At 42.9% G+C, this 130313-nt stretch overlaps 4 protein-coding genes and 2 long non-coding RNA genes across 9 annotated transcripts; 1 reads left to right on the top strand and 5 right to left on the bottom strand.

Annotated features, from left to right (window-relative positions):
- Window positions 1-4803: 4803 nt before the first annotated feature.
- LOC103280111 (zinc finger protein 585A) lies at window positions 4804-28593 on the bottom strand. Its single transcript, XM_062969270.1, has 10 exons — window positions 26690-28593; window positions 26013-26269; window positions 24661-24747; window positions 23291-24300; window positions 16375-16552; window positions 13906-14357; window positions 13616-13736; window positions 12431-12519; window positions 12124-12244; window positions 4804-11032 (listed from the first exon to the last, which is right to left on the bottom strand). Exons 2-10 carry the CDS (start codon window positions 26047-26049, stop codon window positions 9489-9491), a joined length of 3639 nt encoding a protein of 1212 aa, XP_062825340.1. The 5' UTR covers window positions 26050-26269; window positions 26690-28593; the 3' UTR covers window positions 4804-9488.
- Window positions 28594-33763: 5170 nt separating this feature from the next.
- On the bottom strand, window positions 33764-45299 carry LOC100561846 (zinc finger protein with KRAB and SCAN domains 7). 2 transcript variants are annotated; one of them, XM_062973290.1, is made up of 5 exons: window positions 45184-45299; window positions 41894-42481; window positions 41397-41476; window positions 39670-39790; window positions 33764-35004 (listed from the first exon to the last, which is right to left on the bottom strand). In XM_062973290.1, the coding sequence occupies exons 2-5, from the start codon at window positions 42456-42458 to the stop codon at window positions 34049-34051; spliced, it is 1722 nt and encodes a 573-aa protein (XP_062829360.1). In that variant the 5' UTR covers window positions 42459-42481; window positions 45184-45299; the 3' UTR covers window positions 33764-34048. The 2 variants fall into 2 exon arrangements, with proteins under 2 accessions (XP_062829360.1, XP_062829359.1); XM_062973289.1 differs by having other exon boundaries at window positions 45141-45298.
- An 8949-nt stretch (window positions 45300-54248) lies between these two features.
- On the bottom strand, window positions 54249-69280 carry LOC103280113 (zinc finger protein 436). The gene is made up of 7 exons (XR_507179.3): window positions 67582-69280; window positions 64950-65087; window positions 62082-62601; window positions 60246-60366; window positions 58701-58774; window positions 58354-58474; window positions 54249-57456 (listed from the first exon to the last, which is right to left on the bottom strand). It is a non-coding gene; the product is annotated as a zinc finger protein 436 (long non-coding RNA).
- A 150-nt stretch (window positions 69281-69430) lies between these two features.
- Window positions 69431-86597, bottom strand: LOC103280115 (zinc finger protein 684). The gene is made up of 7 exons (XR_507181.3): window positions 86501-86597; window positions 81597-81722; window positions 78998-79511; window positions 75447-75567; window positions 72418-72497; window positions 72071-72191; window positions 69431-70568 (listed from the first exon to the last, which is right to left on the bottom strand). It is a non-coding gene; the product is annotated as a zinc finger protein 684 (long non-coding RNA).
- Window positions 86598-92037: 5440 nt separating this feature from the next.
- LOC103280134 (zinc finger protein 157) lies at window positions 92038-106411 on the bottom strand. 2 transcript variants are annotated; one of them, XM_062973255.1, is made up of 6 exons: window positions 106315-106411; window positions 103189-103700; window positions 99790-99844; window positions 99448-99533; window positions 97909-98029; window positions 92038-94949 (listed from the first exon to the last, which is right to left on the bottom strand). In XM_062973255.1, exons 1-6 carry the CDS (start codon window positions 106409-106411, stop codon window positions 93460-93462), a joined length of 2361 nt encoding a protein of 786 aa, XP_062829325.1. In that variant the 3' UTR covers window positions 92038-93459. The 2 variants fall into 2 exon arrangements, with proteins under 2 accessions (XP_062829325.1, XP_062829324.1); XM_062973254.1 differs by having other exon boundaries at window positions 99790-99895.
- LOC100561656 (zinc finger protein 737) lies at window positions 106398-119603 on the top strand. Of its 2 annotated transcripts, none has more exons than XM_062973247.1 (5): window positions 106398-106532; window positions 110535-111090; window positions 111233-111373; window positions 113445-113565; window positions 115833-119603. In XM_062973247.1, the coding sequence occupies exons 2-5, from the start codon at window positions 110656-110658 to the stop codon at window positions 117557-117559; spliced, it is 2424 nt and encodes an 807-aa protein (XP_062829317.1). In that variant the 5' UTR covers window positions 106398-106532; window positions 110535-110655; the 3' UTR covers window positions 117560-119603. The 2 variants fall into 2 exon arrangements, with proteins under 2 accessions (XP_062829317.1, XP_062829318.1); XM_062973248.1 differs by having other exon boundaries at window positions 111236-111373.
- The last annotated feature ends 10710 nt before the right edge of the window (window positions 119604-130313 follow it).

A 130313-nucleotide genomic window follows, 5' to 3' on the forward strand; every position in this document is an offset into this window, starting at 1 on the left:
TGTTTCTAAGTGTTCGCAGACCACTTCCTTAATGATCTTTTCCAGAATTTTGACTTCCCTTGTAAACAGGACTTGTAGATGGTAGCCATTTCCTAATTTCCTAAGAGACAGAATCCAACTTCCAAACACTTACTGAAATTCTCTCACTTCTTCCAAAATATTTTTTGAATTAGTTAATGGACCATATCAATGTTCTCCCTGTGGCAATTTTTCTCATTATTCTTCTTTCCTGGGTTGACAGTCATAATGGCTTTGATGGTCTGCTGTGGCTTTATTTATCTTCTATAGTCTGATATTGTTGAGTGGAGACTCTGTATCAGACATCCTTTCAGGCCTGAAAGTAATAAACCTCCATTCCTGTTGCCTTCAAACCAGGCTTGCATTTTGATCTGGTCTTCAAGGTAGTGGAGCACCCTGGGCACCGAACTCACAGCCCACTCCTTTGGCGAGGAGCTGAATCTTGATCTCAGTGTTATACTACATTTCCCAAAGTAATTCTGTATATAACTACAGCTAACCCTTTTAGCTAACCCTTTCCCCTTATTCCATACACACACAAAAATCCCTCTCTATAATTTGGTCTGGTGTGTGTGTATGTTTCATTCTGAAGGTTATCCTTGGTATATATTCGGCCCCTTGCATTTTGGCAGATGGTTACCTGTGGATGCTCAAATTCCATTATATTCAATGGTATAGTGAAATAGTATCCCTTATATAAAAAGGCAAAGTTTGAGATAGATATAGATATAGCTGTAGACATCTGAATTCATGGATGACAACTCGGTGGATACGGAGGGCTTATTGGTATTCATTTATGTCCTTACATTTTAGCTTTAACTGATGTGTACGGATATAGATCTTATGTTCCTGCACGGTGAATGCAGATTTAGTTCCTTGGTTCAAATAATTTTAAGACGCCCACTGTAATTCCCAGGATGCAACTATGCTATAGAACAGTGATGGCCAACCTATGACACGCGTGTCAGCACTGACACGCCTACCCATTTTTGCTGACACGCTGCCGCCTGCAGATTGATTGGATGACTAATGTCTTTTGTGGCCAAATTTGGTGTGATTTGATCCAGTGGTTTTGTTGTTTACTCCATGGGAATTATGCACATCACACACACACACACACACAATCATTCTATTATTACTCTATTATTATTGTAGTATATTATTATATTACTACTATTATATTATTATATTATTATTCATGATTCATGACTACATTGAAACTCGAATAGAGAGAAATCAGCGTGGAAATCGCAAGAGACACCATAGATTGTTGTACATGGAAATAATGGTAGTAAATAGTTTTTGATTTATTAAATACAATTATATATTACAATCATATATTTTTGTTATTTAAACTATATATATTGTGAAATTATGGGTGTTTTTTTCTCTCGAAGTGACACACCACCCAAGTCATGCTAGGTTTTTTGGTGAATTTTGACACACCAAGTGCAAAAGGTTGCCCATCATTCCTATAGAACTATTGCAATTTTGACATCACTTTAATTGCCAAGGCACAATGCTATGGAATTTGCAAGTGTAGGATAAGTCAAAACATGATAGGTCCAACTGACCTTGGATTTCTGTAAACCTCCTTTTATCAAGTTCAGGGAAATACTGGGTAGTAGCCCATGTCTAAACATCCCAAAAAGGAGGAAAGCAGCCAGCAAAGGTGGGAGTTCATTGAGGACAATTTGTAAAAAGTCACAAACATGGAAGAATAAAAAGGAGAAATGCCTGAAATAGTAAATGTGGTTGCAGAGTGAACTCTAAGAGGAAGTGATGCTTTGGGGGGGGGGGGGGGGAGTATGTAGAAAGAATGGAAAGAAGCTTGTACCACCAAGAAAGAGTACAGACGTCTCACCCAAGCTTCCAGGAACAGAATAAGGAGAGCTAAAACTCAGATTGAGCAGAGAGTACAAACACAAGGAACAAAAAAGTTTTTTTTCAAGGCAAGAGAATGACCAAGGAAACAATGGGGCCTCTGTCCAGAAAAAAAATGATAAAATGCTGACAGATTAATAAAAAAGCAGAACTACTTAACTATTTTGCTTCAGTTTTCTCTCTCCCATGGAGGGATTGAGATCCCCTTTCCTATGCCTGCAAGTGGGTTTAAAATCTGGTTCTTTTGGAAGGATTGCAGATTAAGAGGAGAGGAGTGGGGTGAGGAGCTTGATGGGACCAGAAAGGAGTTTATAACCTGTCTGGTCCTGTTGGAAAGACAGGAGACTGGGAGTAAAGAGAAATCACACAAGGAGATCTGGCTGAGAGAGTGGGCTGTTGGCCGGAGTCCCTACCAGGCATGTTTGGAGCAGGGCTGGTAAATATGGAGGACTAACTGTAATGTGTTAATGTATTGTCAAAAGCTTTCATGGCCGGAATCAAAGGGTTGTTGTGAGTTTTCCAGGCTGTATGGCCATGTTCCAGAAGTATTCTCTCCTGATGTTTCGCCCACATTTATGGCAGGCATCCTCAGAGGTTGTGAGGTATACAACCTCTGAGGATGCCTGCCATAGATGTTGGCAAAACGTCAGGAGAGAATACTTCTGGAATATGGCCATACAGCCCGGAAAACACACAACAACCCTGTAATGTGTTATGCTGAGCCATACAAGATCCTACTCTATGTCCACTGCTGACATACACTATGTATCATCTGCATTACTTTCCACATCCATCTTCACATGGTACTACGGTTAATAATAATACACTTTATTTATATTCCACTTTATCTCCCTTCAGGGACTCAGAGCCATGGGGAGGCGATGTTCAACTCCAGCCATGGGAAGGTGCTCTTGTTCCATTTTTCCATGCCGAAGAGCATGTTGTTCATAGACATCTCCGATTGTATTTGCCGGCATGTCTACATGTGGTGCTCTTTTACCTTCCCGCCAAGATGGTACCTATTCACATTGCATGCTTTCAAATTGCTAGTTGGCAGAAGCTAGGGCTAACAGTGGGAGCTCACCCCAACTCACGGCTTCGAACTGCCCTCCTCCTGGTCAGCAGATTTCCTCCAGCTAGCGGTTTAACCTGCTGTGCTACCGCAGCTCTGAGAAAACCTGTCATGCCCCCAGAGACTTCATTACTTTGTTTAATTAAGCCTCCCTTAGTTAGAAGGCCCCCGGTGGTGCAGCGTGTTAAAGCGCTGAGCTGCTGAACTTGCAGACTGAAAGGTTGCAGGTTTGAATCCAGGGACTGCAGTGAGCACCTGCTGTTAACCACAGCTTCTGCCAACTTAGCAGTTTGAAAACATGCAAATGTGAGTAGATCAATAGGTACCGTTCCAGCAGCAAGGTAACGGCATCCATGCAGTCATGCCAGCCACATGACCTTGCCCAGCAAGGTAGGTTTGTGGGGATTGCAACGTCAAATAATAACAATAGCAGAGTTCATTTGTTCCATATACATCTGGTGATGCAGGAGCTTATTTTTCTTTGTATGTGCAGAAAAAGTTAGCAGTTTTTTCTACAAAAACATATTTTCTTTGTTCCTGTGAGGATGGCTACGCTTTGTAGGAATTTTTTTGACCCCTTACCCAGAATCTTTCCCCTGAAATTGTTTCCCCCTAAAATTGTTGACAGAACATTTCTGTTTGATATTTGCTTAACCGAGCCAACTAGGACAAAACCACAGGCCTAGGTTATACAGACCCCGTTGAAACAGCTTATGCAAACAGCTATGACATTTGGCTTACTAGATAATACTTACATGATGTGGATTGTGGACGTTTCACCTGATTGAATTATTAATGTAAGTTGGAGGCAACTATGGATGTTTACCTGATTGGATGTTTAATGATTTATGAGTTGAAGGTAACTGCACATCTCTAAGGATTGCATTTATCAGTAACATTCGATTGCTAGATAGCCTTCTGCGCATGCTTGTACAATGCTATAACTAGAAGTCCATCCCAGCAGGGTGTTTGTGTGGCAGTTCCTTTCTCAGCATAAGCTGACACTGTCACCACTACTGTGCAAATAGTAAAGTGCTGAAATCCAAATCTGCTGTCCGTCACTTCCTTAGGCTGCACTCAAACAAACCTGACAGGCAGATTTCCACAAAAGGAATAGAATCATAGAATCCTAGAGTTGGAAGAGACCTCACAGGCCATCCAGTCCAACCCCATTTTGCCAAGAAGCAAGAAAATCACATTCAAAGCACCCCCGACAGATGGCCAACCAGCCTCTGCTTAAAAGCCCTCAAAGAAGGAGCCTCCACCACACTCCTGGGCAGAGAGTTCCACTGCTGAACAGCTCTCACAGTGAGGAAGTTCTACCACATGTTCAGGTGGAATCTCCTTTCTTTCCTGTAGTTTGAAGCAATTGTTCCATCGTGTCCTAGTCTCCAGGGCAGCAGAAAACAAGCTTGCTCCCTCCTCCCTATGACTTTTCCTCACCTCTTGATCCATGGCCCTCCTCACGTTTCCTCTCAGCCTTCTCTTCTGCAGGCTAAACATGCCCAGCTCTTTCAGCCGCTCCTCATAATGCTTCTTCTCCAGACCCATGATCATTTTAGTCACCCTCCTCTGGACACATTCTTTTGCACAGAAATCAAATTGTGAAACAAAAAGCATGTGTTTGTGTGAGCAAAACCATTTCCTCTACAACATTTCGGTATATCGTGCTACAGGGAGAAAAGAGTCCATGATTTCTTCTTTTTCTTCCTGACGGGGTCTGGGAATACTGGTTTTCAAACTGGGACTGAACAAGCAATAGGCTTTCCATCTCCACACTTTGTCTTCTGAATTATAACAAATCGGCACACTGGCGGGAGGTCACCTAGTATTATTGATTTGTTATTATTTTATTCATGTATATCCCGCCTTTTCCCCACAACTGGGACTCTAGGCGGTGTACAAAGTTAAAACAAATACAGAAGACACATACAGATTAAAAACGGAAAAAAGACTGGCAAGTTTCTTGGCTCAGCAAGGACTTCATCCTCACTCTGTTCCATTTCAGTCCTTCATTTTCTAAATGCTACAGGACAGTGTTAGCACCAACAAGGCCATGGCAAGGCGGCACTAATATTCCTTCTGGAGATAGAGTGTTCCCTTTCTGAGATCCTTGCTCTTTAGCAAAAATCAATGTGAATACCCCTGCTAATCAGGTGGGACCTACGGAGTGTCTTTTTCCAAGCCTTGATCTGTCCCGACTTCCCTTTTTTGCCCCTACTTCAAAAGGTAAAATCCCAGAAGCTCCAGCAGTGAAAGTTTACCCTTCAAACAAACACAGGACCCGTTTTGAAACAAGAAATGCCAGTTTTCCAAAACTAGAAGCCAATTTCTAGTCATTTCTATTTTTCGTTTATTTGTTCTTGGGCTTTGTTGGTGGCCTATGAGATCCCCGGAAAGTTCCCAAGGCAGAAAATTTGTCATATACCTCCTGATGATGTTCACCCCCGTGATAAAAAGTGACATCCTTACAGGTAAAACCGCTGGGCTGCTGAACATGCTGACAGAAAGGTCAGCGCTTCAAAGCTGGGGAGCGGGGGTGAGCTCCCGCTGTTAGCCCCAGCTTCTGTCAACCTAGCAGTTCAAGGATCAATAGGTATCGCTCCGGCAGGCAGGTAACAGCGCTCCATACAGTCATGCCAAAGGCCACATGGCCTTGGAGGTGTCTACGGACAATGCTGGCTCTTCAGCACGAAGCAACCCAGTGATTCCAGCCAGGAAAGCCTTCAATAGATCCTGGGGTTATTCTGAAGGTCCTGGAATATGACATCATGCATCTAACTCAGGCATAGGTCAACTTTGGCCCTTCCTCCAGGTGTTTTGTCTCTTAAAGACCCACGGAACACTTTCTCTGCACTTCTGGAGGTTAAGATACAGCTGTCAGAGAAGCAGCATAAAAAGAAAAAAAACATTTTCGTAGCTCCACATCTACAGTGCAATCCTAGATACCATTACCTGGAAGAAAGTCCTGTTGAACTATACATCAAAGACATACCACAGCTGCAATTGTAGGCATGGGTCAATCTGACATATGGGAATGTGTATCTCTTGCACAGGCACAATTCGTATGCCCAGGGGTGGGGGAAATGTGGACTGTATGTTTAGTGCAGTCCCACACGATTATTTTGCTTGACCACTGTGGTCAACTTGATTTTTGCCCCACAGGCATGGGGCATTTTCAGCGTATTTTGTGGGCCCTTCCAAAGCAATTTTAAGCTAAAGAGAGGCTTTAAAAACCTCAGCAAGAGTGACTTCCAATAAACATTTGTTTTAAAAGCTTCCCTATATCTCAAATGGACCTGGGATGTGTCCACAAACATGGCAAGATCCCCCAAATTCCCTAGAGATCATTTGCAGCCAATTTCCTATGGTAGAGATCTGTAAATTGTTGTGTGTGTGTGGCCTTCAAAAGTCTACCAAGGATGTAATGTGTCCACTTATCCCCCCAAAGCGGCCTGCTCTAATATTTCCCATTTAAAACCTCCTTAAAATCAGCTGTGAAGCTCCCATTTTGTGGATCTGATTATTCAAATATATTCTCTCTCTAGGATTTTCTAGGTTCTCCACTGCACTTGAAATTCAAGAGAGCATACTTCTCTAGGAGTTTGTAGATCCTCCAGTGTGATTCTATGACCAATGTCTGGTGGAATTTAACCACAGAGTTGTTCTGGAGTGCTTAGAGAATACTTGGGATGTGTTCTCTCATGCTGAAAAAATAGTGTTTTGTTAATTAGGTAAAGTAGTAGTAAACAGGAAAAGTAGTTGTCAAAGGAATAGCTGGCTACTCTAAATTAAAATCTCCAGAGGCAGATGAACTACATCCAAGGAACTAACAGAAGTCATTTCAGAACCACTGGCAACAATCTTTGAGAAGTCCAAGCAGACTGGAGGAAGGCAAATGTTGTCCCTATCTTCGAGAAAAATGGAGCAATTACTGTCCAGCCAAGCTGACATCAAAACCAGGGATTCTGGTGAAGATCAAGGAGGTGGTCTCCAACCACGTAGAAAAGAATGCTGTGATTACTAAAAGTCAACATGAATTTCTCAAAAATACTTCATGCCATACTAATCTTATCTCTTTTTAAATAGAGTTACAAGCTTGGTAGATGCAGGGAATGCTGTGGATATAGCATATCTTGATTTCAGCAAGGCCTTTGACAAGGTACCACATGACCTTCTTGCAAGCAAACTAGTCAAATGTGGGCTAGGCAATGCTACTGTTAGGTGGATCTGGGTATGTTTAGCCTGCAGAAGAGAAGGTTGAGAGGAGACATGATCCCTAAGTTTAAATATCTCCTTCCTTGGACACTTTTAAACAGAGGCTGGGTGACCATGTGTCTGGGGTGCTTTAATTGTATTTTTCCTGCATGACAGGGGGTTGAACTAGATGGCCCATGTGATCTCTTCCAACTCTATTTTTCTATTATTCTAATTCACATTTTCTTACTTTCGTGGGGGCCCTGTTCTCCCAGCTCCAGTAAATGTTGAAGGCTGACTATATATATCAGTCATGGGCAAACTTCGGCCCTCCGGGTGTTTTGGACTCCCAACTCCTACAATTCCTAACCTACTGGCTGTTAGGAATTGTGGGAATTGGAGTCCAAACACCAGGAAGGCTAAAGTTTGCCCATGACTGATATATATGCTTACTGGCTTGTCTGGGTGAGAGGGAAGCAACTCAAAAGAGAAAGAAGTGTCTACTTTAGGCTGTGAGAGGAAAGGAATGGAGAATACATTCCACTTGGGACCAGCATCCTTATTTTTCTTGTCCTTGCAACCAAGGTCCAGTCCTTTTTCTTCTAAATTACTTCCCAGCAGCTTCAAGCTATTTCCCTTATGAATGCTCTTCTCATTTGGATCAAATCTATGAAACACAGGCAGGGAATGTTGTAACTCCCTATTCGCTATCATTTTTAAAATGTAAAAAAATTCCTACTCCAAGGGTGCTAAAATTGGGAGGTTTGACATATGGAACACAGGAGGAAGTGAAATAATTCTGAATCTCAAGAAACTCCTGCATTAAAAAAATCATATTTACAGTTCAAAAGTAATTTTTTGACAATCACCATGTCTTACAGAAATCCTAGTAACTTCTAGCAGAACCCCCAGAGTTCCAGGGAACCCTGGAAGAGAACCTTCTCCAGATGTTCCTGAACTACAACTCCTATGATCTGCTCACTACTGGCAATATTGGTTAGGGGTGATGGGAAGGGCAGTCCAGGAACAACTAGAGGTTAAACCTTAGGAAGTCTCCAACTCTCGAGTAGGTATGTATAGGATTGCACTGTAGCAAGACAACAAAGTTCCATTCGTTTTCATCATCCCAGCTTCCACAGTTTTACGACATCAAAGGGACTAACAAGATAATAAAGAATTAAAAAGAAGACACGACACTGTACAACCACAAGAATATAGCATAGAGCAGCAGTCAGGATAGGCAGAAAACTGTGCCAATGAGAACATTGACACCAATAAAAAGACCATTGAAAAGACGCCCACCACTTCTGAAAACATGAGAAGAGACGAAGTTGGGTTAACTTGCTTCCGTTGGGCTTGCCATTATTTTTGGCACCACCATCTCCAGCTACCCCTCCAAATATGAAGGGGATCTGAAGAGTTTGGCACACTTATGGTGTTAGAAGTCATTCATTATACAATACTGACTGTTCATGGTATTAAAGGCCTAGATCTACGCTTTCAGCTAAAATCAAATAGGCGGCCAAAGCGACGACATAATTCAAATTACAACCTCTAATCTGGCTGGAGCAGTCAATAGCACAGCCAACGGCAGCGTCCAAAATGTCCTCAGAGGGGGTCCTACGTAGAGTATATACTGCAATAATCTAGTCTGCATGGGACTTGGGCATGAGCTACAAAGGCCAAGTTTGTTGTGCAATGAAAGGACGTTGACGCCAGAAACAGTTCAAGATACTTCTAGATGTTACCATTGCTATGTATTTCACCAGGGACAGGGCTGGATCTAGCAAGTCTCCAAGTTGCACACTTGACACCTAAAGGAAGTGCAACTCTGCCCAAAGCAAGCTGAACTATGTTTACGTCATTGAAATGGTGGACCCTTACGACCTTCATCTTAAATAGCTTCTTGATCCCCATTGGCTCCAAAGCTACATTCTGCACAAAACTCCTTCAACGTTCAATGCACAAACATAGTGTCTCCTCTGTGGAATCTTTGTCACTCATTGAGGCTCTGACAGACATTCTTTGCGAACACCTACAACCACTTCAAGGCCTCCCCCTCATGTGAGTTTTTCTTTATTAATGCCAAGGGAGATTTGAACTTGAAATGAATCTCTTGTGGCATTGCTGTGGTTTCCCCCTAGGTCAAGATCTTTCCTGGTTCTCGTGCAGCAATAATACATATGTGTGTGTTTTTCAATTTGTCTCACTTATCTAATGAGGTCTTTGTCCAGAGCCAAGCTCTTTTTTACAACTCTTACTATGGTTTCTCCTCTGTGTACATTCTTTGATGAGAAGGTCCTTTCCTTTGACACGCCTAGGCTTTCAATGGCTTCTCTCCTGTGTGGTTTCTCTGGTGCAAATGAAGGGAATTGGCCCAACAGAAGCTCTTCCCGCACTCCAAGCACTGGAACGGCTTCTCTCCCGTGTGGATCCTCTGGTGGCAAGTGAGGTAGCGGCTGGTGCTGAAGCTCTTCCCGCACTCCGTGCACTTGAAGCCCTTTTCGGCTATGTGGATCCGTTGATGGCAAGCGAGGTAGCGGCTGGTGCTGAAATTCTTGCCGCACTCCAAGCATTTGTAGGGTTTCTCACCCGTGTGGATCCTCTGGTGAGAATTAAGGCTGGTGCTCCTGCTGAAGGTCTTTCCACACTGCAAGCACTTGTATGGTTTCTCTCCAGTGTGGATGATTTGATGCAGAGCTAAGGAATTCGCCCAGCAGAAGCTCTTCCCGCACTCGGTGCAGGTGAACGGTTTCTCTCCCGTGTGGATCCTCTGATGGGAAAGGATGTACTTGCTGGTAGTGAAGCCCTTCCCACACTCCAGGCATTTGTAGGGCTTCTCTCCCAGGTGCATCAGCTGGTGTGAGGCAAGGCTGGTGCGCCGGCTGAAGCTCTTCCCGCACTCCAAGCACTTGAAGGGGTCCTCCTTGGCGTGGATCCTCTTGTGACAGGTGAGGCATTGCTTGGAATTGAAGCACTTCCCGCACTCCAAGCACTTGAACCGTTCCTCCCTGGTGTGGAGGCGCTGGTGGTAGTTGAGGCTGGTGTTATGCATAAACATCTTCCCGCACTGCAAGCATTTGTAGGGTTTCTCCCCGGTGTGGATTCTCTGATGGCAGGTGAGATACTGCCTGGTGCTGAAGCTCTTTCCGCACTCCAGGCACTTGTAGGGCTTCTCGCCCATGTGGTGCTGGAGGTGGTAACTGAGGCTCGTCCGATGGCTGAACCGCCTCCCGCACTGCAAGCACTTGTAGGGTTTCAGCCCCGCGTGATGGCGTTGGTGGTATGTGAGGCTGGTGCTGTGGATGAAGGTCTTCCCACACTCCAGGCACATGTACGGCTTCTCTCCCGTGTGAATCCTCCGGTGGCAGTTGAGGCTGCCCCGCCGGCTAAAGCTTTTCCCGCACTCCAAGCATTTGTAGGGCTTCTTCCCCGTATGATTCATCTGGTGCAAAGTGAGAGAATTGGGCCAACAGAAGCTCTCGCCACACTCCAGGCATTTGTAGGGCTTCTCCCCTGTATGGATTCTTTGATGGGAGCTGAGATACTTGCTAGAGCTGAAGCTCTTCCCGCACTCTGAGCATTTGTAGGGCCTCTCTCCAGTATGCCTCTCCCAGTGAGCCATGAGGCTGGATTTACACGTGAAGGTTTCCCCGCACAGAAGGCACTGCCTCCAATCCGTCCACTGGTCCATTTTGTCTTGGGACGGGATTTCCCACATGTCTCCAATGAAAGGGACGGGGGGCTCGTCTGCCCACTGCTCTTTCACTTCTGGCTTTCCTGTCCACCCTTCGACCCAGAACTTTTCCCACAACATCCTGCCTGGTTCGGCCTCATTCTCAATCACTTGCCATTCACCTCCTAGGAAAGAAAACAGACAACAGAATTGGCAAGGGCCCACGGAGAAAAGGGAAACCCCAAATCTGACATAGCAAATAAACAGTGGTCCAGATGAGGCCCTGTAAGCTCTTCTGGAGCCCACCATACAATACTTTGTTTGAAGATGAACCCCAGGGAAAAATGAGGCTATTTTAAGGATAGTTTCAAAAGTAAATACAGATATATAGGTGGGGTTAATAAAGAGGATATGACCATTCAAAGTTCTCTGAATCGTCTATATTGCCACTCCAATTCTTACAAATAGCTATCCCTGATCATTCTTGCTGTAAATGAAAGATTTTTTTGGGGGGGGGGGGGATAAAGGCTCTTCCTGTAGATTAAACCAGCTCAATTGATTGGGTTTACTGGGAATTAGTGTTATGTCTTCCATTTGGCCAGGGGTTCATTTGTGGAGGCCTCAAGCCAATGAATGTCAACGTAAGGCATACAATTGTTGTGTTCATACTAAAAGCTTATAGAAGATTTTGGCTAGGACAATCAAAGGGAAATTGGGGAAAGGAGGAAGCAATAAACGCCTGTTGATGCTTAGGTTTAGATGTCACTGGGATATTGGACCTTTCTAAGGGTGTGATTGATGAATTTATGAACAGTTAAGCATGCAAGGCCTTTTAGAAGGATGGATTTGTAGAGATCTTCAGTTGTGACAAAGACTGTCATGAGTAAGTGGATCCTGCTGTTTATTAACAAAAAAGTCCTATTTGAAAGTTAATAAGACTTTTTTTTGAAGCAAATGCTTACGATGGCTAGAAAACCTGACAGTGGGATTCCAAGACTTGCAGTCCCTCAAAAGGAAAACTTTGAAGCCCTGTGGTTGAATAGCAAAACAGAATGACCCTGTGTGTTCTGCTCGGATGTCCTTGGGAGGAAGAATACAGAGCTCTCCCAAGATGTGAGGTGAAGGGCAAGAGGGTCACCAGCAACATTCAAACCCGATGATTATCTAAGCCAGGCATGGGCAAACTTCGTCCCTCCCTCCAGGCATTTTGGACTTCAACTCCCACAACTCCTAACAGTTTGCCCATGCCTGAGTGAGGCACAAGAAGCTGCCTTACCAAGAGAGGCCACCAGCTCCAAGTTCTCCTCCATGATCTCTGCATGCAGAGCCCTTTGCCTCGGACTCAGCAGGGCCCACTCTCCATCAGTGAAATCCACAGCCACCTCCTCAAAGGTCACCTGGAAAGCAGAAAACACCTTCTTACTCCTGGAAGAAATCAGGAGTGGAGGATTCAGGATTTTGGAAGCATCTCTTTTGAAAAAACGACACAAGCAAAAGAGATTATTGAGGCCTAGGGAGGGACTGTGGACAACACTGGAATCCAGACAATCTCCTACCTAGCTGACCAGTGATCCTGCCCCTACCTGATCAAGCTGCCCAGAAGTGGTTTCCTTTCCATCGCAATAGAGAAGAGGCGCGCGGGTAGATGCTGCTGCCATTCTCGATCTACCTCCTGCAAGGAAGAAGGGAAACATACAGTCAGCCCTTCACATTCCCTGGTATTCGGAGCACAGGACATCCCACAAAACTGGGTAAAATGAAAATAAGACACCACATTTTTTAAACCAGAGAAAAGACCTCTTCAGGAATGTCTAGGTCCCACAGAAGAATTCTACAGTCAACTGAGTCTCCTTCTCCAGAAGTTTTTAAACAAAGGCTAGATGGCCACCTGTTGGGGGGCGCTTTGATTCTGTTTTCTTCCACAGCAGAATGGGGTTGGACTAAATGATCCTTGTGGTCTTTTCCAAATCTATGATTCTAAGAACCTTTGCCTAAAGCTAACCACAGAATTCCATTGGAAGACCTTAAAATGCCTAGAAAAGTGTTGTGTCCAGGAAATCTCTAGGTGATTCAGCACAACTCAAGTCGTATATAATAACCCATTTATACAGTCAGCCCTCCTAATCCATTGATTCTGCACTCACAGATTCAACCATTCACAGCTATATATATTCCAAAAAGCAAACCTTGATTTTGCCATTTTATATAAGGGACATCATTTTACTACACCACTGCATATAATGGAATTTGAGCATCCATGGATTTTGTCATCTACAAAGAGTCCTGGAACCAAACTTTAGTAGATGGCACATTATTTTGTGGGTGGGGAGAGGAGCAACGGAAGTGTCACATTAAAAAAAACCCCATACATTAAAAACTATTTCACTTTATTTGTGCAATGGTGAAGTCACATTCCACTATACTAATTTATCAAAAAAACCCTGCATATCCTTTAGGCCCGGATTCAGCAGCTGTGTGAGGTCCAGACCCCAATTTTCACCCAAGGGCTGCACATATGACTAGGAATCTGAAAGAGCAGAGTTTGAATTCCTGCTTAGTCACAGAAACTCACTGGACCACACTGTGCAAGCCACATTCTCTCAAAGTCAGATGATGTGACTCGAGGATATCAGGAAACCTTTCCTGAATACATCTTTTCAAATAAACTCTTGCTGTAACATGAGTCAACTTGAAGGCAAATAACAAGAGCTGTTACGGGGTGATATAAGGGGAGGACACCAATGTGAATGTGTCCTATGAATCCTTACTCGGTGAGACAAGTCCTTCATCACTTTCTTCTTTGATCTGCAAAGGCTGCAGCCTCTGCCTGGAGTCTGGTAGAGACGTCTGGGTCTTAGAGAATTCAGCACCCCTTTCTGCAAGGCAGGCCTACATGATAAAGAGCAAGCAGAATCAGAGCAGGGAAGGGACTAAGAAAATAAATTTACCCAACAATGCCTGTTCATCACTGACTCTGCCCAGAGCAAAAATAGACAAATGGAGAAAATAGTTTTAGAGCACAGCATTTTTTGAAATAGCCAAGAGAAGCTGCTCTCACCTGCTGCCTTTTCTCCTTCCTCTCCTCTTCCTCACTCAGGAGGAATCCTTCAGCCAAAGCCACCGCCTGGGAGCTGGTCTGTGCCCCACATTCTCTCACCCAATTCTCCATCTCTGGAGGAAGGACGGCTAGGAACTGTTCCAGGATCACCAAGTCCAGCATCTCAGCCTTGGAGTGTCGCTCTGGCTTCAGCCACCGATGGCAGAGAGCATGGAGTTGGCTGCAAACCTCCCGGGGCCCATCGGCCACCTGATAGCGGAACTGCCTGAAATGTAAGCCATGAACTCCGGTGCTGGCGGCGTCCTCCTCCTGGGTTCTCTGCGCTGCTTTCCCCCAGAACCTCCTAGCATGTGCAGCATGGAGCTTTTTCCTGGTACTTAATCCGGCTGATTCACGCCTGTCCATCTTGGATCTCTTAACCTGAAGGGAGTTCTCTTTTTTCCGGGCAGGTCCTGTCAAAGCACACAAAGGGATGAATTGAGTAATTGAAGGTATCGTATATACTTGTACATAAGTCAACCCGAACATAAGCCAAGGCATCTAATTTTACCACAAAAAAACCCTGGAAAAACGTATTGACTTGAATATAAGACGAGGGTGGGAAATGCAGCAGCTACTGGTAAATTTCAAAAATAAAAATAGATACTATTAAAATTACATTAATTGAGGCATTGGTAGGTTAAATGTTTTTGAATATTTACATAAAACTGTAATTTAAGATAAGACTATCCAACTCTGATTACCATATATACCAGTGGTCCTCAAACTTTTAAAGCTGAGGGCCGGTCCACAATCCTTCAGACTGCTGAGGGGCTGAATTATCATTTGAAAAAAAAATGAACAAATTCCTTTGCACAGTGCACATGCCTTATTTGTAGTGCAAAACAACAACAACAACAACAACAACAACAACAACAAAAGAACAATACAATAATTAAAAATAAAAACAATTTTAACCATCATAAACCTATCAGGATTTCAATGGGAAATGTGGGTCTGCTTCTGGCCAATGAGATAGTCAAGTTATTAGGATTGTTGTTGTTGTGTGCCTTCAAGTCATTTCAGACTTTGGGTGAGCCTAAGTCTAAAACTGAGGGCGGGAGCCAGGTAAATGACCTTGGAGGGTGGTGAGGTATATTGACAAGAGTTCTTCTCCCATCCTGGACCTTCCACAGATATATTAACCTTCCTTGCTTTCTCCATATACCTCACAACCTCTGAGGATGCCTGCCATAGATGTAGGCGTAACGTCAGGAGAGAATACTTCTGGAACATGGCCATACAGCCCGGAAAACACATGTCAATCCTGTGATTCGGGCCATGAATGCCTTCGACAACACTAGGGATAAAAGTGATTAGCAAGAAAATGCAGGAAGTGAGACTACGGTGGTACGCTTAAGTGGATGAAGGGGAAAAGGAAGGGGCCTGAGGCTGTTAGGAATGGTGGGAGTTTATTTATTTACAACATTTTTACTTCGCCTTTCTCACTTGAGGGGACTCAAGGCGAGTTGATGTCTAAAACATCTGGAGGACCCAACTTGGTCCATGGCTTCTCTAAACCTTCACCCAAGTCATTGCTCAAGGTGTTGAATGGCCCTGAAAGGCCCAGGCTAGGCTCAAAGGATGGTCCCTTCTCTCCATGATTTATTTATTTTGTGTCAAAAGCATTGCATAACAAATACATTTTAAAATGATAAAAAAAGGAAATCACAAGCAACTAAATAGTTTTAGACCAAAAGCGGGCAATAGCAACCGCATTGTCCATATCTTTAAACAACTCCTCCTCTGTACATGAAGCAGGACATTGTGGGCAAGCATACATATGCTTCATCTCCATGATGAAAAAGAGACTCTTAAGGAGGTCTACATTCAAGGAGGGAGGCCCATGGATCATAGAAGAAACCTCACAGGCCATCCAGTCCAACCCCCTGCTAAGAAGCAGGAAAATCGCATTCCAAGCATCCCCGAAAGATGGCCATCCAACCTCTGCTTAAAAGCGTCTAAAGAAGGAGCCTCCACCACACTCCACGGCAGAGAGTTCCACTGCTCTCATGGTGAGAAAGTTCTTCCTAATGTTCAGGTGGAATCTCCCTTCCTGTGGTTTGAAGCCATTTTTCCATGTCCTAGTCTCCAGGGCAGCAGAAAACAATCTTGCTCCCTCCTCCCTATGACCTCCCCTCACATATTTATACATAGCTATCATGTCTCCTCTCCGCCTTCTCTTTTGCATGCCCAGCTCTTTAAGCCGCTCCTCATAGGGCTTGTTCTTCAGACCCTTGATCATTTTAGTCGCCCTCCTCTGGACACTTTCCAGTGGATCTAGACACTAGACTCCTATTTATGCAGGACAAAATCCCCTTGGCTTTTCTTGCCGCCGCATCACAATATAAAGGCCTTCTGAACCCTGCCCATTGTCCCCCTCCAGTCTGGCCTGGCTTCCTTTAAGGGCCCTTCAAGGCCTTCCCTCACCCACCTTTCCTCTCAGTCCTTTGGAAGAGGGCCCAAAGGCACAATATGGGGGGACAACGGCCGCCCCAATCTCCCGGCTAAGGACACAGAGGCCTCCTGCTTCCACAGAGGCTTCACAAAGGATAGGAAGAATATAGGCCTCGTCCTCCTCCGCCTCCTTCCTGCTCGCCTTCTCTTTCTCTCCTCAGGAAGGTAGCCCCCCTATGACAGGAAGGTTTTTCCCCCCACTTCCGCTTCCGCCAACTCTGCTCTAGGAAAGCACCGACTCGCTGGTTCGTTCGTTTCTCCCCGCTTGGACGTTCTGGACTTCCACTCCCGGCATGCTTTGCCGTTGGACACAGCGGCGGAGGCTTCTGGGAGTGGAAGTCCGGGAGGTCATCCCTGCTTTTTCTGGGTCCCGCTTTTAGGGCCCCTCAGAAGGAAAAACGGATTTCCTGTATTGTATTTTATTCTTATAGTCTGATATATACAGTAGAGTCTCACTTATCTAACATTCGTTGTCGAAGGCTTTCATGGCCGGGATCACAGGGTTGTTGTATGTCTTTCGGGCTGTGTGGCCATGTTCCAGAAGCATTCTCTCCTGACGTTTCGCCCACATCTGTGGCAGGCATCCTCAGAGGTTGTGAGGTATGGATAGTTTACCTAGTTTACCCATACTTACCTAGTTTATCCATGCCTCACAACCTCTGAGGATGCCTGCCATAGATGTGGGCGAAACGTCAGGAGAGAATGCTTCTGGAACATGGCCATACAGCCCGAAAGACATAGAACAACCCTATCTAACATTCGCTTATCCAATGTTCTGGATTCTGCCTTTTAGTAATCAATGCTTTTGTAGTCAATGTTTTCAATTTTTGGGTCTAAATTCGTAAATACAGTAATTACTACATAACATTACTGTGTATTGAACTACTTTTTCTGTCAAATTTGTTGTATAACATGATGTTTTGGTGCTTAATTTGTAAAATCATAACCTAATTCGATGATTAATAGGCTTTTCCTTAATCCCTCCTTACATTTTTTTAACATTTCCAATGTCCCAATTCATTCTTCTCTTTGGGAATCCGATGCAGCAATCCTGTTCTTGTTTCTCTCAGATTATAGCCCTTTCTGGGCTCAATCAGAACAATTTCTGAGTAAAGGCATAAAAAATTATACCGATCATCAACAAAAAAGTCCAGTAAATGTTAATTCCTTAAAATGCTTTTTATTCATTGCCATCCCATTTCCGCATCTCAACCGTTCCTTTGAAAAAAGAGGTGATGTTTTTTTCTGAAAGCACTAAGGATTTCATTACACCGTCTTGTATGGACTAAAGGGGATTTATTCCTAGAGTTACAAAGGACACCAAGATCAAATCTTTTGCCATGGAAGAATGGTCCTAACCAGGAGAACCAATGGTGAGGAATGCTGGGAGTTACAGTCCAACAGCATTTATAGAAACACAGCAATCCTTCTCCTAGTTCAGAAGACACATTCATCTAGATCAGTGCTCTCCAAACATTGGTTCTCCAAACATTTGCTTCCCAGAATCCTTGATTGTTGGTCAAGCTGGCTGGGGCTTCTGGGATTTGATGTCCAAAGTAGCTTGGCACCCAGTTTGGGAAATGCTGGTCTAAATGATATAGGGCGGCATCTGGTGTGTTGTTTCTTTTTGGGTGTGACAGAAATTTATTGCTTAGGTCAGGCATGGGCAAACTTCAGCCCTCTAGGTGTTTTGGACTTCAACTCCCACGTTTCCGAACAGCCTATCATGGTATTGCCTATGGTATAGTATACCATTTCCTCTAAAATAAGACATCCCCAGAAAATAAGACCTAGTAGAGGTTTTGCTGAATTGCTAAATATAAGGCCTCCCCCAAAAGTAAGACCTAGCAAAGTTTTTGTTTGGAAGCATGCCCGCCAAATAGAACACCAGAGCATGCAAGATCGGTAAATGTACATAACATAAAGTGTTGTACATGGAAATAATGGTAGTAACAAGGAATTCTTGATAGGATTCACAGTTTGTCTGGTTATGCTGGTTTGTGATGACAACTACTGTACAGTATATAATAAATGTTCAATTTTTTGTTCAACAATAAATGTGAATTCTTCTTCATGGAAAAATAAGACATCCCCTGAAAATAAGACCTAGAGCATCTTTGGGAGCAAAAATTAATATAAGACACTGTCTTATTTTCGGGGAAACACGGTATGTACTTTTGTGGGAGTTTGTTGCCTGTCTGACAGTTTGATGCTAGCTTTGAACTGTATTGAATGGTCAGTGTAGATGGGAGTAAAGACTCAGGTGAAACCACTGCTGAATGAAAGGGAAAAGGGGATACAATCAACAAGATGCATCTCAAATGGGCTCCTATGGGAAGGAAAAACAGAATGTGTGCACATCTGTGAATGAGAGCTGTGGTGGCACAATTGGTGACCTGAAGGTTTGAATCTGCGAGACGGGGTGAGCTCCCGTCTGTCAGCTCTAGTTTGTGGGGACATGAGCGAAGCCTCCTAGCAGGATGGTAACACATCAGAGTCCACTGGGCAACATCTCTGTAGACTGCCAATTCTCTCACACCAGAAGCAACTTGCAATATGTTCTTCAGTCGCTTCTGACACAATTAAAAAAATCTGTGAATGCAATCCTATTTCTTCCCCCCTGTGAGTGGAGACCACTCGTTGTCTGAATTGTTTTTCCTTTTCCGCTTAGAAACAGCACCAGGGACCTCTATTAGGAATCAAGAGCCACCAGGGAGGAAGGATCGCGGACGAACTGTAGAAACCCTTGATGTAGGATATTGGCCGTTGTCTTCAAATCAGGGTAGTCGGCCAGGCTTTGGCACAGGGGCCGGGCTGTGGTGCAGGCTGTTGAGCAGCTGCAATAAATCACTCTGACCTTGAGGTCATGAGTTCGAGGCCAGCCGTGGCGGGGTGAGCACCCGTCAATTAAAAATAAAAAATAGCCCCTGCTCGTTGCTGAACTAGCAATCCGAATGATAGTTGCATCTATCAAGTAGGAAATGAGGTACCACTTATAAAAAAAAGTGGGGAGGCAAGTTTAACTAATTTACGACCTGGAATGAGGAAGTGCCGTCATAGTGGATGATGAAGCAGCTGCTCCCCCCTGTGGCCAGAATCGAACATCCCCTCAGGAGAAGGTTAAATTGCCTCTGCGTCTGTCTCTGTTTGATGTGTTTATGGGCATTGAATGTTTGCCCTATGTGTGTATAATGTGATCCGCCCTGAGTCCCCCTCGGGGTGAGAAGGGCGGAATATAAATACTGTAAATAAATAAATAGTCCATAGGTCATCCTCAGGACCATTTTTTATCATCCAATTATCACATTCCTGGGCTCTCAAATGTCTCAAAACTCTAGAGGATGTGCATGACTGTTATTATGATTATCATCATCATCATCATCCCAATCCTATTTGTGAAGGTGGGCATTTCCACTCTTGTGGAAGGGTCCATGGTCTCTCTGGAATCATAAAGCATTTTTTCACCTCCCCACCATTTTATTCTGAAATGCCCCCAAACAACCCTTAGCAGGAGATAGGTTCATTTGCATTACATTATATCAAAGCCACAAATGTGGAGACCAACTGCAAGTATGTGTGTCTATATATATACTGACACATACATATACACGTGTGTGCAGATCCCAGCCTTCCAGTTGCCAACCCTGGTTTAGAGGGCTGAACTGGGACTTGAATTTAACTGAATCCTTGCTATGAAACTTTCAGGTCAATCCTGCGCCTGTCATCTTCTTCTGGGCCTGCCCTTCTTGATTAAATCTGGGTGAGAAGAGAACAACACACATTGATTAAAACCTTCCCAAACCTTAATTAAGTGGGAAGAATGAGGCACAATTCCTCATATTTCATGGTAAACCAGACTTCAAATGTAGTACTTGTTTATTGTGCTTTGTTGAGACCCCAACTAGGATACACTTGCATCTGGTTCTCATCACAATTCAGGAAGGATATGGACAAGCGGAAACATGACCAGAGAAGAGCAACCAAAGTGCCAATGGTCTGGAAATCTATGGGAAATGGGCATATCTAGCTTGGCAGGGGGTTGGACTGGATGGCCCTTGTGGTCTCTTCCAACTTTGATTCCAAGACTGAGAAGTGACATGACAGCCACCCGAAATACTTGATCTAAATGTGTTTTCTCCTGCTCCAGAGAGTGGGACAGGAGCCAATAGATTCAAATGGCAAGAGATTCCTCCTAAATATTAGGTAGAACTTATTTATGGTAAGAACTGTTTTGACAGTGGCATGAACTTCTTTGGAGGGTGGTAAGACGATCCTACTTTGGAGGTCTTCAAAATGAGGATGGGCACCTTTCAGGAATGTTTGTGTATTTCTGCATAGCAGAATGGGATTGTAACCCTTCCAATTCTAAATATCACTCTCACAGTTTCTAGCTCAGTGGTTCCCAACCTGGGGTCCCCAGGTGTTTTTGGCCTACAACTCCCAGAAATCCCAGCCATTTTACCAGCTGTAGGAATTCTGGGAGTTAAAGGCCACTGCTCTAGCTTCTCTGGGGCTCATCCAAATACTTTGACACTCTGTGTTGTTGAAGGCTTTCATGGCCGGGATCACAGGTTTGTTCTATGTTTTCCGGGCTGTATGGCCATGTTCTAGAAGTATACTTCTAGAACATGGCTATACAGCCCGGAAAACATACAACAACCCTTTGACACTCTACTTTGTACAGCAGGCATAGGCAAACTTGGGCCCTCCAGGTGTTTTGGACTTCAACTCCCACAATTCCCGAGTATCCACCGGCCACCCATGCCTGTTGTAGAGGAAACTCCCATGTTGACAAAGTCTCCGACATTCATCTCCAGTTGCCACTGGTTCACAGAGCCAGACTTCACCCAACTCCTTGGATTCAACATTTTCCCACACGTCAAACAAGTACATAGGGTTCCAGCTATTTTCATTGTTTTAAAAATACTAGGTTCGTAATGTTAAAAAAGATTACAAAAGTGGGGAAATAGATGAAATCACACAAGTCACTCAACTAGCATGAAAAACAAAAATGGAAAACTGTTAGTTCACAAAAAAGGCAAAAGGTGGGTGAGTACAGATTACAGTCAGCCTTCCACATCTGAAAATGTGACTTCTGCAGATTTCATTAAAATGTTCTCTGTAGGGATTTTTAGGTCCTCCAGCATGACTCTATATACTAGAGAACATAGAGATTGCTAGAGAGAACTCCCTCCAGACGTGGCAACTCCTTATCCTTCCAAGTGTAGAAGAACTACAACTCCCAGGAACCCGAAGGAGCACAGCCAAAGCATGCTGGGAATTGCCAGCCCCATCTTGAGGGCTACACCATGCCTACCCATGATCTATAGACAGTGGACATTCATATTTTGAATACCTCAAGCACCAAGTCTTGTTGCAAAAAGGTCTTACAAGACCACGACACATCTCTCAGGCATCATAACTGCGCAAAGGTCATACAAATATTTCAGTTTGGTAGAATAAAACAAGATGCAGGATACTTTCCATACGAAAGAGACTGAACAGGGCATGGCCATATCATATGAACTAATGAAAAAATGTCCATTGCATGTGTGTCATTAATACAAACTGATCTACTTAAAATATGCTGCAATGTTCAGTGAGTGGATAATTATTTTCTCCATGAAATTAATTGTTATTTTAGACTGCAGACAGTACATATAGAAGTAGGAGCAGTCACTCGTTGTTTGTGTTTTCCCTTTATGACATATACTGCAGGATCTCCTTGTTTCCTGGAATTAAGGGCACGGGACCTTCATGAAAGTAGAAAATCCACAAATTAAAATAAACTTTTTTTTCATGGTATCATATACAGTAGAGTCTCGCTTATCCAACCTTCGCTCATCCAACGTTCTGTATTATCCAACGCAGTCTGCCCTTTAGTAGTCAGTGTTTTTGGAGTCGATGTTTTCAATACATTGCAATGTTTTGGTGCTAAATTCGTAAATACAGTAATTACTACATAACGTTACCATGTATTGAACTGCTTTTTCTGTGGATTTGTTATAAAACATGATGTTTTGGTGCTTAATTTGTAAAATCATAACATAATTTGACATTCAATAGGCTTTCCCTTAATCCCTCCTTATTATCCAACATTTTCGCTTATCCAACGTTCTGCTGGCCCGTTTATATTGGATTAGCGAGACTCTACTGTAATTGGAAAGGACCACAAGGGCCATCCAGTCCAACTCTATTACGCCATGCAGGAACACACAACCAGAGCACTCCTTACAGATGGCCAGCCTCTGTTAAAAAAAACCTCCACAGAAGATGACTTCAAAAGAATAGCATGTCCCACTATTGTACAGCTCTAACCACCAGGAAATTCTTCCTAATGTTCAGGTGGGATCTCTTTTCCTGAAGCTTGAATCCATTGCTCCATGTCCTGGTCTCTGGAGCAGCAGAAAAGAAACTTGCCCTCTCTTCAATATGACATCCTTTCCATAATGTTTGAACATGGCTATCATGTCCCTGCTCAATCTTTCTATGCATCTCTAAATCCACCAGTCTGACTTTATGGTCAACTCTGGCTGGAACATGGCCACATGAATCAAATCCACAAATATCCAAATCAACAAAAGTTAAATTCATAAGTACGGAAGACTTGACCAAATAGATGCTTGTCTTCCAAATCTGAAGCGCTTTCCACACGTGAGACTTCTAGAATCACAGAATTGGAAGAGACCACATGGGCCATCTTGATCAGTCCACTTCTGCCATGCAGGAAAAGCACAATCAAAGCACCCCTGACAGATGTCCATCCAGCCTCTGTTTAAAAGCTTCCAAGGAAGGAGCTTCCACCACACTCTACTGTTGAACAGCTCTTCTTACAGTCAGGAAGTTCTTCCCAATGTTCAGGTGGAATCTCCTTTTCTGTCGTTTAAACCCCAGAGTGTTTCTTCTGGTGTAAAATCAGAAGGGTCTTCTCCGCATAGCACTTTCCGCACACAAAGCAGGTATAGGATTTCTCCCCCGAGTGGATCATCTGGTGTCTGTTAAGGTTGGACCTCTGGTTAAAGCTCTTCCCGCACTCCAGGCACTTGAAGGGTTTTGCTCCGGTGTGGATCAGGATGTGCGCGTTGAGGGTCGACTTCTGGCTGAAGGTCTTCCCGCACTCCAGGCAGATGTAGGGCTTGTTCCCCGTGTGGTTGATCTGGTGGGCATTGAGGCTCTTCTCCTCCATGAAGCTCTTGCCGCACTCCTGGCACTTGTAGGGATTCTCCCAGGCGTGGATGGTTTGGTGCCGCTTGAGGTTGGACTGGTTGTTGAAGCTCTTGCCACACTCCTTGCATTTGTAGGGCTTCTCCCCCGTGTGCTTGACTTGGTGTAAAATGAGGCCGGAGCTGTAGCTAAAGCCCTTTCCGCACTCCTTGCATTTGTATGGTTTCTCTCCAGTGTGGGTTGTTTGGTGCGAACTGAAAATGGTCTTCCGGGTGAAGCTCTTCCCACACTTGTCACACTTGAAGGGTTTGTTCCCGGTGTGGTTCATCCGGTGGTCCACGAGGTCCCTCTTCTCAGAGAAGCCCTTCCCACACTCCTCGCATTTGAAGGGCTTCACCCCCGAGTGAATCATTTCGTGGCGCTTCAGGTGTGAGGGCTGGCTGAAGCTCTTCCCGCACGTCTGGCACTTGTACGGCTTCTCTCCGGTGTGGTTCATCAGGTGCGCCGTGAGGTTCCTCTTCTCGGTGAAGGCTCTCCCACACTCCTGGCATTTGAAGGGCTTCTCTCCCGTGTGGACAATATGGTGCCTCTTGAGGTGCGACCGCTGGTTGAAACTCTTCCCACACTCCTCGCACTTGTAGGGTTTCTCTTCCGGGTAAGCAATTTGGTGGGTAATGATGGTGAATCCATCGCCCAAGGCCTCTCCGCTTTCCAAGCCATCATCAGGTTTCTCCCCTGTGAAAAGAATTGACTCTCAACGTGAATGGCAGAAGAAAAAGCAAGTACCATATATACTTGAAGATAAGCCAAGTTTTTCGGCCCTTTTTTGAGCTGAAAAAGCATCCCACGGCTTACAATGGGGTCAAGACCGGGCATCGGAGCCTGGAGACCACTGCTTGCAATATATGGTATATTTCTCTCTCCTCTTCCCCTCCCTTTTCAGTGCATTTTCTTTTCCAGTCAAAAGGGAGAGAAGGAGGGAAAGGAGATACATTTCATGTCCTCCTTGTTTGTATGCTCTCTTTTAAACCCACCCAATTTTAAGTTGGATAATGCAAGGTCTGTGTGCCAGGGCTAGTCAAGCTCTTCACCTACCTGTATCCAGAGGGATGGGACTCAGCTCTGCTCCTGTGGGCGAAGTCGACTCTGCTTCTTGCTCAAGATGGCAGTCAGTATCTGTACCTGGAAGGAAAGATAAATTACCCGTTTTCTCTGTGTTCCGAGCCTGTCTCTGTCAGAACATGAAGCATGCAATCATAAAGTGGAAATCATCAGAAGAAAAGTGTTCTTACCAGACATCAAGGGAACCACTGACCATATAGGGAATCTGACGAAGAAACATACCCTACCAACGATCTACAGACCCACCAAGAAAATCCAACAAATGCTATGTTCAGTGAAGGACAAGAGGGATCCTCTCACCTCTGCAGGAGTCTACCATATACCATGCAGCTGTGGACAAGTCTACAGAGGGACCACCAAATGCAGCAGCATTGCCCAGGCACAAGTCAAGGAACATCAAAGGCACTGCAGACTAATTCAACCAGAGGAGTCAGTCAAAGCAGAGCACTTGATGAACCAACCTGGACATAGCATATTGTTTGCATTGCAATGTAATGCTGAAACAGTCTAACAACTACTACATCAGACTACACAGAAAAGCCATTGTAATATACAAGAAGCAGGTGAACAATTTCAACAGAAAAGGGGAAACCATGAAAATGAACACAATCTGGCTACCATTATTTAAAAACTCTAAAATCAGGACAGTAAATAAAGAACAACACTAAAAAAAAAACAGGGGAATTCCAGACAGGAAAAAATCAGGGGCGGCTAACACTTCCCAACAAAGGATTCCCCCAGACAGGAAGCAGCCAATGCTAATCAAGGTGGCCAATTGCAACATTCACACTTGCCTCAAGCAGACAAGAGCTTTCCCCCACCCTGGACATTCCACAAATATATATACCCCACTTGCCTAGTTTCCAACAGACCTCACAGCCTCCGAGGATACCTGCCACAGATGTGGGTGAAATGTCAGGAGAGAATGCTTCTAGCACATGGCCAGACAGACTGAAAAACTCACAGCAACCCAATCATAAAGTTGGGCGAGACCACAAGGGCCATCCAGCCCAACCCCACTTTCCATGCAGGAAGACACAAACAAAGCACAGAATGTTCGATGCATGGGACACTCTCTTGTCACTTATTCAAATAAAAATAAATTCAGCCAGTTTAAAAGAGAAACTGAATTAAAAGAAAACCAAACTGAAATCCAACCAAATTGAAACAAAAACATGAGTAGGCTTCCTCGTTTTGACGATTTCTGGTTTTGGACAGCGCTCTGGTCCCTAAGCTGTTGGATAAGTGGGAGACATCTGTCAAAGTAAAGGAAACATCTTCTCCCACTTTCAAATTGATCTTTATGATGTACATGGAAGACTTACCGAGAGGGACCACCATTACATCCTCATCTTCTTCCATGATTCCCTTGTGAAGAGTGCTCTGGTCCAGATCCAGCAAGGTTGACTTCTCTTCAGAAAAGCACCCAAACGTTCCTCCAAGGTGACTTCAAAAATGGGCGGCTTGTAAATCAAGAACACTCATGCCATGCCAAGCAGAATCCGCTCCATTTGACGTATTTGGAATTCAGGAATGGCATTCTAAGTCGTTTTAATAGGGGTGCTGGATGAGGGAAAGGGGGCTAGATAGGGATAGAAAAAGCAGCTGTTAGAGGTTCTGTTGACTCCAATATTACTTTATCACCACCAAGTATGATCCTAAGCACTAAAAGAAGAAACAAGGCAAATTAGGAGACAAAGCTCCAGATGTGAATTGTTTTTTACAAAACCAACACATTCAGCCGGTAGTTGGCTTTCCTCACTACACATTAACAAACACTACAAACATTAGTCTCTAAAAACATATAGATCACAATATTCTATAGAGCACAGTCCACCTGCACACAAGAAGTTTTGGATTTGCATAATACACCTCACTCTCAAAAGGTCCTTTATCAAACTCAAAATTACAAACATTTATCCTTTCAAGACTTTGTTTGCTTTTCTTAAACTCAAGCTGCAAATTCTCTTTCTTTTTACACATTTTGGATTTCCATACATACTTCTGTGTGTGCTCCTTCAAGTCGCCTGTCAACATAAGGGTTTTGTTTTTGTTTTGGTTTTTTCCTTGTGTCAGGAACGACTTGAGAAACTGCAAGTTGCTTCTGGTGTGAGAGAATTAGTCATCTGCAAGGATGTTTCCCAGGGAACTCCCGGATGTTTGATATTTTACATAAGGTGACCCCATGAGCTTCACAGAGCTTTCTAAGACAAGGGAATATTCAGAGTTGAGTTTGGCCAGTTCCTACCTCCAAAACAGAGCCTTCAGCATCTCATATCAGTGGCCAACCTCTGTCCAAGTTCTAACCTGGGCTGAACTGTCTTAACTTTCAATATCAAATGGGATTTGGTGCTTTTAGGGTTTCAGCCTGAAACAGGGGGCAACAAGCTTGCCTCTCTTTAAGGCTGAGAGAGTGTAACTTGCTTACCCAGTGGGGAACTGAATCTTGGTCTCCCAGAGCTGAGTCCAATGCTCAGATCCCTAAATGACATTGACTCTTCTCTTTGTGTACCTGTGTTTTCAGGTTGCCTGTGGATTGACAGTGGTCCCGTTAATTTTATAGATTTTCTAAGGTGAGGAATATATATATATGTATAACTTTTAAAAGAATACTAAGTGCAGTGGGGTGTTTGGAATGAAACATTCCACTCCTGCAATGCTCATGCATTAGTCTCTGGTGAGCTATATGTTCTCCCCATTTCTCTCTATTTTAATCCAGGCTTTCCCTCTCTCCAGTGTCACCAGCTGTACATTCTGGTTTTAATGTTAAAATGTGTATGTCACAATGTATATTTATATGTTGTATATGAGGCCCCTAGAATCACAAGAAATAAAAAATAACAGTTAATGACTCATTCTCAAATTCCACCCCACCCAACATCAAATTGTCCTACGTTGGGAACCAGGGCTTTAGCGTATGAGAGGGCCTTCAAGTCACCTGTTTGACTTATGCTGACCCCATGAATTTCACAGGGGTTTTAAGGCATGGACTACTACTCAGAGATGTATTCCTCCATGGCAAAATATTCATTGGTGGTCTCCCATCCAGTATTAACCAAGACTGGTCCTGCTTAGTTCTAAAGATCAGGTGGGATCTGGGGCCTTGAGATAGGAATATTCAACCTGTATTTGAGTCACAAAAGTCCTAGTGTTTCAATAGAATCACCCGCTCAACCCATCATAGGAGGAAGAAGCCAGATTTTTATCTGCTAAAAATGAACATTATAATTTGTTGTCGATGGCTTTCATGGCCAGGATCACAAGGTTGTTGCGTGTTTTCAAGGCTGTATGGCCATTTTCCAGAAGTATTCTCTCCTGACTTTTTGCCCACATCTATGGCAGGCATCCTCAGAGGTTGGGAGGTATGGAGAAACTAAGCAAGGAAGGTTTATACATCTGTGGAAGTTCCTGGGTGGTGATTATCATCATCATCACTATGTTTTATTTCTCCTAACAGCTTGAGGTGGGGTACAACATTATCATTATTATTATTATTATTATCATCATTATCATTATTATTATTATATTTCATTTGCTAATACCTTTTTATTCAAGCAGGTTCTTAAAGAAGATTTTTGAGATCATGTTGGGGGATGCTGTGGTTTTCTATAATGTTCTTGTGAATTTAAACGTGATTGTTTTTTAATAGTAATGATGTTTAGTACTACTACTAATAATAATAATTTTATTCCTTTACCTGCCACTCCTCATGGTTCAAGGCAGGTTACAACACTGCTAAAACACATACTAATCAAAACACATATACATTCAAAAACACTCCATAGAATACACACATTACAACAGATTTCCATATTGCTTAAATATTTGTATATTATTTTAAACTGTACTGTAATGCTTTTAATGTTATCTGCTTTGAATCTCCTTATGGAGAGAAAAAGCAAGGCATAAATAAACAAAATAATAATAATAATAATAATAATAATTTGTTATCCATCTCTCTCTCTCTCCATAGCTTGAGCCAGGGCACAGCATTGTTGTTGTTGTTATTATGTTTCGTATTGTAATGCTTTTAATGTTATTGATTAGTATTGAATAGCATTGCAGCTTCAAAGCCTGGCTGCTTCCTGCCTGGGGGAATCAAACCTCCCAACAAAGGATTCCCCCAGGCAGGAAGCAATCGGGCTTTGAAGCTGCAAGGCCATCCAATGCTAATCAAGCTGGCCAATGTTAACATTCATACCTGCCTCAAACAGACAAGAATTCTTTCTCCCACCCTGGACATCATTCCACAGGTATACAAACCCCACCTGCCTAGTTTCCAACCGACGTCTCAACCTCTGAGGATGCTGCCATAGATGTGGGCGAAAGGTCCGGAGAGAATGCTTCTGGAACACAGCCAAACAACCCGGAAAACTCACATCAACCTGTTTTTTTTTTTCTTATGATGTTGTTTAATTTGTTACCCACCTCTCCTCACAGCTTAAGGCAGGGTACAGCATTATAAAAACAGTACAAATTACAATTGAAAGCCTACAGCATGTCAACATTAAAGCGGAATTGAAGCCAATGAGGGAGAGGAAGGCCCTATGGAGGCCCCATAGAGACAGGCCTCTTTGGCAGGCCCTGCCTGGGATCCACTGAGGAAGAGGCCCCTCCCTCTCTCTGACCCCATCCCTTCCCTCCCTCGGCAGCTTAGTAGATCCCACAACAATGGGCCCAGGCTCACCAGATCCCCTCCGAAGGCAAAGGCCTCTCCCCTTCCCCCGAAGGCCTCTCGCCGGAAGCGGAAGTGCCGTGGCCTGGGAAAGGCACCTTTCTCCCCCTCTGCGCACTCTCTAGGAAGAGGCGCCTCTATCACCTTAACTCCTTCGGAGACCAAGCACTTTAATATTGAATGCACTCAGACTAGATACATCAGTTATTGGCCAACTTGGGCCCTCCAGGGTTTTTGGACTACAACTCCCACAATTCCTAACAGCCTACGGGCTGTTAGGAATTGTGGGAGTTGTAGTCCAAAAACCCTGGAGGGCCCAAGTTGGCCCATGCCTGGGATACATGATCAAGAGAAAAGAGCAGTAAATACTGGAATTTTTAAAAAAAATTTTAAATACTGGAATTTTTTTTAAATACTGGAATTTTTTTTAACATTTCTAGGTTTTGAAGTTCATGTTTGCAATGTATGGTCATTACACAGGTGTGTAAATATTTATTAGTGCAGGGGGGAAAAACAAAGCAAACAATTTTCTCTCTGTGTCTTTGGGTTTTTTTGCTTTTCTATTTTGCTTGTGTTGGATCTTTATATTGTATTTTACAGATTGTGTCTTTCTGTCTTGTAAATATTCTCTGCTCCCCATATATATACACACACACACACACACACACACTAGCTGTGCCCGGCCACGCATTGCTGTGGCGAAGTATGGTGGTATGGGAAATAGTCAAGAAAATCCAGTTCAAAGCAGATAAAATAAGATTATAAATGGATTATATAGCTGTGTGGAAGGGCCTTGAGTCTACATTGCCATATAATCCAGTTAAAATCAGATAATATGTATTTTATAGGCAGTGTGGAAGAGGCCTAAGTGAGCCTAACTCTGCCTGTCCCTTGGGCTGAGTGGGTTGCTAGGAGACCAAGTGGGAGGAGCTTAGCCTTCTAACTGGCAGCAACTGGATAAAAACAATTCTTCCTCTCCCTCTAATTAGGACTTTATTTTTCTTTTCTTTTTGTTGTATGAACGTAGAGGCATGGATGAGGGGTTGTGCTGCCAAGTTTAGTGTTTCTGGGATGTGTCGTTTTGTTGTTTTGTCCTAGGCCAAAATTTCATTACCCTTTTATATATATAGATAGATATAGATAGATAATATAACACTCTATATATATATATACAGTAGAGTCTCACTTATCCAAGCTAAATGGGCTGGCAGAAGCGTGGATAAGCGAATATGTTGGATAATAAGGAGGGATTAAGGAAAAGCCTATTAAACATCAAATTAGGTTATGATTTTACAAATTAAGCACCAAAACATCATGTTATACAACAAATTTGGCAGAAAAAGTCGTTCAATACGCAGTAATGTTATGTTGTAATTACTGTATTTACGAATTTAGCACCAAAATATCACGATATATTGAAAACATTGACTACAAAAATAGCTTGGATAAGCGGAGTTTGGATAAGTGAGACTCTACTGTGTATGTGTATATGTATGTATGTATGTGTATGTGTGTGTGTGTGTGTATATATATATATCTATCAACATAATGGAGCCCTGGTGGTGCATTGGGTTAAACTGCTGAACTGCTGAACGAAAGGTCGGTGGTTTGAATCCGGGGAGCGGAGTAAGTTCCCGCTGTCAGCTCCAACTTCTGCCAACCTAGCAGTTCGAAAACATGAGAATTAAATCCTGAAGTTAGGATTTGCATCAGGTGTAGGTAAAGGTTTCCCCTGACATTAGGTCCAGTCATGTCCAACTCTGGGGGTTGGTGCTCATCTCCATTTCCAAGCCATTGTCCATAGAAACCTCCAAGGTCATGTGGCCACTGGCATGACTGCATGGAGTGCCATTACCTTCCCGCCGGAGCGGTACCTATTGATCTACTCATATTTGCATGTTTTCGAACTGCTAGGTTGGCAGGAGCTGGAGCTAACAGCGGGCGCTCACTCTGCTCCCTGGATTCGAACCTGGCAACCTTTCAGTCAGCAGTTCAGCAGCTCAGTGGTTTAATCCGCTGCGCCATTGGGGGCTTATACATCAGGTGTATGTGACAGTAAATGCATGAATGGAGCATGGCATCATACAAGTGTATATAGGAACACCAACAGAAGAAATAGGTGTTGCCTGATGGTGAATTGGAGGATTAGGGAGAGAGCTCGACAAAAAATAAAGCTTTCCTGTGGAAAGAAGCTCCTGCATCTGCTGTTTATTGCAAGCATTGCTCATACTAGACCAATGATGGGCCACCTTTTTCACTTGGTGTGTCAAAATTCATCAAAAAACCTAGCATGACTTGGATGGCGTGTCACTTTGAGAAAAAACCCATAATTTCGCAATATGTATAGTTTAAATAACAAAAATGTATAATTGCAATATATAACTGTATTTAATAAATCAAAAACTATTTAATTCCATTATTTCCATGTACAACAATCTATGGTACCTCTTGCAGTTTCTACACTGATTTCTCTCTATTCCAGTTTCAATGTAGTCATGAATAATGAATAATATAATAATAATATAATGGTAATAATATTATAATATACTACAATAATAATAGAATAATAATAGAATGATATAATATATATATATATGTAATGTGCATAATTCCCATGGAGTAAACAATAAAGCCACTGGACCAAATCACACCAAATTTGTCCATAAAAGACATAGTCATCCAATCAATCTGCATGTGGCAGCAAAAATGGCTTGGCGTGTCAGTGCTGACACGCGTGTCATAGGTTGACCATCACTGCTATAGACAGTACTTTAATACTGCTTGGAGGTTTGAGCTGAGAAACTCTGCTCCAGGTTGAAAAAATACCTGTCAGTTAATATAATTATTATTATTATTATTATTATTATTATTAATTATTATTATTTTATTTTTATACCCTGCCCCATCTCCCCAAGGGGACTTGGGGCGGCTTACATGGGGCCAGTTATGAGTCTACACTGCCAATTAGTCCAATGCAGTTAATCTGCATTCTGAAACCGCATTATATGGCAGTGTAGATGGAGAACCTTGCTCTCTTAGGTTGAAAAGGTTGCATTTGCAGTTTTCTCACTCTCTTGCATGAAGCAAAGTACCTAGGAACAGACCTTTATATGCCAAATGTATGGGTGAAGTCATCAAAATGCAAAACATAGGAATTAGGCTCTAATCACTAGCATAAAGGACTTCCTCCTTTCTACACAGCTAAAAAGGTAAGTAAAGATAAAGGTTTCCCCCTGACGTTAAGTCCAGTCGTATCCAACTCTGGGGGTTGGTGCTCATATCTATTTCTAAGCCGAAGAGCCGGCATTGTCCATAGACACCTCCAAGGTCATGTAACTACTGGCATGACTGCATGGAGCGCTGTTACCTTCCCGCCGGAGCGGTACCTATTGATCTACTCACATTGGCATGTTTTCGAGCTGCTGGGTTGGCAGAAGCTGGGGACAACAGCTTAACAGCGGTCGCCATTACCTTCCTCGCCATAACCTTCCCTACCTCCTCCTCCTCCTGCCTTGCTAGGACAACAACAACAACAAACCCAGACTTACCTCTGCTGGGATATTCCGACCCAAAGGGGCAAAGCTCGGGATTAGGAGGCTGGGCACACCTGAGCTTAAGTGGCTGAGGGGGAAAAGGAAGGGGCCTGAGGCTGTTAGGAATGGTGGGAGTTGAAGTCCAAAACATCTGGAGGGCCCAAGTTGCCCATGCCTGGTGTATACAGATACATATGCATATACACTTTCAGCAGACTGAAAGCCAAAACCAAGCACACACCAACATCTGTTATAGAACTCCAATATGCCGATGATAACGTAATCGGTTCCCATTCAGAAGTTGGCCCATGCCTGGTTTGGAATGATCACAATCCTATTGTATTCTAGTCACATTTCCATTCTACGAGGGCTATCCAGAAAGTAGGTTACGTTTTGGATTTTAAAAAGGACAAAGTATAGGATAAATCATTTACCATATGCAGCTGAAAGACACATTCCAAGACTACAATCTCATTTATTCCCCATAGAAATTTAGCCACGCTTCATATAGATAAATGAGTTTGAAAAGTACTGCCCCAGTAAATTTGCCGCCTCTCTCCTCTGTTTCCAACAATGGGGTCGTGGCTGGCAGTGCAGCGTTTTGGCTACGCTGCAGGAAGGGAGAAGGGGGAAGGGCTGAGGACACAAGCAGGGAATTTACTGGAGCAGTACTTTTCAAACTCATTTATCTATATGAAGCGTGGCTAAATTTCAATGGGGATTACATGAGATTGTAGTTTTGGGATGTGTCTTTCAGCTGCATATGGTAAATGATTTCTCCTATACTTTGTCCTTTTTAAAATCCAAAACGTAACTTACTTTCTGGATAGCCCTCGTATAACCTTTTTCTCACACTTCTTATACTGTATGTTTTTTTCCTCATTTTTTATTATTTTCAGGTTAACACGATAACAATTCCTCCCGACTATTTAATGTACAGACTAAAAGGGTGGGATTATGGGGGAGAAACTACTTTGACAAATGCAAAAAAAGTACAAAATGATATCACAAGGACAAGAAATGCTGAAGTTTACAGAAAGGAGTATAACTAGAACAGGTGATGCAGAGTGAAGGACTAACCTGCCAGATACATATTTATCCTTAAAGCATGCCAGAAAGAGTATCTAGATATTTCCTGGACTGACTCTAAGACTTAGACGGGAGGGAACGTACAAATTACAAAATTCTGTCTCTGCTTATTCTCCCTCCAGGTGTGGATATTCTGGTGCCGGTTGAGGGCTGATCTCTGGCTGAAGCTCTTCCCGCATTCAGGGCAGGTGTAAGGTTTCTGTTCCGTGTGGCTCTCCTGGTGGCTTTTGAGGACCGACTTGTAGCTGTAGCTCTTCCCGCACTCCAGGCATTTGTAGGGCTTCTCTCCTCTGTGGTTCATCTCGTGCGCCACGAGGCTCTTCTTTTCGGCAAAGCACTTCCCGCACTCCAGGCACTTATAGGGCTTCTCTCCCAGGTGGGATTTCCGGTGTCTATTGAGGTGTCCCTTATGGTGGAAGCTCTTCCCGCACTCCATGCACGTGTACGAGTTCCCTCTCGCGTGGACCTCCCGGTGCCGATACAGAGCCAACGGGTACCGGTAGCTCTTCCCGCACTCCAGGCATTTATGGGGTTTCTCTCCCCTGGGATTCATCTCATTCCCGATCAGACTGGATTTTTCCACAAAGCCTTCCCCGCACTCCCACGGATATTCCTCTATGTGGGATATTTGGTCATAGGGGATTTCCTCTATGTGGGATATCTCGTGGCTACCGAAATCTACTCCGTGATGGAAGCTGTTTCCAAGCCCCACGTTCTCGTGCCTAATGAGGTGTATATTGCATTCAAAGTTATCTCCCAGTTGGTGGCATTTAGGTTCCCCTGTCTCTGTGTGGTCTGTATTATCGCTGTTCAGAGAAGATTCCTGGTGAGAGACATCTTCCTTCTCGACCTCCCTGCTCTCATCCGCGATTTCTTGGACTGTGATTTCCCAGGTGTCAGCAAGCCATTGGTTCCTTCTATTTATTTCTGCTTCCGTGATCATGGTCTCCTCTTCCTCCTCTTTACATCTCACTGTTTTACATGGTGCTGTCTCGTTTTCACTCCGCTGTCCATGCCCACCTTGAAAGAGAAGGAAGCAGAAACCAGGATGAGAAAAGAAGTGCACGGAATGAATCAATTATGTTCCCAGAGGTTTCAATTAGTTAATCATACGAGGGTTGAATGAAAAGTAATGCCTCCACCTTCGTTACTCTTCAACAAATGGCAGTACTGGTCTGCGGCAGGTCCTGGCTTGTTCAGTAGACTCTCTGCAGTTCCATTTGGTGGGAAGCCTTAGCATTGAATGGTTGTGTTGTTAAAGTGTGAAGTAGGGAACCCTGCGCAGACGGGGAATCCTTAGCATTGAACGGTTGTGTTGTTAAAGTGCGAAGTATGGAACCCTGTGCAGACGGTCAGTCAATGCGACTTAAGCAATGTGCAGTCATTGAATTCTTGACAGCAGAAGGTGTCACCCCAAACGAGATTCATCAGAAAATGCAAGCTGTTTATGGTGATTGTGTTGATGTGGGTCCTGTGCGTCATTGGGCAGGTAAGTTTAAAGATGTTGAGGTGGGAACATCTGACTTGCGTGACAAACAAAGAGTTGGACGTCCTGTGACAGCAACCACCGAGTTTCACAAGCAAAAGTTTGACAGATTGATTCAGGACGATCGTCGTATCACTCAAAGAGAAATTTCAAGTATAATTGGCATTTCACAAGAACATGTGGGTCACATTATTGCTTTGCTTGGCTAGCTTGGCTAAATCTGTGCATGATGGGTACCCAGGATGCTGACGCCTGAAATGAAAGCGCACAGACTTGAAATTTGCCAGGAACTCCTCTCGCGTTACGAGAATGAAGGTGATGCCTTTCTCCTTTGGAGTGACACCTTCTGCTGTAAGAATTCAGTGGATGCACGTTGCTTAAGTCGCATTGACTGACCGTCTGTGCAGGGTTCCATACTTTGCACTTTAACAACACAACCGTTCAATGCTAAGGCTTCCCACCAAATGGAACTGTAGAGGAGAGTCTACTGAACAAGCCAGTACCTGCCGCAGACCAGGATTGCCATCTGTTGAAGAGTTACGAAGGTGGAGGCATTACTTTTCATTCAACCCTCATATCTCTTCAGCTCTCATTCTCAACACTGGGATGCCACAGGGCTGTGTGTTGAGTCCTTTGCTTTACACATTGTACACATATGATTGCACCCCTATCCCTCATAGCTGTCCTGCCCCCACACTAGCTATTTATTTGGAAGGTATCTGTGATGCAGGGAACAGATTGAATGCTACACATTTGAAGTAAAAACAACAATTTCTTAAATAACAGATCTCAAACGTCCTCTCCTCCAGAGTTTTACTGCAAGTCTTTGTGAAGGGAGTTAAAGTCCTTGAAGCACAACCACAGTTCTGACTGGATGTTACTTCAATATGTTATATCTCTGACGTGGCTTTATTTATTTCTTTACTTTTATGTAACTTTGATGTAACTTGTGTGGCTTGATTTGTGTGTCTTTGACATGACGTGCGTAGCTTTGACTTGATTTGTGTGGCTTCGACGTGACGTTTTATTTTGTGGCTCTTCCTAACTCATCACCTTCTAATACTACACTGCCTGACTCCTCAAGGAGCTAGAAAGGTCTTGGCCAAGGCTCCACCCAGAGTGGAGTCTTAAAAGGACAGGGTGAGGTTTTAAATACAAGGAAGAAGAGGCTATCTATGTCATAGTTTGCAAAAGGCACTGTGCAGTGTGTGTTAACTAGAAAATGAAGTTGCATGAAGCTGATTGGCTAAGCCTTCAAAGACCTGGGGATTGACTTGATATTGTTTCTGTTCTGCTGCTGCAGAACCAGTTTGGACAAGTTTTTCAGTGCTGACTGAGTACTGCTGGAAAAGGGAGCTGTGTACTCAGCGAGGGGCCTTGCTATTTTGAGGCCTGTTTGCTTCTGAGAAAAGAGGGTGAAGAACCAGGACTGTATTCTTCACTTAAGTAGATTTGTGGACTGAGAAAGGACTTTTAATGACTGTGGACTTCTGTAAGTGATCGGAGGGACCATTGTAAATACTACTTTTTTATTTCTTGGAATTAATAAAGTTCTGTATTTTTGTTCTGCAAGCCTGAGTGGCATGTTATTGTTCTGCGGGTGACTCTGGATCGCGGGCACATGTAAGAGCTTCCATTTATCATCATCAGTCCATAATAATCTAGACTAACCACACAAATCTATATATATAAAAGAGTGATGGCATCACGGCGACCCACAAAACAACAAAACTACAGGCCCCCCAACCTCGAAATTTGACGACACAACCCATCATCCACGGCTCCAGGTTGATACAACAAAAAGAAAAGAAAAATAAAGTCCTAATTAGAGAGAGATGAATAATGGCTTTTATCCAATTGCTACCAGTTAGAAGGCTAAGCTCCTCCAACTTGGTCTCCTAGCAACCCAATTAAAAAAATAATAAAAAACACTAAAAAAATAATAAAAACACTAAAAAAATTAATACAATAAAATACTATAATAACAGAAAATAACTAAAAATAATACAAGAAAATAATAAAATATAATAAATAAAAAGATAACTTACAATAAAATTATTTAAAAAAAATACAAATAACATCAAATAAAATTTACACAACAATTTTTAACCAATACCACCACCACTTTGCCACAGCAACGCGTGGCCGGGCACAGCTAGTTATACATAAAATGCTAATCTCCTCCAACTAACTGAGAGCTTAACAGGAGTAAACAGTAAGAAGTCTTCTGGAGGCATGATAATAGCAATATTATTACCAAATTCTCAGATGATACAACTGTGATGGAGCTTCTTATTTCTGAAGAGGATGAGTTTGCCTACCAGGATAAGGTGGATCAATAAGACCAAGGAGCTCATAGTGGACTACAGAAAGAACAAACCAGAAATCCATCCCGGGGTCATAAATTGAGACCAAGTGGAGGGGGTGGCTAGTTTCAAGTTGCTGGGTGTCACTCTTAAGGAGGCTCTGACCTGGGGAATTATACGGTTGGTGAAGAGAGCCCGGCAGAGACTATACTGCCTGAGACATCTAAGGAACCACAAACTGAATGAAAAACTGCTGGTGACTTTCTCCCGCTGTGCTATAGAGTGTCCTAACCTACTGCATCTGTACACAGTGTGGTAACTACACAGAGGCAGATAGGAAGGCGCTCCAAAGGGTCATCACTTCTGCACAGAGAATCATTGGTTGCCCTCTTTCTCCCCTCTTGGGAAGAACTTTATCAGTCCTGTTGCCTTAAGAAAGCTCAGAACAATTTTGGGGATCCATCTCCCCAGCATTTTTTTTTTGAATTATTGCCATCTGGCAGATGGTACAGGGTGACAAAGGCAAGGACAAACAGTCTGGGAGACAGTTGTTATTCTAGAGCTGTATCTATATTGAACTCTATAGTTTCACATTGATATGACATTGGGGGCTTTGAGTGTGGCAGTGGTTCGAGTATGTTGTTTTGTGGTGTGTGCTGGGAAAGGCATTTAATTTTATTGTGTAATAGTACAATGACAATAAAGCTACTCTATTTTAATTAGCACAAACACAGTAAGTGAGAGAAAGAAGAAGGTGAAGTGAGAACCTTGTCACACCAAAGGATTGGGGAACAGATGGTCTTCTGGAAGTTACTGGATGACAACTCCCATCATAGCAAAGCCAACACTGGGGAATGATGTGATATACAATTCAAAAATATCCAAGAGTTGAACACACTTTGCAGTAAATTCTACTTTGGTTAGTACAGTAGAGTCTCACTTATCCAACATAAACGGGCTGGCAGAACATTGGATAAGCGAAAATGTTGGGTAATAAGGAAGGATTAAGGAAAAGCCTATTAAACATCAAATTACATTATGATGTTACAAATTCAGCACCAAAACATCATGTTTTACAACAAATCGACAGAAAAAGCAGTTCAATACACTGTAATGTTATGTAGTAATTACTGTTTTACAAATTTAGCACCAAAACATCACAATATATTGAAAAAATTGTCTACAAAAACACTGACTACTAAAAGGCAAACTGCGTTGGATAATACAGACCGTTGGATAAGTAAAGGTTGAATAAGTGAGACTCTACTGTACTAACAAAGAATGCAGTGTTGGATCAGTGGACACTGGAAATCTTCTTGTGTGTTTGTGTGTGTATGTATACACACACACACACACACACACATCCTTCTTGTGCTTTCAAAATCGCCCTTTCAGTGGTCAAAAAGGCATTAAGAATAATGTCCTAGCTGAATCTAGAAGGGCCAGCAAGCATTCAATCCCACAGTTCGTTGTCTCCCTTGGTTCTGTAGGTCTTTTTTTAAAATGGATTTTAAGTGTTTCTACAACTTTCTGAAGTCAGATATTATAAATAAAAATGCCTGGTTTGAATAGTATTAATAATGTATTGTTTAGAAATAGAATTAGGATAAGAGGAGGAGTTACTGGGATGGCTGACCGCCAAATCCATTACCATAGTTCCTTTTCTACTCAAATCCGTTACCATAGTTCCTTTTCTACACCCCCTTTTGAGGAAGCCTTGAGTGAGTGTCTCTGTGAAGACCAGCTTTTCAGAAGGAGCGCCCAGAAGGGAATAGTTTCTTCCTATCCAGGTCAGAAACCAGGAGTGCTGGACTCAAGACCCTGAACTACGCAGCAAGACAGCTGGCAATTCCTAACTGATGTTTATGGACCAAGAGGCAAAGGGATCCTTACCAAGAGAAGCCACCATCTTATAATTCTCCTCCATGACCTCCCAGTGCAGGGCCCGTTGATCCGCATCCAGGAGAGCCCACTCCTCGTCACTGAAATGCACAGACACATCCTCAAAGGTCACCTGAAAGGAGAGAGTTTGCACACACAGATCAATAATGCCTCTTCCATTGCTAAGCACAATCCTATATATATATATATATACACACACACACACACACACACACACACACACACACACACACACCTTCTAATGCAATAAAAGGCCTTTCGAATCTTTAAAATAATGTGTGGCATGGAAAGCACAATGTAGGGCTTAATGGACACCTATTATTTTTATTATTATTATATTGTATGACACAGCAAACAAGATAGATATGCTGGATTTCGTATCACAAAATCACAAGTCGAACACTTCCCAAGTGTCTAGGACTGTGTGATGTATTTTCGGATGATGCGTGCAGATTGTTGTTGTTGTTGTTGTTAAAGGCTTAAAGAGCTGGGCATGTTTAGCCTGCAGAAGAGAAGGCTGAGAGGAGACATGATAGCCATGTACAAATATGTGAGGGGAAGTCATAGGGAGGAGGGAGCAAGCTTATTTTCTGCTGCCCTGCAGACTAGGACACGGAACAATGGCTTCAAACTACAGGAAAGGAGATTCCACCTGAACATCAGGAAGAACTTCCTCACTGTGAGGGCTGTTCGGCAGTGGAACTCTCTCCCCCGGGCCGTGGTGGAGGCTCCTTCTTTGGAGGCTTTTAAGCAGAGGCTGGATGGCCATCTGTCGGGGGTGCTTTGAATGCGATTTCCTGCTTCTTAGCGGGGGGTTGGACTAGATGGCCCTTGAGGTCTCTTCCAACTCTACTATTCTATGATTCTATGATTCTATGATTATTATTATTATTTTATTATGACAGAGCAAACAAGATAGATATGCTGGATTTCATATTATTATTATTATTATTATTATTATTATTATTATTATTATTATTATTAACCGCTTCTGTTGTTATTACTATTATTTATACTTGGTCTTTTCCCAGTTTGGGACTTAACAACAATTGTGAAAAATTCTAATTAAACATGAAAAAAATACAGAAGTTAAAGAAGTTAAAAAATGACAGCAAGTTTAAACCAGTATCATATTGTGGAAGGAATGTCCTGATTGAACCATCAGTCCTTCAAGACCATGTTTGCAGATAAGAGCAGGATAATCTCTCCACTTTGGGAAGTAAGCAAAGGAGAAGCCACCTAGAAGGTTCTTCCACTGCCATTTATGTATTGTTTATTTATTGTTTAATGCAGTGTGGTCCAACCTTTAGTTACTTGAGGGCCAATCAAACTTTGGTATAGGAATGTGAGGGCCAGAGACATTCCAGAAAGAAAACAAATTACATAATTAATATTGACTTACATAAAATATTTTTCCAATAAGAAGGGCAAGACCCAACAAAAATGAATTGGCCACACTGGCTTTAATGTATATACAGCCTTCCCAGAGTTTAACTGAAATAGCTAAACAAGATGCCAAGGTACAGTTGATCCACTCAAGGTTTGAAAACAAGGTCCGATCCAAAGTGGGGAGCACCGTATGGGCCCAAGTGGAAGATGACAGCCTTCAAGAACAGACTTGTTATAAAGAAACTTGGGTTGGAGCAGAAAACAAGTTTTTAGGTCATGCAGACAATGCCGTAATTGTCTCCAGTTCATCTCTGCTTCCATCCTTTTACCTGATCCCGTTGTCCGGATGCAGTTTCTCCCGCAGCACAAGGAGATGAGCGATCACGTCGTTCCAGCATAGATCCACCTTCTGTGAAAAGCCAAATAAACAAGCTTAATTTCTTTATTTAAGTATACATTCTGAAAATTATTGCTAAAACATTCTTAGAACTAAACAGCTATTGTAGATACAGGGATGTAGGGATGGAGCAGAAGACCATACATTGTCGAAGGCTTTCATGGCCGGGATCACAGGGTTGTTGTGTGTTTTCCGGGCTGTATGGTCATGTTCCAGAAGTATCCTCTCCTGACATTTCGCCCACGTCTATGGCAGGCATCCTCAGAAGTTATGAGATATCTCACAACCTCTGAGGATGCCTGCCATAGATGTAGGTGAAACGTCAGGAGAGGATACTTCTGGAACATGGCCATACAGCCCGGAAAACGCACAACAATCCAGAACACCATACGTTTGACAGTCCCTCAAGAAACAGAGATGGCTTCTTACCTGGTGGAGTGAACCTTCTGTTGCCTTTCAACTTGATCCGCTTGGAAGAGAACATCTGACTCTTGTCTGATTGGACGTCCTGAAGCTGAAGAAGATCACTGCCTGGCAGCTCTTTCTGCTTCTCCTCTTGTTCCCGACTCAGGAGGAATCCTTCAGCCAAAGCCACGGCCTGGGAACTGGTCTCTGCCCCACATTCCCTCACCCAGCGCTCCATCTCCGCAGGAAGGACGGCCAGGAACTGCTCCAGGAGCACCAGGTCCAGCATCTCCGCCTTGGAGTGTCGCTCTGGCTTCAGCCACAGGCGGCAGAGAGAGTGGAGGCGGCTGCAGACCTCACGGGGCCCTAAGGTTTCCTTGTAGTTGAACTGCCTGAAGAGTTGGTACTGAGCTTTGGAATTGGAAATCTTTGCCTCCAAGGCCCCTGATGGTGCTCTCCTCCAGAACTGCATGTTCCTCCTGCCCAAAATTGCACTGGGGTCTGGTCCTCCTTCAGGGCTGGTCTGGTTTGGCTCCTCCATCTTCACTCTGGGCTCCATCTGGGCCGAAGAACCTCTTCCCTTCTCCATCCAGTTATGTCATGAAGCAAAGGCTGTACAATACAATGGAGAGATCAAATCTGGGTGAATTAACAGGATTCCCAGAGAGAAAAGTAGTTGAGTAGTTGTAGTAGTAGTAGTAGTAATAATAATAATAATAATAATAATAATAATAATAATAATAATAATAATAATAATAATAATTCTGTCTACATCCTTTGGTTTCTAGAGAGAAAGGTAGTGGAGTATACTATAACAATAACAACATCATCAATAATAATGCAGTCTGTCTACATCCCTTAAATTGCTGGATTTTAGTTTCTGAAGGGAAAAAATGGTGTAATAATAATGAAAATAATATAATAATGATGTATTCTGTTTACACTCCTTATATCATTTGGGTCTTGGTTTCCAGAGGAAAAAGTCGTGTAACAACAACAACAACAACAACAACAACAACATATTCTGCCTACATCCCTTATCACTTGGGTCTTGGTTTCCAGAGATAAAAGTAGGGCAATAATAGTAATAAAAATAATATTTATGTTTTCTCTCTACATCCTTTATACCACTTGGGTCTTGGTTTCTTGAGATAAAAGTAGGGTAATCACAATAATATTTGTTTGTTGTCTACATCCTTTATACTGCTTGGGTCTTGATTTCAAGAGAGAAAAGTAGTGGAGTAGTAGTGGTAGTAATAGTAATAACAACAACAACAACAACAACAACGTCTACATCTGTTACATCACTTGGGTCTTGGTTTCCAGACAAAAAAGTGGTGTAATAATAATAATAATAATAATAATAATAATAATGTAATCTATCTACATCATTATATCAGTTGGGTTATGTTTCTGGAGATAAAATGTAGGGTAATAATATTAATAATAATGATAAAAATAATATTTATGTATTTTCTCTACATCCCTTATACTGCTTGGTTCTTGGTTTCTGGAGAAAAAAGTGGTGAGATAGTAGTAGTGATGATGATGATGATGATAATAAGGCCACCTGACTGGGATCTGCATGCATCATCCGAAAATACATCACACAGTCCTAAACACCTGGGAAGTGTTTGACTTGTGATTTTGTGATATGAAATCCAGCATATAGATCTCGTTTGCTGTGTCATACTATGTCTTTGTGACAATAATAATAATAATAACACCAACAACAGTATTCTGCCTACATCTCTTATGCCGACTAGGTCTTGGTTTCTGGAGATAAAAGTAGGGTAATAACAATAATATTTATGTTTGCTGTCTACATCCTTTATACTGCTTGGGTCTTGGTTTACAGAGAGAAAAGTGGTGGAGAAGTAGTAACAACAACAATGACAACAATATTCTGCCTACATCCCTTATAACAATTAGGTCTTGGTTTCTGGAGAAATAATAATAATAATAATAATAATAATAATAAGTGAAGAACCTGCTTTGATTGAAGTCAAAAATCAGAAACTCCTCAAAGCACAGCAGACAAAAAACCAGTACAAGAAAACCGCACTACAAACTAGAGCTGACAGCTGGCACAACAAAACACTGCATGGAAAGTTCCTTGACAAAATTGAAGGAAAAGCTGATAAGGAGAAGACCTGGCTCTGGCTCACAAATGGGACCCTGAAGAAGGAGACAGAAGGCCTGATCCTTGCAGCCCAGGAGCAAGCCATCAGAACAAATGCAATTCAGGCCAAGATCGAAAAATCAGCTGATGACCCAAAATGCAGACTGTGCAAGGAAACCGACGAAACCATTGATCATATCCTCAGCTGCTGTAAGAAAATCACACAGACAGACTACAAACAGAGGCACAACTATGTGGCCCAAATGATTCATTGGAACTTATGCCTCAAGTACCACCTCCCAGCAGCAAAGAACTGGTGGGGTCACAAACCTGCAAAAGTATTGGAAAACGAGCACACAAAGATACCGTGAGACTTCCGAATCCAGACTGACAAAGTTCTGGAACACAACACACCAGACATCACAGTTGTGGAAAAGAAAAAAGTTTGGATCATTGATGTCACCATCCCAGGTGACAGTCGCATTGACGAAAAACAACAGGAAAAACTCAGGACCTCAAGATTGAACTTCAAAGACTCTGGCAGAAACCAGTGCAGGTGGTCCTGGTGGTGATCGGCACATTGGGTGCCGTGCCAAAAGATCTCTGCTGGCATTTGGAAACAATAGACATTGACAAAATTACGATCTGTCAACTGCAAAAGGCCACCCGACTGGGATCTGCAGGCATCATCCGAAAATACATCTCACAGTCCTAGACACTTGGGAAGTGTTCGACTTGTGATTTTGTGATACGAAATCCAGCATATCTATCTTGTTCGCTGTGTCATACTATGTCGTTGTGTCAATAATAATAATGTATTATGTCTACAACAACAATAATAATATATTCTCTCTACATCCAATATAATACTTGAGTCTTGGTTTAAGGGTTTCATAGGAGAGGGTGGTTGAGTTTGCCACCTATATCCCAGGTATGGGCAAACTTGGGCCCTCCAGGTGTTTTGGACTCCAACTCCCACCATTCCTAACAGCCTGCCGGCTGTTAGGAATGGTGGGAGTTGGAGTCCAAAACACCTGGAGGGCCCAAGTTTGCCCAGGGCCAGTGTAAGCCTTGAAAGCCCAGTGGGTGGGCCTTTGCTTCCTCTCCCTCCACTCCAGATCCCCAAAAGATATAAAAGTGGGGACTCACCCAACACCCTGGGATGGAAGAGACAGGGATCCTTAGTTTTTACCTTTTTGTTCCCAGGCTGCAGACGTTTGGCTGGGCCCCACTTTTTTCTCCAGGAGAGCTTCCAAAAGACGGTGGGAGGGGCCTATTGAAGCCACGCCCCCTTTCCCCTCCTTTCTCCCCCCTCCCTCCCTTTGGAATTTTAACCCTTTGTGTTCTTCTTGCTCTCTTAGGGAGAGAATCAAGCCAGCATCCCCATAGCAATGCCAAACTGCTATGCTTTTTGTTTTGGATTTCCCACTCCTGTTTCTCCTCAATCTAGTTATAACTGGGCATCACATAAACACCCGGGAGGACTATTTTAGGAATCACTGCTCTGCTTTCTATGAAGCCCTGTGGTCATTATTATTGTTTTCTCTGACTTCTTTCCTTGCTTTGCTTCAAGGTAAAGGAAGAGAAGGGAGGAAGTTAGGGTTCTTAAAATATATATATCTATATATATAAAAGAGTGATGGCATCACGGCAACCCACAAAACTACAGGCCCCCCAACCTCGAAATTTGACAACACAACCCATCATCCACGCCTCTAGGTTGATACAACAAAAAGAAAAGAAAAATAAAGTCCTAATTAGAGAGAGAGGAATAATTGCTTTTATCCAATTGCTGCCAGTTAGAAGGCTAAGCTCCTCCAACTTGGTCGCCTAGCAACCCAATTAAAAATAATAAAAAACACTAAAAATTAATACAATAAAATACTATAATAACAGAAAATAACTAAAAAAAATACAAGAAAATAATAAAATATAATAAATAAAAATATAACTTACAATAAAATTAATAAAAAAATGCAAATAACGTCAAATAAAAATTACACAACAATTTTTAACCAATACCACCACCACTTTGCCACAGCAACGCGTGGCCGGGCACAGCTAGTATATATATATATTATTGAAATGTAATATAGCTGCATAAGAAAAAGGAAAAAATCTATATACAGTAGAGTCTCACTTATCCAACATAAACAGGCCGGCAGAACGTTGGATAAGCGAATATCATCATCATCATCATCATCATCATTTAATTACTTATTAATCGCCCTCTGTCCAAGATGCTCTAGGCGATTTACAAGCTAAATTGTAAAGGATAAAAATACATACAGTAGAGTCTCACTTATCCAACATAAACGGGCCAGCAGAACGTTGTATAAGCAAATATCATCATCATCATCATCATCATCATCATCATCATCATCATCATTTAATTACTTCTTAATCGTCCTCCATCCAAGATGCTATATATTTAAATTTAATATAGAAGCAAAAGAAAAAGAAAAAAAATCTATATACAGTAGAGCCTCATTTATCCAACATAAACAGGCCGGCAGAACGTTGGATAAGTGAATATCATCATCATCATCATCATCATCATCATCTAATTACTTATTAATCGCCCTCCGTCCAAGATGCTCTGGGCGATTTACAAGCTAAATTGTAAAGGATAAAAATACATACAGTGGAGTCTCACTTATCCAACATAAACGGGCCAGCAGAACGTTGGATAAGCGAATATCATCATCATCATCATCATTTAATTACTTATTAATCGCCCTCCATCCAAGATGCTCTAGGTGATTTACAAGTTAAATTGTAAAGATTAAAAATACATACAGTAGAGTCTCACTTATCCAACATAAACAGGCCGGCAGAATGTTGAATAAGCAAATATCATCATCATCATCACTTAATTAATTATTAATTGCCCTCCATCCAAGATGCTCTAGGCGATTTACAAGCCAAATTGTAAAGGATAAAAATAAATACAGTAGAGTCTCACTTATCCAACATAAATGGGCCGACAGAACGTTGGATAAGCGAATATCATCATCATCATCATCATCATTTAATTACTTATTAATCGCCCTCCATCCAAGATGCTCTAGGCGATTTACAAGCTAAATTGTAAAGAATAAAAATACATACAGTAGAGTCTCACTTATCCAACATAAACAGGCCAGCAGAATGTTAGATAAGCGAATATCATCATCATCATCATCATCACTTAATTACTTATTAATCGCCCTCCATCCAAGATGCTCTAGGCGATTTACAAGCTAAATTGTAAAGAATAAAAATACATACAGTAGAGTCTCACTTATCCAACACTCACTCATCCAACATTCTGGATTATCCAAAGCATTTTTGTAGTCAATGTTTTCAATACATCGTGATATTTTGGTGCTAAATTTGTAAATACAGTAATTACTACATAGCATTACTGTGTATTTAACTACTTTTTCTGTCAAGTTTGTTGCATAACATGATGTTTTGGTGCTTAATTTTTAAAATCATAACCTAATTTGATGTTTAATAGGCTTTTCCTTAATGCCTCCTTATTATCCAACATAGTTGCTTATCCAACATTCTGCCGGCCCGTTTACGTTGGATAAGTGAGACTCTACTGTAGTTTCCTTCTTAGGAAGACCCTGGTTTGGTCAACCTACCCATATCCATAATCTCTAAAACTTTGTTTCTCCAGTCCTCTTTTTCCGGTATCTCTTTTTGTCTCCAGATCCTGGCATAAATGATTTTAGCTGCCGTGGCCAAAAAGTTAAACAAAATCTCTTTATTTTTATCATTTTCTATGTCTAGCATTTTCAGTAGAAAAAAATCAGACTCCCTTTGAATTTTTATTTTTAATATCGTTCATATAGCTTCATTTATCTCTTTCCAATGGCTAAGGGTTAAAACCAAAGAGATGGATTCCTTACAGGAAGAGAGAGTGGGAAAAAAAGAGTGGATTGCAATTGCATTTTGGGAGTTGCAGTATGGCGAGGAACCAACCTTTTTTGTAGGGAAGCCTTTGCAAAACTACAACTGACTCCTAAGTATTTTGGCCTTCACCTCCCAAAAGACTCATCTGCCTTGAGCTGAGACTTTCAAATTCCTCAAGGCAGATTGGAAACACTTTGCCTGTTGTGTTGTTGAAGAAGACTTTCATGACCGGGATTACTGGGTGGCTGCGCAGCATTCTCTCCTGACGTTTCGCCCACCCCACCCACATCTATGGCAGCCATCCTCAGAGGCTGTGAGGTCTGTTAGGAAACTAGGCAAGTGGGGTTTATATGTCTGTGGAAATCAGAGCCTAATAAAGGATTCCCCCAGGCAGTAAGCAGCCAGGCCTTTCAATGCTAACCAAGGTGGCCAGGGTGGGAGAAAGAACTCTTGCCTGTTGGAGGCAAGTGTGAATGTTGCAGCTGATCACCTTGATTGGCATTGAATAGCCTTGCAGCTTCAAAGCCTGGCTGCTTCCTGGCTAGGGAAATCCTTTATTGGGAGGTGTTCACTGGCCCTGATTGTTTGCTGTCTGGAATTCCCGTTTTCTGGGTGTGGTTCTTTATTTACTGTCCCTGATTTTAGAGTTTTTCAGATTTTGTTCATGTTCATGGTTTCCTCCTTTCTGTTGAAATTGTCCACCTGCTTGTGGATTTCAATGGCTTCTCTCTGTAGCCTGGTGGTTGTGAGAGTGGACCAGCATTTCTGTGTTCTCAAACAATATGCAATGTCTAGGTTGGTTCATCAAGTGCTGTGCTTTAAAAACTTTAAAGTCAGGACAGTAAATAAAGAACAACACTCAGAAAACAGGATAGAAAACAATCAGGGCCAGCTAACACCTCCCAACAGGATGCCCCACAAGAGTAAGCAGCCAGTCCTTGAAGCTGCAAGCCATTAAATGTTAATCAAGGTGGCCAATGGCTACATTCATACCTTCCTCCAACAGTTTTGTCTCCCACCCTGGGCCTTCCACAGATATATAAACCCCACTTGCTTAGTTTCCAACAGACCTCTCAACCTCTGAGGATGCCTGCCACAGATGTGGGTGAAACATCAGGAGAGAATGCTTTTGGAACATGGCCATACAGCAACCCACTTGGCTTATTTATCTCTGTGATGTGAAGCACTTTTTGCTGGTGGCATGTATTTTGTTTATTTTGTTTTTACTCATTTTATGCTTTTAATGTGTTCTTAAAACACATTAAAACACCCCTGGTCGTGGCGCAGTGTGCTAAAGCGCTGAGCTGCTGAACTTGCAGACCGAAAGGTCCCAGGTTCAAATCCCGGGAGCGGAATGAGCGCCCGCTGATGCTCCAGCTTCTGCCAACCTAGCAGTTCGAAAACATGCCAATGTGAGTAGATCAATAGGTACCGCTCCGGCAGGAAGGTAACGGCGCTCCATGCAGTCATGCCAGTGGCCACATGACCTTGGAGGTGTCTACGGACAACGCCGGCTCTTCTGCTTAGAAATGGAGATGAGCACCAACCCCCAGAGTCGGACATGACTGGACTTAACGTCAGCGGAAACCTTTACCTTTACTTATTTTCAAGCAGGGAAAAAAACATCAGGTCAGCCTCACGTCGATACCAGACAAGATTCTGGAAAAAATCATTAAGGAAGTAGTCTGCAAACACTTAGAAAGGGATCTGGTCATCGCGAATAGTCAACATGAATTTATCAAAAACAAGCCATTTTTTAAATCTAACAATTCTTGCCATTTTAATGCTTTTAGTATCATTTTAAAATACTATTTTCAACCGCATAGACATGTATTCAAATCCTTTTTAAGTATAAGCCTTTGTGTCTCAATTGTGAGAAAATTCAGTGTGTCGGTGAAAGGAGGGATCGGTGAAATAACTCTTGGAGGTGTTCATCAGAGAGGAGACACGTCCTTTTTGATGCCCGAGGCAAATGCCTTGCTCTTCCTTTGGCACTTGGTAAATAATGCCACCCACTATCCAATCCATAGCAAAGTGTGTTATGGTGCAGAGGGTCCATTTTGGGTTCATCTGCATGGTGTACGGGTTCAGCAATGATTGAACTGCCATAGGTCATTGCTATGGAATAAAAGGAGTTATAGCTTGGCAAGGTCTTGAGCTTTTGCTGTCTAAAAAAAGTGACAAACAACTACTCCTAGGATTCCATAGCACTGAGCTGCTGGATTTCAAGTGGTGTCAAACTGAATTAATTCTACACTGTAGATCAGGCATGGGCAAACTTATGCCCTTCAGATTTTTTAGATCTACCGGTTGTCAGGAATTGTGGGAGTTGAAGTCCAAAACACCAATATCAGCCAAAGTTTGCCCATGCCTGTTTTATAAAGTAGATCTTAATGATGTAATTTCAAAAAAAATTAAAATAAAAACTGTCTCCTGCATTTTCCTAGTTCATTCCATGGGAAGTGCTTAGAACTGAGCATCTATTCCGAAACTAGGTGAAATTAAATGCAATATTTAATTGTAGCACTGTATTTCTTACTCCTGGTAAGTGGCGAAGTGTGTTAAAGCGCTGAGCCGCTGAACTTGCAGACCGAAAGGTCCCAGGTTCAAATCCCGGGAGCGGAATGAGCCTCCACTGTTAGCCCCAGCTCCTGCCAACCTAGCAGTTCGAAAACATGCCAATGTGAGTAGATCAATAGGTACCGCTCCGGCGGGAAGGTAATGGTGCTCCATGCAGTCATGCCGGCCACATGACCTTGGAGGTGTCTACGGACAATGCCGGCTCTTGGGCTTAGAAATGGAGATGAGCACCAACCCCCAGAGTCAGTCACGAATGGACTTAACGACAGGGGAAAACCTTTACCTTTACCTTTTAATTCTTACTCAGGAAAGCTCCCTGTGGTAGTGCTATTCCTGTTTTAATTCGGAGGTTTCTTTACAGATTTTATATCATTTGCCAATTGTTTTGAACCCAGTAATGCTAAATGCTATTGTTCGTAAATTAATTATCAGGGAAACAAAAAAGGTGAAGAGATTGGTCTTGGCGTGCCAATATGAAAAAAACCCCAATAAATATAACTTCAACAAAGCATAACAAAATATACCTACAGTAGAGTCTCACTTATGCAACATAAACGGGCCGGCAGAACGTTGGATAAGCGAATATGTTGGATAATAAGAAGGAATTAAGGAAAAGCCTATTAACATCAAATTAGATTATGATTTTACAAATTAAGCACCAAAACATCATATTTTACAACAAATTTGACAGAAAAAGTAATTCAATACACATTGTAATGTTATGTAGTAATTACTGTATTTATGAATTTGACACCAAAACATCCCAATGTATTGAAAACACTGACTACAAAAACATTTGATTACTAAAAGGCAGACTGCTGGATAATCCAGAATGTTGGATAAGTGAATGTTGGATAAGTGAGACTCTACTGTACCTATGAACCAGGAGTGATAAGTTCTAATATTTCAAATGGGGGAAAGAACCATATCTAATTCCCAGCTGATATAAAAGGAAGGGACTGGGAGAACCGTAAAGTCATATTAAGAGCATCCTTGCCAGCCCACTGTTGTTATATACAATACTAGCTGTGCCCGGCCACGCGTTGCTGTGGCGAAGTATGGTGGTATGGGAAATAAACTATTGAGGAATTGGTGGTAGTTAAGGTACAGGGTAAAGGTTTTACCTTACATTAAGTCCATTATAAATGGGTTCTATAGCTGTGGAAGGGCCTTGAGTCTACACTGCCATATAATCCAGTTAAAATCAGATGATTTGTATTTTATAGGCAGTGTGGAAGAGGCCTAAGTCTGCCTGTCCCCTGGGCTGAGTGGGTTGCTAGGAGACCAAGTGGGCGGAGCTTAGCCTTCTAACTGGCAGCAATTGGATAAAAACAATTCTTCCTCTCCCTCTAATTAGGACTTTATTTTTCTTTTCTTTTTGTTGTATGAACGTAGAGGCATGGATGAGGGGTTGTGCTGCCAAGTTTAATGTTTCTGGGATGTGTAGTTTTGTTGTTTTGTCCTAGGCCGAAATTTCATTACCCTTTTATATATATAGACTAGCTATGCCCGGCCACGCGTTGCTGTGGCTTAGTCTGGTGGTGTTGGTCAGTCTACATTAGGTTGTATTTATGGTGTGACCTCCACCCTTCTTTATACTCACATTAGTAGTAGTATTTGAAGTCTGTTACCTTCTTCATTTTTTTTGTTGATTGATAATTGCTTAAGATCCCTGTTGTCTTTGGTTTGTTGTTAACCATGATGTCTGATTCTGCTGAGTGCGGTTTACATCTTATTGTGGTACAATAGTCTTTTTTTTTTGCCTGTGTAGGTGTTTATTATTGTTGTTGTTGTAGTGGTCATGAAGGCTGGATAAGTTAGATGCTACTGTATTGTTTTTTGGAGGCCCAGTGTAGCACTGACTGGCCTCTCAGCCTCAGTGCATGGCTGCTTCTTGCCTGTGATGGTGTAGATTCTTATTGCTGTTGTTGTCATTGTTATTATTGTAATTGTTTTTTTGGAGGCCAAGTGTGAATGTAGGGATTGGGGAGGTGGATGAGCACTGAATGGCCTTGTAGACTCAGTGCATGGCTGATTCTTGCCTGTGTAGGTGTTTATTATTAGTGGGTGAGTGGATGGATAGATGAGTGGATGGATAGATAGAGTGGGTGCTCTCATTGTTTCCTTTATTCCTATGCTGTTCCCTTTCTCTGCTCCGATCCTGAGCTCACTGATAAGAACACACTGGTCAGAAAAGAGGGTAAATATAACCGGATCAATAGTCTTTCTCTCCCTTTTGCTCTTGGCCTTCCGGGCAGAGAGGGAGGGCTCTTGTCCTCGGCATCCTTCACTTCCCTTCCCTCCCTCCCTTCCTTCCTTCTATCCGTCCCAGCCTTTCCTGCCTGCGGAGCCATGGAACTGGGTCAATGGGTTGGATGGCGGGGAAAGGGAGAAGGAAGAGGTCTCTAATTGAAATACATGGACTACATGCCATGGGGTGCTGGAATTTGTAGTTTGCATGCCGTCCAACCCCTTTCTTTCTTTTTGTCATAGAGGAAGAACTCACCCAAACCTCTCAGACAGATGGCCATCCGTTTTAGTTGTGTTGTTATAGTCACAATGCGTTGTTGTGAGTTTTTTGGGTCCAGATTGTGGTTTTGTGGTGTGGTTGTGTTGTTACAACCGGGAGGGAAGGCTTTTGCGTTGTGTTGCCAAGTTTCGTATTTCTGTGGCATTTAGTTGTGTTGTTATAGTCACGATGCGTTGTTGTGAGTTTTCTGGGTCCGGATTGTGGTTTTGTGGTGTGGTTGTGTTGTTACAACTGGGAGGCAAGGGTTTTGCATTGTTTTGCCAAGTTTTGTGTTTCTGGGGCGTTTAGTTGTATTGTTATAGTCATGATGCGTTGTTGTGAGTTTTGTGGGTCCGGATTGTGGTTTTGCGTTGTGGTTGTGTTCTTACAACTGGGAGGCAAGGCTTTTGCGTTGTGTTGTCAAATTTTGTATTTCTGGGGCGTTTAGTTGTGTTATAGTCACTACGCGTTGTTGTGAGTTTTGTGGGTCCGGATTGTGGTTTTGTGGTGTAGTTGTGTTGTTACAACCGGGAGAAAAGGCTTTTGTGTTGTGTTGTCAAGTTTTGTATTTCTGGGACGTTTAGTTGTGTTGTTATAGTCACGATGCATTGTTGTGAGTTTTGTGGGTCCGGATTGTGGTTTTGTGGTGTGGTTGTGTTGTTACAACCGGGAGGCAAGGCTTTTGCATTGTGTTGTCAAGTTTTATATTTCTGGGGTGTTTAGTTGTGTGCCAAGTTTCGTATTTCTGGGGTGTTTAGTTGTGTTGTTATAGTCACGATGCGTTGTTGTGAGTTTTATGGGTCCGGATTGTGGTTTTGTGGTGTGGTTGTGTTGTTACAACCTGGAGGGAAGGCTTTTGCATTGTGTTGCCAAGTTTCGTATTTCTGGGGTGTTTAGTTGTGTTGTTATCGCATGATGCGTTGTTGTGAGTTTTGTGGGTCCTGTGTGGTTTTGTGGTGTGGTTGTGTTGTTACAACTGGGAGGCAAGGCTTTTGCATTGTGTTGCCAAGTTTTGTATTTCTGGGGCTTTTAGTTGTGTTGTTATCGCATGATGCGTTGTTGTGAGTTTTGTGGGTCCGGATTGTGGTTTTGTGGTGTGGTTGTGTTGTTGTAACCTGGAGGCAAGCCTTTTGCATTGTGTTGCCAAATTTCGTATTTCTGGGATGTTTAGTTTTGTTGTTATAGTCACTGCGCAAACAACTTTATCATTTTATATATATAGACAAGACCATCGGCATCAAAAAGCAATGTTTCAAGCTAAACACTTATAATTCATTTTGCGATTTTATCAGCAACTTGTCTGCACTTTTAACACTGGATTGTAGTGGTTAAAGGCGGCAATAAACAAGACATACAGCATTTAAACTTTTTGTCAGTTTGATAGAAGAGTTCAACACAGCAGGTTGCACCCAAATGATCACAAAGTGTGAGGAGTGTTAAGCAGGGCAGAAGCTGAACCTTTTCTTGTCCTGAGAATACTTGGCTGGATGTAATCACCCCAATGAGAGTCAGCAGTGGATCCTGGGGAGTGAGGTCTTCTGGAGTTGGAAAGTTAATCAGTTTGAAAACTGCTTCAGATTGATTCGCTCTGGTTGCCATTACTATTTTTGTATTGTGATAGATGATTGGGTCTGGGGAAAGCCATTTGGATAGCAAACTCCTGCTAACTGTAGTACTTTGTTATCAGAAAAACAATTAAGAGAGGTAGAAATTGCTCTCTTCTAATGTATTAAGAGAATTTAACTAAGACCTCCCTGGGTGAATTCGCACACTAGGTTTTTGTCTTTTAGAGTACAGTAGAGTTCTGGTTATCTGACTTCCGGTCATCCAACGTACCGTATTATCCAATGTGCCAGGCCAGGCCGCGTGGTCCAGGGTGCTTGCTGAAGGGACGAGACACAGCTGGCGCAGACTTTCCCTCCTGGCAAGCACCCAGTGCTGGAGAGATGCCCGGTGTGCATTGCTAGGCAGCAACATGAAGCGGGCTTCTCCAAAGTGCCAGGTGCTTGCCTGGAGGGAAAAATCTCGTCCCTCTGGCAAGCACCCGGCACTTTGGAGAAGCCCGGTGCATGTTTCTAAGCAGCAACTGGTCTTCTCTAAATTGGGTGCTTGGCGGAGGGAAGAGTCTCTTCCTTTCACCAAGTGCCTGGCACTTTGGAGAAGCTCGGTGCGTGTTCTCTAAACCGGGTGCTTGCCGGACGGACGAGACTCTTCCCTTTGTCAAGCACCCAATTTGCAGGGAGGGATAATAGAGCCTCCCTATTATCCGACAGTTCCAGTTATGCAACATTCGGCCCACCCGTTTATGTTGGATAACTGGAACTCTACTGTATCAGATAATAAATGGAGCCCACGATGGGTTAAATCCTTGTGTTGGCAGGATTGCTAACCTGAAGGTTGGGTTGCTGACCTGAAGGTTGCCAGTTTGAATCCGGGGAGAAAGTGGATGAGCTCCCTCTGTCAGCTCCAGTTCCCCATGCGGGGACATGAGAGAAGCCTCCTACAAGGATGCTAAAATATAAAACATCCGAGTGTCCTCTGGGCAATGTCCTTGCAGACAGCCAATTCTCTCACACCAGAAGCGACCTGCAGTTTCTCAAGTTGCTCCTGACATGAAAAAAGGTAATTTAATTAAGACACATCTGGCTAAAATTTCACACTGCTGCCTTTTATCTTCAATGTCTACCTCAGAAAGATGAACATCTGGGACCACTCCAGCTCTCCCATTAATTAAAACACTTTCTATATCCTTCTACCTACCAATTCTATGAAGAATTCAAACAACATTGATTCTTCATGTATTCCAACAAACATTACACTGGCGGTATGTTTGTAGCCTTTCTCTACATGTGAAATGGCACTTTGTCCTCCCATGCCTCTGTCCAAACTCTAAGGACCTAAATGGAAAAAACGGATTCTCCTCTCCATAAATTATTTGGAGACAAGCTTTTCCCCCATCTAAAACATTTTCCCATTCTGAAAACATTTATGCCATGTCTCGCCTATTAAAATTAATGTGTCCCATCATTGTTGGCTCCTCCCTGAAAACTTTTACATAGTCCTGGAATTCAAATCGATTTTTCTCTACATGCAGAGATCGATGAAAAGAAGGGAGGTGTGGCTTCTGACTAAAATTTCCACCAGAAAAGAAATTTTTCTGACTGAAGCTGCTTACACATTCTTGGCATTTAAATGGTGCCTCCCCTGTACGAGTTAATTGATGGAGAGCCACGTGTCCCTTCTGCATGACACTCTTTCCGCACTCCTGGCATTTGAACGGCTTCTCCCCAGTGTGATCCAACTGATGAGCGGAAAGGTAGCTTTTCCGACTGAAGGTCTTTCCACACTCAAGGCATTTGAATGGTTTCTCCCCAGTGTGCGTTAACTGGTGACGAGTGAAGTTTGACTTCCAACTGAAGCTCTTTCCACACTCCAGGCACTGAAATGGTTTCTCTTCTGTGTGAGTTGCTTGGTGATCTGCAAGGCTCTTCTTCCAACTGAAACTCTTCCCGCATTCCTGGCATTTAAAGGGTTTCTCTGCTGCGTGAGAGCTTTGGTGCTCGATAAGACTCTTCTGGCAAACAAAACTCTTCCCACACTCCAGGCATTTAAATGGTTGCTCCATCACATGAGAGGCTTGATGTTTGGCAAGGCTCTTCTTCCAAACGAATTTTTTGCCGCACTCCAGGCACTGAAACGGGTGATCCGCTCCATGAGTTGTTCGATGGTCTGCCAGGCTTTGCTTCAGCCGGAAACTTTTCCCACACTCCGGGCATTTAAACGGCTTCTCTGCTGTGTGAGTCAATTGATGACGAGTGTAATTAGACTTCCAGCCAAAGCCTTTCCCACACTGCAAACATATGAAGGGCTTCTCCATGGTGTGGGTCGTTCGATGCGAAACGAGGTGGGCATTGCGGCTGAAGATTTTCCCACAATCCAAGCACTTAAATGACTTCTCCCCGGTGTGGGTTGTTTGATGGCTGAGGAGGTGTTCTCTCCGGCTGAATTTCCTCCCACAATCCCGGCATGCGAATGGCTTCTCCTCTGTGTGCGTGGCCTGGTGAAGCACGAGGCTCATCTTCCACATGAAGCTCTTCCCACACTCCAGACACTTAAACTGTTTCCCCATCGGTAGCGGTTTCGGATGAGAAGTCAAGTGAGCTCTTGGAGTGAATTTTTTTCCAGACTCCAAGACATTGTACAGTTTTTCATACCCCTTGTAATCAAAGTTTTTCTCTCTTGACTGAGATCTGCCTGTATGAGTTCTGCTATGAAGGCTTCCTTTCACACTGAGGTCCTCCAAATATTCAAGGTAAGGATCATTATTCTTTCCATCCCCATCTCCTATTTTTTCCTGGACAGAGATTTCATAGATATCGCCAGTCTGAAAAAGAGAGGCGTTGGTCTCCATATTCTGCTGAGCGTCCAAAGACATCCTTGGGTCTCCTTCATTCCCATTTGCCAGCCCATCACCTTGAAAGGAGAGAAACAACTAGTCAACAGAGAAACAGAAGCTTAAATGAAAGACAGAGCTGACATCAAATTGCAGCAAATGGTTGCAATTATATCTGAGACTAGACCAGTTGGAATAATATCTGAGACCAGACCAATTGGAAGAGGATGGCTCAGCTTGCGGAAATACAGCATCATGGCAGCAAGATTTCCAGTTACAGTAGTCTCGATTATCCAACCTTCACTCATCCAACATTCTGTATTATTCAACACAGTCTGCCTTTTAGTAGTCAATGTTTTTGTAATGCATGTTTTCAATACATTGCAATGTTGTGGTGCTAAATTGCTAAATACAGTAATTACTACATAGGGTTGTTATGTGTTTTCCGGGCTGTATGGCCATGTTCCAAAAATATTATCTCCTGACTTTTCACCCACATCCATGGCAGGCATCCATAGTTCTTTCTCTCACCCTGGACATTATTCCGCAGATATATCAACCTCCCTTGCCTAGTTTCCAACAGACCTCACATCCTCTGAGGATGCCTGCCATAGATGTGGGCGAAACGTCAGGAGAGAATGGTTCTGGAATATGGCCATACAGCCCGGAAACCTCACAGCAACCCAGTGATTCTGACCATGAAAGCCTTCGACAATACAATTACTACATAACGTTACTATGTACTGAACTGCTTTTTCTGTCGATTTGTTGGAAAACATAATGTTTTGGTGCTTAATTTGTAAAATCGTAATATAATTTGATATTTAATAGGCTTTTCCTTATGCCCCCCCCCCCTTATTATCCAACATTTTCGCTTATCCAACGTTCTGCCGGTCCATTTATGTTGGATAAGCAAGAATCTACTGTACCTAGGAAAACCTACAAAGAGATTAACCAAGAGCAAGAGGGAGACTCACCTAAAGAAGCCATGATTGCCAGGTTCTCCTCAATTACTTCCCCATACAAGGCCCTTTGGTTCGGATCCAGCAGGGCCCACTCCTCCTCACTGAAATACACAGCCACTTCCTCCAAGGTTACCTGGAAAAAGAGACAAAATAACTAATTACCATCAGAAAAAACTACTAGGCAGGTTGGGAGCTGCTCAACATGGTTCAATTCACCACCAAGGACATATGCTGATGGACAAACATGATGCAGGAAAAGAAAAAAAGCAGATATATTACTTCAGGCAGGGGAAGAGAAGGGGAAGGGGCACCATGCCTACCCACTTCTTAGCCCCCCGGGGATCATGCCCAACCCTTACCTGATCCAGGCTCTCAGGAGGTGTTCTCAAACCATCTGAGTCACTATCTCTTGGTCCAGGTCGTCTTCCACTTCCTGGAGGGACACAAAAGGCAAAAGAAAACTTTCACATTTCCTCTCTTTCTAAACTAGGCATGGGCCAACTACACCCTTCCAGATGAATTGTGGGAGTTGAAGTCCAAAACACCTTGAGGGCCGACGTTTGCCCATGCCTGCTCTAAAGGCATTCTTTGGAACCAGCTGTATAGATAAGAGTGGGCCACCATAACAAAGCCTTCCATCCTTCAGATACAGAAACATACAGTTGGAAGAGACTACAAGGGCTATCCAGCCCAATCCCGTTCTGCCATTCAAGGAATACACAACCTGTACACCCCCAATAGATGGCCATTCAGCCTCTGTTTAAAAACATCCAGAGAAGGAGATTCCACTACACTCCCAGGCAGCATATGCCACTGTTGAGAAAGGATGGCAGCCAAAGCAGTTTTTTCAGGAAACCCAAACCAAGTCATTCTTGTATGTACCAGTGTAGTGTTCCCCCGCTACTTCGTGGTTCGCTTTTCACACCCTCGTTGTTTCACAGGTTTTTAATAAACACTAAAATAATAGTATAAATCATAAAATAATATTATTAATCCCTCTACTTCCTTCCTAAGGAGAAGCCTAAGGAAGAGAGAAAAAGAGGCTGAAACAGCTTTGTTTTTGCCTTATATGGCAGCAGCAGTGATGGGAGCATGCATGTGCGTGCTTGAGAGGCGAGGAGAGAACAGAGACGCTACTTGCAAACAACACAAATATAGCGTCCCTACTTTGAGGATTTTCACTTTTCGTGGGTGGTCCTGGAACGCAACCCCCACGATAAGTGAGGGAACACTGTAAAGGTTTTTCTGGCTCTGACAAAGTGAATTATATCCTACCCAAGCCAAATCACTAACCCTGGACTCAGAAACCACTCCTCCAGAGTCTCCATCTTACCAGGATCCATCTTCTGTTTATTATCCCTCACCTAGCATCTGAGAAAATGCAGCCCTGATCCAGGACCTGCACAGTCCCAGGTGTATCATGTTCCCACAGGTAAGACTGGTGAAGCACTGTAACGTTGTGCCTCCTACTATTTTCCCACAGAGATACCAGAGGATGTTGGCTGCAAAAGCAACTTTCACATGGAAATCACACAAAGTCAAAATAATGACAGGGATTAACTGGCATTCTCATGTATGTGAATGGAAAGACTGTGATGAAGAGGTGATACAGTCTAATTTCAATACTCTTACCAAAAAGAAATGAAATAAGGGTTGTAGAGAAAACAATACCAACCCACAAAGCCAGCCCTTCCACTGACTTCGATACCTTATACACATTTCATGTATTTGACAATAGATGCATTTGTAGAGTATAATGTTGGTCTTTCAAAGTGTTAGTTTAAAAGTATACACATTTAATCAGCTACAATAACATTATATCAGCAGATTACAATCTCCTCACATATTTTAGGTGCACTGAGGAAGGGAAAAACAAATTAAAGCATGGCACCTTTAATCCTTACCCAAATTGGTGGGACTTGTGTTGTTTCCTTGGGTCACCTCCAGGGATGGCGCTCCTTGTCCAGAATACAAGCGACCCTTCTCTGCCTCCTGAATGTCAGTGACTTCTTTCCTAAATGCCTCCTGCAACACAGACCCAACATTAGTTACCAAGAAAGCAATTTGAAAAGGAATGACAGAAAAGGTCTGCAAGAGTGAGAGGGTTGGGGTCATCCTTATTTTGATGGTTTCCAGAAATGAACTGGAACTAATTTTATAATATTTCACAAGTGCCAGGATATCACAATAAAAAAGAGGAGGAACTAGAGACCATGATAAAAAAAAACACAGTGAGTTTAATTCTTCTTGAAGTCCCCCAAGCTCTGAACAAATTAGAAGAGGTCTAAATGAGGATCTGAGAAACGGATGCCAGTGCTTTAAGAAGCAATAGGAAGAAACAGGCAACTTAGTTAATGACACAGATATAGATTTTGGGAACAGATATCTGCCAGCACACCCAAATACCTAGTAGTCACTCTGGACCGTGCTCTGACTTACAAGAAGCACTGCTTGACTATCAAGCAAAAAGCGGACACTAGATATAACATCATATGAAAGCTGACCGGCACAACCTGGGGATCACAACTAGACACAGTGAAGATATCTGCCCTTGCACTTTGCTACTCTGCTGCTGAGTACGCATGCCCAGCATGGAATATATCTCACTTTGTCAAACAGTGGATGTGGCTCTTAATGAGACATGCTGTATTATCACAGGATGTCTATGCCACACACCACTGGAGAAATTTAGCTAGTATTGCACCACCTGTTATCATTCGGGAAGTAGCAGCCTGTAATGAAAGGTCCAAGGCATTGACATCTCTGGCCCATTCTCTGTTCGGGTATCAGCCAGCATGCCAATGCCTTAAATCAAGACACAGCTTCCTAAGATTTGCAGAGATACTCACAGGAGCACTTCAGTAAAATGGCAGGCAAAAACCTCAATCAGTGGATTAGACTGGATGAGAAATTCCCTCCTGGGCAAACTGAAGACTGGGCGACTTGGAAAGTGCTGAACAGACTGCGTTCTGGTACCATAAGGTGCATAGCCAACCTTAAGAAATGGGGCTACAAAGTGGAGTCCACGACATGCGGGTGTGGAGAAAAGCAAATCACAGACCACTTACTAAAATGTGGTCTGAGGAAATTTAGTATAATGCCAAGTTTTTGGCTTTGTTTGTAGTTTCTCTATACAGTGTTTCCTCATTTATTGCAGGGTTAGGTTCCAAGACCACCCACAATAACTGAAAATCCATGAAGTAGAGACGCTATATATTGATACACTATTTTAAGTCTTTATCAACCAATCGTGTGTTGATAAATCACCTCCTTCTCCTCCCGTTGCCGCTTGGGCTCCTTTTCTCTCCCTTTGGCTTCTCCTTCCTCAGGCTGTAAATTGTAATTTTTTATGATTTATAATATTCTTTTAGAGTTTATTGAAAAACCGCAAAACAGTGAATCCACAAAAAGCGAACTGCAAAGTTCTGAGAGAACACTGTACATTATAACTGTATTCTCTATTCGCTTCTGACACGATAAAAAAAATAAATCTGCCAACTAAGGTGGGAGATCTAGAGAAAAGGAATATGTTCAAACTTGCAATTTCATGGAGGCAGGACAGGATGGTAAACAAATGATACAAAAAGATTAAACATGTCAAAAAGAATTACGATGGGTTACAGTTTGAGTTTATAAACTATATTTATGTTGTCTATTACATACATACATACATACATACATATATATATACATACATACATACATACATACATATATATATATATATATATATTGTTTACCTTTTTACACATCAGGTTGTTCTGTGTTATATGCTCTTCCAGTATCTTTTCTTCCCGACTCAGGAGGAAGCCTTCTGCCAGGGCCACTGCCTGGGAACAGGTCTCTGCCCCACACTCTCGGACCCAGCTCCCCATCTCTGAGGGCAGGATGCTCAGGAACTGCTCCAGGATCACCAGATCCAGCATCTCCGCCTTGGAGTGTCGCTCTGGCTTCAGCCACAGGCGGCAGAGAGAGTGGAGGCGGCTGCAAACCTCCCGGGGCCCCTCAACTGCTTCATAGTGGTAACTTCTGAAGTGCTGGCGCTGTAACTCTGAACTGAGCCCTTCCTTCCCTCGGTTCTTCTGCACAGCTCCTCTGCTCTCACCCTGAATAGTAGGACAGCTTTTCCGTGATTCTTTCTTTTCCACCAATGAGCGGTGCTTTGAAACAAATACCAGATCAGATGAAGTCGTTCTTTTCTCTTCTGCCATATTCTCTTGCAGGCAAAAGACTGGCCACATTACTGGGAAATGCCAAACCCTAGAAAGAAACCAAGAAGTGTGTGAAGAACCAACTGTGAACATTCTCCTTGGGTAAAGGACCAAATTCCAGCTGGAAACTGACTCTTGTTTCTGAACAGAAGAGAATAACTGTAACTCGCAGAGAAGACAGGGGTTGTGCCCAGGGTACAGGGGATTTCCTTTTCTTTCCAAACCAAAGGATCCTTACATAATGTGGAATTTCTTGCACTTGCTTATTCTAACACCTGCCCCATAACTCCTTTTCCTTGCCCTTTGTCAATCCTTTGTCAATGTAAACCGCTTTGAGTCCCCCCCAGGCGTGAGAAAAGCGGTATAGAAATGCAGTTAATAATAATAATAATCCTCTCACTTCCCCTTTTAAGCAAGTCTTTTCAATCATGTATCTATAGCCAGACATTACAATTCAAGAAAGGTATTGAAGGGCAATCCAAATGGTAAAAAGTCTGGAAACTGATGGGAAGCTGAGGAAGTTTGACATATTTAGTGTAGAGAAGAGTGTTCAAATGATAGCCATTTTTAAAGACTTCAAAGAATGTCATATTAGAGATTAGTGAGGTTTGCTATCTGCTGCTCCAGAGACTAGAACACAAGGCAATAGATTCAAATTGCAAAGAAAGCGATTTCACCTAAACAGCAGGAAAATGTGGGCTAGGCAATGCTACTATTAGGTCTGTAGTTGGTTAAGCAACCAAACCCAAAGGGTGCTCACCAATGGTTCCTCTCCATTCTGGAAAGAACTGACTGGTGGAGTACTGCAGGGTTCGATCCTGGGCCCAGTTCTGTTCAACATCTTTTTTAATTACTTGGGTGAAGGTTTAGAGCAGGGGTCCCCAAACTAAGGCCCGGGGGCCGGATGCGGCCCTCCAAGGTCATTTACCTTGCCCCTGCCATCATTTATAATATAATATTTTTATATCAGTTTTAATAATATAATATATTGTATATACATATGATATTGATAATAATATTATCATTTTATTCAATATAATATTATTAATAATACCATATAATAATATTAATTATATGTTATATATTACATATAATATTACAGTACAGTGGTATAGTTCAATATAGTAATGTATAATACTAATATTGTGCTACGCTAATAATATAATATATTGTATGTACATACAGCTGCTCTGAGTTCCCTTCGGGGTGAGAAGGGTGGGATATAAATGTAGTAAATAAATGTAGTAAATGAATAAATAAATAATTTTGGACTTAGGCTCGCCCTAAGTCTGAAATGACTTGAAGACACACAACAACAACAATCCTAATTAACCTGACTATCTCATTGGCCAGAAGCAGGTCCACACTTCCTATTGAAATCCTGATAGGTTTATGTTGGTTAAAATTATTTTCATTTTTAAATATTGTATTGGTCTTTCATTGTTATTGTTGTTGTTTTGCACTACAAATAAGATATGTGCAGTGTGCATAGGAATTTGTTCTTTTTTTTTTCCAAATGATAATTCGGCCCCTCAACAGTCTGAAGGATTGTGGACCGGCCCTTTGCTTTAAAAGTTTGAGGACCCCTGGTTTAGAGGGTGTGTTTTATCAAGTTTGCAGATGACCCCCAAATTAGGAGGGATAGCTACTCCAGAGGACAGGATCAGAATTCAAAATGACCGTAACAGATCAGAGAGCTGATTGGCCAAAGCTAACAAAATGAATTTCAACAAAGAGAAATGCAAAATACTCCACTAAGCCAGAAAAAAATGAAATGTAAAGACACAGAATGGGTGATGCCTGGCTTGACAGCAGTCCATGTGAAAATGATCTTGGAGTCTTAGTGGACAACAAGTTGAACGTGAGCCAAGAGTGTGATGCAGCAACTAAAAAAGCCAATGGGATTTTGAGGTGCATCAAAAGGAGTATAGTGTCTAGATCGAAGGAAATCATGATGCCTCTTTTGTTCTGCTTTGGTCAGACCTCTTTACCTGGAATGCTGTTTCCAATTCTGGTCTCCTTCTCTGAGGTTTTTAAGCAGAGGCTGGATGACTACCTGTCAATAATGCTTTGCTTGGGTATTCCTGTATGTCACTGTGTTGGACTAGATCAGGTAAGGGTCTGTCTCTCTAGAGCAGTGGTTCTCAACCTGTGGGTCCCCAGATGTTCTGGCTCTCAAATCCTAAGAGCTGGTAAGCTGGGATTTCTGGGAGTTGTAGGCCAAAACACCTGGGGACTCACAGGTTGGGAACCACTGGACTAGATGGACCTTGGAGTCTCTTCCAACTTCATTATTCTATAACAAACGGAGTAGCCCAAAAACAACATCCTGCCTGATAGGATGGATCCACCCCATTCTGTGAAGAGAAGATGGGTGGGTTGAGAGTCAGAACTTACTGCATTCCTGGAGACAGAAGAGTATTCTGCTGCATAGCTGAGGCAGCAGGGCCTCGCTGAAGGATCAATTGTGAAGTTTTTCTTGCGGTAGCAAGATGTTTTAACCATCCAATTTAAGCCAGAAGATGGCCTGTTTCTCTGTAAGGGAGACAAAGTCCAGGAGTCAGAAACAGAAGAAAACATTGAGTTGCTGTGAGTTTTCCTGATATTTTGCCAACATCTTCAGAGGTCTGTTGGAGATGAGGCAAGTGGAGTGTATATATATCTGTTGAATGCCTCACCTCCAGCAGACCTCGGAAAATACCAGCCACAGATGCAGGTGAAACGTCAGAAGAGAATGCTGCTGGAACTTCTTTCCATCTCATCACCCTCATGGGAATGCAAGAGAGGGCTTTTCCCCAGAGAGATCAACTAGCGCCCACCCTGGCCATATTCTGAAAAGAACTGAAAACAGGGCTGTTTAAATGCGCATTTGAATAAATCAGCCTATACTTCACAGCACAATTCCAAGTGCTCTTACTGGTTTTACTAGCACTTTATGCCGCCATGGTCCTACTCCCATGTTGCACAGTCTGCCCCGCCATGCAATCTATATACAGTATTCTACCCCATTTTTAATTGATATGGTTGTGTTATTTTAAGATGTTTAAATAACTGTTTTGTTGTATTATGTCAATACTGTAATGTGCCTCATGTTTTTAACTGTACATCAACTGTTGTTTTTAGGGGTTGTCCCCATGTGAGCCGCCCCGAGTCCCTTCGGGGAGATGGAGGCAGGGTATAAGAAATATATTATTATTATTATTATTAGAGTCTCGCTTATCCAACATTCTGTATTATCCAACACAGTATGCCTTTTAGTAGTCAATGTTTTTGTAGTCAATTTTTCAATACATTGCAAAGTTTTGGTGCTAAATTCGCGAATACAGTAATTATTACATAATGTTATCATGTATTGAACTGCTTTTTCTGTCCATTTGTTGTAAAACATGTTTTGGTGCTTAATTTGTAAAATCATAACGTAATTTGACGTGTAATAGGCTTTTCCTTAATCCCTCCTTATTATCCAACATTTTCACTTATCCAACATTCTGCCGGCCCATTTATGTTGGATAAGTGAGACTTTACTGTATGTCCAGCACAAGCTTGGTCAAAATTTCAAGTCTGTATCTTTGTTTGCATGACAGCTGTTGAAGTCTGAATATTGGTCACAGTTTGTCGCCTGACATATTGAGGCACACTCATTTTCACTTATCCAACATTCTGCCGGCCCATTTATGTTGGATAAGTGAGACTCTACTGTATTATTATTGTTTCTCTGTGGCTGCTTCCTAATAGGGAACTCCCTGGCTAGGGAGCCTAGCTGACCCCTCTCTGTTGTTTTTCCCCTTTGTATTCCAGGAGACTTTGGGGAATACCTTATTTCACTAGTGCTTTTATTTTTTTAGCTTCTCGTTTCACATTATTTTTATTCTACTATAGATTCGAATTACAGGAGAGGAGATTTAACCTGAACATTAGGAAGACCATAAGAGCTGTCACAGAATTATAGAAACATAAATTTGGAAGAGACTTCATGGGCTATGCCAGGGGTCTTCAAACTTTTTAAGTGGAGGGCCGGTTGATGGTCCTCAGACTGTTGAGGGGCCAAATTATCATTTTAGAAAATACAAACAAATTCCTATGCATACTGCACATGTCTTATTTGTAGTACAAAAACAACAACAACGAAAGAACAATACTTTTTTAAAAAAATTAACCAACATAAACCTATCGGGATTTCAATGGAAAGTGTGGGCCTGCATCTGGCCAATGAGATAGTCAAGTTAATTAGGATTGTTATGTGCCTTCAAGTCATTTCAGACTTTGGGCAAGCCTAAGTCTAAAACTGAGGGCGGGAGCCAGGTAAATGACCTTGGAGGGCCGCATCCGGCCCCCGGGCCTTAGTTTGGGGACCCCTGGGCTATGCAATCCAACCACCTGCCAAGAAGCAGGAAAATCACATTCAAAGCACCCCCGGACAAATGGCCATCCAGCCTCTGTTTCAAAGCCTCCAAAGAAGGAGTGTCCATCACACTCTGAGGCAGAGAGTTCCACTGCTGAACAGCTCTCACAATTAGGAAGTTCTTCCTCATCTTCAGGTGGAACCTCCTTTCCAGTAGTTTGAAGCCTAGTCTCCAGGGCTGCAGAAAACAAACTTGCTCCCTCCTCCCTATGACATTCCATCATATATTTATTTATTCATGTCTCCTTTCAGCCTTCTCTTCTGCAGGCTAAACATGCCCAGCTCTTTAAGCCGCTCCTCATAGGGATTGTTCTCCAGACCCTTGATCATTTTAGTCGCCCTGCTCTGGGCGGGCTCATTGCATTCTGACTCTAAGGCAGGCCTGGGCCAGCTTGGGCCCTCCAGGTGTTTTGGACTTCAACTCCCACCATTCCTCACAGCCTCAGGCCCCTTCAGGGCCTGAGGCTGTGAGGAATGGTGGGAGTTGAAGTCCAAAACACCTGGAGGGCAGGCCCAAGTTTGCCTATGCCTGGTGCATAAGATACATATACATACAGGCTTTCTCCCTCCCTTCCTAACCTCACTCCCAACAAAACCAGTGGACCAAACTGGAGGAGCTCCACTCACCCTCCTTCCTCTCCCAGCAAGGCTCTGGCCGGAAAGGGAAGTCCATGTGGACTCCACTTCCTGCCTCTCCAGGAAGCCTCGCCTCTATGGCAGTCGCGAATAAATGAAGCGGAGGAGCTACTGCGGAGGAGATGCTGGGTCCTAAAGCCCGCCTGATTTATTTGTTTACATCCCTTCTTCTGTAGTCTATAATCCTTCCGAGTTGGTTTTAATCCTCCCACAGGCACGTGGAATATTTCAACAGAAAGGAGGAAACCATGAAAATGAACAAAATCTGGTTACCAGTATTACAAAATACCAAGACAGTAAATAAAGAAGACCACTTAGAAACATGAGAACTCCAGACAACAAGCCAGTTACCACCTCCCAAACAGAGGGGGCCTCCAGGCAATAAAGGCCAGGCTACTTATTTATTTACAGTATTTATATTCCACCCTTCTCACCCTGAAGGGGACTCAGGCCGCATCATATTATATACATATAGGGCAAACATTCAATGCCCATATACACATAAAACCGAGACAGAGACAGACACAGAAGCAATTTAACCTTCTCCTGAGGGGATGTTCGATTCTGGCCACAGGGGGGAGCAGCTGCTTCATCATCCATTGCGACGGCACTTCCTCATTCCAACGTCGTAAATTAGTTAAATTTGCCTCCCCACTTCATAAGTGGTACCTTATTTCCTACTTGATAGATGCAACTATCTTTTGGGTTGCTAGGTCAGCAACGAGCAGGGGCTAATTTTTATTTTTTAATTGATGGGTGATCACCCCGTCACGGGCTGGCCTCGAACTCATGACCTCATGGTCAGAGTGATTTATTGCAGCAGGCTGCTCACCAGCCTGCTCCACAGCCCAGCCCCTACTTCGATGCAGGTACCCTCACTTATTGACTTTGCAGCTTCATGACTATTCAATGCTATACAAGCTTGCTAATGGCAATATTCACACTTGCTTCAAACAGACAAGGGTTCTTTCTCCCACCCTGGATATTCCACAGATACACATACACATACATACACACATACACACACTCCACTTGCCTCACCTCTAACACACCTCTGAAGATGCAAACTACAGACACAGGCAAAACGTCGGGAGAGAATGCTACTGGAACATGGCCATTCAGCCTGGAAAACTCACAGCAATCCAGTGATTCTGGCCATGAAAGCCTCCGACAGCACATTATTTCCTCACAACTTCTGAGAATGCCTGCCATAGATGTGGGCAAAACATCGGGAGAGAATGCTGCTGGAACACAGCCATACAGCCCAGGAAATTCAGAGCAACCCAGTGATTCTGGCCATGAAAGCCTTCGACAGCGCATTAATTCTGATTGATAGCATAATTTATTTGAACACAAAATGTGCCGGCCTTTCTAAATACAGTAGAGTCTCACTTATCCAAGCCTCGCTTATCCAAGCTTCTGGATAATCCAAGCCATTTTTGTAGTAAATGTTTTCAATATATCATGATATTTTGGTGCTAAATTCATAAATACAGTAATTACAACATAACATTACTGCGTACTGAACTACTCTTTCTGTCAAATTTGTTGTATAACATGATGTTTTGGCGCTTAATTTGTAAAATCATAACCTAATTTGATGTTTAATAGGCTTTTCCTTAATCCCTCCTTATTATCCAACATATTCGCTTATCCAAGCTTCTGCTGGCCCGTTTAGCTTGAATAAGTGAGACTCTACTGTATATATTCAATCTTCCATAGAAATACAGGCGTCACAATATCCCATCTTCTTACTGCTCTTACAAATATGTATTGAAAAATATGGAGTATTCTTCTCTTGCTTTTCCATATTTTTGGAAAGGAAAAGGAGTAATATCGATGAATTTTTAAAAAAGCAAAAGGAAGCATAATTTTAATAGCTGTTTGTAACAGTAAAATCCATCACAAGTTGATTTGAAACAAGGTATTACAGGCTGAGTGCTGATTTGGGTTAAAACTCTGGTAAAGATACACATCAATATAAGATATATTAGTCTAAATGGTTTGACTTGATTACAAACTCAGAGCTTAATAGTCAGCAGGGCTACTAGTTCAACATTTAAATGGCATTTAAATGGTTTCTCTATTGTATGAGGTGCTCGATAATCCGCAAGTCTCTGCTTCCAGTGCTTTCGCTGCTCTGTGCCTCGACAGATGGCGAGTGAAGCCTGACTTCCAGCTGAAAGTCTTCCCGCACTCCAGGCACTTAAACGGCTTTTCCGCTGCATGAGTTATTTGATGATCCACAAGCCTCTGCTTCCAACCGAAGCTCTTCCCGCACTCCAGGCATTTGAACGGCCTCTCCTCCAGGTGAGTTAACTGATGAGATGATAAGTTTGACCTCGAGCGGAAACTGTTCCCACATTTCAGGCATTTAAACGGCTTCCCCTCCAGGTGCGTCATTTTGTGGCATGCGAAGTTCGACCTCCAACGAAAACTTTTCCCACACTCCAAGCACGTGAATGGCTTCTCCCCTGTGTGTATCTTCTGGTGGAGCGTGAGGTTCAACTTCCTCATGAAGTTCTTTCCGCACTCCAAGCACGTAAATGGTTCTCTCTGCTCGAGAGGGATTTGCTCAGAAGTCGGGTGGGTTCTGTCACTCAAACTTATCCCAGACTCCAAGCAATTGTAGGGTTTCGCCGGTGTGTGGATTCTTTGGTAGGATTCAAAGTGTGACCTCTTTTCACTATCCATCAAAACATCAAGGTTTTCCGCTTGCATATGAATTCTGTTGTTACTATAAACTGAGCTTCTTTCCATATCTGAATTAATGGAAATGCCTTTATTCCTTCCATTGCCGCCTGCTTTTCCATGGGGAGACATTTCAAAGGCACCCGAAGCGTGCAAAACAGAGGCTTTGTTCTCCATCTTCTTTTGACTGTCCATTTCTATTTGCTTCCCTTTCTCCTGTTGACACGGGACTCTTTGGAGCCAAGACATCCTTGGTTGCATTTCATTGCCACTCTCCCGCCCATCACCTTCAAAGGAAAGAAATGACTTATCAGAGGAAACAAGGACTGGAACAAAAGACATAACTGACAACCTCATCACACTGTGTCACACTCCAGAGCAAGAGCAAGAACACTATGACTCGAACAGCACACCAGCTTGGTAATATCAACAAACAGTTTAATGTAGGATATATGTAAGCAAGGGAGCCCCAGTGGCGAAGTGTGTTAAAGCACTGAGCTGCTGAACTTGCGGACCAAAAGGTCCCAGGTTCAAATCCCGGGAGCGGAATGAGGGCCCGCTGTTAGCCCCAGCTCCTGCCTGTTGGAGTATGGTTGTATTTGTATGAAATGTAAATCAAGTGTTTACTGCTGATGAGCAAGAGTGTGTATTTTTTCAGTAATGAAATAGTTAACAGCAGGCTAGTTTTGATTGACAGCCTGTTGTGATTGCTATGACCTATCAGGCTTGATTTCCTGCCTTTGAGGGTTGGAACTTCCTCCGAACTGAGGAATGTGTCTTATCTGTTCGACTTGAGCATTCGCTGAAGATGGACTAAGAATGCTATGCTCTGAAGCCGAGAAATGCAAACTGTAAATAGACATGTAAATAAAGTTAATCAACAGTTGGACTTCGCCTGCTGGAGTGTTTGTTTGACCAGTGCTGTTTCTCAGCATGGGAATACAGTCTGGAGAAGGAGGTGAGACCGGGATGATGAATTTTGGAATTCACTCTGCATACCATCATCCCCTGTCACTGCCACCCTAGCAGTTCGAAAACATGAAAATGTGAGTAGATCAATAGGTACCACTCCGGCGGGAAGGTAACAGCGCTCCATGCAGTCATGCCAATGGCCACATGACCTTGGAGGTGTCTATGGACAATGCCGGCTCTTTGGCTTAGAAATGGAGATGAGCACCAACCCCCAGAGTCAGACATGACTGGACTTAACGTCAGGGGAAACCTTTGCCTTTTTTTTATATGTAAGCAAAACAATAAAAAGTAGTAAAATAATATAAATCTAAAAATGATCAGGCTCCAGAAAGTCTGCAGCCATTAATTTTATAGCTGTTACTTCTTTGTTCTCTGAGGTAAAAGTGCCTGCTCAAACTGTTTCTCTCAGCAGCAAGCCAGAGACAGTAGCCAATCAGAATGTTGGCTCCTAGCACGCTTAACCAATCAGCTGCTGACACATGTCTTTCCAGTCAATCCATTACAAATCCCCACACATTATAGTCCTATTGATGCAACCTACCAAGTGGAGCCAAGAAAGTGAAAGAAGACTCATCCTTAGAGGAGCCAAAGAAAGAAAATGTTTTACAAATATAAGCCATCTTTTCAGAGATTTCTGAAACTAGTTCAATCTGCATTGTATAATAAAAAGTTGATAGAGTGGGAATATCTCTCACGTTCCCACCTCTGTGCTTAGAAGCATATCTGAAACAAGCCCAGATGGGAAAGGATGGCTCATCTTGCAGAAATATAGCAACACAGGGCAGGAAGAAGCAACAGAAGAAAGCGTGAGACTCACTCAGAGAGGCTACGATGGTCAAGTTCTCCTCCATAACTTCCTTATGGAGGGCCCTTTGGTCTGGATCCAGCAAGGCCCACTCCTCCCCACTGAAAGGCACCGCCACGTCTTCAAAGGCCACCTGAGAGACAAAACAGTATCTATAAGTCGAAAATGCTTTCCCCAAGAAGAACAGGAGTATGGGCAGATTGGGACAGCTCAATGTGTTTTAACTCTTTCCTGGGAATATTTCCAGACTGGAGCAAAAGGAAGAGGGAGAAGAATTATTCCAGGACAAAGGAGACGAGCAAGGATTCAGGGCGCTCCACTTGCCGCCTTCTTAGCCCTCCAGAGATTTGCCTCCCTACCTGATCCAGCCTCCTGGAAGCTCCTCTCAGGGGATCAACATGCAACGAGCTGTTATTTATCAGTGTCCTTCTTCCATCCGCTGTAAGAGACACAAAAGGCACTATATTCATTCATGTCTTTCTAAATTCACCACCATCGAAGCAAAGCCCACTCATGGAAAGGTCTTTGTAGACTCAGTAACCATGAGATTGACCAAGACAAACAATTCTACAATCAATGCCTGGCACACAAACAGATTCCTACAGCATGGAGGAAAACTAAGATAATTGCCATCTTAAAACCTGGTAAAGATGCCTCTAATGCCAGGAACTATCGACCAATCTCCCTCTTATGTCATCTATATAAAGTCTATGAGAGGATGCTATTAAATCGACTAGGACCTGTTATCGAACCCAAGCTTATTGCACAACAAGCAGGTTTCAGACCAGGGAAAAACTGTACAGGTCAAATTCTTCATCTGACTGAACATATCGAGGAAGGCTACGAGAAAGGCTGCATCACGGAAACAGTTTTTGTGGACTTTCCGGCAGCCTATGACACGGTGCAACATAGAAAAATGCTGCATAAAGTCTACCATATCACCCGGGACTTTGACTTTACAAAAACTGTCCAGACCCTCTTAGAAAACCGCAGCTTCTATGTGGAGTTTCAGGGCCAGAAAAGCAGATGGAGGAGGCAAAAGAATGGTTTACCCCAAGGCAGCGTTCTTGCACCGAACTTATTTAACATCTTCACGAACGATCAGCCACAACCACCACTCACAAAGAGCTTTATATATGCTGATGACCTTGGCCTTACAACACAAGCAAAAGATTCTGAAACAGTTGAAAAGCAACTCACCAATGCCTTGAAAGATCTCTCCAGCTACTACAAAGAGAACCACCTGAAGCCCAACCCTTCCAAGACACAAGTGTGTGCTTTCCACCTACGTAACCGCGAAGCCAACAGGAAACTGAAAGTTACTTGGGAAGGCCAAGAGCTCGAACACTGTTTCCATCCTAAATACCTTGGTGTCACCTTAGACCGAACACTAACACATAGGAAACACTGCATGAACACCAAGGACGAAGTAGCTGCACGCAATAACATCCTGCGGAAACTGACTGGCAGCGCATGGGGTGCAGACCCACAAGTAATAAGAACATCAGCCCTGGCCTTGTCTTTCTCAACTGCAGAGTATGCCTGTCCTGTTTGGCACAAGTCTGCCCATGCAAAGCAGGTGGACATAGCACTGAACGAAACATGCAGAATCATCACAGGATGCCTTAAACCTACACCTGTTGATAAACTCTACAAGTTAACTGGCATTGCCCCTCCTGACGTGCGACGGGAAGTTGCTGCTAACGGTGAGAGAAAAAAGGTCGAACATTGTGAAAGCCCCCCACTGCATGACTATCACCCTCCTCCCACCAGACTCAAATCAAGGAAGGGCTTCATGAGAACCACCACTCCTCTTGATGTTCCTCCAGCAACAGCAAGGGTGTCTCTCTGGGCAGCTAAACCTGGCAATTCTAACTGGATGGCCCCCCAAGAGGGTCTTCCTCCAGGGGCAAACCAGGAATGGGCAACTTGGAAGTCCCTGAACAGACTCAGAAGTGGAGTGGGCAGATCAAAAGACAACTTGGCAAGGTGGCACTACCTGGAGGAATCCTCCACCTTGTGTGACTGTGGAGCTGAACAAACAACTCAGCATATGTATGCTTGCCCACAATGCCCTGCCTCATGTACGGAGGAGGAGTTGTTTAAAGCTACAGACAATGCGGTTGCTGTTGCCCGCTTTTGGTCCAAAACTATTTAGTTGCTTGTGATTTCTTTTATTTTCTATTTATTTCCATTATTTGAAATGTATTTGCTGTACCAATGCTTTTGACACGAAATAAATAAAAACCAAGACAAACAAAGTTGGCTATCCACAGTAACAAATTAAAGTGCGAAGTGACATAATCGATGATAGTAAAGGTACTTATAGATGTAATCTCATAACTACTGTCAATAATGGGGTTGTTGTATGTCTTTCGGGCTGTGTGGCCATGTTCCAGAAGTATTCTCTCCTGATGTTTCGCCCACATCTATGGCAGGCATCCTCAGAGGCTGTGTGGCATGGCCTCTGAGGATGCCTGCCATAGATGTGGGCGAAACGTCAGGAGAGAATACTTCTGGAACATGGCCACACAGCCCGAAAGACATACAACAACCCTGTGATCCCGGCCATGAAAGCCTTCGACAACACTGTCAACAATCTTTCAGAATTCATGGAGGACAGAAGACAGCCCAGCAGATTAGAGGAGGGCAGATGTTTTCCCCGTCTTTAAAAAAGACCAAAACAAGAGGATGCATGCAACTATCAACCAGTCAGTTTGATATCGATGCCAGGAAAAATTCTGGAACAATGTAACAAAATTTGAAAATATTTTCGTTCCTGGTTTGAAAGAGTTATTTCCTGTTTAATTGTGTGGTACTTTGGAAGTAGTTTGGGTGCCACAAACTAGATTGAATTGGTTGCGACTCTATAAGATATTCATTGAACAACTATAGCAAAATGTGCTTAAGGTGTCGCGCAAAAACCAAGTTTTGGCAATTTAATACACTTTTTCCATGTTTTTATGCTAGAACGAATTAGGAAATTACATTTATATCCCAGGAACAGAAATTGTGTTACATTGTGTAATGAAACAGCCAGCCTGTGTGTACAGTAGAGTCTCACCTATCCAAGCGAAACAGGCTGGCAGAACCTTGGATAAGCGAATATCTTGGATAATATGGAGGGATTAAGGAAAAGTCTATTAAACATCAAATTAGGTTATGATTTTACAAATTAAGCACCAAAACATAATGTTATACAACAAATTTGACAGAAATAGTAGTTCCATATGCAGTAATGCTATGTTGTAATTACTGTATTTACGAATTTAGCACCAAAATATCATGATATATTGAAAATATTGACAACAAAAATGCCTTGGATAATCCAGAACCTTGGATAAGTGAGTCTTGGATAAGTGAGACTCTACTGTACTTCCATCCTTACCCAGTGAGGCAGCCTCTGTGTTCTTTTCCTGCGTGATCCACAAGCATTGCGTTCTTTGCCTAGAGTCGGATGGACCCTCCGCCGCCTCAAGATAATCAGTGTCCTTTTCCAGAAACACCTCCTGCACCACAAAAACCATAAAAGGTTGTCAAGGAAATGGTAAAAGGACATCAGTGCAGCAACATTAACTGATCTGGCTGTTGTAGCCCAGCCTGAGCTTGGGCCCATTTGGCCAGTGATTGTCCCTACACCTGTCTTGCCAGAGGACTCTGTGTTTGGGCCTGAGATGCAGCCAGAGTTTGTCCCAGTGGATTCTGAGACCAGAGACAGAATGGTTACAAGCAGGCATTTTGAACCACATTCTTCCCAGCAGTCAAGGTCAGATCTCCAGGTGCCAGATGGACATTCTAGTTTGGAGGAGGATAATGTGTTTGACAGGAAGGCAGCGATAACTCACCAGAGGAGGGAACGAGAATCTTTGCGAAGAAGCAGGTGTTTGCTTTTGAAGCAACCTAATGAGCAATTTTCTCATGGAAGAAAGACATTGGATTTCCATTAAAATGGTTTGCTTCCTTTGCCACAGCTAGAGGTGGTAACATTGCTTATTCAAGAAAGATCTTTGCTCCGTGTTCCTGTATATTCCTGCAGCCGTGTTTCTTGTTTCAAGTTGCAGCCTTGCCTTGGCCTGTGAATCCAGTTGGACATTCCAGTTACTTTGCCATTTGGGTTTTTATTCCAGTCTGTTGTGGTAATCTCTGAGCGGTTAGACTCAATTTAACCCTCTCTGGAGGAGATTCCACCAAAATGCAGCAGAGTAGCAAAAACAAAAGCTTTCAAATGCCACAGTTACTTACACGGGGCGAGCAAAGAGAAGCCTTTCAACTTAGGATGGCAATGGAGTGCAGAGTCTCAGTAAAAGTTCAAAAGCATTTATTCAGGTAAAAAGAATTCCATTGTAGATAGAAAGGCTTGGGAGCTGTCAGAGTAATTGTCAGAGTAATTTGCAGCGCAGCAGTAGTTGGAGTCAGTGGAACGCAGAACAAAGTGACATCCAGAGACTTTGGTAAAACTATATATAAGTTTTACTGTACAAGACAAACAGACTTGCAGACAGTAGACACAGGACTTGACTCAACTCAGCAGACAGCAGAACAGAACAGAACAGAACAGAACTGATGTAATCAGTAATGCACAAACACTTGTGTCTGGACACTCCCCAGTTCCAGCCACACATCAAGGTCATCACAGCTTCTCAGTAATTAACTCTTTGCAGACTATAGTACACTCTGGATGATGCAGTCAGTATGCAATACAAACCAAGACACAAATTGCATTTAAACACTATCTATACACAAATCCCACATTAACATAGTCTACTCTAGACTGGTTTCTAAGGAAAATAAGAAAGGAAAAATAACAAACATCTAAATAGTTACATCATGCCAGGAGAGACAGCAAGATGCTGCTTGTTAGCTACCGTAGAAGAACAAAGGGAGAAGAGTGAACCAAAATGGTTCTAACCTCATGGTCCAGTTTATTGAGGCCATAAAAGACTTTCTGACCAATGAGAAGTTAGTGTCCCTGGAGATTCACATTTCTGCTAACTTCAAAGTAAAGGATGTGATGTAAACAGGATAGAGTGAAACACAGTAAAGCCTGTCTAGGCATGCTTTGGAAACAGGGAAATGTCAATCTAACTCTATCATCTATCTAACTACATCTAGACTTGAATAGTCCAGGATGATTCCCAACATAGTCAAGACCCTTGTCCTGTGTTTCACCATTGATTTTATACCTTGGACAATCTTGGAGTTAATCCTGCATTCTAGTCTTGTTTTCTTGTGGTTTTCCTTGACTCATGCCTTGGAATTAATCCTGTTTGAACTATTCTTTATACCCCTTGGGACTTATTTTGATATCCAGTTTTGGACTATGCTCTTTGAGTGGCTTTTATAGACTCTTGCTTCATGAATTTCAAGTACCTTGCTCTTGTGGATTTAAACCTATTTTATTGACTCTGGACTTTATTTTGCTTTTGCTTGCATATAACCTTCAATAAACAGCTTGCTTGATTATATTCTGGGGCTCCAGTGTGATTTTGAGGCTTCTATGTAGCCTAGGGGTACAACACTGGCTAATTAACCTCACCATAAAAATGTCCAGCAGCAGTGTGTGTGCCGTGATCGCCCCTCGCCTCTGGAACTCCCTCCCTAAAGAAATAAAAATGGCCCCCACCCTCCTCTCCTTTAAGAAACAGTCAAAGACATATCTATGCACCTTAGCATACAGAGAGGAGGAGGACTAACATAACCTCCACCCCATAGCAGCTATGGTCTATGTGAAACTAGAACAAGGACTGAACATTTCACTTAAATTGATCCAGGTATACACTCGCTCTGTGCAATAACATTATTACCGATTGTCATGTTTAAATTTATTGTTTTTCTAATGTGGAATTTTTATTATAATGTGTATGTTATTTTCATTTTATATTTTTGATATTAATGAAGAAATTGTGGCATTGAATATTTGCCATTTATATGTATGTTAACCGCCCTGAGTCCCTCTGGGGAGAGAGGACGGTCTAGAAACAGGTTTTTTTTTATTATTGTTATTATTATCACAAAAACCACAGTAAACACAGTATGACACAGCAAACGAGATGTACATGCTGGATTTCGTATCACAAAATCACAAGTCGAACACTTCCTGAGCGTTTAGGACTGTGTGATGTATTTTCGGATGATGCCTGCAGATCCCAGTAAGGTGGCCTTTTGCAGTTGACAGATTGTAATTTTGTCAATGTTTATTGTTTTCAAATGCCAGCTGAGATCTTTTGGCACGGCACCCACCTGTACTGATTTATGCCAGAGCATCATCATCATCATCATCATCATCATCATTCCCTCATGAAGCCGGAAGCTGGGAAATGTTAAATAGCCTCTGTGTCTTTGTCTGTGTGTTGTATGTCTAATGGCATGTATGTGTACATTGTGATCCGCCCTGAGTCCCCTTCGGGGTGAGAAGAGCAGAATATAAATACTGTAAATAAATAAATACATAAATAAATTGTATTGTGTACATTTGCATGGCAGATTGGGGTTGGACAGGATGACCCTTGGGATCGCCATCTGCTCTATGATTTTATACCTTTTCATGTTTGTCGGTGTTTGATTTAATTGAGACACATCCACCTTTTTGTCTCAATTTGTATTTATTTACAACTATTTACACAGCAGACCATCTCAGTGTCCGCTGGACTGATGGCTACGTGAAGCACCTTATCTCTAAACATGTCAACGTCCACATTCCAGAACAGTGACAGATGTCCGGTAACGTTTGCAGAAACTACACAGTGTCTCTCTAACAATTAATCTCTCTCTATTCATTTAACTCTTACTCTACTGGAATGCTGCCCTACTTGCATATTTCAGGCACACACACAATACACTAGCTTTAAACCATAAGTGAAAATTTCATACTACATGAACCAAAACTCCAACAATGTTGTCAAAATAAAAGAAAAAAGGACCCATATGAAAGCCACTCACCTCCTGCAAGCGCTGCTTCTCCTCTTGTTCCCGACTCAGGAGGAATCCTTCAGCCAAAGCCACGGCCTGGGAACTGGTCTCTGCCCCACATTCCCTCACCCAGCGCTCCATCTCCGCAGGAAGGACGGCCAGGAACTGCTCCAGGAGCACCAGGTCCAGCATCTCCGCCTTTGTATGTTCCTCTGGCTTCAGCCACAGGCGGCAGAGAGAGTGGAGGCGGCTGCACACCTCTCGGGGCCCCAAAGTCTCCTTGTAATTGAACTGCCTGAAATGTTGGCACTGAGCCTCCAAGCTGGTCATATCCTTCCCCAGTCTTTTCTGCATTTTTCTTCTTTCCCAAAACCCTCCGTTGCTCCTCTCTTGAACAGCAGGAGAACCTTTCCTTTGTTCTTGCTTTCCCATCGAGGATTGGTGCTCCAAAAGAAACAACAAGTTAGGTGGCGACGTTCTTGTCTCTTCTCTCATGTTCTCCCTTTGGCAAAAGACTGGCAAAATTACGGGAATACGCCAAGCCCTGAAAAGAAACCAAGACATCTTGTGAAGATCCTATCAGAGTAATTTACGCAGCACAGCAGAAGTTGGATGGAGTCAGTGGAATGGAGAACGAAGAGACACCCAGAGACGCTGGTAAAACTATGTACAAAGTTTTACTGTACAAGGCAAAAAGACTTGCAGACAATGGACACAGGACTCACACTCTAGGCAGACAGAAACAGAACTGAACTGATGCAATCAGTAATGTATACACACTTGTGTCTGGACACTCCCCAGCTCCAGCCACACATCAAGGTCAACACAGCTTCTCAGCAATTAACTCTTTCCAGACTATAGCACACTCTGGATGATGCAATCAGTATGCAATACAAACCAAGACACAAATTGCATTTAAACACTATCAATACACAAATCCCACATTAACAGATCCTACTATGGAAAGGAATCATTTCCAATTCCTTCTACTTCCTTAGCCCCGAAAACAATGGTTCTCAACCTTCCGGATGCAGCGACTCCTTAATACAGTTCCTCATGTTGTGGTGACCCCCAACCATAACATTATTTTCCTTGCTACTTCACAACTGTAATTTGGCTACTGTTATGAATCGTAATGTAAATATCTGATATGCAGGATGTGTTTTCATTCACTGGACCAAATTTGGCACAAATACCAGATACGCCCAAATTTGAATACTGGTGAGGTTGGAGGAGATTGATTATGTAATCTGGGAGTTGTTGTAACTTGGATTTATAGTTTACCTACAATCAAAGAGAATTCGGAATTCCACCAATGATAGAATTGAACCAAGCTTGGCACACAACTCTCATGACCAACAGGAAATGCTGGAAGGGTTTGGTGGGCACTGATCTTGAGTTTGGGAGTTGAAGTTCACCTGCATCCAGAAAGCACTGTGGATTCAAACAATGGTGGATCTGGACCAAAATTGGCATGAAAACTCAATATGCCCAAATGTGAACACTGATGGAGTTTGGGGAAAATAGGCCTTGACATTTGGGAGTTGTAGTTGCAGGAATTTATAGTTCACTTATGATCAAAAGGGGTCCCTGGTGGCACAGTGTGTTAAAGCGCTGAGCTGCTGAACTTGCAGACCAAAAGGTCCCAGGTTCAAATCCTGGGAGCGGAATGAGCGCCCACTGTTAGCCCCAACTCCTGCCAACCTAGCAGTTCAAAAACATGCCAATGTGAGTAGATCAATAGGTACCGCTCCGGCGGGAAGGTAATGGCGCTCCATGCAGTCATGCCGGCCACATGACCTGGGAGGTATCTATGGACAACGCTGGCTCTTTGGCTTTACCTTTACTACAATCAAAGAGCCCCTTGAGCCCCACCAATGATAGAATTGGGCCAAACTTCCCACACAGAACCCCCATGACCAATAGAAAATACTGAGGGGATTTGGGTTCCTAAAACCATCAGAAAAATGTATTTTCTGACGGTCTTTGCTGACCCCTCTGAAACCCCTCTCGCGACGCCCCCCCAGGGGTCCCGACCCCCCAGGTTGAGAAATACTGCCCTAAAACAAACCATCCTTTCATAGAATAAGAGTTGGAAGAGACCACTTGAGCCATCGAGTCCAACCCCCTGCCGTGCATGAAAAGCACAATCAAAACATCCCTGACAGATGGCCATCCAACCTCTGTTTAAAAGCCTCCAAGGTAGGAGCTTCCACCACATTGTGAGGCAAAGAGTTCCACAGTTGAACAGGTCTTTTTACAATTAGGAAGTTCTTCCTAATATTCAGGTGGAATCTCCTTTCCTGTCATTTGAACCCATTGCTCTGAGTCCTAGTTTCCAGGGCAGCAGAAGACAAGTCTGCTACCTCTTCTTTATGATATCATTCCATATATTTATACATAACTCTCATGTCTCCTCTCAACCTTCCCTTCTGCAGGCTAAACAGATCCAGCTCTTTAAGACGCTCCTCATAGGGATTCATGATGTCCAGACTTCCACTTGGAGTCTATATATTAAATTCTGTGTCCATTATTACAAACACAGCAGCCCAAGAGAATTTGCTGTCTGAACAGAGCTACACCATTATTGTACAAACAGAAACCAGTTGGATTGATCGTCAACGCTTACTGCGGTCCTGGAGATGGGGGAGTGTTGTGCTGCATAGCTGAGGCAGAAGTTCAATTAGTGCAATTATGAAGTTTCTCTTGAGAGATGTTTGACAGTCAGGTCCAAGCGACAGAGAGTCTCCTTTCTCTGTAATGAGAACAAAAGCCAGGAATCAATGATGATATATTTCTTCCCTTCTTGACCAGAGAATGAAATCTCCATACCATACTGCACTCTTTGTCACGTGGAGTGATTTATAGTTTTCCAATCAACGACCTCCCTAGAACCACTGCACCAAAATATCCGGAGGCATTAATCGTCACAGTTGCAATACAGTAGAGTTTCACTTATCCAACACTTGCTTATCCAACGTTCTGGATTATCCAACTCATTTTTGTAGTCAATGATTTCAATATATCATGATATTTTGATGCTAAATTTGTAAATATAGTAATTACTACATAGCATTACTGCATATTGAACTACTTTTTGTCAGAGCGCACGGTTTGGATAAGCACACATGTAGCGGAAGATCAACGAGGAATCACTGGCACCAATAACGAGGCTGAAGCCTATTTGGCTATCTACAAAAGGTTTACTAACAAATGGAAAACTCTCAAGATGATATATACAGACAGAGTGCAGAGAGGCAGAGAGCAGAGAGAGAACAGATAACACAGGGAGCTATTTATAACCACCTCTGCTGTCTGATGCAATACACAGTTAACTCTTTACACACTGGCATAGTGGACAGCAGACAGTACATGATGCAATCTCCAGCTCACATTGCATCACTATAACTCAATTACATTTAAACAACTCTATATACAATCATTCCCACTTCAACAATTCCCCCTCTTTAAATGTAATTTAGTTACCAGCTTATATACAGTTATATACACAGCTTAAACGCATTTCAATCATCTTCTTTTACATTCATTACACACAATTGTTTCATCATCTCTACATGCTTTATACATGGCAAAGGTTTTGTCATGATATCAGCTACATTACAATCAGTAGAACAATATTGCAATCGAACAACATTGTCATCAATCATCTGTTTCACTGCATGATACCTAACTCCTATGTATTTAGTTCTGTTTTTTAGATTTTCCGTCTCTGTCATTGCAATACATGCTTGTGAATCTTCTTTAATAACAATAGGAGTTTTACATTGCTCCCCAACATCTGACATTAGTTGTTGCAGCCACTGAATTTCATTTACAACTTCACATAATGCAGCATATTCTGCTTCCGTGGTACTGCGTGATACGTTATTTTGTTTACGAGACCGCCACACTAACATGTTTCCAGCAAATTTCACAACTATACCTGATACAGATTTACACTCCTGTTCGGTGGCAATAGAACTGTCCGCGAAACAATCTACATTTTCTTCATTATTACCAAATACTAGACAGTAGTCAATAGTCCCTTTGAGATATCTTATTACTCTTTTTAATGCAATCCAGTCTATGCTCTTTTTCTGTCAAATTTGTTGTCTAACATGATGTTTTGGTGCTTAATTTGTAAAATCATAACCTAATTTGATGTGTAATAGGCTTTTCCTTAATCCCTCCTTATTATCCAATATATTCGCTTATCCAGCGTTCTGCCGGCCCGTTTATGTTGGATAAGTGAGACTTTACTGTATATACAAACAAGATACACAGATCCACTTTTCTTGTATTCGCGAACAACCAGAGTCATCCAATAGTCACACACAGAACACACCAAGTCACACAGGAAAGAGAAAGATTGATTGGGTTGCTGTGAGCCTTTTGGGCTGTATGGCCATGTTCCATGTTTCTGGAACATGGCCAAACAGCCCGAAAGACTCACAGCAACCCAGTGATTCCGGCCACGAAAGCCTTCGACAATACATTCAACATCTCTACAGGGAGAAACTGTTCCAAGACACAAAGAAATTGGAAAAACTAAGGACCAAGAAAGCACATCTACTGTGCTCCCTGACATTCCTTCTATGCTGCAGAGACACAGATACTATCCCCACAATTTCTCATTTCTGGAACATGGCCATACAGCCCGAAAGATTCACAGCAACCCAGTGATTTCGACCATTGAAGTCTTCGAAGATAGAAAGATGGATTCTTTCATCTTCCTTATACAGCCACCTGCTGATAGATCATCAGTAAGAGACACTGGCTGATGCAACCCCTTTGCAATCACCCTCACATGGTTATGACTCAGCCATTAGCACATTCCCTTAGGTATTGCATCATGACATTCACAGTCATTACCCTTTTAGTCCCTCATCAGGTCTGCTCAGCCCTAATTTATTGCCTGCATTTTGCAAAAGTCCTTGCTCTGCCCTCTCGAATCTGATCATGCCTACCATTTCCTGGTTACTAGTTGTTGATGCTGGTTGATGCATTTTTATGATGTTTTTACTCTGCTGGTTTTAATTGTTTTAATTAGATTGTTTATATATTATTATGTTTTAATTCCACTTTAGTTTGTAATCTATGTTTATGCTGGGCTTGGTCCCCATGTATGCTGCCCCGAGTCCCTTCGGGGAGATGGTGGCAGGATATAAAAATAAAGTTGTTGTTGTTGTTGTTGTTGTTATTATTATTGACACAACGATGTTGTATGACACAGCAAACAATATAGACATGCTGGATTTCGTTTCACAAAACCACAAGTCGAACACTTCCCAAGTGTCTAGGACTGTGTGATGTATATTCGGATGATGCGTGCAGATCCCAGCAGGGTGGCCTTTTGCAGTTGGCAGATCGTAATTTTGTCAATGTCTATTGTTTCCAAATGCCGGCTGAGATCTTTTGGCACGGCACCCAATGTGCCCATCACCACCGGGACCACCTGCACTGGTTTCTGCCAGAGTCTTTGAAGTTCAATCTTGAGGTCCTGATAGCGGCTGAGTTTTTCCTGTTGTTTTTCGTCAATGCGACTGTCACCTGGGATGGCAACATCAATGATCCAAACCTTGTTCTTTTCCACAACTGTGATGTCTGGTGTGTTGTGTTCCAGAACTTTGTCAGTCTGGATTCGGAAGTCCCACAATATCTTTGCGTGTTCATTTTCCACGACCTTTGCTGGTTTGTGATCCCACCAGTTCTTTGCTGCTGGCAGGTGGTACTTGATGCATAAGTTCCAATGGATCATTTGGGCCACACAGTTATGCCACCTTGACGTGGTGGGGGGGGGGCTTAGCCATTCCGAGGATGCTGAGGGCTGTGCTGGCGGTAGTGTAACTACCGGCAGGTCCAACCAAGCCAGAGAGGCCTCAGCGGAGGAATGCAACCAAGTGCACCTAACCCATTAGCATATGGAGAATCAAACCAAAACGAAGTGTATACTGGCTCGGTCGTCGCCCAGGATAAAAAGGACCGCGGTGGATGCTGCTGATTCTGGACATCCATCGACAATTGGGCTACGGAATCATCAAAACCCAATTGAACAGTCACAGAAGCGGCAGAAATATACAATGCCAGAAAACCGCACAGTTATTATTATTATTATTATTATTATTATTATTATTATTATTATTATTAACACAGCAAGATGAGTCCACAGCAGGCACTCCACTGGCTGTTGTATTGGATCACACATTATTATTATTATTATTGTTATTATTATTATTATTATTATTATTATTATTGTTATTGTATGACACAGGAAACAAGATAGATATGCTCGATTTCGTATCACAAAATCACAAGTCGAACACTTCTCAAGTGTCTAGGACTGTGTGATGTATTTTCGGATGATGCGCGCAGATCCCAGTAGGGTGGCCTTTTGCAGTTGGCAGATCGTAATTTTGTCAATGTCTATTGTTTCCAAATGCCGGCTGAGATCTTTTGGCACGGCACCCAATGTGCCCATCACCACCGGGACCACCTGCACTGGTTTCTGCCAGAGTCTTTGAAGTTCAATCCTGAGGTCCTGATAGCGGCTGAGTTTTTCCTGTTGTTTTTCGTCAATGCGACTGTCACCTGGGATGGCGACATCAATGATCCAAACCTTTTTCTTTTCCACAACTGTGATGTCTGGTGTGTTGTTGTTTATTATTATTATTATTATTATTATTATTATTATTATAATTATTATTATTATTATTATATTATTTACATATGCATACACACACACATACACACATACACACTATACTCCTATTGATGCAGCCTAGTATTGCATTGTCCTTTCTAGCTGCTGCATCACACTCTTGACTCACGCCCAGCTTGTGGTCTCTTAAGACTCTTAAATTCCTTTCATATGGACTGCTTTCAAGCCATGCCCTCAATGTGGAAGAACATGCGGGTCAAGAATAGGACTCTACAGTCACCTATGTATCCACCGCCAGGACACTACACCTGGAAGACAATCATACTCAGACAACGAGGGATCGCCTAATTAACTAACCGGCTGTTCGGAATTGCGGGAGTTGGAGTCCAAAACACTTGGAAAGACAAAGTTTGCCCGTGCCTGCAGTAGATATATCTTCGGTTCCTCCTAAAGCACGCATGGGCAAACTTGGGCCCGCCAGGTGTTTTGGACTCCAACTCCCACAATTCCTAACAGCCTGCCGGCTGTTAGGAATTGTGGGAGTTGGAGTCCAAAACACCTGGCGGGCCCAAGTTTGCCCATGCCTGCCCTAAAGGGAGTGTAACCATGTTGTGTATTTCCCTTATTTGGAATCCCAAAATGCTCTGAAACTGGCCAGGTAGGTGGCCGAGATAGTGACACCTGTCCACGTACATGCCTATTGATTCAATTAGGTTAACTATCAGTCTGGAACATCTGTCTGCAAAGAGACGGGATAAACCTTTTTATCCAGGCAGGCTTTTAAGATCCTACAGAAGACAGATTATACTTTTGAGTTTACATTATCCCACCCTCCCTGTCTCCTATAGAGAAATATTGGTAGCCCAGAGACTCACCCTCTTTGCCTCTTTAGGAAGAACTCATCCACGGTTGGGAGGGGAAGGCTCACAGACATCAACATCTCACTTCCGTCTACACTAGGAAACCGCCTGCCTCGTTGGGTTTAACTCTTACAAGGCCAGGCCAGATGAAATGTCTCCTTTCCACTATGGCTGGGCATCAAGCCCTTAAGGCAGGCCTGAGCCAACTTTGAGGCTGCAAGGCTATTCACTGCTATTCCACCTGGCCAACAAAGGATTCCCTTAAGCCACAGCAACACGTGGCCGGGCACAGCTAGTCTTTATATACCGTTTCCCTGAAAATAAGACATCCCCAGAAAATAAGACCTAGTAGAGGTTTTGCTGAATTGCTAAATATAAGGCCTCCCTCGAAAGTAAGACCTAGTAAAATTTTTGTTTGGAAGCATGCGGGATCAGTAAATGTACATACCATAGATTGTTGTACATGGAAATAAAGGTAATAACAAGAAATAATAATAATAATATAATAATAATAACTTTATTCTTGTATCCCACCTCCATCTCCCAGAAGGGACTCAGGGCAGCTTACACAGGGATAAGCCCAACAACAACATAAATTCACATACAAACAGAAATTTAAAACAGTAATTTTAAAACAGTATAGCAATAAAATATAATATAGAAATTCTTGTAAGGATTCACAGTTTGGTTATGCTGTTTTGTGATGACAACTACTGTACGGTAGATAATAAATTTTCATTTTTAAAAATTCAACCATAAATGTGAATTTGTCTTTGTGGAAAAATAAGACATCCCCTGAAAATAAGACCTAGAACATCTTTGGGAGCAAAATTTAATATAAGACACTGTCTTATTTTCGGGGAAACGGGGTATAAAAATACAGCCTGCGTATGTTTGTACACGCAGAACTTAAAAAGTATTTGATCGGTCAACTTGAAATTTTGACACAACATGGCATACCAATATGCCTGTGTTTTAATCAGGGGTCCTCAAACTTTTTAAGCAGAGGGCCGGTCCACAATCCTTCAGACTGTTGAGGGGCTAAATGATCATTTGAAGAAAAAAAAAATGAACAAATTCCTATGCACACTGCATATGTCTTATTTGTAGTACAAATACAACAACAACAACAAAACAACGAAAGAAAAATACAATATTTAAAAATAAAAAATAAAAACAATTTTAACCAACTCAAACTGATCAGGATTTCAATGGGAAGTGTGGACCTGCTTCTGGCCAACAAGATAGTCAAGTTAATTAGGATTATTGTTATTGTGTGCCTTCAAGTCATTTCAGATTTTGGGAGAGCCTAAGTCAAAAATTTATTTATTATTTATTTATTTACTACATTTATATCTTGTCCTTCTCACCCCGAAGGGGACTCAGAGCGGCTTACAATTTATATCTATACTAGCTGTGCCCGGCCACGCATTGCTGTGGCGCAGTATGGTGGTATGGGAAATAAAGTATTGAAGAATTGGTGGTAGTTAAGGTAAAGGGTCCCCTGGGCTGAGTGGGTTGCTAGGAGACCAAGTGAGCGGAGCTTAGCCTTCTAACTGGCAGCAATTGGATAAAAACAATTATTCCTCTTCCCCTAATTAGGACTTTATTTTTCTTTTCTTTTTGTTGTATCAACCTAGAGGCATAGATGAGGGGTTGTGATGCCAATTTTCGAGGTTGTGGGGTGTTTACTTTTGTTGTTTTGTCCGCTGCCGTGATGCCATCACTCTTTTATATATATAGATAAAATATATTATATTATTAGCATAGAACAATATTAGCATTATATATTACTATATTGAATTATACCACTATATTGTAATATTATTAGTAATATTACATGTAATATATAATATATAATTAATATTATTATATGGTATTATTATTATTATTACATTGTATTACATTATAATATTTCTATCAATATTATACAATATTATATTATTAAAACTGATATAAAAATATTACATTATAAAACTGAGGGCAGGGGCCAGGTAAATGACCTTGGAGGGCCGCATCCGGCCCCCGGGCCTTAGTTTGGGGAGGGAGAAGCACCGATGATGGGATTTGCAGTACAGTAGAGTCTCACTTATCCAACATAAACAAGCCAGCAAAACGTTGGACAAGTGAATATGTTGGATAATAAGGAAAGATTAAGGAAGAGCCTATTAAACATCAAATTAGGTTATGATTTTACAAATGAAGCACCAAAACATCATGTTATACAACGAATTTGACAGAAAAAGTAGTTCAATATGCAGTAATGCTACGTAGTAATTACTGTATTTACAAATTTAGCACCCAAATATCATGATATATTGAAAACATTGACTACAAAATGCATTGGATAATCCAGAACATTGGATAAATGAATGTTGGATAAGTGAGACTGTACCGTACTTTCAATCACTTCACCTCCCACAGACCACTGTGACTTGCACCAATGACAGATCAGGACTAAACCTGGCACACAGACCCCCCATGAACTACTTTACATCCTCATGCGGTTAATATGCATGTGTTTTGAGTTTGGGGGAGGGAGAACCACGGATGGTGGGATTTACAGTACTTTCAATCACTTCACCTCCCACAGACCACTGCAACTTGCACCAATGACAGATCAGGACCAAACCTGGCACACAGACCCTGCATGAACTACTTGACATCCTCGTGGGTTTAATATGCATGTGTTTTGAGTTTGGGGGAGGGAGAACCATGGATGATGGGATTTGCTGTGCTTTCAATAACTTCACCTCCCACAGACCACTGTGACTTGCACCAATGACAGATCAGGACCAAACCTGGCACACAGACCCTGCATGAACTACTTTACATCCTCGTGGGTTTAATATGCATGTGTTTTGAGTTTGGGGGAGGGAGAACCACGGATGGTGGGATTTACAGTACTTTCAATCACTTCACCTCCCACAGACCACTGCAACTTGCACCAATGACAGATCAGGACCAAACCTGGCACACAGACCCTGCATGAACTACTTTACATCCTCGTGGGTTTAATATGCATGTGTTTTGAGTTTGGGGGAGGGAGAACCATGGATGATGGGATTTGCAGTACTTTCAATAACTTCACCTCCCACAGACCACTGTGACTTGCACCAATGACAGATCAGGACCAAACCTGGCACACAGCCCCCCCCCCCCCATGTCCCACTTTACGTCCTGTTGGAGGATGATGGGATATGCAGTACTTTCACCTGAATCAGACCACTGCGATCCCAATGAACGACAGGCATGGACCATCTTTGGCACACAGACATCCCATTACCCACTGCACGTCATGATGATGACAGAAGGATGGACCGCAAATGATGGGATTTGCAGTACCTTCACCCGAATTGGCTCCCACAAACTACTGCGGTCCCCACAAACGATGGACATGGACCAGATTTGGCACACAGACACCTCATTACCCACTTCACGTCATGATGTTGACAGGAGGAGGATGTACCACAAATGATGGGATCTGCAGTACCTTCACCCGATTCAGCTCCAAATTCAACAGACCATAGAGACCCACCCAAATGACAGACCTGAACAAAACTAGGCACACAGATCCCATGACCAACAGAAAATACTGGAAAGGTTTGGGGGATATTGACCTTGACTTGCAAGAGTTATAGTTCACCTGCATCCAGAGAAATTGTGACCCCCCACCGACAATGGACTGGGTCCAAACTAGGTACAGAGAACCCCCATGACCAACTGAACATACCGCTGTGTTATGTCGGAGTTGACCTTGATTAAGGGAGTTGTAGTTCACCCTTATTCAGAGTGAACTAAACCCCGCTGACAACGGATCTGGACCAAACTTGGCACACAGACCCAACATGGCCAAAATTACATACAAGTTGGGGGTGCTTGCCCTGGGAATCCCATATTGCGCCAAATTGCTATGTGTGTGTGTGTAAAGAAATCCTTGCAAAGTTGCTTGCAAAAGATCTCTGCAAAAAGGGAGCTGAGCTTTTGCAGAGGCAAGCCACGCCTCAAACAATGTATCAGTTTGCTGGCAGATGGCTGGGTTTTGTCAGTTGGTAATCTGAGCTTGCGGGGAGAGCACAGAAATGGAGAAGCTCTCTAGCTACGGTCAAGTAGCAGTTTGAATATGCTATGCTGTAAATAGAATGCTGATGTTATTGATCTTATGCAACTACATGGACATTGTATGATTGCAGAACTGTTTTATATTTCAACTCAACAAGCAAGAGTAAAGTCCTTTTGTTCTTTCAATTCCTCTGCCTGGTGTGAGTCTTTTGCACATGGTGTTAACTGGACGCTGCTGGATTCTGCTATACTTGTTAATATCCCACTCATTCCAAACGACATGACATTCGAGTTCAAATACATCAATAAATCTTGTGTTCGCAATGACTATCAAGAAAGTGCAGGGACAATCTTTGCAAGTGTGGAGTTTGAAATTAGAAAACAAATCCTTCTCTCATGGGCAAGCATACGTCACATGCTCCAGAGTCGATAACCTGTCTGATCTTAATGTTTATGCAGAAAACAGACAAACCAAAAATGTAGCCAATCCACTAGCTTTACAATAAAAAATGATTTTAGGGGGGAAAAAACCTCATTTCCTTTCCTTACATTTCATTCCACATAGACACAGCAACACAAGGCAGGGAATTGAATGATCTGTGTTTCTTGGTGAAACAATGTTCGCTACAATACTTTTATTTACTTTCACGTTCATTACATATCATACTGAGCCACAGTGAAGTGTGGTCGGGTTTAGCTAGTGGAACACTGAAAAAGGAGACCGGGGGGGGGGGGGTCATTCTTGCAGCTCAAGTAAAGGCTATTAGAATAAATGACATCAAAGCCAGAATTTAAAAATCGACTGCAGATCCCAAGTGTAGGCTCTGCACGGAAACAGATGAAACGATGGATCACATCCTCAGCTGCTGCAAGAAGATTGAGCAGATGGGCTATAAGCAGAGGCATAACACTGCTGCTCAGATAATCCACTGAAGCCATGCTCCTATGCCATCAACTCTACTGATCACGTTGTCCGAATGCCCGATCACCATCTCCCAAAGTGGTTACTATGCTCTCAACTTAAGAATGGGAAAAAGAATGTTGTAGGACAAAAAAAAGAGATTTAAAGATGGGCTTAAAGCCAACTTTAAAAATTGTGGCATAGACACTGAGAACTGGAAAGCCTTGGCCCTTGAGTGTCTAATTGGAGGTCAGCTGTGACTAGCAGTGCTGTGGAATTCGAAGAGGCACGAATGGAGGGTGAAAGGGAGAAATGCGTCAAGAGGAAGGCACGTCAAGCCAACCTTTGTTGGGACCGCCTTCAATGTGGAAACCGATGCCCTCATTGGAAGAACTTGGAGTGCCTCTGGTGTTGCTGTAAGAAGGTCCTCCATTGAGCATGTATGTGGCAGGGCTGAGGCTACATTGCAGTAGGTGGTCTCTGGTTTGCTCTTCTTCACACGCGCATGTCGTGGACTCCACTTTGTGCTGATTTAATGCTGATTAATAAAGGTTAATACTGAGTAACTTATCAGAAGGAACTCAAAATGTATAATTCAAACCTGAATATCCCAATTTTTATATAGGCTTTTCAGCATTTATATACATTTATACAAATGTGCATACCACAGTATTTATTATGCAGTGATTTTAATACTTCAACTGTCAAAACGCAGTATTTTCTCATCTGTGACATTTTAGTGACTTCTTCATCAAGCCAACATATTATGCTGTTTTCAATGAGACATTTAAAAACCATGTGGCATTTTTGGTAATAAATATGCAACTTGTTTTTGTTTTAGGAATTGTGGGAGTTGAAGTCCAAAACACCTGGAGGGAGAGCCCAAGGAGGTCCATGCCTGGATTAGATTCTTTGTCTCGTCCATAAAGTCTGTCATGGTTTGCAAAGATACTATATGTGTGTTAACTTGAACATCAAATGCATGGAGCCGATTGGCTGAGTTTGCAAGGACCTGGGGAATTGCTTTTGTAACTGTTGCTATCCTGCTGCTGGAGAACCATTCTGAACAGGTTTCTCTGTGTGTGTGTGTGTCTTCTGAGTACTGGCTGGAAAGAAGATGGCTCTGTACTCAGAGAGGCCTGACTATTTCTGAGGCCTTGTTTGCTGTTGATGTTCACTGAAGCAGACTTCGGGCTGTGGCGATAGGCTGGGCTGTGGTGTAGCTGGCTAGTAACCAGCTGCAATAAATCACTACTGACTGAGAGGTCATGAGTTCGAAGCCCGGGTTGGGTTAAGCCCCTGACTATTAAATAGCCCAGCTTGCTGTTTACCTGAGCAGCCCGAAAGACAGTTGCATCTGTCAAGTAGGAAATTTAGGTACGCTTTATGCGGGAGGCTAATTTAACTAATTTGCAACACAATAAAACTGGCAGCAGCACACGGAAAGGAATGAGGAAGTAGGGTAATCGGTGTCACTAGTGGATGGGGAAGCCACAGCTCCCCCTGTGGCCGGAATCGAGCATACCCTCATGAAGCTGGAAATGTTAAATTGCCTCTTTGTGTGTCTATACTGTATGTTGTTTGTCTTATGGCATTGAATGTTTGCCATATATATGTTCATTATAATCCGCCCTGAGTCCCCTTCGGGGTGAGAAGGGTGGAATATAAATACTGCAAATAAATAAATAATGGACTAAGAACGGACTGCCTATAACTGATTTCTGTAAGTAAACAGAAGGACTATTGTAAATACCATTGTTCTGTTGATCTTTTGGATTTAGTAAAAGTTCCTGTGTTATTTTTTCTGCAAAGCTGAGTGGTGCATCATTCTGCAGGGTGTCTCTGGGCTCACAGGCACATATAAGAGCATCCATCTATCATCCACAATCCCCAACAAAGTCCTGGAGGGAGACAGAGATTTGTGTCCTGGCTAAAACCTTTCCCACACTCCAAGCATTTGAACAGTTTCTCCTGTGTGGTCCTTCATATTTCATAAGTGTTGGTTCCTGACTCAAACTATTTCCAGATTGAGGGGTTCCGATCCTTTCTGCGTTGTGTGGGTTGCTTGATGGCGAAGGAGGCTGCTCTTCCAACTGAAGGCCTTTCCGCACTTGAGGCATTTAAATGGTTGAAACGTTTCCTCCGTTGTGTGAGTCATCAGATGACGAACAAGACTCCTCTTCCAACTGAAGCTCTTTCCACACTCAAAGCATTTAAAGGGTTTCTCTGCCATGTGTGTGGCTTGGTGACAAGTGAGGCTTTTCTTCCAGCTGAAGCTCTTTCCACACACCAAGCATTTGAATGGCTTTTCCCTTGTGTGTGTCACTTGGTGAGAAGTGAGGTCTATCTTCTGAGTAAAGCTCTTCCCACACTCCGAGCACGGAAATGGCTTCTCTCCGGTGTGCGTTGTTTGGTGACAAGTGAGGTTGATCTTCTGATGGAAGCTCTTTCCACACTCCAGGCATTGAAAGGGTTTCTCTCCCGTGTGTGTTGCCTCATGACGAGCGAGGTTTATCTTCTGGCTGAATCGCCTTCCGCACTCCAAGCATTTAAAGGGTTTCTCCCCCGTGTGAGTCAACTGATGGTAAACGAGGCTTCTCTTCCAACTGAACGTCTTTCCACATTCCAGGCATTTGAAGGGATTTTCCCCTGTGTGAGTAGAGAGGTGGAAAGTAAGGTGTATCTTCTGACTGAAACTGCGACCACACTCGGGGCATTTGAAATGTTTCTTGCTAGCGTGAGTTCCTTGATGAGAAAGGAGACCCGTCTTTAGAGCAAAGAGTTTCCCGCACTCCAAGCATGGAAAGGGTTTCTCTTCCGTGTGCGTTGCTTGATGGCGAAGGAGGTTCGTCTTCCAGCTGAAGCCTTTCCCACATTCCAGGCATTGAAAAGGTTTCTCCCAGGAGTGTGTTTTTTGATGAGAGGTGAGATAAGTTCTCCGGCTGAAGGTTTTGCCGCACTCCAGGCACAGAAACGGCTTCTCCCCTGTGTGGGTGGCCTTGTGGTTGGCCAGATCCGTCTTCTGGTTGAATGCCTTCCCACACTCCACGCATCTGAATGGCTTCTCCCCGGTGTGGGTTCTCTGGTGGTGGATGAAGCTCCTCTTCCAGCTGAAACTCTTCCCGCACTCCAAGCATTCAAAGGGCTTCTCCCATGTGTGGATTCTCTGATGCAAGATGAAGTGGGACTGCCACCTAAAGCTCTTTCCACACCCCACAAAGTCACACTTTTTCTGGTTCCGTTCTGCAAGAAGGTTAAGCTTATCTTCGCAACTGAAGTTCTTTAGGTATTCAAGAGAAAAGCATTTATTACTATCATTCCCTCCTCCTTTCGTTTTGTATGAGATTCTAGAGTTATCCCAGGCCTGAGAAGCAGAGACCTTGTTCCTCGTGTCCTCCTGATGATCTGTATTGGTTCCTTTCTCTTTCTTCTGTTGACATTCATCTCTTTGTAGCAAAAGCATCCTTCCTTCTCCTTCGTTCTCCTTCTCTTGCCAAATGCCTTGAAAGAAGGAAAACAAATTAGCCACAGGCCAAGAGACAATGGAGACAAAGAGATAACTGACAGAAATTGTTGGAAATAGCAACCTTCTTCCAGCCTCCACTAGTAATTTGCTTTGTTTGTTATTCTGTTTGCTAACTGTATTGTATATGTATGTTTTGGTATGCAGCTTTCCCTTTACTCTATGTTTCTTATTTATTTATTTACAGTATTTATATTCTGCCCTTCTCACACCGAAGGGGACTCAGGGCAGATCACATTATATACATATAGGGCAAACATTCAATGCCCATAAACACATCGAACCGAGACAGAGACAGACAGACGCAGAGGCAATTTAACCTTCTCCTGAGGGGATGTTCGATTCTAGCCACGGGGGGAGCAGCTGCTTCATCATCCACTGTGACGGCACTTCCTCATTCCAACGTCGTAAATTAGTTAATTTTGCCTCCCCACTTTATAAGTGGTACCTTATTTCCTACTTGATAGATGCAACTATCTTTCGGGTTGCTAGGTCAGCAACAAGCAGGGGCTATTTTTTATTTTTAATTGACGGGTGCTCACCCCGCCACGTGCTGGCCTCGAACTCATGACCTCATGGTCAGAGTGATTTATTGCAGCAGGCTGCTCTCCTGCCTGCGCCACAGCCCGGCCCTTGAGGTTGTGGGAGGGGCTGCAGACCACATGATCAGATCTGGGACTGCTCAGATCTCAGACTCCACAGAACTGCTTTAGCCATGAGATGCTTCTGACCTAACCTCCATTAGAGCACAGACTCCATCAGATGTCATGTAGACTATGGACTGTTGAGAGCAAACTCATGTTGCTCTGGATTATAAAATGACCTGTGTTCTCTGAACAGTGAAACTACTTCAAATCCTATCTGTATCTGGATTGACAAGTTATATCCCTGTGTGCTGAATACATGAAAGCTGTGAGTTAACCAAATCTGTTACTTTTAGCGAAGTCTACTTTATTTTTGTCTCTTGAGAGCATGATATAGAAACAAGATATTTTATGGGTGGATAGATGCTTTGGGGCACTGAAAAGAAACACTCCTGAAGAACTGCTGTTTTTATGCATTGACATAATCTCTGTTCCTAACAACTCAGAGACAACCAGGTTATCAGTCTAACAACTGAAAACCAAATTGCCTTGCATAATAACTGTACATGTGGATATATATCATACTTGTACAAAAGGTTATGATTTTCAAATAGTTGTGAATTCCAGGTGTTTTGGACATCATCTCCCACAAGTATAGGGAAAGGGAAAGGTTTCCCCTTGACATTATGTCTAGTCGTGTCCGACTCTGGGTGTTGATGCTCATCTCAATTTCTAAGCCGAAGAGCCAGCGTTGTCCATAGAAATCTCCAAGGTCATGTGGCCATGGGCATGATTGCATGGAACGGCATTACCTTCCTGCCAGGGCAGTAGCTATTGATCTACTCACACTTGCATGTTTTCAAACTGTTAGGTTGGCAGAAGCTGGGGCTAGCAACAGGAGCTCACCCTGCTCTGCAGATTCAAACCACTGACCTTCTGATCAGCAAGTTCTGCAGTTTAGCGGTTTAACCCACTGCGCCACTGAGGTCCCACACACACACACAGTGTACTACTTTACTTTATATTGAAGATTTTACATAATTAATGCGTCAGTATTTCCTAATTAGAGTTGGATTGTTTATATGGAAATACATAAACTTGGAGTAATATAGTAAATGTTTGCCTACACAATATTAATTTCCAAACAGACCTAATCAATCTGTTAGATTTGTTAGGTAATAACTAAGATTAAACAAAAGAGTTAAAACAAACAATCTTCTGATAAAAATAATAAAGATGAACTTTTATAGGTGAAGAGTTGGGGAGAAGAGAGAAGAGAGGACGAATATAGGATAATATAAAAAGATATGAAGACCAGACTTAGCGTTGGAGGACAATATTTGTCCTCTCTTTTTTATAGAAGATATATAGAATTTGTAATACTTTGGGTAATGTGTCTAATTGTAACTGATATGAGGAAACTGATGTATCAATGTTACTTTAATACAATGATTCCTCCCTTCCTCCAATCCCTTCCCTCTCCTTCTGTACCATATTAGATAGATGTAAAGACTTAATTCACTAACAATAACTGCACTGCTCCCACCGTCTCAGTTTTTTTTCTCTGACTTTCCCAATCTTCCCTTTTTGGGTGAATTTTTTTGGTAAAGTTCAATAAAAATGTCAAAAAGGTGACGGGGAGAGGCCTTCTTTGAAGGAGACACAAAAACCATCCCAGCCTGAGAAGGGATGTTGGTGCCTCTCCCCAAAGAGAATTGCTGTCCCAGTCCTTCCTCTCAACCTGGGAGTCGGGGGTCCCTGGGAGGGTTACAAGAGGGGTCTTAGAGGGTTCGCCAACGACCATCAGAAAACACATATTTTTGATGTTCTAGGGATCCCTTTAGCGGAACAGGCTGGATGTAGGTGAACTACAACTCCAAAACTCAAGGTCAATGTCCACCAAACCCTTCCAGTATTTTATGTTGGTCATGGAAGTTCTATGTGCCAAGTTTGGTTCAATTCCATTGTTGGTGGAGTTCAGAATGCTCTTTGATTGCAGGTGAACTATAAATCCCAGCAACTACAACTCCCAAATGACAAAATCAATCCTCCCAACCCCACCAGTATTCAGATTTGGGTGTATTGGGTATTTGTGCCAAATTTGGTCCAGTGAATGAAAATACATCCTGCATATCAGATATTTTCATTACAACTCAGAACAGTCGCAAAATTACAGTTATGAAGTAGCAATGGAAATAATGTTATGGTTGGGGGTCACGGCATTAGGAAGGTTGAGAACCACTGCTCTAGCGTTTATCACACCGTCTGAAAGATATAGGACACCAGCCAAGCTGGAAAACCTTTCGGGAGTGTAGCAAATTTAGTCTAAAACATGAGAAAGAGGGAGCCTCACCCAGAGAAGCCACAATGGCCACATTCTCCGCCATGACGTCCCCATGGAGGGCCCTTTGGTCCGGATCCAGCAGAGCCCACTCCTCCTCACTGAAAGACACAGTGACTTCTTCAAAGGTCACCTGCAATAAGAAACGGTACTGGTATGTCTCAGGTGAGGAAGTCAATGGGTTCCTAGACATGACTTCTTTAACAAAAACAAAAAAAAAAAACCTGGTTGGGAAAGGTAGGAATAACATGGAAATTAAAGAAACAGGTTTCAAAGGGTTTTGGCAAACTTTGCAACTAAAGCTCTGCACATGTGAAATGAAGCAACCATGTCCGGAAGGTCTTGCATAAGTAAAGAAAACAAATATGTAGTCTTCTAAAGAGCATCCAGGGAGATTTCAGTGATTTTCTTATGCTTTCTGTGTTGGTGGCCAAACTTAAAGCTTTTTAAACTTGTAGACAGGCATATGCACCTCCAGAAGGATCTGCTGAAGTAGAATCCTGCTCTTTACCAGTTCAATTTCCATTCCATTGTTTATTGCATACATGTTGCTACAAAGGTGGTTCCCAAACTGTGAATTTTTAATACTGTTACATTTAATTCTGTTTTAATGTTTGCATATTTGTATAATTAAATTGTGTAGTCATATTTTTAATGTAAGCTGCTTTGAGTATCTTTCGGGAGAGATAAAGTGGGTATAAATAACAACAACAAGAAAAACAACAACAACAACACGTTTCAATCTTCTAAAAATATTTTTTAAAACATCCGTGCCATATTATGAGGATTTAATTGAAATTAAATGTAGCTCTGCATTACAAATAAATTTGAATCTGTACCACTTTTTTTTCGTGTCAGGAGCAACTTGAGAAACTGCAAGTCGCTTCTGGTGTGAGAGAATTGGCCGTCTGCAAGGACGTTGCCCAGGGGACATTGTCCGGACGTTTTGATGTTTTTACCATCCTCGTGGGAGGCTTCTCTCATGTCCCCGCATGGAGCTGGAGCTAATAAAAGGAGCTCATCCACGCTCTCCCTGGGTTGGATTTGAATCTGGCAACCTTCAGGTCAGCAACCCAACCTTTAAGTAATCAGTCCTGCTGACCCAAGGGTTTAACCCACTGCGCTACAGGGGGCTGTACCATGAATTGGCAGTGATTGATAGATGTACAGTATTACTGTCAATAGCCAGAAAGGCTACCCAAGCAATGCCCCCCTTCATAGCCATCTGTTGATGCGAATCAAGCTTTTAAGCTTATACTGACACCAAAAGAGCAACCAAAAGCAAATTTACGAGTGGGTTGGATTCCGCCCCAGATTTATGTCTGGGAAAATATTCCCAATAGATATGGGATCTTAATATATAAGTAAGTCAAAACTGCTGACCTCAGACAAAACACTGACAAAAGAAGGCTGCTCAGCCTTAGTTCTTCACTAAGGGCATATGGAGATCACCAAAGGGGAAGGCAAAAAAAGAAAAAATTATATTCCTTAAGGCTGAAGGAAAAGTCCAGGGATTTTCTTGGCCCTCTGGGGATCTTGGCCAGCTCTTACCTGATCCAGGCTCTCGGAAACCATTCTCGAAGCATCAGAACAAAGATCGGAGCCACTGCCTCTTGGCCTTGGAAGTCTTCCATGTTCTGGGCAAGAGACAAAGGAAAAATGGGTTGCCGTTCCTCTCTACATCAGGCATGGGCCAACTTTGGCCCTCCAGGTGTTTTGGACTTCAACTCTCACAATTCCTAACAGCCAATAAGTCCAAAACACCTGGAGGGCCAAAGTTGGCCCAGGCCTGGTCTACACTGACATATAATCTGGTATCAAGTACAGGATTATGTGGCAGTGTAGATAATAATAATTATAATTATTATAATAATTTCCCCCTTTTATCCTTACCCAATGATGTGGTTTCTCTCTCCTCTTCCTGTGTGATCTGCCTGCATTGCATTTCCTGTGCCGAGATGGAAGTAATAGTTTTAGCACTCTCTTTCAGAAATACCTCCTGCATCGCAAAGAGAAACAAAGAAAACTATTACAAAAACAACGGTTCTGGATAGGAATGGGTTAGAAGTGTCCCTCCTTCGATAATTTTCACAAAACATCTAAAGTGAATAACACTATATGTAACATGATTTTTGTTTCTGAGTTTTAAATGTCATTTCCTAATTGGTCCTATAATAAAAACATGGAAAATTTTATTAAACTGCTAATTTTTGTGGGAGGAACATCCTGCAGCACATTTTATTTATTTATTTACAGCATTTATATTCTGCCCTTCTCACCCCGAAGGGGACTCAGGGCGGATCACATTACACATATAGGCAAACATTCAATGCCTTTTAACATAGAACAAAGACAAGACAAACACAGGCTCCGAGCGGGCCTCGAACTCATGACCTCCTGGTCAGAGTGATTCTTTGCAGAGATTCATTGCAGCTGCTCTCCAGCCTGCGCCACAGCCCGAGCCCTAGTGTTTCAATAAATATCTCATTGAGTCTCAATCAATTCAATCTAGTTTATGGCAGCCACACAAATAAAGTTTCTGGAATAGAACAGCTATTTTCAAAGTAAGTACTGCATAATTAAACAGGAATAACACGTTCAAACCAAGAATTTTTTTTTTCAAATTTTGTTACATATTGTAATAATGTTTTAAAACTACCACCAGGAAAAAAAAATCACATGATGATCTTCTTTTCAAATGTTTAAACATGGCTCTCATGTACCTTCTTAACTTTCTCTTCTCCAGGCTAAATGTGCCTAACTCCCGAAGACACTCCTCATTGGGATTAATGGCTTCCAAGCTATCTATCATTCGGGTCACCTTTCTGTGTACATGTTTCAGTTTGTCAATGACTTTTCACAGTCCATGTGAAGATGAACTTGGAGTTTTCATGGACAACAAGTTGAACATGAGCCAACAGTGTGATGCATCAGAAGAAGGGCCAGCCTGTGGCGCAGGCTGGTTAGTAGCCAGCTGCAATGAATCACTCATGAGTGCGATGCCAGCCTGTGTTGGAGTGAGCACCCAACAATTAAAATAAAAAATAGCTCTGCTTGTTGTTGACCTAAGCAACCCGAAAGATAGTTGCATCTATCAAGTAGGAAATTTAGATACCACTTATGTGGGGAGGCTAATTTAACTAACTTACGACACCATAAAAATCATCCAGCAGCGTTTGGAATAAGGAAGGATCCAAGGACTCGGTGTCACAGTGGATAATGAAGCAGCTGCTGCCCCTGTGGCCAGAATCGAGCATACCCTCAGGAAGCTGGAGAAGATTAAATTGCCTCTGTGTCTCTGTCTTTGTCTGTGTCTCTATGTTCATATGGCATTGAATGTTTGCCATGTATGTGTACATTGTGATCTGCCCTGAGTCCCCTTCGGGGTGAGGAAGAAGGGCAGAACATTTATTTATTTATTTATTTACAGTATTTATGTTCCGCCCTTCTCACCCCGAAGGGGACTCAGGGCGGATCACATTATACACACATAGGGCAAACATTCAATGCCCATAAACACATCAAACAGAGACAGACAAACGCAGAGGCAATTTAACCTTCTCCTGAGGGGATGTTCGATTCTGGCCATAGGGGGGAGCAGCTGCTTCATCATCCACTCTGACAGCACTTCCTCATTCCAATGTCGTTAATTAGTTAAACTTGCCTCCCCACTTTTATAAGTCGTACCTTATTTCCTACTTGATAGATGCAACTATCTTTCGGGCTGCTAGGTCAGCAACGAGCAGGGGCTATTTTTGATTTTTAATTGACGGGTGCTCACCCCGCCACGGGCTGGCCTCAAACTCATGACCTTATGGTCAAAGTGATTTATTGCAGCAGACTGTTCAACAGCCTGCGCCACAGCCCGGCCCCAATATAAATACTGTAAATAAATAAATAAATAAGTAGAGTGCCTAGACTGAGGGAAGTCATGGTGCGGCTATATTCGGCTTTGGTCAAACCTCACTTGGAATACTGTGTCCAATTCTGGGCATCATAGTTCAAAAGAGAGAGTGTCAAGCTGGACAATCCAGAGGAAGAGGGTGGCAAAAAAGATCTAAGGTCTGGAGACCATGAATCCCTATGAGGAGCGTCTTAAAGAAATGGGTATGTTTAGCCTGCAGAAGAGAAGGTTGAGAGGAGACATGAGAGTCATGTTTAAACATGTGAAAGGGTGTCATAAGTAAGAGAGAGCAGGCTTGTTTTCTACTGCCCTGGAGACTAGGACTTGGAGCCATGGGTTCAAATTTCAGGAAAGAAGATTCCACCTGAACATGAGGAAGAACCTCCTTTTTTTCTGGTAAATTTTTATTAATAATAAATTTAAAGATAAAAATTTTAAAAAATACATGGAAAGTGGGAGAACAATATGGGTGGAGAGAAAGAAAGAAAAATGAAGAAAAAAAATGAAAGTAAGAACAAGGAGGAAAAAAAAAGGTATGTGGGAGGGGTTGACTTCCATCTATTCCTTGGTGTTTGTATTATGACTTTCTGTATTTTAGTATTTTATAGTCCAAACCGTCTTCTCCCCCTTTGTCTCTAATATTTTCTTGTTGTTCTTATCATTTCAAATTATAAGCTCCATTTTAAGTTGATTAAAATATTCTTTTACCGTGTCCCAGTTTGTTTGTTTTTTCGGTAATCCTTGGTTCGGAGAGAGCCAGTAAGTTAATTTATCCATATTCATTATTTCTAGGACTTTATTTTGCCATTCTTCTCTTTTCGTTATTTCTTTTGATCTCCACTTCTTCGCATATGTTATTCTGGCTGCTATTGTCAGGTGGTTAAATAGAATCTCTTTGTCTTTGTCTTTATCCAAATCCAACATTCCTAGCAAGAAATATTCTGGCTCCTTTTTAATGTTAGTCTTTAATATTTTTTGTATTTCTCCGTGTATATCCTCCTGACTGTACGAGCTGTTCAGTAGTGGAACTCTCTGCCTCGGAGTGTTGGAAGCTGCTTCTTTGGAGGCTTTTGAACAGAGGCTGGATGGCCATCTGCTGGGGGTACTTTGATTGTGCCTTTCCTGCATGGCAGGTGGTTGGACTAGATGGCCAAGGTGGTCTCTTCCAACTGTATTAATCTACGAATTTCTTGGACTGTGAGACCCAGAACTGTAAACAATATTCCAGGTGAGGTCTGACCAAAGCAGGATAGAGTGGGATTATATTCCCCTGGATGCAGAGTATCACTTAATTGGATTTTTTATGAGAGAAAAAAAACCCCAAGGAGACAACTGGTAGCTTAGAATATTCTTGGAACTTCGAAGATGCCAAAGTGAAATATTCTTACCTGTCGCTCTTTCTGTTTCCCCTCTTTTGCCCGACTCAGAAGGAAGCCTTCCGCCAGGGCCACCGCCTGGGAACAGGTCTCTGCCCCACACTCTTGGACCCAGATCCCCATCTCTGGGGGCAGAAGGCTCAGGAACTGCTCCAGGATCACCAGGTCCAGCATCTCCGCCTTTGTATGTTCCTCAGGCTTCAGCCACAGGCGGCAGAGAGAGTGGAGGCGGCTGCACACCTCTCGGGGCCCATCGGCCTCATTATAGGAGAATTGTCTGAAGCAATGGGTCTGTGCCTCCGACCTGTACTTTTTCTGTATGGTTCTTCTTTCCAATAATGCTCCTCTGTTCTCACCCTGGATACTAAGAAAGCCTCTACTGGACTTGAGGCCAGCTGAGCCTTGCTTCTCCATCACTGAGCAGTGATCCCAGACAGACTCCATCCACGGTGAAGGATTGTTTTCCTCATCTGGGAGATCTTCCCTCAGGTAAAAGATGGGGAAACATTGGGAAATACCATGCCCTGCAAAAGAGGTAGAATTCAAAGACACAGTTGTGTTAAGTCTGGAATTGTTGGGGGGAAATTATCAAAAAGAAAAGAAAAGCAGCCACAACAACAGTACCAGGAGACTTCAGCCCTCCAGGTGTTTTGGGCTTCAACACCTTCCAACAAAGGCTGCCCCCAGGCAGGAATCAGCCAGACCTTGAAGCTGCAAGGCCATTCAATGCTAATCAAGGCGGCCAATTGAAACATTAACACATGCCATCTTATGGAAAGAAAAACAGGTTCCAAAAAAAATGGGAAGTCAACCTCTCCCCCCCTTCCTTTTTAATTTTTTTTAATTTTATTATTTTTTCTTCTCTATCTCAAATTTTCCTTCACTGCTCTTCCTTACTATACCAGCACGATGTTTTCCCTCACTTTTGCTGTAAATATCACAATATAACACAATAAAAATTATTATATATATATAAAAAGAAACATTCACATATGCCTCAAGCAGACAAGAGTTCTGGACATCATTCCACAGGTACATAAACCCCACTTGACTAATTTCCCATAGATCTCACAACCTCTGAGGGTGCCTGCCATAGATGCAGGCGAAATGTCAGAAGGGAATGCTGCTGGAACATGGCCATACAGCCTGGAAAACACACAATAACCCATCATCATCATCATCACTACAGTATATTTATTACTATCATTATTATGATTACTACAGTATATTTATTATTATTATTATTATTATTATTATTATTATTATTATTATTATCACCATTATTATCACCTTTGAGGGTGCCTGCCATAGATGCAGGCAAAATGTCAGGAGGGAATGCTTCTGGAACATGGCTATAGAGCCTCAAAAACTCACAGCAACCCAGTGATTCTGGCCATGAAAGCCATATAATTAATAATAATAATAATAATAATAATAATAATAATACCGTAGTAGTAATAACAACAATAAATACACTGTAGTGATTCTGGCCACGAAAGTCATATAATTATATTATTATTATTATTATTATTATTATTATTATTATTATTATTATTATTATTATTATTATTATTATTATACCATAGTAGTAATAACAACAACAATAAATACACTGTAGTGATTCTGGCCATGAAAGCCATATAATAATAATTCAACATGGAGTTTGGTTTGGACAAATGTTTGACAGTGGCATTGAAGAAGGGAAAAATCATTGAAAGTGAGGGCATAAATATGCCCAATGGCCAAACAATAAAGTGTCACCAGCCAGAGGCCTATAAATATCTGGGCATACTACAGCTGGACAACATCAAGCATGAACATGTGAAAACTGTGGTCAACAAAGAATACACACAAAGGGTCAGAAAAATTCTCAAAAGCAAGCTCAATGGAGGCAACACCATCAAGGCCATAAACACCTGGGCCATACCTGTCATAAGATATACTGCTGGCATCATAAACTGGACACAGGTGGAACTGGACAATTTGAACAGAAAAACAAGAAAACTCATGACCATTCATCATTCCCTGCACCCTCGTAGTGATGTTGACCGGCTATATCTACCTAGAAGATCAGGGGGCAGAGGACTCTTACAAGTAAAACAAGCAGTCAAAGAAGAAGAATGGTAATAATAATAATAATAATAATTATTATTATTATTATACCGTAGTAGTAATAACAACAACAATAAATACACTGTAGTGATTCTGGTCATGAAAGCCATATTATTATTATTATTATTATTATTATTATTATTATTATTATTATTATACCATAGTAGTAATAACAACAACAATAAATACACTGTAGTGATTCTGGCCATGAAAACCATATAATTAATAATTATTATTATTATTATAATTATTATTATACCATAGTAGTAATAACAACAATAATAAATACACTGTAGTGATTCTGGCCATGAAAGCCATATAATTAATTATTATTATTATTATTATACTATAGTAGTAATAACAACAACAATAAATACACTGTAGTGATTCTGGCCATAAAAGCCATATAATTATTATTATTATTATTATTATTATTATTATACCATAGTAGTAATAACAACAACAATAAATACACTGTAGTGATTCTGGCCATGAAAGCCATATAATTAATAATAATTATTATTATTATTATTATTATACCATAGTAGTAATAACAACAACAATAAATACACTGTAGTGATTCTGGCCATGAAAGCCATATTATTATTATTATTATTATTATTATTATTATTATTATTATTATACCATAGTAGTAATAACAACAATAAATACACTGTAGTGATTCTGGCCATGAAAGCCTTATAAAATAAATAATAATAATAATAATAATACCATAGTAGTAATAACAACAACAATAAATACACTGTAGTGATTCTGGCCATGAAAGCCTTATAAAATAAATAATAATAATAATAATAATAATAATAATAATAATAATAATAATAATAATAATAATAATAATAATACACTATAGTAGTAAAAATAACAACAACAATAAATACACTGTAGAAATGAGAGTACTACTTCTACTAAAATTATATAAATTATTTTATTATTTCCCAGTCTCTCCTCAAGGCTTGTGGCTACAGTTAAATTAAAATGTAATTAAAAATACATAAAGAGTACTTAGTGCAGAAGAAGGGAAGCCCCGCTTTCCCTCTTCCTCCTCTTCCTCCTGGAAGCAGGTGGACGGAAGGGGCGGAGCGACGCTGACAGTTGGCATCAGCAACCTTCCAGGTCCCGCCTCCTTTTCCCGCCATTTCTCTGCCTTCTTAGAAGAGCTACTGAGGTTGGACCAGGAGGATGGGATTTTGGTCTTTGATTCCTCGTTGCCTCTCTCTTGGGTGAGTCCCACATGTTTCCTAGATGCAGAATCAGGCCTGGGCCAGCTTGGGCCCTCCAGGTGTTTTGGACTCCAACTCCCACCATTCCTAACAGCCGGTAGGCTGTTAGGAATGGTGGGAGTTGGAGTCCAAAACACCTGGAGGGCCCAAGCTGGCCCAGGCCTGATTTAGTTGATTTAGTTGATCCAGGCCGCAACACCTCTTGAGCTGTCGTAGCCTGGGTTCAGGGCTCTCTGGATAAGGGTAAACTACAACTCCCAGATCCGAGATCAATCACTCTCAAACCAGGCCTGTACGCACAATTGGCCATGTTCGATCTGTGTGCCTCCTCCACATACACACATACACATTTTTCACTTTTGTTATGTGTATAGATTGCCGGGCTTGGTCCCCATGTGAGCCGCCCCAAGTCCCTTCAGGGAGATGGGGCAGGATATAAGAATATTATTATTAAGTGTCTGGAGCGGTACCTATGGATCTACTCACATTGGCATGTTTTCGAACTGCTAGGCTGGCAGGAGCTGGGGCTAACAGCGGGCGCTCATTCTGCTCCCGGGATTTGAACCTGGGACCTTTCGGTCTGCAAGTTTAGCAGCTCAGCGCTTTAACACACTGCGCCACCACCAAGGGCCCCGGCGGGAAGGTAACGGCGCTCCATGCAGTCATGCCGGCCACATGACCTTGGAGGTGTCTACGGACAACGCCGGCTCTTCAGCTTAAAAATGAAGATGAGCAGCAACCCTCAGAGTCGGTCACAACTGGACCTAACGTCAGGGGAAACCTTTACCTTGTTATTAAGTGTCCAGAGTAAAGTGACCAAAATGATCAAAGGTCAGAAGTTGTTGTTGTTGTTGTTGTTGTTATTATTATTATTATTATTATGTGATCTTGGCCATGAAAGCCTTCGACAACACATTATTATTATTATTATTATTATTATTATTATTATTATTATTTATACCCTGCCTTTCTCCCTGTGGTGACTCAAAGCGGCTAACACTCCACATTAAACAAGTTTAAAAGATGCAATACAAAAGTTAACAAAAAAATAACAGTGTGGTAAAAACAGAATTAAAATACAATAATAATATAATCTTTATTTATATTCTGCTCTATCTCCCCGAGGGGACTCAGGGCGGATTACAGAACACGTTTACGGCAAACGTTCAATTCTGTGATAGAATTAACGAGGACAGACAATATGTAAACAGAGGTAAAGGCTTTTCCCATCTTTTCCATTTCCGGCATCTGGAGGCTGTGCTCGACTCCGGCCTCGGGGTGGGGTGGGGTGCTGCCGCTCCATCTTCCATGCCGAGGAGCTTTGTCGTCCTTAGACATCTTCCCAATCAAATCGTAGGCATTGGCCCTACGGGCACCTTTTATTACCTCCTTGCTTAAAGCAGTACCTATTTATCCACTCTCGTTTCTGTTTTTGATCTGCTAGGTGAGCAGGGATGTGGAGCTAATGGCAGGTGCTCACCCCAACCCAAGCTTGAACTGCCAGCCTTTCAGTTGATAGGATTTTCTGCAGCTATCAGTTTAGCTTGCTGTGCTAAGCCCGGCCCCTAAATACACTAAAATGCCCTTTAAAACTAATATCCTCCGCAGTCCCATCCAATCTGTCTAAAGCCTTCCCCTTCCCCAAATGCCTGTAGACATAAAAAGGTCTTGACCTACTTGCTGAAGAAAGGTCAGCAGAGATGGTCAGTCTCTTTTGGGAGGGATTTCCACATTCTGGGAGCAGCCTCCAAAAAGTTCCCACCAAGCAAGCTTGAATGGGAGGTGGGACAAAGAGAAGGCCCTCCCCAGTAGATCGTAGATGTCCCACAAGTTCATAAAACGAGATACAGACCTTCAGATAACCTGGACAAGGGCTTTGTAGGTCAAAACCAGTACTTTGAATTGTGCTCAGAAATGTGTTGGCAGCCAGTGGAACTGTTGGAAAGAGGAGTTGTCCACTCCCTGTCTCCAGCCCCAGCTAGCAGTCTGGCTGCTGCACTTTGGATCAACTGAAGTTTCCGAGCACTTTTCAAAGGCAGCCCCATGTAGAGTGCATTGTAGTAGTCCAACCAGGATGAAACCAAGGCATGGACCATGGTAGCCAGATCTGACTTCTCCAGGAATGGGCACAGTTAGCGCACTAGCATTAGAATCATAGAATCATAGAGTTGGAAGAGACCTCATGGGCCATCCAGTCCAACCCCATTCTGTCAAGAAGCAGGAAATCGCATTCAAAGCACCCCCGACAGATGGCCATCCAGCCTCTGCTTAAAAGCCTCCAAAGAAGGAGCCTCCACCACAGTCTGGGGCAGAGAGTTCCACTGCCGAACAGCCCTCCCTCACAGTGAGGAAGTTCTTCCTGATGTTCAGGTGGAATCTCCTTTCCTGTAGTTTGAAGCCATTGTTCCATGTCCTAGTCTGCAGGGCAGCAGAAAACAAGCTTGCTCCCTCCTCCCTATGACTTCCCCTCACATATTTGTACATGGCTATCATGTCTCCTCTCAGCCTTCTCTTCTGCAGGCTAAACATGCCCAGTTCTTTAAGCTGCTCCTCATAGGGCTTGTTCTCCAGACCCTTGATCATTTTAGTTACCCTCCTCTGGACACTTTGCAGCTTGTCAACATCTCCCTTCAATTGTGGTGCCCAGAATGGGACACAGTGTGATTCCAGGTGTGGACTGACCAAGGCAGAATAGAGGGGGAGCAGGACTTCCCTGGATCTAGACGCTATACCCCTATTTATGCAGGCCAAAATCCCATTGGCATTTTTCGCCGCTACATCACATTTTAGGCTCATGTTTAACTTGTCCACGAGGACTCCAAGATCTTTTTCACATGCATTGCTGTCGAGCCAGGCATCCCCCATTCGGTATCTTTGCATTTCATTTTTTCTGCCGAAGTGGAGTATCTTGCATTTGTCCCTGTTGAACTTAATTGTGTTAGTTTCAGCCAACCATCTTTCTAATCTGTAACTGTGTAAAAGCACTCCTGGTCACTGACGATACCTGGACCTCCAGATTCAGAGCCGAATCCAGGAGTACTCCCAAACTGCGAAACTGCGTTTTCAGGGGGAGTGTAACACAGGCTGAGTCAAAAGCATATGTATGCTTGCCCACATTGCCCTGCCTCATGCATGGATGAGGAGTTGTTTAAAGCTACAGACAATGCGATGGCTGTTGCCCGCTTTTGGTCCAAAACTATTTAGCTGTTTGTGATTCCTTTATTTTATCACTTTTAAACTTATCTATATATATAAAAGAGTGATGGCATCACGGCAGCGAACAAAACAACAAAGGTCAACACCCCACAACCTCGAAAATTGACATCACAACCCCTCATCCATGCCTCTAGGTTGATACAACAAAAAGAAAAGAAAAATAAAGTCCTAATTAGAGGGAGAGGAATAGTTGCTTTTATTCAATTGCTGCCAGTTAGGCTAAGCTCTGCTCACTTGGTCTCCTAGCAACCCACTCAGCCCAGGGGACCCTTTACCTTAACTACCACCAATTCCTCAATACTATATTTCCCATACCACCATACTTCGCCACAGCAACGCGTGGCCGGGCACAGCTAGTTTATTATACAATGCTTTTGACACGAAATAAATAAAGTCAAAAGCAGAGATACCCCTTTGCCATAACCCTCACAGGATTATGACTTGGCCATTACCACACCCTCTTAGGTATTGCATTATGACATTCGCAGTCATTACCCAGGTGATATCAATCAACCGCATGTTCATCAAACAGTATTTTTTTTCTTTGACTAGAAATGCTGTGCCATTTCTATCTAACATCGCCCTCATCCCCGTTTTTTTTGGAGTGATGTAGGTTCTCTTTTGTATATATAGATTGAATCGGAGCTTTTAAAGTATTTCTTTACCTAAACCTTTGTATAGAAAAAATATCCACTTTCCAGATTGAATCGGAGCTTTAAAGTATTTCTTTACCTAAAAAGAATGTTTATTCTGAGTTCCTCACCAAACATTTTGGTTTCTTTCTAGAGCTTGGTATCATTCGGTAATTTCTCCAGTGTGTTTTCAAAGGCTTTCATGGCTGGAATCGCTTTCTCCAGACTTTTGCCCGAGAAAGGATCTGAGAGGAGAGAAAAGGCTTCCTTTGTAAATGGCAGAATTTGCCCAGGGGCACAGCTCCGTGATGAAGAAGCAAGGCATAAGGCAAGGATCGCCTCCTGTTCAGGCTGGGAGCAAAGGAACATCCTGGGAAAGAGGAAGCGTGCAGACGAGGACGGTGAAGGATACGCTTAGTTCAGAGGCACAGCGCCAGGACTTTCGACAGTCCTGCTATGAGGACACTGAGACACCCCGGGAAATATGCAATCGACTCCACTCTCTCTGCCGCCGGTGGCTGAAGCCAGAGCAACACACCAAGGCCCAAATCCTGGATCTGGTGGTCCTGGAGCAGTTCCTGGCTGTCCTTCCTGCGGATATAGAGAACTGGGTGAGGGAATGTGGGGCAGAGACCTGCTCCCAGGCGGTCGCCTTGGCAGAAGGGTTCCTCCTGAGTCGGGCAGAAGAGAAGAAGCAGCAAGATCAGCAGGTGAGAAGCTTTTTTATCTTTAAAAAACAAATTGGAAAACTCTTCCAATTCAACACTCCATGGTATTTTCTGAAAACCATCCAATTCATTCCCTGTTTCTTTTCTAAACATTCCCTTTGCCCTCTCCTCTGTCGTTTTGTAGCAGGAAGTCTTCATGGGAGAATCTGCTGATTTCCCCGATGTTGAGAAGGGTCCTTTTGGCTCCAGAGAGAGAAGGCAGCACAGATGGACTTCTCAGAAACAGGAGGAAGATGCCATCACCTTGAGCTCCGATATGGATAAGGTAGGAGGTAGGATCCCTGGTCAGCCAAGAAGGGGACAGTTGTGATATCCCTCTCACTCAGGGTCTGAAAAAAAAATCTCCATCTTCTTTCTTTCCATCACTCTGACATCTAATAGTGATCTTTGGACTTCATCGGATTACTCTGGGAAGTGTTCAGAAGTGTCAGAAGAAGAGAGTTCAGTCTAACTCCATTTTGTAATAAAATTGAGTTTTTCCCTACCTTTTAATCACAGTGTTTAGTGTACTCAGTTATCTTGCGTATTTTTCAATGAAAAGGTTTCCACACTGCAGACATTTGGCCCCGCTCACCATCCATCTCGGTGCTTTTTGGTACTTCTGTTGTGGTAATCTCTGAGCGGTTAGACTCAATTTAACCCTCTCTGGGGGAGATTCCACCAAAATGCAGCAGAGTAGCAAAAGCAGAGCTTTTAAATGCAACAGTTACTTACATGGGGTGAGCAAGAGAAGCCTTTGATCATTTAGGATTGCAATGGAGTGCAGAGTCTCAGTAAAAGTTCAAAAAGTATTTATTCAGGTAAAAAGAACTCCATTGTAGATAGAAAGGCTTGGGAGCTGTCTAGTCTACTCTAGACTGGTTTCTAAGGAAAAATAAGAAAGGAAAAATACCAAACATCTAAATAGTTACATCTTTCCAGGAGAGATGGTGAGATGCTTCTTGTTAGTTAGAAGAACAAAGGGAGAAGAGGGCTTAGAGAGGGGCGACTGACCGCATGGTCCTGCCTTTTATTGGGGCAATAAACATTCCAATGGATAGAAAGTTAGTATCCCTAAAGAGTCACATTTCTACTAAATTCAAAGTAAGGGATGTGACGTAAACAGGATAGAGTGAAACACAGTAAAGCCTGTCTAGGCATACTTTGGAAACAGGGAAAGGATTCCCTCAATCTAACTCTATCATCTATCTAACTACATTTAGACTTGAGTAGTCCAGGATGATTCCCAACAACTTCAACTCCCACAATTCCCAACAGCAGAGAGGGAGAGAGAGAAAAAAGGGATGGGAGGAAGGGAATCCCATTTGGAAGGGCAGCAGCAGAGGCTCAGCTGGTGTTTTGGACTACAACTCCCACAATTCCCAAGAGCAGGGAGGGAGAGGGACAGAAAAGTGATGGGAGGGAAACCCATTTGGAATGGCAACAACACTGGCCTTCCCAGCATGGGACACAGACTAATCATGGAAAGAAGGAATAAAGGTACCCTAAAAGGCTATTTTTATTTTTATTTTTGCAAAGTGGAAGTGTTATAAGGTAGCTGTAGGGTTAATTCTGGCCAGCCTTGATTGATAGCCGCGAGGGCAAATGGCAAGGTCTTACATTTGAGCTACTTGACAGGAAGATGCATCACAGAGTGTGGAATGCAGGAGGTGCTTCGTGCACACAGAGAACAGACTTTTCAGAGAGACAGACATGCAACATGTGTCCGGATAGTTTTGGACAGTAAGCTATGTAAATACTGTAAATAAAGCCTTAGAGCCGCTGAGTTTCAGCAGTTATAAATCAGCGAGGCTGTCGTGTTTTGTGATGCCATTTTCGCTGTTCGCAAAGTAGTCTGAGAGGGTGAGCTGAGGGCCAACTCATCAATCTAGTCGGGGTCCCCGGTTGAACCCTGACAGTAGCTTACAGCCAAACCTTCCTGCTTGGGGAGCAAAAGGAAATTGACCAAAAAATTATTTTGACTCCTCCCCTAATTTCTCCTTCCACAAATTGGGTGATTCTAACTTGAGAGCAACGAGGGCTACTTCATTCGAAATTTGGCAAAACATCCAAAGTTTTGAGAAAAATCTTATTTCCTCACCTCTTCCTGATACGTTGGAAAAAAAAATACTGCCCTCAATGTTTAAAAGACTCAAAAACTGCACTTTAACCATAATGAATGTGGTGAACCCAGTGGAGTACCAGATTTCAAGTGTAGAACTCAGTGGAATTTAAGTTATGTGGTGAAGTGGTTTATGAAGAATTAAGCTGTGTTTCCTAATCACAAGGTATTCATACAGTTTTCTTTTCTGACTGGGTCAGTATGTTTGTCTCACAGGTACAATGTCTTTTCCTAGGTAAACTTTGAGGCAGTGTCCGTGTGTTTCAGTGAGGAGGAGTGGGCCCTGCTGGACCCGGACCAAAGGGCCCTCCACAGGGAAGTCATGGAGGAGAACAGGTGGCTCCTGGCCTCTCTAGGTGAGTTCTTCTCATTGCCAAGGCTTCAGAATCACTGCAGCAGCCACAGGAAGAAAAGAGTCCATCCATCTGTTAGTTCCTAGCACAGGGGTCCCCAAACTAAGGCCTGTGGGCTGGATGCGGCCCTCCAAGGTCATTGACCTGGCCCCTGTCCTAAACTTTAGACTTAGGGTTGACCTAAGTCTACCTGGTCTTTGGAGGTCTCTTTGCTTATCTGTGGTCTTATGAGATCATCTAGATGGTCTTTGAAGGTCTCTTTGCTTAGCTACAGCCTTATGAGACCATCTAGATGGCTTTTGGAGGTCACTTTCCTTACCTATGGTCATATGAGACCGTCTAGATGGCCTTTGAGGTGTCTTATCTATGGTCTTCTGATGGCCTTATGAGATCATCTAGATGGTCTTTGAGGGTCCCTTTCCTTACCTATGGTTTTTTGAGATCATCTTGATGGCCTTTGGGGACTCCTTTCCTTACCTATGGTCTTATGAAACCATCTAGATGGGCTTTGAGGTGTCTTATCTATGGGCTTCTGATGGCCTTATGAGATCATCTAGATGGTCTTTGAGGGTCCCTTTCCTTACTGATGGTCTTATGAGACCATCTAGATGGTCTTTGGAGGTCCCTTTGCTTACCTATGGTCTTGAGATCATCTAGATCAGGGGTCCCCAAACTAAGGCCCTCCAAGGTCATTTACCTGGCCCCTGTCCTAAACTTTAGACTTAGGGTTAACCTAAGTATGAAATGGCTTGAAGGCACACAACAACAATCCTAATTTTGGACTATTTCATAGTCCGGCTCCCCAACAGCCTGAGGGACTGTAAATCGGCCCTCCACTTAAAAAGTTTGAGGACCCCTGGCCTAGCAGATGGTCTCTATTCTCCATTTTCGGGAAAAAAAAGCCCAATGTATCTTGGTCTCTCACAAGATTCCACTTGTGAGAGCTGTTCAGCAGTGGAACTCTCTGCCCCGGAGCGTGGTGGAGGTTCCTTCTTTGGAGGCTTTGAAGCAGAGGCCGAATGGCCATTTGTCGGTGGTGCTTTGAATGTGATTTTCCTGCTTCTTGGCAGGGGGTTGGACTGGATGGCCCATGAGGTCTCTTCCAACTCTATGATTCTATGCTTCTAAGTCTTCACCAGCAAGTGAAAGTGCAAAGGAGGATCTTTTCTTTCCTTGCTCCCTCTGAGTAGCCAAGTCTAGTTCTTCCCATTGAATTGTCCAGAATGCAGAAAAGGTCACAGCGTTCCAGAAGGAAAGATAAAGGGAGCAACGAGAGGGAACCACTGCCAGAATTTGCTCAGTCTTTGCTGCAAAAAGAGGCTAAACACTAACAGCTATGGTTGCATTGTGGTAGGTCAGCAATAGAGAACAAGGGTTGCACTGGCCCCACAGGTCCTTGGGCTCACGCTCTAAAATCAGATTGCATGAAATGTATGCCCCAGCTTCACAGAATGTGTTTGAGAACTAACAACAAAGTCACAGTCCCCATGGGCCCAGCATGACAAGTTTCAGAACATATCCCTGAATGCCATCTATTGAGTGGATAATGGTACAGGCACATTCAGACTGAGTATCCCTTATTCAACATGCTTATCATCCCCCCAGGAAATTTTTAAATACCTCTATTTGCATATACAGTAGAGTCTCACTTATCCAACATAAACGGGCCAGCAGAATGTTGGATAAGCGAATATGTTGGATAATTAGGAGGCATTAAGGAAGAGCCTATTAAACATCAAATTAGATTATGATTTTACAAATTAAGCACCAAAACATCATGTTATACAACAAAATTGACAGAAAATTACCTTCAGGCTATGTGTGTAAGATGTATATGAAGCATAAATTAATCTCATGTTAATACTTGGGTCCCTTCTCCAAAGATATCTCATTATGTATATACAGTAGAGTCTCACTTATCCAAGCTCCACTTATCCAAGCTTCTGGATTATCCAAGCCATTTTTGTAGTCAATGTTTTCAATATATCGTGATATTTTGGTGCTAAATTCGTAAATACAGTAATTACAACATAACATTACTGCGTATTGAACTACCTTTTCTGTCAAATTTGTTGTATAACATGATGTTTTGGTGCTTAATTTGTAAAATCTTAATGTAATTTGATGTTTAATAGGCTTTTCCTTAATCCCTCCTTATTATTCAAGATATTCGTTTATTCAAGGTTCTGTCAGCCCGTTTAGCTTGGATAAGTGAGACTCCACTGTATCTCTTTGACTGCAGCTAAGTTGCTTCTTTTTTGTTTTTCAAGGTAATTGTCAAGAGAAGGAGAATGAAGAAGAACCAAGGATGTCTTCATTGCAAAAAGCGGAATATCCATTGAAAGAAGAGAAGAAAACAGAAACTGAAATTCAGGAGACATGGAGGAACACATCTTCTGCTTCTCAGTTTGAAGACATCTGGGGAATCTCTTTCCAAGAACTATTAGACAAAGGAAATGGCAGGAATGAATGCATTTCTCCTTGTTATGGGAGGAGCCTTGATTTTATAGACAGCCTTCACTTTCCGATGGACATTCATGCCGAAAGAATTCACATGAGAAAACAAAAATGTGTATTTTTAGTGTGTGGACAGAACTTTGGGTGGAGTTCACCGTTTATGTCATACCAACAACCCCACATGAGGGACGATCCATTTAAAAACGTGGAGTGGGGCCAAAGTTTCAGTCCAGGCGGGCATTTCTTCCACCCTCACAATGGGGAGAAACCCTTTCAGTGCTTGGAGTGCGGAAGAGGATTCAGCCGGAAGTCGAACCTGACTGCGCACCAGTTAGTTCACACAGACGGGAAACCGTTCCAGTGCCTGGAATGCGGGAAGAGCTTCCGGTGGAAGCAAAAGCTCACTCAGCATCAAGTCATTCACACGGGGGAGAAGCCCTTTCATTGCCTGGAGTGTGGGAAAAGCTTCAGCCGGAAATCAACGCTCATTTCACATCGCTTAATTCACACCGGGGAGAAACCCTTTCAGTGTCTCGAATGCGGAAAGCACTTCAGATGGAAGCAAAAGTTCACCCAGCATCAGCTAATCCACACTGGGGTGAAACCATTTCATTGCTTGGAGTGCGGAAAGGGTTTCAGTCGCAAGTCCAACCTGATTTCGCACCAGCTGCTTCACACCGGGGAGAAGCCCTTTAAATGCCTTCATTGCGGGACAGCATTTAGATGGAAGACGGAGCTCACGCAGCATCAGTTGACACACGGCGGGGAGAAGCTGTTCCAGTGCTTGGAGTGTGCCAAGAGTTTCAGCCGGAGGTCAAGCCTCGTTTCCCATCAGTTCATCCACACCGGAGAAAAGCCCTTTCCGTGCCTGGAGTGTGGGAAGAGCTTCAGATGGAAGCAAAAGCTCACCCAGCATCAGTTGACTCACACCGGGGAGAAACCATTTCGTTGCGAGTGTGGGAAGGGTTTCAATCGCAAGTCCAACCTCGTGTCGCACCAGCTCCTCCACACGGGAGAGAAACCGTTTCCGTGCATGCAGTGTGGGAAGAGCTTCAGGTGGAAGACGGAGCTCGCTCAGCACCAAACAACTCACACCGGGGAGAAACCGTTCCGGTGCACAGAGTGCGGCAAAAGTTTCAGCCGGAAGTCGAGCCTCATCTCACACCAGTTGATTCACACCGGGGAGAAACCGTTTCAGTGCCTGGAGTGTGGGAAGAGCTTCAGATGGAAGCAAAAACTCACCCAGCATCAGTTGATTCACACCGGAGAGAAGCCCTATCAGTGCGTGGAGTGTGGAAGGGGCTTTACTCACAAAATAAGCCTCACTCGTCATCAAAGAACTCACGCGTTTCCATGCTGCCGGGAGTGTGGAAAGAGTGTTGCTCAAAAAATAAGCCTCACTTCTTATCAAGGAACTCACACAGCAGAGGATTCCTTACTGTGTGTGGATTGTACAGAAAGTTTGTGTCAGAAACCACACATTCATTCGGAAGAAAAGTTTTCCTTTGACATTCGGCAACTCACACAGCAGACAATATAAAATGCGAATTGCTTGAGAGTCCAGCATGTCTAAACTCATTCATTTAGATCACATTTGTCAAGCGCAAGACCTGCGGACCCAAATGGACCTGCAGTGTCCTTTATATGCCTCTCCAGATGCTGGATTACAACTCCTGTGTTGTTTTGTCGAAGGCTTTCATGGCCAGGATCACAGGGTTGTTGTATGTTTTTCGGGCTGTATGGCCATATCCCAGAAGTATTCTCTCCTGACGTTTCGCCCACATCTATGGCAGGCATCCTCAGCATTTAGGTGATTAACTACAACATTCACACTGACCTCTCTCACCCTAGACTTTCCACAAATACAGTAGAGTCTCACTTATCCAACACTTGCTTATCCAACGTTCTGGATTATCCAACGCATTTTTGTAGTCAATGTTTTCTATATATCATGATATTTTGGTGCTAAATTCATAAATACAGTAATTACTACATAGCATTACTGCGTATTGAACTACCTTTTCTGTCAAATTTGTTGTATAACATGATGTTTTGGTGCTTCATTTGTAAAATCATAACCTAATTTGATGTTTAACAGGCTTTTCCTTAACCCCTCCTTATTATCCAACATATTTGCTTATCCAACATTCTGCCGGCCCGTTTATGTTGGATAAGTGAGACTCTACTGTATATATTTACCTCTTTGCTTAGTTTTCTCCATACCTCACAACCTCTGCGGATGCCTGCCATAGATGTGGGCGAAACGTCAGGAGAGAATACTTCTGGAACATGGCCATACAGCCCGAAAAACATACAACAATCCTGTGTTGTTGTATGCTTTTTGGGCTGTATGGCCATGTTCCAGAAGTATTCTGACATTTCACCCACATCTACCTCTGCGCATGCCTGCCATAGATGTGGGCGAAACGTCAGGAGAGAATACTTCTGGAACATGGCCATACAGCCCGGAAAACACACAACAACCCTGTGATCTCGGCCATGAAAGCCTTCGACATACAACTCCTGTGTTCCTCATCATTAGACATCATGTCTAGAGCTGATGGGAGTTGGGATACAGTTACATCTGGAAGGCTGCAATTTGGACTGTGAGAGTGGGGACTGAGTTTAGATTCAAGGCTTATGAATATGATGCCGGGCTTCAAAATGTTCTTTAGCCTTTCCCCAACCTCAGAGACACAAGGGCTGTTTAGGTTGCAATTCCCATTATCCTCAATCTGCATGGTGGATAATCAAAAGTGATGGGAGTTGTCGCTCAATAGCATGTGGGAACCCAAACTGGGTAAAAACTAAAGAGCCAAAACAATATTTGCCCACAAACACAACGATATACAATGTCAATGGTAAATCAATTGTTATATACAGTATAAATTCGTATTAAATATAATTTACAGTTACAACGGTGTTGCTCTGTACATCCGAATAATTTATAACTTGAACAATGCGAGTTCTATGTATAAACTTGCTGCTTGTAAAATCAATATGTTGAACCGACGGGCCCAGATACCAAAACCAGTTTTGACTCTTAAGTCTTCCTCAGGTGAATTTATCTGTGAATATTATATTAAATTAACAAGAGCGTGTACCTATATCCACATAATACAGTTATGAATCTAATTCAAATACTCACAATTTTACATTCTCATGAAAAAAACACTTTACATCCCTTTCAACTGTTTGTATTCATGTATCCTTTTTCAATGGTGGGTTCTAAACAAAAGGAACAAACAGTGGCTGATACCAATTGACAATATAAAGGTTAGAATTTAAGATTTTGTGTGTGTGTGTGTGTGTGTATATATATAATATATATATATATATATATATATATATATATATATATATATATATATAAAATCCACATACTGTGAAGATATTATTACCGCTATATTAACTCCTGTTTTATTGTCTTACTGTGTTTTATCTTTTGTATATTGTGCAATGTATTTATGCTGTTGTTTCTGTAAATTATGCTGGTCGGGCCTTACCCCATGTGAGCCACCCGAGTCCCCATGGAGAGATGGTGGTGGGGTATAAATAAAGTATTATTATTATTATTATTATTATTATTATTATTATTATTATTTATTAGTGTCTATAATTTCATGTCCACATACAGTGTCTATAATTTCATGTGCTCCTGTGATACTCTGCTGAATATAGGTTTGTTCTTATTGCAAGTACAGGGTATTCTTTGGGATTACTCTAATATAATGATTTATCATTGACATTGTATATCTTTGTGTTTGTGGGCAAATATTGCTTTGGATTCAGTCAGAAACCCATTTACTTAATAAAAACTAAAGAGCACCAACCACTAATATATATATACACACACATATATAGTGTGTGTGTTTATATGTGTGTGTGTGTGTGTATAAAAAATGTAGTGGTTGGTGCTCTTTAGTTTTTATTGAGTAAATGGGTTCCTGACTGATATATATACAGTAGAGTCTCACTAATCCAAGCCTCGCTTATCCAAGCCTCTGGATAATCCAAGCCATTTTTGGAGTCAATGTTTCCAATATATCATGATATTTTGGTGCTAAATTCATAAATACAGTAATTACAACATAACATTGCTGCGTATTGAACTACTTTTTCTGTCAAATTTGTTGTATAACATGAAGTTTTGGTGCTTAATTTGTAAAATCATAACCTAATTTGATGTTTAGTAGGCTTTTCCTTGATCAGTCCTTATAATCCAAGATATTCGCTTATCCAAGCTTCTGCCGGCCCGTTTAGCTTGGATTAGTGAGACTCTACTGTATATAGTTGGTCCTCTGTATCCACAGATTCTCTGTCCGTGAGTTCAGTGGCCATGTCAGGGTGCAACAAAGAACAGCATCATCAAAGCTGGTCTTTTCGCAACCTGACTACAAGAGGACAGAGGAAGGAGACCATTTGGCAGGATAGGCTGATTTATGACAGGGTCTGGTCTTCAAACGTGGGAAAGGACCAAAGGAAAGGGAGGTGTGGATGGAGAAGGAGGAGGGGGGAGGCAACAACCCCATATACTGAGGGGAAAAGCGGAAGAGAGTCAGTAAAAGCTTTTGCAGTCATCTTGGCAAGGCGGATTCAATAAAGTTTTCCATTGCGACCAGCGGTGTGAGCCTATTTCTTGGGTCCTACACCTTCCAGGAGCGGACATTAAGCTTTTACTCCCTTTTTTTTCCGGCTCATCCCGTGAGGAAAGGTCTCTCCGGTGAGAGCATGAACCCTGATGGAGGAGAAACCATGAAGGAATTCCTCTTCCTGGAAGAAGAACAGGCGAACCCTCGAGGTGCAGAGGAGTTGAGAGAGGAAAGGAACCCATCGCCCGCATTGAGCGAAGGGGGGACAGACCCCTCGGACCCGTCGTGGAAGCCGCTGACCTCCACCCAGTTACCCGCAGGCAGGGGAGTGACGGTGAGACGGAAGATCCAGATGGGAGGCGATTGGCAGCGAGACGGAGAGGGAGCCCCGGAGATGAGAAGGATGGAGAGGAGATTAGATGCGATGGAGAAAATGTTTGAAACTTTCTCTCGACAGATGGATCTGATGCAGCGGCAGGTAAACGAGTCCTGGAGGGCGACAGTCGAGCAACGGGAGCAGAGGAGAGGGCTGCCCGGGAGAGGGACTGAACCCCGTCCCTTTGCCGGGGAGGGTCCACAGGACTATGTGGATGAGATGCCTCAGCAGGGCACATCAGTTTTCCCCACGGGCCTGTCGGGAAGGAGCCAAATGCCTGGGAAGGGAGAATTTCGGGTGAAGTTCAACGGGGACCCCAAACAGCTGTCTTATTTCATTACAAACGTAAGACACTTCATGGAGGATTTTGGGGACCAATTCCCTTCAGAAAGCGCAAAAATCCACATGGTGGGGGCAAACTTGAAAGAAGCAGCTGCAGACTGGCTAATGCAGATGTATGATACTGGTGCCCGGGAGCTAGCCTGTCTGGAGGATTTCCTAAGAGCCCTCCGTGAGAGATTCGAAGACCCTTTGGCAGAGGAGAGGGCGAAGGCCCAACTCAAAAGGATATACCAGGGAGGAAGGACAGTGTCAGAATATGCCCTGGAATTTAAAGCCACAGCGGGGAAGATCAGGGACTGGTCCGACACCACCAAACTGGAATATTTCAGGGCTGGTTTACGCTCTGAGGTGCTCGAGTGGGCTTTACACAGAGGAAATCCAAGAGACTTGGAGGACTGGATTTTGCTAGCGGGGCGCGTGGAGGTGGACCAACAGCAAATCTCTCGTCGTCCAAGGGAGAGCAACAGAATCAAACCCCCGACAGCAGCAACACGGCGCTTCTCCCCTCGTCGCGGAAGGTCGACCAGCAGGGAGAGGAGAGCAGGGAGGGGGGCCTGCTTCGCTTGCGGCCGCGAGGGACATCGAGCGGCAGAGTGTCCGAAAGGGACAGGCGTGGAGACAAAAGGAGAGAGGCTTCACAGCCAGAAGCCACCCCACCAGAGCTCCAAACTAGCAAAAGGGAAAGCTGCCATGGCAACGGAAACGGCTTTAGCCCCAGGGCAGCTTCAGGCAGAAGAGATGGAGGAAGCGGAGGACCTGGAGTTACCGGGAAACGACTGGGATCTGTTTTGAACGCCCGGAAACAGATCGAACCACCAGAGGGCGACGGGGGTGAGTTGAGAAGAGTAAATTGTGACATTGTGAGAGTCAGAGTGAGGCTGTTGAACCCAGAGACAGGGATTCAGGTAGAGGCAGATGCTATGTTGGACTGTGGGTGCACGAGATGCCTAATTACTCCCGAACTAGCAAACAGGTTGGGGGTGGAGCCAAACCCACTAAAGACACCAGTAGTCTTCGCACAATTGGATGGAACCCCAGCATACGGAGTCCCAGTAACAGAAAAAACAGGGTTTTTAAGAATGACTATGGGTTCTCATGCTGAGACATTGCAATTTGTGATTTCAACAATGGCACATCAGCCAGTCATTTTGGGCGTTCCTTGGCTGAGATGGCAAAACCCTCAGATTGACTGGAAAAGGGAGACATTTACTTTCTGGGATGGAAATTGCAATTTTGAGAGTACCCCGAAAGACATAGAGGTACTGGAGCCAGAGGGGGCGATAGCAGCCACGTCACAGGGGGTACCATTGGAAAGCGTTCCCAGAGTCTACCATGAATTCGCAGAGGTGTTCAGTGAGAAGGAGTGTGACCAGTTGCCCCCTCATAGGAAGACGGACTGTGCAATTGAAATAGACCCCAATGCCAAACTACCTAAGCCAAAACTCTATGCAATGTCGGAACCAGAGAAAAGGGCACTCAGAGAATTTATTGACAAAAATATAGAGAGAGGCTTCATTGAGCCATCTCAGTCCCCCATGGCAGCGCCAGTATTTTTCAGGCCAAAAGCAGACGGCCTAAGATTGGTCGTGGATTATAGAGGTCTTAACGCAATATCCACCACAAACCAATACCCGCTTCCCCTAATGTCAGAGATGTTGGCGCAATTGGGCGAGGCATGCATCTTTACCAAACTGGACTTGCGGGAGGCTTTTTATAGGATTCGAATCAAAGATGAAGACTGTTGGAAAACGGCTTTTAATTGTCACCTTGGGCAGTACCATTTTAAAGTTTTACCTTTTGGCTTGTGCGGAGGTCCAAAGGTGTTCATGCAGTTCATAAATGAGACCTTTCGTGACATGCTATATAAGGGGGTTATTATATATCTCGATGACATTCTTTTGTACAGTAAATCACTGTCTGAACACATTAGGCTGACTCGAGAAGTCTTGCGGAGATTAAAGGAGAATCAGCTTTATGCTAAACTCTCCAAGTGTGAATTCCACAAAACGGAGTTAGACTACTTGGGGTTCCGCATTTCCACAAAAGGCATAGCTATGGACCCCGCCAAGGTGCAGGATGTATTGGCGTGGGAGCCTCCAAGGACTCGAAGACAGCTGCAGGGATTCCTAGGCTTTGCAAATTTCTATAGACAGTTCATCAAAGACTTTGCCAAGCTGTCTCTGCCTTTGACAGAATTACTAAAGACTAAGGGAGTGGGGGAGACTCGGAAGACGAAGACGCCGGGTGCGAAGCTGAACTGGACGCCTGAGTGCCAAGAGGCGTTTGAGGAATTAAAAAGGAGGTTCACAAGTCAACCCATATTAGTTCATGCCCAACGGGACAAACCTTTCGTGGTTCATTGTGATGCATCAGAGGCGGCCTATGGAGCAATACTGTTGCAGGCCGATGATGAGGGTGCTCTAAGACCGTGTGCTTATTTATCAAGAAAGTTCACGGAAACGGAACGGAATTGGCGGGTGTGGGAGAAGGAGGCCTTCGCAGTGAAGGCTGCCCTATCCCATTGGAGGCATTTCTTGGAGGGAACCGAGGCCCAATTTGAGGTATGGACTGATCACAAGAATCTGCAAGCTTTACGTACCCCTCAAAGGCTGAATGCAAAACAACTGCGATGGGCACAGTTCTTTAACCGTTTCAATTTTAAGCTGAAGTTCTTTCCGGGGACCCAGAACAGGATGGCAGATGCCCTATCTCGAATGCCCGATGCAAACTATTCGGCCCTGGGGGAAGTCGGAACTGTGTTCACGAAAGAACAGCTGGGTTTGATGGTGCAGACAAGGGCAACAGCGAAGGAAAAGCCCCCACCTAGTGGTCAACCACACGAACTGTCCCAGGAATTGAGGCTAGCTGCAGATGCAGACCCCTGGCTCCAGTCTCATAGGGATGAACTGTCTCAAACAGGGGGATTGTGGACTCACGGTTCCAAATACTATGTACCGGAGGAACTTCGGGGGAGGGTGCTGGCCCAAGCACACGACTCCAAGCTCGCTGGTCATTTTGGGTTTACAAAAACTCTGAAACTGTTGAATAGACAATTCTGGTGGCCAACCATACGCAAGGATGTAAAGGGTTATTTGCAGGAATGCCCAGTGTGCGCTATGGCAAAACAAAAGGTGGGCAGACCGGAAGGATTGTTGCAATCAGTAGCAGACCCCTCGAGACCGTGGACGGATATAGCTATGGACTTTGTGGTAGACCTGCCCAACAGCAACGGTTTCAACACAATCTGGACTATAATTGACCTGTTCTCCAAACAAGCTCACTTCGTGGCCCTTAAGAGACTTCCAACGGCACCCGAGTTGGCCAAATTGTTTCTGCAACACGTGTTCCGCCTGCACGGGTGTCCCAAGCGGATCATAAGTGACAGGGGCTCTCAGTTCACATCGAGGTTTTGGAAGTCTTTCCTGGGTATTTTAGGAACTGAAAGGGCCCTGAGCACAGCCTTCCATCCAGAAACAGACGGAGCCACCGAACGGGTTCAGAAGACCCTTCAGCAGTTCCTCCGTTGCTACAGCACGTACCAGCAAGATCAATGGTCCTCGATGCTACCAATTGCCGAATATTGCATTAACAATTCGGATCACGCGTCCACTGGGGTCTCTCCGTTTAAAGTTGTGAACGGCAGAGATTTTCCGCCATTCCCCGCACTGCAAAAGGAGTTGCCTTCTGACGAGAAGCCAGGGAACTGGGGCGAGAAGATCGCTGCCGCTTGGCCTTCAGTTCAGGAGGCCTTGCGCACCGCCAAAGTGGATTACAAGAAATATGCAGATAGAAAGAGAACAGCACCACCGGACTACAAAGTGGGGGAGTTAGTGTACTTGTCGACAAAGCACCTGAAATCCACACAACCATCCCGGAAGCTGAGCCCACGATATGTTGGTCCCTTTCCCATTTCGGACGTTGTGAACCCAGTGACAGTACGGTTACAATTGCCTCATAGATGGCGCAAGGTGCACCCAGTGTTTCACGTTAGCCTGCTGAAACCAGCGCCAAACACTCACAGATGGAGTAAACCGGGGGCAGATCCGGTCCCCATTATGGTGGGGGCACACACCCATTTTGAAATCAAGGATATCCTGGACTCCAAGAAGTCTCGGGGGAAACTGTACTACTTGGTCCAATGGTCTTCACAGACCTTACACCCGGAATGGGTAGCAGCAGAGCATGTTAAAGCCACGAAGTTGAGAAAACAGTTTCACACAAAGTTTCCCCATAAACCTGGACCATGATCCCGAAAAGGGGGGGGGGGGGTTGGACTCTCTCTCTCCTTCTTCTTTCCTTCTCCTGGCTTATTCTGCTGCTGTTGTTCTTAGATTGTCGGAACTTTGTCTCTCCCCGCAGGGTCGTCGTCCGAAGGGGGGAGTCATGTCAGGGTGCAACAAAGAACAGCATCATCAAAGCTGGTCTTTTCGCAACCTGACTACAAGAGGACAGAGGAAGGAGACCATTTGGCAGGATAGGCTGATTTATGACAGGGTCTGGTCTTCAAACGTGGGAAAGGACCAAAGGAAAGGGAGGTGTGGATGGAGAAGGAGGAGGGGGGAGGCAACAACCCCATATACTGAGGGGAAAAGCGGAAGAGAGTCAGTAAAAGCTTTTGCAGTCATCTTGGCAAGGCGGATTCAATAAAGTTTTCCATTGCGACCAGCGGTGTGAGCCTATTTCTTGGGTCCTACACCTTCCAGGAGCGGACAGGCCATTTGAAGGCAGCCATAAGGCTGATATGGCTCTTCAAAATGAGTTTGACACCCTTGATTTAGACTTCTAAAATGAGTTACCATTTAAAATATTTGGGAACGTGGCAGTTGTTTCAGTTAAGTTGAGCCTCACATTTGATAAAATACTTAAACAAACAAATAAACAGGGGAGGAGTTTCTTTCCAGTTCAGAATTTTTAAGACTGACTTAATACTGCATTTAAATTTATACTTGACCTGTTCTTTGTTGGAATTGTTGACAACCTCCCACTTGAAAACAATCTAAGATGTTTTTTGAATGGAACATCAGATTAGTTGAAATGGGAAAACCTTGACTGTTTTTTAAGCCCTACAGTATAAAACATCAGTAACAAATATCTTGTATTTTCAGTCAACCGAGGAAATCGTTTTTATAGAATCATAGAGTTTGATTCTATGAAATCACAGAGTTGGAAATGGGCCATCAAGTTCAACTCCCTGCCATGCAAGAAAAACACAATCAAAGTGACCCTCTAAATAACAATCTAAATTTTAAAATCTCTGGATTGCTGTCAGTTTTTTGGGCTGTATGGCCATGTTTCAGCAGCATTCTCTCCTAATGTTTCGCTTGCATCTGTGGCTGGCATCTTCAAAGGTTCTGTTGGCAATGAAGCAGGTTGAGTGTATATAGAATATGTGGAGTGTGTGTGTGTGTGTGTGTATGTGTATATGTGTGTGTATGTATGTATGTATGTATGTATGTCTGTATGTATATGTGTATATATATGCATGCCTCCACTTGCTTCACTGCCAACAGAACCTCTGAAGATGCCAGCCACAGATGCAGGCGAAACATTAGGAGAGAATACTGCTGGAACATCGGCATACAGCCTGAAAAACTCTCAGCAACCCAGTGATTTTGGCCATTACATCTTCGACAATACATTTTAAAATCTCCATGATGAATTATTGACTGTGAAGTCTTGGTGTGATGTTCAGCGTTTAAAATTTCTTCCGGTGTGTTTATTTCAGTTGCCAGATTGGGTCATCTTCTATCTAAGTGGCATGTTTTTCTAAAATCTCATTTGAGTATTTGGCAGACTGTACTTTGCAGACTCTGACTTAATAAAAGGAATAAAAATGGGAACCGTACTGTTTCAAAATAGTCTTGAGTCCTTTCCAATCATCATCTCATTTTAAATGTAGGCTTCATCACACAACCTTTAAAGACAGTGAAGATACAATCTCAGTATTTATAAAGTGAACCATTTGAATACTTGGTAGAGCGGCAAGTATTTGAGCTGCAGAGGATGAAATGGAGCAGGAAACTATCTTTGTTCGAGGTAGGCCTTGTCTCTTAGAGAGTAATAAAAAGCTGTTTCTTATTTAAAGGCTGGGTGCTTGCTTATATGGGAGCCCGCAGTGGTGCAGCGGATTAAACCGCTGAGCTGCTGAACTTGCTGATCAGCAGTTCAAATCCGGGGAGTGGGGTGAGCTCCTGCTGTTAGCCCCAGCTTCTGCCAACCTAGCAGTTCAAAAATATGCAAATGTGTGTAGATCAATAGGTACCGCTCCGGTGAGAAGGTAACGGCGCTCCATGTAGTCATGCCGGTTGCATGACCTTGGAGGTGTCTACGGACAACGCCGGTTCTTCAGCCTAGAAATGGAGATGAGGACCACACCCTAGAGTCGGACACAACTAGATTTAACGTCAAGGAGAAACCTTTACCTTACTTGTTTATAAGCTTCTGGTGTGAGAAAATTGGCCATCTGCAAGGATGTTGCCCAGGGGACACCCGTGTCATGGTCTACAAAGGCACTGTGCTGTGTGTGTTAACTGGAAAATGAAGTACATAAAGCTGATTGACTGAGCCTGCAAAGACCTGGGGAGCGAGCTAATACTGTTTCTATTCTGCTGCTGCAGAACCAGTTTGGACAAGTTTTTTCAGTGCTGACAAGAGTACTGCTGGTGAAGAGCGGTATGCTCAAAGGCCTTGCTATTTTTAAGGCCTAGTGAAAAGAGCAGTGTACCCAAAGGCCTTGCTATTTTTAAGGCCTGTTTGCTGCTGAGAAAATGAGGGTGAAGAACCAGGACCATATTCTTCTCTGAAGCAGATTTGTGGAATGAGAAGGGACTGTTTGTGACTGTGGACTTCTGTAAGCAATCAGAGGAACCTTTGTAAATGCCACTGCTCTTTTGATCTCTTGGAATTAGTAAAGTCCCTGTATTTTTGTTCTGCAAACCTGAGTGGCATGCTATTGTTCTGCGGGTGGCTCTGGATTGCGGGCACACACGTAAGAGCTTCCCTTTATCATCATCAATCCGTAATAACCCACATGTTTTACCATCCTGAGGGAGGCTTCTCTTTATGTATCTGTGGAAGGTCCAGGGTAGGAGAAAGAACTCTTTTCTGGGTTTTGTTCATTGAAGCAGACTAGGCCACAGCAACGCGTGGCAGGGTACTGCTAGTTGGAAAATATAATAGGTTTATGCAGGGGTCCCCAAACTAAGGCCCAGGGGCCGGATGCAGCCCATCGAAGCCATTTATCCGGCCCCCATGGCACAAGGGCATAAGGGGGTTGGGCTAAATGACCCAAGGGGTCTCTTTTTCTCTTACAACCCCTATTATTATTATTATTATTATTATTATTATTATTATTATTATTATTATTATTATTATTATTATTTAACATTAAGGCTGGGTGGCCATCTGTCAGGGGTGCTTTGCTTGTGCTTTTGGTGCACAGAGGCAGACGGGGGTTGGACTTAATGGCCCAAGGGGTCTCTTTCAACTGTCTTTATTATTATTATTATTATTATTATTATTATTATTATTATTATTATTAAACATTGAGGCTGGGTGGCCATTTGTCAGGGGTGCTTTGCTTGTGCTTTCGGTGCACAAAGGCAGAAGGGGATTGGACTCAATGGCCCAAAGGGTCTCTTCCAACCCTTTTTTATTATTATTGCTATTCTTCTTCTTCTTCTTCTTCTTATTATTATTATTATTATTATTATTATTATTCTTATTATTATTATTATTAACATTGAGGCTGGGTGGCCATCTGTCAGGGGTGCTTTGCTTGTGCTTTCGGTGCACAAAGGCAGAAGGGGCTTGGACTCAATGGCCCAAAGGGTCTCTTCCAACCCTCTTTTTATTATTATTGCTGTTACTATTAGTTATTATTATTATTATTATTATTATTATTATTATTATTATTAATTATTGCTCGGTGGCCAACTATAGTCCGGCCCTCCAACAGTCCAAAGAATTGTGAACTGGCCCCCTGTTTAAAAAGTTTGGGGACCCCTGGGTTTATGGATATATTGGTGATTTTCCCTGGAAAATTATTGATACTTTTGAGTTAATTAAAAATACATGAAAAGCTTAAGCGGCTGAGGGTGAAAAGGAAGGGGCCCTAGGCGGTTAGGAATTGTGGGAGTTGAAGTCCGAAACAGCTGGAGGGATGGCCCTACTTTGCCCATGCCTGGTTAGTGGTTTACAATAGTTAAAAAAGATCTGATTCTTAGAAGGGAAGGATGGGGAGACAGAACTTCTCTGCATCAGCACCCATCCCCAGTTCCTTTTAGGACAGTGGTTCTCAACCTGTGGGTCCCCAGGTGTTTTGGCCTACAACTCCCAGAAATCCCAGCCAGTTTGCCAGCTGTTAGGATTTCTAGGAGTTGAAGGCCAAAACGTCTGGGGACCCACAGGTTGAGAACCACTGTTTTAGGAAGATACACAGCTATAGGCAAAAAGGGGCAGGGACAAGGCCAAGAATGACAGCGGAGGGATGGATCTGCTTTGCAACATAGAGCAGTGTGAACATCAGAGCGCAGACTCCTTCCTCACCTATATCTTAATAATAATAATAATAATAATAATAATAATAATAATAATAATAATAATATTAATAATAATTTTATTCCTATACCCCGCCCCATCTCCCTGAAGGGACTCGGGGCGGCTTACATGAGGCCAAGCCCGAATAGAACAATAAAAACAAGACAAGAAACCAATGAAACCAATAATCAAACAATAAAAACAAGTCATAAAAACCACATACAAGATAAAATGTTAAAATCATGTCTTTCCTGCAGTGGATTGGATTTGCTGGGTCTTACACTGTTGGAGCCCCGGTGGCAAAGTGTGTTAAAGCACTGAGCTGCTGAACTTGCAGACTGAAAGGTCCCAGGTTCAAATCCTGGGAGTGGAGTGAGCGCCCACTGTTAGCTCCAGCTTCTGCCAACCTAGCAGTTCGAAAACATGCCAATGTGAGTAGATCAATA

The sequence above is a fragment of the Anolis carolinensis genome, chromosome 2, assembly GCF_035594765.1.
Source record: "Anolis carolinensis isolate JA03-04 chromosome 2, rAnoCar3.1.pri, whole genome shotgun sequence".
NCBI lineage: Eukaryota > Metazoa > Chordata > Lepidosauria > Squamata > Dactyloidae > Anolis > Anolis carolinensis.

What these genes read in the sequence shown, in the direction of transcription:
- LOC100561846 (XM_062973290.1), bottom strand. Translation starts at nt 42,458, where the DNA reads ATGGAGAAGGGAAGAGGTTCTTCGGCCCAGATGGAGCCCAGAGTGAAG. An exon ending in CAGAAGGTTCACTCCACCAG is followed by an intron (nt 41,477 to 41,893) that starts GTAAGAAGCCAT and finishes GGCTTTTCACAG; the next exon opens with AAGGTGGATCTATGCTGGAA. An exon ending in CATCCGGACAACGGGATCAG is followed by an intron (nt 39,791 to 41,396) that starts GTAAAAGGATGG and finishes CTCTCCTTTCAG; the next exon opens with GTGACCTTTGAGGATGTGTC.
- LOC103280134 (XM_062973254.1), bottom strand. Translation starts at nt 106,411, where the DNA reads ATGCCAACTGTCAGCGTCGCTCCGCCCCTTCCGTCCACCTGCTTCCAG. An exon ending in GGAAACAGAAAGAGCGACAG is followed by an intron (nt 99,896 to 103,188) that starts GTAAGAATATTT and finishes TTTGCGATGCAG; the next exon opens with GAGGTATTTCTGAAAGAGAG. An exon ending in TTTCCGAGAGCCTGGATCAG is followed by an intron (nt 98,030 to 99,447) that starts GTAAGAGCTGGC and finishes TTCTTATTGCAG; the next exon opens with GTGACCTTTGAAGAAGTCAC.
- LOC103280111 (XM_062969270.1), bottom strand. Translation starts at nt 26,049, where the DNA reads ATGGAAGAAGATGAGGATGTAATGGTGGTCCCTCTCG. An exon ending in TCCCATCCCTCTGGATACAG is followed by an intron (nt 24,301 to 24,660) that starts GTAGGTGAAGAG and finishes TTCTTTTCACAG; the next exon opens with GGGAGAAACCTGATGATGGC. An exon ending in CTTCTGGGCAGCTTGATCAG is followed by an intron (nt 12,245 to 12,430) that starts GTAGGGGCAGGA and finishes TCTGCTTTCCAG; the next exon opens with GTGACCTTTGAGGAGGTGGC.
- LOC100561656 (XM_062973247.1), top strand. Translation starts at nt 110,656, where the DNA reads ATGGCAGAATTTGCCCAGGGGCACAGCTCCGTGATGAAGAAGCAAGGC. An exon ending in TGAGCTCCGATATGGATAAG is followed by an intron (nt 111,374 to 113,444) that starts GTAGGAGGTAGG and finishes GTCTTTTCCTAG; the next exon opens with GTAAACTTTGAGGCAGTGTC. An exon ending in GTGGCTCCTGGCCTCTCTAG is followed by an intron (nt 113,566 to 115,832) that starts GTGAGTTCTTCT and finishes TTGTTTTTCAAG; the next exon opens with GTAATTGTCAAGAGAAGGAG.